Below are 144,179 nucleotides of genomic sequence, written 5' to 3' on the forward strand. Positions count from 1 at the left end.
GGTGGTGAGAAGCGCACGGCCCTGCCTCTCGCCAGCTGTAGCCCCACCCCTTCAATCCCATTTGTATGTTCGCTTATCAGGTGGAGATCTTTTGGCCTGCCTCTCGCCAGAAACCGCCCATTCCCCTGAAAACCTATCATTATTTAATGTTTACCATGTAAAAGGCGCAACCACACCTCTAGCTGGAGCTGGCCCCACCCCAGAACTCCTATAGCCTACCTTCTGCTGTAGGAAATACAAATATGCTGTAATTCCCGCTTGATATACTGATAATAAGAGGCTATGGGGTGTGCGGATCCATAATGTACAACATGTCAGAGCATGCCAGACATCAATGGACAACTTCACCCCCCCCATATAGAGATGAGCTCTGTCTCTTGTCCAGTCTATTTATTTGTTTTAAATAGTTCAGCAAGGGGTTTGCTTCCTATCATTATATCAAAATTTGGGGGTAATGATTATCTGCTAAAAAGTAGCCATCTTTATTTTGTGTGAATTCATATGCATGATATGATGCTGTTATTTCTCCTATGTTAGTCTAGTATCTGTGATTCTAACTGCTTTTATATGTTTTGTTATATTTTTGTACATTACCTACAAAGAGTGATAGAGATGTCTAACATGTGTGTGTGCACATGTGAGTGTCTGTCTGTATGTGTGTGTGTGCATGTGTATGTATGTATGTATGTATGTATGTGTGTGTAAGCATGTGTCTGTATGCGTGTATGTTATTTTTAATCCTGACACCCCCCCCCCATACCTGTACCATCAGAATGGCTTTTGTAGGGCTTGTTTGATGGCAGCAAGGACTGCTGCTCCTCTGAAAAGCAATCCATGCACAGATCGCTTTTCAGAGGTATTTGACAGGCGGTAAAGAGGCATTATGTTGCCTCTTTACCACCTGTTTTAAGCCTGTAAATGCAGCATCACTACACCGCAACTGTGAAATGCACACAGTTGCGGAGTAGTTGCAGTGCAGCCCCATTCACCCTCGATATACCTCCACTTGCAGCCACAGCATGTGAACACCCCCAGCTGCTGCCTCTGCAGCTAAAGGTGGAGAGGTTGGGGGTGGTAAAAAACAGCTCAACCATGTGGTTTTACCGCCCCTATGACATGTGAACAAGCCCTTGGTTCACATCTGTGTAGCTGCATGTAGGGCAGCCCATTCATTTCAATAGGCTTCCGTACCCACAAAAATGCAGGGAAAGAAGTCCCCAACCTTTTTTTTTAAAATTGCACTGCAGCAAAAGCACCCCACATTTTCCAATATGTGGAGAGCAGAGCATTTGTCTGTGTGTCAGGAATCAGCGCGATTTTGCGCGTGTTATGCGACACACCGTAATGTGAACCAAGCCTTGGACTGGGGTGCCTCAAGACTGAAAATACTTTTTAGGGTGCCCCGACTGGAAAAAGGTTGAGAAACACTGGGTTAATGTGACAAGCTCCCTGCACAGTTCGGCTGATGATCGGGGAGCTCATCTCAGCCGCCTCTGCCGCTCCTCCTATCAAAGTGTACAGGGGGCCCTCGAGGGGCCCCCTGCAGAAAGGGGCCCGGTCGCCATGGCGATCTCAGCGACCCCTATAATTCCGCCACTGGACAAGGGTTAAAAAGCTGTTTGTGCTTACAAAGTTGTACTGAAATCGTACTGAAATTGTGTCTATATTATTCAGGTACGATTTGCATGCTACTTGAGGGTTTACCATTGAGGGGCCAGATTTACAGCGGACTTACGACGGCGTATCTCCACGTACGCCGTCGTAAGTCCGAATGTGAGCCGTCGTATCTATGCACCTGATTCTTAGTTACGCATAGATTTGGCCAACATACGAGCGGCGTAAGTCTCCTACGCCGTCGTATCTTGAGTGCATATTTACGCTGGCCGCAAGGGGCGCTTCCGTAGATTTACGCGTCGAATATGTAAATTAGGTAGATACGCCGATTCACGAACGTACTTGCGGCCGCTACGCCGTTTACGTTAGGCTTACGTCCGGCGTGAAGTTACCCCTGCTATATGAGGCGCAGCCAATGCAAAGTATGGACGTCGGCAAGCGTATCTTTTTACGTCATTTACGTAAGTCGTACGTGAATGGGGCTGTGCGTAGGTTACGTTCACGTCACAGGCAATGGGCCTGGCGTATCTTATGGAGTAAATTCGACGTGATACTGAGCATGCGCGCGCATGCGCCGTTCGTTAGGCGCGTCATTTACGTGGGGTCACGATTGATTTACATACAACACGCCCACCTCTTCCACATTTGAATTACGCGAGCTTACGCCGGCCCATTTACGCTGCGCCGCCGCAACTTACGGAGCAAGTGCTTTGTGAATACTGCACTTGCCCGTATAAGTTGTGGAGGCGTAGCGTAAATAGGATACGCTACGCCCGCACAAAGATACGCCAGGATACGTGAATCTGGCCCGAGGTCTATGGACATCAACTCGCATGGAAGTTGGACCAAAGTAGTGCAAGGACTACTTTGAAGTCGGCACTACTTAAAGTCGTGCCAGTATGAATGGTGTTCATTGAAAATCATGGAGAATGACTTGTCATACGATTTTGCATTACAAAATCGTGAGTCGTATAAGTGTGAAAGGGGCCTAAGTGTGAAAGGGGACTAAGTGTTGTGTAGGAGGAGTGTCAAGAAGTGTCATGTACAAAGAGTGTACATAATTCTGCTCCAAATTTACTGTTCTAAAATTCTACTGGGATCCCATAAATTCACATCCCTTTACAAGTTCAAATCCCTCAATAAAAATACAAAAATACAAACCTATGGACTATTCATTGACTTAAGGTGATTGGGAAGTGAATATCGGGCTGGGCAGGGTGACAGGTGGACCACAACTTTCAGTAGCCCCTATGGGGGTACCGCTGCATACCTTTTTTATGAATACTTTTTAGTTGCCGTTTTTAGCCATAGCCTTTATGACAACAAAAGTTAGGTTTTAAATGTTACATATTCTCATTAATATATTTCACACAGTATGTGTACTATAATTACATAATCAAAGAAAGTACATTAAAATAACACTCAATTTCACTGTTCAGACAATTGTTTTACGGCTATGAAATGACATATTATTTGAAATGTATGACAGCAGTATTAATTAGAGCTTAAAATATCAGCTGCAGAATGTCACCTCCAGCTCCAGGGATCAACTCTATTTTAATATATGTTCCAGCAACTCGGCTTCATTTCTGGGAACGACCACAAAGGGTGAAGTGGGCACTGATGGAATAGGAGGAGAATGACTAAAGAGTAGAGTAGGCATGGATAGATGTGGAGCAGAGTGTGCATAGAGAAAGTAGAGGACAGCGGGCATAAACAAAAAAGAGAGAATGTCCAGAGAGGAGAGTGGGCATAGAGAAAGAAGAAAAGGACCAGAGAGAAGAGTGGGCATAGAGAAAGAAGAAAAGGACCAGAGAGGAGAGTGGGCATAGAGAAAGTGGAAGAGAATGTGCAGAGAGGAGAGTGGGCATAGAGAAGTAGAAGAGACTGTGCAGAGCAGAGTGGGCATAGAGAAAGTAGAAGAGAATGTCCAGAGAAGTGAGTGGGCATAGAGAAAGTAGAAGAGAATGTCCAGAGAAGTGAGTGGGCATAGAGAAAGTAAAAGAGAATGTCAAGAGGGGAGTGGGCATAAAGAAAGTAGAGGAGAATGTCCAGAGAGGTAAGTGGTCATGGAGAAGGTAGAAGAGAATGTCCAGAGAGGAGAGCGGGCATAGTGGAAGAGAATGTTCAGAGTGGGCATGGATATAATAATTAGTTCTCGGCACTCAGATGTTTAAAAAGTCAATGAAATTGACAAAAGTCCCCCAGCTTCTAGAAAAATATGGCCAAGGTCAGTTATAGGTTGGGGAGGTTGCCACTGTTTTGTGCAATTGGTTAAATTGGGTGCAGGGATGCCTTTGTTTTTGAGATTTTGCTGGGCATCACGTGCGTCCCTGTGCCTTTAAGGAGTGGTGACCCTCCAGGCATACCTGCCCTTAATCTATCCATTCTTCAATGTGCTCCTACTATGGAGGCTCTTGAAATTTAGAGTTGGGACCGCAGTATATACAGCAGTTCTTTGGCATGGGCACTGCGGCTTATGCATATATTTGCAGATGTGTGTGTGTGGAACCCTGATGTTTAGAGAGGGTTGCTATCAAATTTAGTTGCCAGGTGATGGTTGCCTTGACCAATTGTTAGGAGATCAATTGATTCCTGTCTAAATCTGGACTTTTTGCACCCTTTCTTTTCTGTCACTAGGTGGCACTATGCTAGTGACATTAGATAAGACAGGGGTTTTGCAAGCTCAGACATGCATGGACGGGATGTCTTCGTAAATGGGCAGGGATTTTCTTTGGTCCCTTGGCCTTCTGGGAGAGCCTATTTATTTGGGTGGGTCAGGTGATCAGGGTTCTGTGCCACCAGGACGGCTGTCTGGGTGGATGTGTGTTATGCTGTCCTGGGCTGCGAGGCCGGAAGCCTGAGGCCTATTCCTGGGACATTTGGCTGCTAGGCCACCTGAGGGCAGTGTAGGGTTGGGACTGCTGGCTTGTAGTCCAGCCAGAAGTAGTGGTAAGGGTAGGTTTTTGCCACTAAGGGACCATCCACCTTGTTACCGGAGACCATTGTGAGTAAGCTGAAGCCAGTACCAGAGCTGTTTTCTCGCCAGCCAAGGACGGTGAAGAAGGGGCAAAAAATCAGCGAGTGTCAATCCAGAGACCCAACGGGACAGCAGAGGTGACGCTTGCGGAGCATTAGTGGGTGCCAAGCCAGGGACCTAGCGGGTCAGTAGGGCTGACGCTTGGGGAGTATCTGAGTGCCAAGCCAGGGACCCAGCAGGAAAGCGGGGGTGACACTTGAGGAAGATACTGAGTGGTGATGGTGAAGAAGTGGGAAAACTTCAGCAAGTGCCAATCCAAGGACCCAGCAGGGAAGCGGTGGTGACGCTTGAAGAAGATACTGAGTGCTAAAAGTGGAAGAGCTCAGGAGATCCAGTGGCTATTGGATCCGAAGTCTAGTGAAAGACTGAGTTCGTAGAGTGAAGATCCAAAGTGAGTGACTGGAGTAGGAGGAGAACTGTTTGCGTTGCCAAAAGTTGAATACAACTACCTTTAGTAACTGCTACAAGATTCTTGCCATATAAGACAGCAGCCCTACCTGTATAGAAGTGGTGTCAGGCTGGAGGCCTTCACCTGTAGAACAGTGAAAATTCTGCTCCAAACACTTAATAACTAAATAATTATAAATACAACTTCAGCTGCTCCTCTGCAAATCAAGTGATACTTGTTGTGATTAGTGGTATATATTTTAGGGCGCTTGTAATATCAACGTGCTAAATTTTGCTCTATGGTGCACAATATAATATATAATTAAAGAAAATCACACAATAGGTATAAACATACGTAAAATAAAAATATAAATAGGAACAAACGTAATGAGTCCACATTCCCGTTCAATTACCACAGTGTACTCGATACCATTTGAGTATATAGTCCCAATATTAGTTTGATACTCCAAACACTCCAGTAATCAAACCACTGAAAAACTGTGATATATCTTGTGTGTATTGATATTTGAATCCTTCACCAGATACGAAACTCTGTGACCACCCAAAGTGCTTAGAAGGCTAAAGTGCTTACCAGATGTATCTGACTTCTTTGGTGAGAAAGAAAGTGAGATAAGACATATGTGGGATAGTGCCCACATACACATCAATCAGATAGGAGAACTTGCACACCTCTTTCCCGGAGTATCAGATGCGATATGTTAAAAAATAAATCTAGAATTCCATTGCGTAATACTGTTGATTTATTTAAAATATAAAGATATAAAAACGGCTAATTGGCCCCTTACATTAAAATGTGCCTGACCCAGCACCAGGGCTGCTTGATCGTCTGAATTAGACTCAGCTTCCACCTCCGTGGTCGCGTGCGTTCCACCCGACGACACCGACAATAAGATGTCCGGAACTTGCGTAAGAAACACGTGACCAGGTCCGCCACCGACGTACGTTTCATTGTGAACGTCTGAAGACGTTCACAACGAACCGTACGTCGGCGCAGTTTTTAGATCTTTATATTTTAAATAAATTAACAGTATTACGCAATGGAATTCTATATTTCTTTTTTTTAAAAAGTGGAAATGTCCAAACTGGGTCCAAAGTGTCAATATTTTGTGTGGCCACCATTATTTTCCAACACTGCCTTAAAGGGACACTAACTTACCTCCACTGTGCACTGCAGCTCGTTTTGTACACAGTGGCCCCGATCCTGGTCCTCTGGGGTCCCTCGACGGCTGTCTCGACTCCTCCCCGCAAGAACTAACCCCCTTTATGGGAGCTCTCTCCCATGGGGGTTAATTCTTGCGGGCGTGCTCCCGTGATACAACCGGCGGCTATAACCGCCGAATATATCACTCGGCCCTGCCCCCCGACACGCCGCGTCATTGGATGTGATTGACAGCAGCGACCGACCCCCCCCCCTCTTCTCTCTTCAAACACAGACTCTTAGAACTGCTTGCAAACTCCCCAGCTCCCCAGTGCCGGCAGCACGCATGCAGCGTCAGACCATGACACTCCCACCACCATGCTTGACTGTAGGAAAGACACTTGTATTTGTACTCATCACTCACACACGCGTGACACCATCTGAACCAAATAAGTTTATCTTGGTCTCATCAGACCACAGGTTCCTGTAATCCATGTCCTTAGTCTGCTTGTCTTCAGCAAACTGTTTGCAGGCTTTCTTGTGCTTCATCTTTACGTAGTAGGTACTTCTCCACACTGATCTAATCTATGATGGCAGAGCTGTCTCTTGCAGCAGCGTGGACTTTTTCACCACCCCCCCCCCCTTTCTCTCTTCACACAGACACTCAGAAATACTTGTTTGTAAACTCCCTATTGGAAGTTGTCTGTAAACTCCCTATTGGAAGTGCCTGAGCCAATCATCAGGCAGCAGCAAAGGACTGTGGGGAGGAGATAAAAAGCCAGAGGAACTAGGCCAGAGCCTCTTTGTGCCTGCACCACATCAGGAGAGCATCTCCTGCACTGTGTGTGTGTGGAATCGTGGCCTACCAAGGGGCACACAGCCTGCAACTCCAGCCCAGAGGAACAGACTGTCTATGCTTAGAAGGCTAAAGAAGGACACCCTGCAACAGCTCAAGGACTGAATGCCACTGCGACACCTGCATCTAAGATCGATCGCTGAGAGGAGGACCGCTGGCTGTGTACAGGATTTGGTGAGGGGGCTTTTACCAGGAACCTTTAATGCTTTTCATAGAATACCACATCCAAATATTGTCCACAGAGCTCCTACATTGCCGGTGAAGATAATAAAATGCAAAGCTTTGCTTCCAGGACCAGTTTCAGCAGACATGTTCGGTCGTGTGTACAGCCGACCGGACAGGTTTCCAGCAGACATTTGTCCAGCCGACCGTTTTGCAGAAGACAAATGTTTCTTAGCATGCTAAGACACATGTCCGCTGGAAGCCTGTCCGTCGGACATGTTCGGTCGTCTGTACAGACTCACCGTACATGTCCGATTGGCCTCCATCCCTCGCATGCGTCGAAGTGATTCGACGCATGCGTGGAAGCTTTGAACTTCCAGGGCCGCGCACGTCGCCGCGGATCGTGTACGCGCGAAATTCTGTCTGATGGTGTGTACAACCATCAGACAGAAATCTCCGGCCGGACATGTCTGCTGAAAACGGTCCGGTGGACCGTTTTCAGCGGACTGTCCGGTCGTCTGTACGAGGCTTTAAAGGGGACACACCACAGGTATTGATATCATTTCACTGGGTGTGTACTAGAGGTATCGTAGGCCGGCCTGGGGTTCCCCTTTAGCCATAGCATCCCACACACACTACAAGTTGTTGGGGAGTCTGTTTAATCTGTGCATATTGTTACTTATTGGTTGCATAGTGGTCCTGATTGTTTCAGCCAAGTCCTGGGTACTTATACAGGTCTTGGCTGACAAATGTTAACCTGAACTTTTCTTTTCTTTAAGTAAACTGTAAACTGAACTGTGTTGTGTATTGCTGTGGAGTTATTCCATTAATAACATTGCTAGGTGTGCCAGAGGGGCCAGTTTATTGGGTTTGGAAGGCAGAGTAACAGACTGAACAAACAAAAGCAGCTCCTTTGGAGGTTTGCTACAGTGGATTTTAGAGACCACCCGCTCCTCCACCTTCCATTTGAGGATGCCCCACAGATGCTCAATAGGATTTAGGTCTGGAGACATGCTAGGCTAGTCCATCACCTTTACCCTCAGCTTCTTTAGCAAGGCAGTGGTCATCTTGGAGGTGTGTTTGGGGTCATTATCATGTTGGAATACTGCCCTGCGGCCCAGTCTCTGAAGATAGGGGATCATGCTCTGCTTCAGTATGTCACAGTACATATTGGCATTCATGTTTCCCTCAATGAACTGTAGCTCCCCTTTGGAAAATAGATGAATGAGTGCTGCCAGCATTGCTTTAGAGGTTGAAGGGGTAAGGTCAGCCTGTCAGTGCTCAGACGATAAGCCGCACACTGCATCAAATTGGTCCGCATGGCTGTCAAGCGTGTGTGGCGGCAACCAGGTGAGGAGTACAAAGACCAGTGTGGTGGGAGTGTCACTCATGCGTCTTGCCTACAGTCAAGCATGGTGGTGGGAGTGTCACTCATGCAGCCCCTCCCCCCCCCCTCCGTTGTCACATTTGACACCTTTCAGGGGGGTGCAGATACCTGTCTAACAGGTATTTGCACCCACTTCAGGCCACAGTCTGCGGTCAGATTGCGGGCAGGACGTCAACCCCCCCCCCCGTTGTGTTATAGGAAAACTCGGCTCCCAGAGCACAGTGGGAGCCAGTCAGCAGGCGCAGCGCGACTCGCGCATGTGCCGTAGGGAACCGGGCAGTGAAGCTGGAGCGCTTCACTTCCTGGTTCCCTCACCGAGGATGGCGGGGGGGGGGGGCAGCAGAGTGAGGAGCGATCGCTCGTCCTCTGCTGCGGACGGCGCTGGACTCCAGGACAGGTAAGTGTGCCGATATTAAAAGTCAGCAGCTGCCGTATTTGTAGCTGCTGACTTTTAATATTTTTTTTTTTTCAGCGGACATCCGCTTTAAGGGGGTTATACCGGGATGATGCCTGCAGCTGCAGCAGAGGAGTCGGGAGGGGGTGGCTAGGGGGGCTGGAGCCCCGAATGTGACCCCAAAAAGCCCAGAGTCTCAAAAAGGCAACATACAATATTTAGCCCCGAATGCCGCCGAGCAGGGAGCGATCTGATCCGCCGAGTGTGGCCGAGTCACAGGTCCCGCCTTCTGGAGCCTGCAGAATATATGATGGAGGTCCCACTGGTCCAATGCCGGGACCGTAGGATGTGTGACGTCCATCATATGCGCCACCGGCTCCAGAAGGCGGGAATTACAATCCCGCCGCTACAGCCACATCACAACACTGAGATCCCCACTCGGCGCTGAAGCGGGACAGGAGAGATCAGGACAGCGGAGGAGCGATCGGGCAAGTCCGAAATCTGCCAGTGACTGCACCGATGAAGAGGAGGGGGATGAGGATGACCGGAGGAGCCCGCTGCACTGGGGTGACTGTGTTGATTACCTGACCTGACCTGAGTGTGCTGGTGCGGGGCACGGATTGTTGGCAGAGTGAAGAGCTCGGTGTGTCTGATCATGGGCACCGGAGTGTGGAACAGGAGGCAGAAGAGTCTTCTCCATACCGCCTTGTGCCTGCTCTCCGTGCAGGCGATGAGATCCAAGCAGTCTCCTCTCCTCCTCTGGCTGTCTGCTGTGACACATGCTGCACACCGCATACTACGGCTGAGGCTGAACTGAACTGCAGGACACCTGGACACACACAGCCTGTCTCCTGGTCAGGTAAGTGAGGTTAGTGTATGTATGTCAGGTAGGTGTATGTATGTCAGGTAGGTAGGTGAGGTCAGTGTATTTATGTCAGGTAGGTCAGTGTATGTATGTCAGGTAGGTAGGTGAGGTCAGTGAGTGTATGTATGTCAGGTAGGTAGGTGAGGTCAGTGTATGTATGTCAGGTAGGTGTATGTGTAAACACACAGCTCCTGGTTCTTTCAGGGGGAGAAATTACTGATCGTATGTTCATACAAATGTATGAACAGCGATCTGTCATTTCCCCTAGTGAGTCCACCCCCCCTTCAGTTAGAACACACACAGGGAACATAATTAACCCCTTGTTCGCCCCCTAGTGTTAACCCCTTCCCTGCCAGTGAAATTTTTACAGTAATCAATGCATTTTTATAGCACTGATCGCTATAAAAATGCCAATGGTCCCAAAAATGTGTCCGATGTGACCACCATAAGGTCGCAGTACCGATAAAAATTGCAGATCGCCGCCATTACTAGTAAAAAAAAAATATTATTAAAAATGCCATAAAACTACCCCCTATATTGTAGACGCTATAACTTTTGCGCCGCAAACCAATCAATAAACGCTTATTATGATTTTTTTTACGAAAAATATGTAGAAGAATACGTATCGGCCTAAACTGAGGAAAATTCTTTTTTTTTTTTATATATTTTTGGGGGATATTTATTATAACAAAAAGTTAAAAATATTCATTTTTTTTTTAAATTGTCGCTTTATTTTTGTTTATAGCGCAAACAAAAAAAACAGCAGAGGTGATCAAATACCACCAAAAGAAATCTCTATTTGTGGGAAAAAAAGGACGTCAATTTTGTTTGGGAGCCACGTCGCACGACCGCGCAAATGTCAGTTTAAACGACGCAGTGCCAAATCGCAAAAAGTGGCCCGGTCATTGACCAGCAAAATGGTCTGGGGCTGAAGTGGTTAACAAAGAACGAAACCATACGATATGCTTGGATCACACACAAGGGTTATTTTCAATGGAGACATTCACACCGGCGCGCAAACATGCACTGCGTTCAGTTCCGTACCACAACACGAAAAATCTCCTCCTGGGGAAATATGTATACAAGGAAGTACAGTATGTCAGATTGCAGGAAAAAACTGTATTTACTGATCGTATTTACGTTTCGCACTAGAAAAAAACATAAGAGCAGTAACGTTTATTACGCTCATATAAATGGAACCTTTAGAAATATTAGTAGCAAGTTCTATCCTGTGCATTTAGAATCACATCCAGCCCTTATTTTAAAACCCTCTTCAGCGCTGGCTAGAACTATCTCCTGTGGAACATTTATATTTTCCTTCATGAGCCCTAAAATACAACAAAAATTCCTACACGTCATGAAGTAAAAAGCACAGAGCAACAGCAAGCAGTTTTGGTCCTAGCAAAGATGGCGTCACACTTGCTACAGAGACATAGGAGCAAACATGTATTTTGCCTCTATAAACACAAGATAAAATAATAATAAGAAGCCTTTCACTGCTCCTCCCCCTGTGTGAGCAAAATGTGGAATTTCCCGCAGTCTGACACACATACAGGAACTTCCCATCAGTCACCAGGAAGGGTGAGAGAGTGTCTATTTACAGATACAGTTTTTTTTTTTAAGATATCTTTAGTAAGAATAGGTTATTTCTAGTACTGAAGGCAGACATGCTGTAGCCACAGAATAGCAAGTCCTATTTGCAGCCTGTTAAAGGGGGAACAGACTAGGAGAGCAGCTTAGGCTTTAAAGGGCAGCCTTGTGACCCTGAGTATCATATGTGTCACATGTCGGTGAATGCAGCCTGCAGACGTGTTCAGGTATTGCTAAGGTGAGACAGACACAAACATACTCATGGGGCGGGGATAAAAACAAGGCCTGAACTCTTACAGAATGAGGAAGAAGATGAAAGAAGGCTCGCAATATTGTTTCACTTTAGAAAACGCAAGCAGGTGCAGCACGTCTCTAAATGTCATCTAGGTAGAAGGGGAAGTATGCGGAGACAGGTGAGCTGAGCGACGCTGCAAGCAAAAACAGCCTGGGCCCAAGAGCTAGCAATCCGCTACTGACATTTCAGAGGACGGTACCTCTATATCCTTTCATATTAGGGACTAGCTATTCGACCTAAAATGCTGATGGCAGTGGGCAAATATGAGGCTGTGCAAGATGATGAGAGCGTGGACGAGTTTGCCGTGCCGCAGGAATCGGAGAAAGCGCTGCGAAGGCAGCAAGCGTGCATTGAAAGACTGTTTGGAGTCACGGTGAACGTAATCGGAGTGCTGATGCAGGATCCCCTACCCCTGCAATCTACGGGACACCAGCAGATATGGGTTCAACTTGGAGGAGAAAGAAGGAGCATCATCAAAGCTAAGGTAAGGCTGCTGTGGAAAGATCTAGCTTAACATGTCATATGCACATAGGTGTGCGCAGCCTATTGCATTAGGGTGTGCACTCCAAAGCTCAAACACATGGTACCGATCACTTACTGTGCTCATTCACAAAGGGAAGGGGCTGGTAAATTATATATTTACCGGCCCCTTCCCCTACTCTTTTTAAAACTTCCTGTGTGTACCACCAGCAGCAGCCTTTGGGAGAGAAGAGGAATGAGCCAGGGCAGTAGGGGCAATCTGCGCTGCACAAGGTGATTAGGGTGTGCCCAGGCACACCTGGCACACCCTGTGCGCACGCCTATGCATAATATTAAAGTAATTGTAATGGAAAATTGTATTTAAAACAAAATAACAAACATGTGATACTTGCAAAACAAAGAGAGAGCAGCGCCATCTGAGTGCAGCAATGTGATGACATTTATTCTAAAGATGACAATGAAAAACTCACAGGATAAAAGGGTAACGGCGCATGTGGAGTTGTATGTTGTGGTTCATCCACTCCTGGGGGGGGGGACGAGCTGCAATCAGGGGAAGAGACAGTCACTGGTTCTGGCTGCGTTGGTGGCGCACAGCGCTTCCAGGGACTCAGATGAGCTCAGATGCAGTCGCTGACGTCACATCCGGATGGAAGGTGGAGTGGGGAGGTATGCGCATTCAGGGTCAGACTGCCTGATGAAGGAGCATGCATGCCCCGAACGCACGCACCTCCCCGCTCCACCTTCCAGCTCATCTGAGTGCCTGAAAGCGCTGGGAGCCACCAGCGCAGCCGGGAACCAGTGACTGTCTCTTCCTCTGATTGCAGCTCGTCCTCCCTGGAATTGGATAAACCACAACATACAACTCCACATGTGCTGTTACCTTTTTATCCTGTGAGTTTTTAATTGTCATCTTTGGAATAAATGTCATCACATTGCTGCACTTAGATGGCGCTGCTCTCTTTGTTTTGCAATCCCACAGATTTCCTTCCAGCTTGTATCCGAGCCTGCAGCTGTCCAAAGTCAGCACCCCCTGGGATTGCCACTTGCTCCTGATTTGTATGAACCTCAATCTTACGGATTTTTTTTGACAGAGCTTAATTGCCCACTCTCTTTCCACTCCACTGACAGTGCGCACATGAGTGTGTGTTATTGCTAACATGTCATGCATACCTGCTCTGTGCAGTGGTTTTGCACAGAGCGGACTCTATCCTCCTCTTCATGGGTCCCCCGCTAGCCCTCTGGGCCTCTCCCCCTTGCCAACTGCCCCATAGCAATTCGCTTGCTGTGGGGGCACTGGTGCGTGCTCACTCCCAAACCGTCTCTCTGCATCTATAAAACACAACGAGCATGGCTCAGCCCTGCCCCCCGTTCCTGCCTCATTGGCTGTGTTTGACAGCAGCAGGAGCCTATGGCTGCATCTCAGCCAATCAGGAGGGAGAGACCCGGGAAAGCCTTGGGTCTTGTGCACATTGGTGGAAAGAGACCAGGCTCAGGTAAGTATTAGGGGGCTGAAGGGAGAGCTGCACACTGAAGGTTTTTTACCTTCATGCATAGAATGCATGAAGGTAAAAAATCTTCATCCTTTACAACCACTAATAATACAATACAATAATACTCCATTCCAGCTAAAACATTTTTTCCCAGTTCTGAATAGAATGGGAGAAGTTATAACCCCTGTTGGGATTTTATTGATGTCTGTGTCTCCACTGGTGAGATTTCCTCTCACTTCCTGGGTGGTCACCCTGACAGGAAGTAAGCACAATTGTTTGGAATGTGGACATAAACAGCTATTTTTATTTTTTCCTCGCAGGGGAAAAGTTGAAACAATTGTTTTATTGCGGTCTATGGCCGCATTGTAAAGGTCCCCCATACAGTGGCGTCACTAGTGTTGGTGTCACCTGGTGCGGTAAAATATGGTGTCACACCCCACCCCCCCCCAATAACATTTTTCAAATATTCTTTACCCTACTGTTTGCTCTCTGTTCTCCTTTCTTCCCCTTTTCTCTCTCTCCCTATCCATCTTTCTTGTTCTTTCTATCCCTTCTTCTTTCTCTCCTTTTTTCTTTGTCCCCTCCCCCCACCTCTCTTTCTCCAGAATTCACATCTCAGGAGCCTATAGGCCAGGGGCGTACCTAGAGCATTTGGCACTCAGGGCGAATCCAATATCTGGCACCCCCCCACGTTAAAATGTAAAAACACCCCACTGTGCCCCCTGCATACCTCTGTATCCTTCAATATCTTTTTGTTACTACTGTGTACCCCTCTCCACAACTGCACCTCTGGACCACTTTACATTGCACAGCACCCTGCATCACTGGACCCCTTTACATTACACAGCCCCCTGCATCACTGGACCCCTTTACATTACACAGCCCCCTGCATCACTGAACCCCTTTAAAATTACACAGTACCCTGCATCACTGGACCCCTTTAAAATTACACAGCACCCTGTATCACTGGACCCCTTTACATCTCACAGCCCCCTTCACCTCTGGACCCTTTTACATTACACAGCACCCTGCACCTCTGGGCCCCTTTACATTACACAGCACCCTGCATCACTGGACCGCTTTACATTACACAGCACCCTGCACCTCTGGACCTCTTTACATTACACAGCCCCCTGCATCACTGGACCCCTTTAAAATTACACAGTACCCTGCATCACTGGACCCCTTTAAAATTACACAGCACCCTGCATCACTGGACCCCTTTACATCTCACAGCCCCCTTCAACTCTGGGCCCTTTTACATTACACAGCACCCTGCACCTCTGGGCCCCTTTACATTACACAGCACCCTGCACCTCTTTACATTACACAGCCCCTGCACCACTGGACCCCTTTACATCACATAGCCCCCTGCACCTCTGGACCCATTTACATTACACAGCACCCTGCACCTCTGGACCCCTTTACATTACACAGCACCCTGCATCACTGGACCCCTTTGCATTACACAGCACCCTGCATCACTGGACCCCTTTACATCTCAAAGCCCCCTTCACCTCTGGACCCTTTTACATTACACAGCACCCTGCACCTCTGGACCTCTTTACATTACACAGCCACCTGCACCACTGGACCCCTTTACATCACATAGCCCTCTGGACCTCTTTACATTACACAGCACCCTGCACCCCTGGACCTCTTTACATTACACAGCCCTCTGCATCACTGGACCCCTTTAAAATTACACAGTACCCTGCATCACTGGACCCCTTTAAAATTACACAGCACCCTGCATCACTGGACCCCTTTACATCTCACAGCCCTCTGGACCCTTTTACATTACACAGCACCCTGCACCTCTGGACCCCTTTACATTACACAGCACTCTGCACCTCTGGACCTCTTTACATTACACAGCCCCCTGCATCACTGGACCCCTTTACATTACACAGCACCCTGCATCACTGGACCCCTTTACATCTCATAGCACCCTGCATCTCTGGACCCTTTTACATTACACAGCACCCTGCATCTCTGAACCCTTTTACATTACACAGCACCCTGCATCGCTGCACCCCTTTTACATTACACAGCCGCCTGCACCTCTGCACCCCTTTACATCGCATAGCCCCCTGCACCTCTGGACCCTTTTATACTACACAGCCCTCTGCACCCCTTTACATTACACAGCACCCTGCATCACTGGACCCCTTTACATCTCATAGTCCCCTGCACCTCTGGACCCTTTTACATTACACAGCACCCTGCATCACTGCACCCCTTTTACATTACACAGCCACCTGCAGCTCTGGACCCCTGCATGTTACACAGACCCCCCTCAGTGCAGACACCCCCCCTTAGTGCAACCCCCCCTCAGTGTAAATCCCCCCTTCAGTGCAACCCCCCCCAGTGCAAACCCCCTCGGTGCAACCCCCCAGTGCAAACCCCCTCCCCCTTAGTACAACCCCCCCCAGTGCAAACCCCCCTTAGTGAAAACCCCCTCAGTGCAAACACCCCCCTTAGTACAACCCCCCCTCTCAGTGCAAACATCCCCCCCCCCCCTTTCCCATTCAGTACCTCAGATCATCGCAGGCAGCGCCACGGCACATGGACAGAAGGTCCCCTCGGCCCCTCCCCCTTTGTACACACAAACAGAGAGGAGGGGGCTGTGCCTGTGTGCCGACTGCCGAGCACCGCTAACAGCCCGTGGCTGTGAGAGGAGGGGATGGATGATGCTGCGGTGTCACCCCGCAACCCCCCTCCTCTTGTACCGTGGTGCTCGGCGTTCCGATTCCACGGCACTCATCGCTGCAGTCGCGGGGGGGAGCCGCCCCCCCCCCCCACATGTCAGCTAAAAAAATTATTATTATTTTTTTTATCGGGATGGTGTCACCCCTCTAGTGGGTGTCACCCGGGTGCGGACCGCACCCCCCTAGCAACGCCTCTGCCCCCATACATGGCTGCATTGTAAAGGTTCCCCCATACATTCTGTGTGGTTACAGGGATAAGAAGTGAGGTAAAATTCCCACAAGGAAGGAGACAGTAATAAAAACCTCACAGAGATTCTATGGGCATATTTATTAAACATTCTTTAGGACATTTGTCAGCGAATGATTAATAGTTCAGCTTCTAGGACAGGGATCCTCAAACTACGGCCCTCCAGCTGTTGCGGAACTACACATCCCATCAGGCATTGTAAAACTCTGACATTCACAGACATGAACTAGGCATGATGGTAATTGTAGTTCCTGAACAACTGGAGGGCCATAGTTTGAACACCCATGTTCTAGGTTTTTTGTCAAAGCCTAATTGAACATACTGAAGTTAGAAGCTGATTGGCTACAATGCAAAGCTACTCCAGATTTTGCACTCGCTAGTTTTAGTAAATCAACCCCACAGTTTGCCTTAACACTCTCAGAATTCTCACTCTTTTGCTCTAACAAAGCAGGGCTTTCAAGTGTGGGGAAAAATGCTCCAGGCCAGAGCACTGTCACATGGATCATGTTAGGCCTCTTTTATATGGGAGACAAATCTAACTTGGCATGTTGATTATCACATGCAGCACCGCCTGTGAAACCTGGTCATTGAAGTCAATTGGACTACAGTGCAGCCACAAGCCAAATACTTGGCTTGCAGTTGTGGTGCAATATTTCAATGCAAAATCCCACTTCAGAGAAGAGAAATAAAACAGCCCCCCCCCCCCCCCAAAAAAAAAACACAGGCATTCAGGAGGCAGCAGTATTACCTACTGAATGTCTGAAAACTGCCTCTGAAAAGCCATGCACAATGAATCGCTATTCAGAGAGATGGCAGGGAATCAGGGATGATTGTGTGAAAGAGGCCTCAGTGGCATCATCCACTCTGACACCACCTAACACGAGCTTACTCAGGGTGGATTCCTACAACAGGCAGCTATAGGTATGCAAGTATACTTGGCGCTGGGGAGGATTTGGGTTATCAGGAGAAACTGTCACAATGCCCTAAGACAGATGACCATGTCTATAAGGTTTCTATTGCAGCGAACTTCTGCTGTGGCTGCTATAGCAACCTGTACACAAAGGGCTCAAAGCGCATGCGCATTAAGGGCTCAGCTGCACCTGCGTAATAGAGATACAGCGATTCCAGCGCTTTGTGTACATGTTGCTATAGCAGTGGCTGCGGACATTCGCTGCACCTGTTATAGCAACTTCACGCAAATGGCTTTAGAAATATTCGCTGTTATTTCCTGGGGCTGAAATCTCCATAGAACCAAAGAAAAGCAATCCTCCTTTCGGTGGACAAAAATTCTCTTCACTCTGGATGAATGCACATGAATCTCGCATGTCTCCTCCTGTCTCCGCCCTCATCCATCCCACTCCAGCCCTGCAGCCCTCCTCCGCTGTCCTGTGAATTCCCTCAGCCCTCCTCCACTCTCCCTACCCCTCCTTCCCTGGCAGCAAACATTCAAGAGTGAAAAAAAAGATGACTGATGGGATACCTGACGATTATATCCCGGGAGTCAGCATGAAGGAAGGATACCATGTCGCTAGCCTAGATGAATTACAAGCAATTACATTTTTGCTTTCCAATGATAGCAAGGGCAGACGTTTTATTAGAAGAAAAGATAAAAAAAAAGAAGGTATAAGGTCAGTTTGTAGGGTTTTCTCTAGGGCAGAATCCCAAACCTTTGGTTAAGAAATGATGTCCCCCCATAGTTCCATGTGACATCACTGAAGGTGCCTTCCCACAGTTCCCTGTGACATCACTAGCTGTAAGTCCATGTTTGGTACCAGTCCAAATATGGACAGCATACCCTGCAACTCTAAAGCCATTGTAGGGCCATGATACCCTTTCACTTTCCTGTATTTGTATCCTTTACTGGTAGAGACTCATTGTGAAGGACATTGGATGCTGCTGAGTGTAAAGGATGAGTTAAAGCAGATATTGCTTAAAAATGCAAGGTTTGATTTACTGACAGTTCCCACGATCCCCGAACAAAAAAAATGCTGTCACCACAAGTCGCGTCCAAAAAAACACAAGCTGTAAACTTAAAAGACACTATCCTTGCCTTTCAAGCATCTTACTGTATTGCCTCGTACACACTGCCATGACAGCTTTTGGCCGGGAAAACCAACTGTGCGTATGCTCCATCACAGTTTTGCCAACAGGAAAACCGCTGGGAAAAATTAGAACATGTTCTCTTTTCGACTAGCCAGGTGGGTTGAATACCTTCTAACTCCCTTCATCCTGCACACAACTGTTCCTACTGCCTGCATGTACGTCCCATAGTGAGGTACAAGCTGGCGGGAGGAGCAGGTATTCACCTGGTAATGTGCAATCTGTAAGCTGTAAACAATGGTTTCTTGCATGAAAAGGTAACAAAAAAATAAAAGCTTTTAATGAGTATTGGTTTGAAAATATTATACAATAATCCTTTTCTGTTCCTTTAGGATTATATTAAAGGACTATGCACCCCAGAGTTAACTGAGGACTTTAACTACCCACGTGAGATGCACTGCATCTTTGTTGGGGCCGGGGGTCTCTTCCTTGACTGCCTAATTAGAGCTACTTCAGCGTGCGTCAACCCTCTAAGTCATGGACTGATTACAATCTCTGGCTTGGCTGAGGGAGTAGTAATGGCCCGAAGTCAAATTCATGCATTTTTAGATGTTTGTAACACCAAGCCCGAAGACCAAGAGACCTCTATTAAAAGGAATTTTAAGGCTCTGGTAGAAGAATATAATGACATACATGCACTGGATCTTCTTATTCTTCCAACTTCCACCAAGGAACAGTTACTAGCTCTCGTAGAGGAGGACAAAGAGAGTAGACAGAAACAACCCACAAGCCACCAGAGGGAATGTGATGCAATGAGAAAGCTTCCTCCCCATCCTGCAGCAATGGAATATCCAAATCAGAGACTTGACAACCCTGTAATATCACAGCCAGTACATATAACAAAGAATAGGCCTGTTAAAGGAGTTTTGCGTGAGAGGGCTTCTGAACCTCGTGAACCAGTTCAGAACAATATATGGGATCTGAAAAAACAGCCAGTACCACTTGGTGTACAGGAAAGGCCAGTGATGGGGTTCGATGAATGTGAGTCTTCGGGTTCTTATCAGAATGAAGGAACTGAACTGAATCAAAGGATGGAACCGCTAGTAAAAGACGATGAGGAATTCCAGCAAATATCTGGTCTACTGGATACTATTATGAGGTGGGATGATGGAGAACCAGGCTCTCATCACAATTTTTCTTTAGAGTTTAACATGCTTTTAGACTTTTTCAAGACAATGGGTTATCAGGAATCTATTGTGCTTAAGGTGTTGTCAGAAAATGGGATCCAGGAGCCTTCTCAGATTCTGGACAAAGTTAAACGGGAACAATCTAGTCATAAACCTAGTGACAGTAACCAAGTACAAAGGCCTTCTACTCTAAAAGGTATGTCACGTGTTCTTTCTATTAATGATGAGGACTACCTTTTAGAAGTGATGAAATCGGCTGCCAAACATTGTGGCTATTCACCCAGTGAAATTGTCGACATCGGAGATGGTTCTGTGGCTGGGTTACTAAGGAAACTCAATGAAAAAAATGATTCCGAAGAATTTATTTTTCAAAGTGGGCCTCAAAGAAAAGGACACGAGGAGAATGATTTACAAATTCCAGAAAACCTTGTTCTAGCAAGGCCTGAGATACACATTGTTAACCCAACTATGGGAATGGGTGATCTGCCGAGGAACAAACCAATGGTTAATAATCACCCAGTTGAGGATATATTTCATGGTGGCCTTGAGTCAGAGACAATGAGCATAGAACAATCCAAAGGTACAACTGGTAAGGAAGAATCCAATGTACCTATTGTGACTGGAGCGCAGCGATTTAATGAAGCAATGCAGACTCCTTTCCAGCTTAACCTAAGAAATGAAAAAGGAAATGACCAACTGAGACATGTCATTATAGATGGAAGTAATGTGGCCATGATGTAAGTAATGATTTCAATTCCAGTTCAATTCTATAAAATAAACATATATAATTGGGCTGATGTGTACTCATGGCACCACATCCCTTATTTCTATAGAGAGCCAAATGGTACAGTGTTTTGTATATGGGGTTTTATCTGTGCCTGGGAATCAAAAAGCAGCACTTTTTTTTTTTTTTATGTGCATAAATATATGGTACCTTATTCGACGATAAATACTGTGGATACTATACATGAAAAAGTTCATATGAATTATTAGGATTTCATCAGTTGTGGCAAACCTCCATCTAGATGGGTTTCAATTGCCATAATACCTCAATACACTACATCATTTACAACCTGTGAAAATTTTCCATATGCATGTTGTGGTAAACCTCCATTTAGATTAATTTTAATTGCCATAATATCTCCAAACACTACATCATTTACAACCTGTGAAAAATTTTCATATGCCTGTTTTTTCATGTGTAGCATTATCCCCAGAGGAGCTGCTTTTGTAATTTTTGATTCTCTGTTCTGCCCATTGACTCCAAGAACAGCCTCAGCCCCTCTGACACACTTGTTTGCATGAAGGTCACTCCAAGCACTTATAAGAACACAAGATACATTTAACTTGGCTGTGAGTTAGTACCATGAAATAGACACAAGACCGTTTAGTGGTAAATTAAAGGGGTTGTAAAGGAATTTTTTGTTTTCCCTAAATAGCTTCCTTTACCTTAGTGCAGTCCTCCTTCACTTCCATTTTGCTTTTAAATGTCCTTATTTCTTCTGAGAAATCCTCACTTCCTGTTCTTCTGTCTGTAACTCCACACAGTAATGCAAGGCTTTCTCCCTGGTGTGGAGAAAGCCTCTTGAGGGGGCGAGCAAGCAAGTCAGGACACTCTCTACTTTGCAGATAGAGAAAGGAGCTGTGTGTTAGTTGGCGTCCTGACACTCCTGCTTGCCCCCTCAAAAGGCTTTCTCCACACCAGGAAGAAAGCCTTGCATTACGGTGTGTAGTTACAGACAGAAGAAATAAGGACATTTAAAAGCAAAATTGAAGAATGAGGTAAGTGAAGGAGGACTGCACTAAGGTAAAGGAAGCTATTTAGGGGGAAAAAAATTCCTTTACAACTTCTTTAACTCAATGTATTGATATAGGTTAGAATAAATGGCGGCTTGAGCATAAATGAACACACAGAAGGTGGGTTAAAAGACAGTATAATCACTATGGCAAAGTAACTTAGAATAGAGTTCTGCACCACTAGACTGGGATTAACTCATGCGTCAGCAATAAACAGTGCATATAAGCCTTAACTCCAATGTAAATAATAGTGTTATAACTAGTTAAGAGTGCACTCTAGGAAAATGGCTAGGATATAATTGCAATGTCCCCTGAGAGGTACCTCTTAGCATAGGTAGTGGTCTCTGTGTAGCAGCTGCAAATGGGCAGTCTTTAATCCCAACTCTTCAGCTGGCTATCATTGGGGTCCCAGTTGTAAAGTTTGTGCACGCAAGAATAGTCCCGGTCCAGCCTGCGTGCAGCAATAAGGCTACTAGATTGCTGTATGGTCAGTTCCTAAGGGGCTCAGTCTCTCTAGCAGCAGATAGTAAATCTGCACAGCAAAAGCTTACCAGTCCCAATGATACTTCAGCTTACCATCCGGTCACACACAGCAATAAGTGCGCTCTCTGCTCTGTATCTAGGTGACACTTGCTGTCAGCACTTGAGATCCTGCTCAGACCACCATTATGCAATAAAATAGGCCACTCAGGCGAATACACCATACAAATAAAACCAGCGCTTATAAAGTCCTTAGCAGAATCTTGATACCTGTAAACTTGTTTCTTCTTCTAGCATAACTTCTCACCAGATTGCATGACCCTAAAATGTGGGTTAAAATAGAGCTGTGTTATCAAATAGGTTATGTTGTCTTCCTTTTTATTTAGTATCCTTCACATCTCCAAGTTGCTAACCCAAAAGCGAAAGAAAAACTAGAGGAGTATGCTCAAAGTCACCACATAATATTGTGTTCACCTATATATGAAAGTACATAACATACATCATCTGGTGCTCTATTCTTCCTCACATGCACATGCCAATGTACTCTTACCAAACTATGTTATCTTCCTATCATTTATCAATTAAACATTGGTCTTCCTCCACTTTCAATAACTTCCCAGTGTTCCAATCCTTGTTATGTATGTATCCAAAGCAAAACAATTTCTGATAGTGTAATACATTTACAACAAAGAAATATCAAATTTAGTTGTGCCCACATAAAACCATGCCTAAAAAAATAACCTTGTGCTTTCCCGTTCACATTTGTAAACCCTCATGCAAATTTACTCTTACCCAAAAACACTGGGGTAGATTCAGGTAGCAATTACGCCTGCGTATCCATAGATACGCAGCGTAATCGCTAAGTAGCGCTTGCGTATCGACTTTCTGTATTCAGAAAGCTTGATACGCCGACTGCAGCCTAAGATATGACTGGCATAAGGCTCTTATGCCGTCGTATCGTAGGCTGCATTCTTACGCTGGCCGCTAGGTGGCGTTCCCGTAGTGGTCAGCGTAGAGTATGCAAATTGCATACTCACGCCGATTCACAACCGTACCCGCGCCCGGCGTTCAAATTTTACGTCGTTTGCGTTCGTCGGTTTCTGCGTAAGGCTGCTCATGCTATTAGCAGGCGCAGCCAATGCTAAGTATACCCTTCGTTCCCGCGTCGCGATTTTTGAAAATTACGTCGTTTGCGTAAGTGAATCGTGAATGGCGCTGAACGTCATTTACGTTCACGTTAAAGCAAATGACGTCCTTGCGACGTCATTTACCGCAATGCACGTCGGGAAAGTTTCCCGACGGAGCATGCGCACTACGTTCGGCGCGGGAACGCGCCTAATTTAAATGATCCACGCCCCCTACGGCATCATTTAAATTACGCGCGCTTACGCCGGCCACTTTTACGGAACGCCCCCGCAAATTACGGAGCTACTGCTTCTTGAATGAAGCGTAGCGCAAGTAATTTACGGAGGCGTAGCGTAAAAACGGAACGCTGCGCCTCCGTAAGAGTGCGCAGCCCTACCTGAATCCACCCCACTGTTCACAAATAAAAGGCTAGATATCACCAAAACAAACTCCCTCCAGGTCAGATGTTTCCTCTGTTGGATACAAAGTATTCATATAAAAAAGATCATAGTGCAGTAAAATTACATAAAAATAAATGTATTACAACACCAAATACTCCCATTCCATCTTTTGGGTTACCAACTTAGGGCAGTGAAGAAGGATACTAAATAAATAAAAAAAGAAGACACTATAACCATTTTGGAAAGACGGCCTTATTTTTACTCACATTTTTAAGGGTCATGCAGTCTGGTGAGAGTTTAATTATGCAAAGAAAACAAGTTCACAGGCATCAAGATTCTGCTAAGGACTTTATAAGCACTGGTTTTAGTTGTACACCATTATGCTGGAGTGGTGGTGCACACTGGCCAGAGATGTGCATCCTCCACAGCCTGAGAAAATGCAGCTCCTTCCCCTTCTCCTGGAAATCTCCCTCTGGGAAATGCAGTTCGAAAACTCTAGATTACAGTAGTGATACCGTAGTTACTGGCGAATAATAGAAAGCTTCCAATTGCTGCTTGCGATCGGGAACTTTCCGATCATGTGACAGCCAATCACAGCCGTCACATGATCATAAAACTCGTCCCACCTCCCGGCATCCTAAACCCCTCAAAGGGCCAGGAGGTACCAGCTCCAAGGGGTTAAAAAGCCATCTAGATATGGAAGCTTACCACAGTTGATGAAATCTAAATAGTTCATATGAACTTTCTAATGTTTTAATATATATTTGTACAATAAAGTACCTTGAAATCGTGTTGCTTTTTGATGCCCAGGCACCAATAAAAATCCTATATACAAATACCATTTGGTAGAATGGTTCAATTCTGTGCTATTCTTTGTTCACCACAGCACTTATCATCTTACAAATAGTTTTCTTGGTGTTTATATTATCCAAACAATTTAAACTTGTATGACATTTTTATGGTATCATATGATGAAGGTTATCTAAAGTTTCCAGAAAATAAACTGCACTAAGATATATCTTAGGCCGCGTACACACGATCGATCAAAACCGATGAAAACGGACTGAAGGACCTTTTCATTGGTCCAAACTGATCGTGTAGTAGGCCCCATCGGTCAGTTAACCTTCGGTCCAAAAAATTAGAACTTGCTTTAAAATTGAACCGATGGACTGGTAACCGATAGGTCAAAACCGATCGTTAGTATGGAAAACCATTGGTTAAAAACCTGCGCATGCTCAGAATCAAGTCGACGCATGATTGGAAGCATTGAACTTAGTTTTTTTTCAGCACGTCGTTGTGTTTTACCTCACCGCGTTCTGACACGATTGTTTTTTTAATCAGTCAGCTTCATTGGTTAACTGATGACAACGGTCCTTCGGACCGTTCTCAGCGGATGGACTGATCGTGTGTACGCGGCCTAACAAGTACTGTGTGATGAAAAAATTGCACCAACATGCATTGTTTCTGCTGCCCTTAGCAGAAGTGAACATTGATGGCTCTAGATAAACCAATGAGGAACTGATATTAATAAAGTCCAAAGTATCAAGTTTCAGTGCTTATAATGTGATTGTATGCCAGACGCATAGGTCCTAACACTATATTGCAGAATATTAAAGCACAGTTGTATAAATAAATGCACCCAGATCATCCATACTAAAGCATTGAAATATTCAACACACTTTCCAGCAATCCCTCACTCATCTCTGTATCTGTAAGCATTGTGGATATAGTTAATTTCAGAACAGTTCACAACACAGGCTCCATTCATACTTTTGCATAGCGGGACAAGCAATCCTGATCGCGATTTAGTTGATCAATTTGCACACGATTCTCATATAGGGCCAGCCTATTCACTTTAATGGGCTGCACCATGCACCGTTGTCGCCCGAAAAGAAGCTCCTGCTCCTTTTCGGGCGACAAGCTCCACGCACATTTGAAAGGCGCAATTGCTGCACAACATTCATGGCATATTCGCATTTGGGGTGCCATTAAGCAACAATGGCACCCAAATGCGTGCAACAATCACACGCGATTTGGAATTGCGGGCAGAATTGGCATGATACTTTTGCATAGCGGGACAAGCAATCCTGATCGCGATTTAGTTGATCAATTTGCACACGATTCTCATATAGGGCCAGCCTATTCACTTTAATGGGCTGCACCATGCACCGTTGTCGCCCGAAAAGAAGCTCCTGCTCCTTTTCGGGCGACAAGCTCCACGCACATTTGAAAGGCGCAATTGCTGCACAACATTCATGGCATATTCGCATTTGGGGTGCCATTAAGCAACAATGGCACCCAAATGCGTGCAACAATCACACGCGATTTGGAATTGCGGGCAGAATTGGCATGATTCTTCCCGCAATTCCAAATCGCAAAGTGTGAATAAAGCCTACTGTCTCATGCATACGGACATTTGCAGGCATTTGTGAATGCGAAACTTCTGCATTTGGGAAAATACATTGTGTGCAGGTAAATGCTGATGCACAGAAGCATTGGCATTTACATTAGTACAGAGTTATACAGTCATTTGCTTCTATGGCCGGCTATATGCCCCACTTGCACCTTCCCAGGTGTGGGAAAATGCACGTCACATATCCCAGGAGGCATAACCCTTCATTTAGAATGAACCAGGTAGAGCCTCTTGATGATGTCGCAATCAACATGGTGGTGTGGAAGTAAGAGGGGACAGAATACAAGAGGATCTCAATGGGACAATGCTGGATCCCTTGGGTGGGTGGGTGAGTATAGGGAATGTGCACAACAGACCACCGGGTAAGCAGGGAAAAAAGAAGATTCACTTTAAAGTGTATGTCAAGCCAAAAACTTTTTTAGTGCTACACTGTTAAATATTGTGCTTTCATAATGGTAACTATTGGTCATTTCATTGACTGCTGTCTGAAAATCTGAGCCGTATTATATTGTTGATGAATGCTTCCGGTCACTTTAGTAAAATCGGATTGTTAGGGCCAGCATCACTTTGCACCATTGATCAAAAATTACACCCAGAAATCTTCATATAATAAACATTTGAAACTACATTGTTTGAGCCATTATCAATCAAGCATAGTAACTCGGAGCCATTGTCCTTGGTAATGGGATTGTTTACATCTGAGTGCTGAATTTGCTTCACCAGCAGTTTGTATGCAGGGATAAAGCATTCTTGGAGGATACCTATCACTGCATTCTTTGTCAATCATACCTAAACTGCTGCATGCATGTTCCCACAAGTCAGGGGACACAACAGGCGGAGTTCAGTAAAGCCAAAGCTCCCAACTGTCCCTCTTTCCTCCTCATTTTTCTCTCATTTTGGTCTGATATATGTAATTGTAAATAAAATGCACTATTTATCTATCAAAAAGTGTTTTACAGTGCTAAACCTTTCATTCAATTTCTAAATTGCTGCATTTGTAAATTCCAAAAGCCAGTATAGAGGAATAGTAGTGGTGAAATAAAAGCACTTGTGGGTTTATCGATAACCCTACTTTTAAGGGGGGCATGGCGGGGTGTGTCCTATGCCTACATACTTTTGCTAAAAGGTGTCCCTTATTCCCATCTCATAAAGTTAGGAGGTATGGCAAAGCATAACATGTGGTCTCTTTAAAACAACTTACCTCTAACTCGGGAAAGCTTTGCGACTATTTGGTTATGGTTTCCACAGAATGAGGTTGCGACAGATTAAAAAAAACTATCGCCAGTTTCTTAGATTAAGAACATTTTGTGCTGACAAGTTGTCATGAAAGTGACAGCTTCCCGCACAGGGCTCGTGGGTTGCTAGGATCACAGCTGCCACTGGTGTTATAGCAACCAGTGACTCATTCCTGGCCCCCAGGGTTGCTAGGATAACGTCAGCCGCTGGTGTCCTAGCAACCAGTGACTTTTCTTCAGCAATGGTCATTTTTGGATAACAGGAGTCTCTCGACCAACTGAATAAGCCAGGGGTGAGTCATTAGTTGTTATGTTACATTGACAGTGGATGAAGCCTGATGGGGGAATTTTGAATGACCAGCTCCCCATCAGGATCCCCTTGTCTTGTTATTGATGACAGTGGGTGAATTCCATAGCTGCTATTCCGTTTAATAGTGGCTATGGAATCTGTCCACTGTCTTCTACTGTCAATCACAAGGGAGGCTGACTTAATGGGGAAGTAGTCTGAGTTACCTATCATCAGGCGCTGCTCACCTCCAAACAAAACCTCTGTGATTTTTATCAGACTCGGCGTCAGTGAGCTGTACTGAGGACAGGTGTTCGGTATTGTGACGGTATTAGAATGATATCCCCCGTCAGTCTTCCCTTCTTCCCATAAAGAAAATCACCCAATATTCCACAAGGGGGAATATTCCTGGAATCACCCCATAAGCCACACATGAGTCAGAGCTTACTGCTGGAACAAGACCGCTTTAATGGTACAACACAGAGCTTATATGTAATTTACAAACTGTTACAATGACAAATCTCCGCCCCCTCACACAGTGGGGGCTCTCATACAGATGATAAGCAGACATTTCGGAGCCGACCTTGAAAACACATTTTCTTTAGATAATGACATCAGTGACGTTAATTACTAGTTGCACAGAATACATTATCTAGACAGCTTGGACCCACAATGAAGCAATCAGAATGATTAACATGAGCCACTTCTAATCACAGTAAACAGTAACCACAGGGCTTCTTCACACACACAATAGATCAATTAACCCTTTGAAATAGGGAGCTGGCTGAGGAAGAGTCATTAACATATCAATAGTCTGTTAGAGGAATGAGTCCCACCTGAAACCACCTTCCCTCTAACACACACAGACAGCAGTAAACTAGCAGGGAGGATTAAACTGAAGCATATAGGCAAAAAGTCCTTCACAATGGCCCCCCTTTTTCTCCCTGCTCCGGCAACCCGGTTGGACCTTCCCTGGTCCAGTAGGGTTGACGGGTTCAGAGCTTTTAGTCCGAGGATAAACTACGTTTGGCATGACTGACCTCCCTTGGCAACTGCTTCCGACTCAGGTATGCCACCGGGTCGTCAGATCACACGCCGGTCAGTCCCCAAGTCTTTGTGTGATCTGCAGAGTCACCAGAAGTCAGTGTGAAGATGGCGAATGGGTCTGTGCGCCGCCGTCTAGGTGTCCCGCTATGGGAGGGGGCAGGTTATGGCTCTGAAGTGACAATCACAGGAGATTCATAAACAGAAAAAGTTATATTTGTTGAAATGCTGTAGCACTGGTGCTCAGAGTCCGGGGGGGGGATTGGATCAGTGCCCCATAGGGTCAGCCACCCCCTGCTCCCTCTGCAGCCGCCGGTTCTCCTCTTTGAGCTTCTCCAGCTCCATCTCCAGTTCATGGAGCCTGGGGGGGTCGGCCTGCTGTGACCTCAGGCGGTTGTTCTCCTCCTCCATGCGGCTTATGCACTCCTCCAGCTCCATGTACTCACGGATCAGCTCCTGTTTGCTCATGTCCTGCAGGCTCTCCACGTGGTCCTTCATCATCAGGAACTGGGTGGTGGTGTAAGGGGCCACCGGTGGGCCCTTTGGCGAACATCTCGGCCCGCATCAGAGACGCCCGCTGCGACTCCCTCTCCTCCAGTCGCTTCTTCTCCTCCCAGGTCAGCTTGTTATACGGCTTCCAGGACCTCTTCTTCTTGGAGGGTGGCCGGCGGTGCCTCTTTCTGCCCAGCTCCCTCCAGGGTCCCTCCGGCTCATGGCTGTCGCCCATGACCAGCTGACAATGGTGTTCCCTGTTGTCTGTAATAACAGATTGTACCATGAGGGCTTCGTAAGGGGTGCCCAATGGTTCTTCCGGACCCAGCTCCTGGGGATCCCAAGCCGAGTCTACACAATGGGCTGCTGCTGGTGGGTACCCAGGTTGAGACCAATTTGACCTGTTGTTGTCATATACGGGGCCATTCTGCTTGAAGTGACCCAGCTGTTTGCACCGGAAGCAGCGTTGTTCGTTGTCCTCCTGGCGTGGATAGCGAGGGCTAGATGTCATCGGTCTGTTAGGAGGTTGGTATCTAGCGGCTGGTGGGTGTGAGGGCACCGTTGGTCATGGAGGCTGTACCCGTGGTGTGACCTGGTTTGTCTTGCGAGTATCTGCATATTCATCCGCCAATTTTGCGGCCTCTGGTAGAGTCATGGGCCTGCGATCTCTCACCCAGTCTTTGACGTCCGTCTAGATGTGATTGTAAAATTGCTCCAGGAGCATTAGTTGCAAAGTGTCCTCTGCGGTGGTGGCCTGGCTGCTGTTAACCCAGTTAGAGGTCGACAGGGATAACTGGCATGCCCATTCCGCGTAAGAGTCTTCCGTGGTTTTGCGTGAGTCCCTGAACTTCTGTCGGTGGGACTCTGGGGTTACTGCATAACGAGCCAGGAGCACTTCTTTAACCCGGGCGTAGCTATGGATATCCTGATCTGGCACGGTCCGGAAAGCATCAGAAGCTTTGCCTGACAGTTTGCCTGACAATATTGCAACCCACTCTCCTCTAGCTATTCGGTGCAGGTTACATTGTCGCTCAAAATCTGCCAGGTAGTTATCAATCTCACAGTCCTTTTCATCAAAAGCTTTAAAAGCGCTAAACGGAATCTTCCTTGCGTCTGCTGTGCTGTACTCACTGTTCGGAGAAGGTGCGGCTGCTTGTTGGACTGCTGCCAGTTTTAACTGTAGCTCTGCGTTTACTAACAGGTCCATCACTTTCAGCACCACATCCGCCGTTGGGTTCGGACCGAACCATGCTAGCTTCTCTCTCATTAGCTTGTTGGCTGGTGATTCCTCTTCCTGAATCACTGGTGTCTCCATCTCTTGTACTGCTGGCGTTGCTGCAACCAAGTTCTCCTGGTCTCGCTCCATTAATTCCGCTATGATGACCCGCTTGGGTTTGTTGCTAGCAATCCTTCCACGAACTTCCAGTAGTTCTTCCAGTGTCTGCTTGGAATCCGGGTGTAAAGGAGAGTAGAAGGGAAAATCCCGCTGCTGCCAACCAATTGTGACGGTATTAGAATGATATTCCCGTCAGTCTTCCCTTCTTCCCATAAAGAAAATCACCCAATATTCCACAAGGGGGAATTTTCCTGGAATCACCCCATTATCCACACATGAGTCAGAGCTTACTGCTGGAACAAGACAGCTTTAATGGTACAACACAGAGCTTATATGTAATTTACAAACTGTTACAATGACAAATCTCCACCCCCTCACACATTGGGGGCTCTCATACAGATGATAAGCAGACATTTCGGAGCCGACCTTGAAAACACATTTTCTTTAGATAATGACATCAGTGACGTTAATCACTAGTTGTACAGAATACATTATCTAGACAGCTTGGACCCACAATGAAGCAATCAGAATGATTAGCATGAGCCACTTCTAATCACGGTAAACAGTAACCACAGGGCTTCTTCACACACACAATAGATCAATTAACCCTTTGAAATAGGGAGCTGGCTGAGGAAGGGTCATTAACATATCAATAGTCTGTTAGAGTCCCACCTGAAACCACCTTCCCTCTAACACACACAGACAGCAGTAAACTAGCAGGGAGGATTAAACTGAAGCATATAGGCAAAAAGTCCTTCACAGGTATCAACACTCTGGCCTCTGTGTCGCGCACATCCTGTCATAAATGAATGTATTTGTTCCGGACAGGTACATGAATCTGTCAACATTTGTGGTGTGGAGGTGTAAGGATTTCTGAAAAATGTATGAATCCAACCAACCATCAGAGAGCACTGCACATAACTGCATAGATTTCACAATGAATAAAATGTTCCAATACTTCATGGTTACCATGTAGTGCACCTTTGCATTTAACCACTTAAGACCCGGACTAAAATGCAGGTAAAGGACCAGGCCCCTTTTTGCGTTTCGGCACTGCGTCGCTTTAACTGACAATTGCGCGGTCGTGCAACGTGGCTCCCAAACAAAATTGGCATCCTTTTTTCCCATCAATAGAGCTTTCTTTTGGTGGTATTTGATCACCTCTGTGGTTTTTATTTTTTGTGCTATAAACAAAAATAGAGCAACAATTATAGCAAAAAATATAGCAAAAATCAATATTTTTTGCTATAATAAATATCCCCCAAAAATATATAAAAAAACGTTTTTTTCCCCTCAGTTTAGGCCGATACGTATTCTTCTTCTACCTATTTTTGGTAAAAAAGAAAGCACAATAAGCGTTTATCGATTGGTTTGCGCAAAATTTATAGCGTTTACAAAGTAGGGGATAGTTTTATTGCATTTTTTTTTACTACTAATGGCAGCGATCAGCAATTTTTTTTTCATGACTGCGACATTATGGCGGACACATCGGGCAATTTAGACACATTTTTCGGACCATTGTCATTTTCACAGCAAAAAAATCTGTAAAAATGCATTGTTTACTGTGAAAATGACAATTGCAGTTTGGGAGTTAACCACTAGGGGGCGCTGAAGGGGTCAAGTGTGACCTCATATGTGTTTCTAACTGTAGGGGGCGGGGCTAGACGTGTGACGTCATTGATCATCTTTCCCTATATCAGGGAACAGACGATCAATGACAGCGCCACTGTGAAGAACGGGGAAGGTGTGTTTACACACACCTCTCCCCGTTCTTCAGCTCCAGGGACCGATCGCGGGACTCCGGCGGCGATCGGGTTCGCGGGTGCCGCGGTCACGGAGCTTCGGACCGGGTCACAGGCCCGCGACCCGGCATTAAACAATCACGTACAGGTGCCCAGCCGTGCCATTCTGCCGAAGTATATCGGCGTTAGGCGGTCCTTAAGTGGTTAATTGCTCACATCTAAATAGGATCAGTGGTCGTCGGTAGCTTTTGTGTTTTGGATTGAGGAGGTGATATTAGAGAATTTTCTGGACAGATGCATACAGGTTACATCTATGTGTGTGCATGAATTAAAAATGTAAGCAAAGCCGTTTTACATATTACCTGCCTTCATTTTCCCTTTTCCCTAGAGCTAACCTAGTTCAGGCATTATCTAGGACCAGTAGCTACTTTCTATAAAAAAATGCTGTCCCCGACCTGTATATACAGGTTGTCGCACAGAACTCTGTCCTTCTGCTGTGGTCTCCCACTTTATGACGCAGCTTAGTTCTTTTGCTGCCTCTTACTATGTGGTTTGCTAAAAAATTATAATGAACATTCAGATAAAATATACAGTAAATATACGCCCTCAGAAGAAGTCAACCAATGACGAAACGCGTCAGGGCGTGGCGCTAATCCAATGACCTGACACCTTGTACAGCCCTCGAACCAGGAACAGGGAAAAAGTCTGCTTCTAGCAACTACACTGTCCGGCCAGGAGAGGCATACAGGCACAGTACTGGCATCAATTGTTTACTTTGCTTGTCACTTTTATATTTATGGTACGCAGAATGTATTAGGGGATGTGTTTTGGGGCTCAATAAAACTATATTTACATAAACAATATCACACTATTTTGCCGCGTACACACCATCACTTTATGTGATGAAAAAAAATGACGTTTTTAAAAACGTCACTTTAATTGACTGTGTGTGGGGGGAAAACGTCGTTTTATGTCTTGTGAAAAACGACCAAAAAAAATTGAAGCATGCTTCAATTTTATGTGTCGTTTTTCAAAAGTGCACTTTTTACTTCACAGAAATTGACCATGTGTAGCAGAAAACGTCGTTTTCTAAGACGTTTTTTCATCCACGCATGCCCAGAAGCTACTTATGAAGCAAGCTTCAATGGTAAAACGTGGTGGAACGTAACCTCACTTTGCAAGATCATTGTGAGAAAACGATGGTGTGTATGCAACTTCGTCTTTGAAAATTGAAGTTTCAAAAACGTCATTTTTTACTTCACAGAAAGTGTCGTTTTTTTTCATCACATAAAGTGATGGTGTGTACGCGGCATTTGAGTTCCCTCTGTTTCCATGTGATGGCGATTTGAATGAACATAAACACATTGGCTGGTGGAGAGTGCAACATCCAGGAGATATATAGAGATACATGATCAAGGCTTTACTTTTACTTAATTGTGGTGAGTGCATCCCCTTAAGGGGTTTATCCCCCCACGTGGTGAACGCCCCCTCTGGTGAAAGGAGCACTAATTGAAGATTTACTTTCTGTCTATCTATCAGCACTATCATCTGATTACCTATATTGTTATGGACATATAGAAGTGTTTCAGACGCTGGTCTGGAAATAGCGCTGCTGCAGTGTTTTATTGAACTTTGGACTTTTGAGGTTTTAGAAGTTTTATATTTACTGTATATTTTATCATTGCTTCCCCCGTTTTAAGCAGCAGCTTTTATCTTGCTTTATTTATTTAACTACCTGTGTCCAAGATTACCTCAGTTTGCATCCTAAGCGCTGAGCAGTGCTGTAATTTAGAAGGAAGGGCGGCATCAGCATTTTTTTGAATGAACATTCAGAGCCTCAGAGAAAAGACTAAGGAAATGCCTTCCTCCTGCCTCCTTTCCTCACTTGACTGAAGCCTAGGGTGGCTTAATAACCACTTGCCGACTGCCCTATAGCAGTTTTACTGCTACAGGGCAGCAGCGCTGCACAGGCTCACGTATTGATCCTGCATTTGCGGGGGGCGAGTGCATGCCACTGGCGGGTCTCTCCCGCTGTGATTCTACACAGCGAGAGTCGATCAGCGAGGTCCCACAGCCCCGATGTCTGCTGATCGGTACACAGGCAGAACAGCAGTCTGCCTATGTAAACAAGGCAGATTGCTATTTTGCCAGTAAAGAAAGCATGGATCCTGTGTTCCTGCAAAGGGACATGAATCCATGTCTTCCCCTAGTAAAAACACATTCCCCACCAGCTAGGCACACAATTAATCCTTTGATCGCCCCGGATGTTAACCCTCTCCCTACAGTGTCATTAGTACAGTGACAGTGTATATTTTTTAGCACTGATCACTGTATTAGTGTCACTGGTCCCTACAAAAATTTCGAATTTGTCTGCCACAATATCGCAGCCCTGCTCTATAAGTTGCTAATCGCTGCCATTACTAGTAATAAATAAATGTAAAAAATCCATAAATCTATCCCATATGTAGCACTACCCCGATCAAGCTGCTGAGTAATTTTTGGGTGGCATGTTACCTTTACCTTCTCGCTGTCCAGGGTGAAAAAGAGAGTCCGAAAGATTCCAATGTCCACACAATACACTTCTTTTTCTAGGATTTATTTGTAGAACTTGGTAGAAAATAAGTTGGAGGGGTGGATAGGTAGGTAAGTAGGTTCATGTGTATAGTCACAAATAGGAAACACTCCTGCTTCCAGGTTTGCGTCGACCACTCTAGCCAGAGTGGGTATTGCTCACCCGGATAGGTCCCTCTCACTGGCCTAGCAGCCGGGATGGTGCACGGAATAAAGTACAGTCTCTGCCACAGTCTTGGTCCAGAATCCTCTGCCACAGGATTCAGCACCCCGGATCTCTCCAGCCTAACTTTGATAGCACTTTAGATCCGACATGCAACCACCGTCAAACCTCTCAGTGTATGGTGCATCCTTCGATGAAGTTTCCAGGCCTTCTCCCAAGATACCAGCCTCTTGCATGGCCCTCTCCAGGATTGGTTCTCCCCTGGCTTCCTTCATCAAGCGGCTTCCTCCCTCAGGACGGACAGCACAGGATCACCTTTTCAAATGTAGGCCCCAGTCTGACTACTGGGCCTACCAGACGAAGCCACGACCCCAGACCAACGTGGTCCCGAAGTCAAGATTCAGGACACGCACCCCAGGCCAGGCGGGCCCCCAGGCGAACAATGGTGGTTACTCCCAGCACAGCCATGGCTGAAACAGAGGCTAAATTGCCATAATTACACTTGCCTGAGCCAAATAACAGCTCAGTCCCCCACTAAAAGTACAGCAGCGCCTGTTCAACAGGAGCAGGGCGCTACACATAGTTTGTAGACGCTATAACTTTTGCGCAAACCAATCAATATACGCTTATTGTGATTTTCTTACCAAAAATATGTAGTAGAATTTTTATTTTTACACTTTTTTTTTTATTGGATCTGTTTTATAGCAGAAAGTAAAAAAAAAAAATATATATATATATATATATATATATATATATATATATATCATCATTTTTTTTTTTCAATTGTCGGTCGTTTTTTGTTTGCTGTCATGTTGGTGCTTTGAGGCGTCCTGAAAGTGTTATTAAGAGTTACTATTTCCTCTAAAAAGAGGGAAGAATTGACTCAGATACTGTTCTATCTGTGTATGCTATATAAAGCAGCCGGCCCTCCTCCTGGTGCATAAAAGAAGATACTATAGAGTTCCCTTTCTGAATGCTCATTAAAACGCTGCCACTTTGCTGTTCTATCCCTGTTGTTCTGACACTTTAGGGTGCGTCTAATACCTGCTCCCCCTCCGCAGGCCATGTTGCAGTTACTTTTTTGTATGCCTTGTAGTCAGGGCTCGGAGTACTGTGATCTTTGTGAGAGGTTATATGTAAATACATTTGATTTCACAACGTACAAAATGATTTAATAAATGTAGTAACCTGTCCCTTGTACAAATGATGTTTCTGTTCTCTCAGGGGTTCTTTGGTGTCACATTAATAACTGGCACAGCGCATAGTCTTGACTACATTAATGACAGATAAGATAAAATAGTGGGAAGGAGGGATCTAGGGGTGCTCAGAAATGGGTCACGCTGCTTTGGTGAATGACATATTTGGGTAGCATGGAAAAATGAGAAATTTCCAGGACACTTCATAGTGGCACCCTAGGGCCCCGGTAACCTTGTAAAGGCAATGCACAATAATTTAAGTGTATATAGGGAAATGCTTGTGTTACTGTATAAGAGCCTGGAAATCTTCAAAACTAGTATCACCTAATTATTTGGAAAGCTAGGAATGTGACAAACAGCCGTTGCATGGTTGCCTAGCAACAAACCACAGCAATTCATAGATGTTATATAGTGCGGGAAAAAATGATATGCCAAAGAGCAACCTGATAAACACCAGACAGTTATGCAATTGGATATTTCACCCAAAAGTGAAACTTCCGATTCCCCCCCCCCCCTCTCTGGTGCCACAATTGTCACCTTTCGGGGAAGGAGGGCGGGGGGGGCAGGATACTATCTTTGACAGGTATCCTTTCCCACTTCCAGGAGTCCAGGTCGCGGCCCATGACATCACAGCGGAGCTCCCTCCTCCCCCTGTCGGCAGGCCAGTAGGAGAGAGGAGCGGGGCCTCGCGCATGTGCAGTAGGGTTCTCAGCGTGAAGTCAAAAGGCTACACTGCCGGGTTTCCTTACCCACAATGGCGGCGGCATGCACCCGACAGATGATGGAACCATCAGCTGCGTTGCTGACATCGCTGGACTCCAGGACAGGTAAGTGTCCTATGTATACATTTTTTTTTTTCCGGGTGGAACACTGCTTTAACTTGTGCTTCACAAGGACAACATTTCCTTAAAGTGGAAGTTTACCCTAAATATAAACTACAGCTTATCCAGACTAGCTCATTATGTACATACACATTTGGCTATTAAAATGTTTTTGTTGCATTCAAATACTGTGATTCTGTTGTTTGAAGAAGACACTTCCTGCTATCACTCCCGCGGGAGTGGGCGTGTCTCTTCTCTTCCCCAGCACCCCAGTGTTTGCTGGGAGTTGTTCGCACTGTCTCCTGGGAGCATCGTGTCTTTCCAGGAGACAATTCCTAACGCCGAACGACGAAATCTCGCGGGATTTGACTAATTCCGCCATTTTAATTAATGGCAAATATATGATTTTAATTAAATGTCACAAAATTTTAAAACGTTATTAAATCTCTTTTTAAATATAAATAATAAAAGGTTATTTACTACTATTTAAATATTATTTGCTGTGCCCTCATGGCAGAGAGAGAAAGTATTACATTACCTTTTCATCAGCTTCTCAGTGCCGTTCTGAGCTATAGCTGATATTTATGATGCTGTGCATGCCGTCACAACGGGGCGTGCACTTTTCAAGACGCCTCCCGTTGTGATGGCAACCATGAAGTGTTGACGGCGCACTACTCATGCGGGACTTCCCGGAAGTATTTGCTTGTGGACTTCACAATGCCCACAAGCAAAATGGAACATTCCAGCAGCAATTTTTATAAATCTTTATTTACGGCCGATTAACAGTGCGGATGAATAGAAACATAAGACACGCGAGTACAAGGTTGCCAACCCTAAAACCCTTAGGCCCCATACACACGGAAGGATTTATCCGCAGATACGGTCCAGCGGACCGTTTCCACGGATAAATCCTCTCGAGGATTTCCGCGGATTTCTATGCGATGGAGTATACTCACCATCGCATTGAAATCCGCGCCGAAATCCCCTGGCGATGACGTGTCGCGCTGTCGCCGCGATTATGACGCGGCGACGTGCGCGACGCTGTCATATAAGGAATTCCACGCATGCGTCGAATCATTACGACGCATGCGGGGGATCCCTTCGGACGGATGGATCCGGTGAGTCTATACAGACCAGCGGATCCATCCGTTGGGATGGATTCCAGCAGATAGATTTGTTTGGCATGTCAGCAAATATTCGATCTGCGGGGGGGCGTGGCCGACTTCCGGGATGTGAAGACGCTTCTCCTCAGAGCTCCGGCCGTGGAAATATCCTGACTCATCCTGTAGAGCTCCAGACTTGGAAAAAATCCTGCCAAACTGCCTAAAACGGTGAGGGAGAGACCCGGGACCCCGAGGATGGTGAAACACGGATCCAGCATGGACCCTAACCCGGCCGGGAGGCCCATGAAGTTCCCTCACGCGGCGGCTCAAAATGGCGCCCGCACGGATCGCAGGGCCCTGTCTGTACCCTCGGCCCGGGGGGGAGCGGAGGAAGATAGTGAGTGGCCGAGCCTACCGGATCCTCTGGCTTCACCTGCGGCGTCTCCTCACCCGGACGGGGAGGAGGGGGGCTCCGGCGTGCAGTCTGGACAACCGACGCTGATGGAAATAATGGACACCATTAAAAGCTGCCATGCCGCCCTGTCCTCCCAGGTGGACGCTATCAGAGTGGACTTCGCCATACTGAAAGATGATGTGCAGAAGGTCAGGCAGAGGGTTACACATGCGGAGCAGCGTATAGGATCGGTGGAGGATCTGGTTAACCCCCTCGTGGTGCAGGTGAGAGATATGGCGGCGGACCACAAGTCCCAGGAAGCCAAGTTGGGGGACATTGAAGATAGACTGAGAAGGAATAACCTCAGGTTCCTAGGCTTCCCGGAGGGGTCGGAGGGGAAAAATACAGAGGAATTCCTGCTAACCTGGCTTAAACAGACCTTTGGAGAAACAGACTTCTCCCACTTATTTGCCATTGAAAGGGCACATAGGATCCCTCTGAGGGCGCCCCCGCCGGGCAGGTTTCCTAGGCCCATGCTGGCTCGATTTCTATATTTTAGAGATAAGGAACTTATCCTGCGCAAGGCCCGCAATATGCCTGAGCTAATGTTTAATGGCAACCGTATTACTATTTTCCCGGATTTTTCAGCAGCAACGCAGAAGCAGCGAGCGGCATTTCAAAGCGTGAAGCAACGCCTGAGAGAACGCAACCTGCCGTACAGTATGCTTTACCCAGCCAAGCTTAGAGTGGCGCACAAGGGGCAGACGCAGTTCTTCCTGTCCCCTAGGGAAGCAAATCGCTGGCTGGAATCCTTGGGACACGGTTAAGGTAGATATGTACCGCGCTGCTTAGTTGACACCATATATGGAGAACCTGGGGGGGACCCCCCAGGGACTAATGACCGTAGTGATTTGCAAAGATACACTCTCAACACCCCTGTTACTGCTGGATGCTGAATGGCCGTCTCTGGTTCCCTGGGTCCCTCAAGATACAAGTACTGTTGAAAGTCTCCTGTATACCCAAAGATACCCACGGCCCGGATTAACGCTCTGTGAGAAACCACGTACTTGTCCCTAGACTTTCCGAACCGGCTGGTGAGGGAAGCTGACCCCCATTTAGGGACGACCTTTTGTGACATGTTGTTTGGGGGAAAAGCCTGTGGGATGTTCGGGGCTACAGGCAGGGAGGGGGGTATGGATCCAGGAATCCTAGGTTGTGGATCTGGAACAGTTTGGGGTTTTTTTTCTTTCCTTTTTTTAACCGACCACTTTTTGTTTTTCTTGTTTTTGATTTTTCTCTCCTTCATGCCTCCACTGTATAAGAATCCGGGTTCTACAAGGTTCTTGGAGGGATCTAAAATTACTATGTGGACTGTATATACATGCCTCGGTTATGTCTCTTACCATACTCTACTGAGCCTGAGGTTGGCACTGCAGGGAAATGTATGCTGGGATGTGGAGGGGGGAGGGGGGGTCCTTCACTCTAAGATACACGACACTCTGCGCCAAATTACCAGTAAAACCCATGACGCAGTCACTTAAGTTGTTGTCTTGGAATGTGAGGGGGCTCAACTCAAAAATCAAACGATCCCTGGTATTTAAATACATTATGAGACATAAACCGCAGATCATATTTTTGCAGGAATCCCATCTGGTGGGTTCCAAGACGCTGGCGTTACATAGAGCCTTCATTGGTAAAGCATTTCATGCAACATACTCCTCTTACGCCAGGGGGGTCTCGGTCCTCGTAGCTAAGTCCCTCCTGTGTGTAACTAAAACGGTTAAACTGGACCCTTTTGGGAGATATGTGATCCTAGTAGTGGCTATCAATAACCAACCCTACACGCTCGTAGCAGTATATATTCCACCCCCGTTTAAGGGGGAGGTATGGGAAGCTGTGATGAAGGAAGTGCTGCAGGTGGCGGAAGGGCCTATTATTTTAGCAGGGGACTTAAACGCAGTTATGTCCCCGGATAAGGATAGATTTGGGATGGCGGCAATGAGGAGTTCACCTCTAGAAGCTTGTGTGGCACAGTATGACCTAGAGGAGGCCTGGAGATGGAAGCACCCTGATGCCCGAACCTACTCTTGCTTCTCTGCCACGTTTAATACCCTATCCAGAATAGATATGTGCTTTGTATCTAAGGCACTTCTCCCAAGAGTGGTAGATGTACAGTACTTGCCAAGGGCTATTTCGGACCACTCCCCACTAATGCTCACCCTAGATATGGAGAGGCCCCGGGGGTACACAATATGGAGGCTGAGCCCTTTGTGGCTCAAGGAGGAGTGCTTTGAACGGTCCACTGCCACGTCCATTAATAATTTCTGGGTGGAAAATAGAGAGGAGGCCCCAGTAGGGGTTACATGGGATGCGTTCAAGGCCACACTTAGAGGAGTAATTAAGGGGGAGGTCAAACGGTTCCAATCCGACAGGGAGTGGAGAGTTAGAGAATCAGAACAGTTGGCTACAGAAGCCGAAGTGGCATACATAGATAATCCTACCCCGGATATGCAAATGAAGTGGAGAGAGAGTATACGACAGTTAGACTTGGTGCTTGTGGAAAAGACGCAGAAAAAATTGCTATACCAAGCACAACGCATCTTCGAATTCGGAGATAAAAACAGCAGGTTGCTGGCCTACCTGGCCCATTCGCAACAGGCACCAACATCTATCCCTCGTATATATAATGCCCGGATGCAGATGTGCACGTCACAGGAGGATATAGCTAAAGCATTTGTTGATTTCTATTCAGATTTATACGCCTCAAAGGTGGACTATGGTGGGGAGGAGGTACAGGCATTCCTGGCTCCGATACCCCTCCTGGAACTCTCTGGGGAGGCGGCGTCGGAGCTTGATCTCCCCATTACGGTGGAGGAGGTAGTGTCAGCCATACATTCCCTGAACTCGAATAAGACTCCGGGAATGGATGGATTTCCGGCTGAGTGGTATAGTACATACGCTGACACCCTGGCACCGCAATTGCTCAAAATGTATATGGACGCATATCGGGGGGGGGTACTCCCTGAATCCATGAGGGAGGCACTTATAGTATTGATCCCTAAGCCGCACAAGGACCATGATCTATGCGAATCCTATAGACCAATATCACTGATTAACGTGGATGCTAAGATCCTTGCTAAATTACTGGCTAAACGTCTAAATCCCAAAATTGCAACCATTATCCATCAAGACCAGACAGGTTTCATACCTGAGAGGTCGACCGCAATTAACCTGCGCCGTCTTTTCACTATCCTGCAGGCGGAGGGACCCACACCGGATAATAGGGTAGTGGTATCCTTGGATACGCATAAAGCGTTCGATTCCATTGAATGGTCTTACCTGATAGCAGTCCTTGGGCGGCTGGGGTTCGGCCCCAGGTTCACGAAGTGGGTCCAAATTCTGTATGCCGACCCACGAGCTAGGCTTAGAGTTAACAACGCCATCACGGACTCGTTCCCGATCGCCAGGGGCACGCGGCAGGGGTGCCCATTGTCACCCCTGTTGTTCGCTCTGGCGATAGAACCGTTGGCAGCACAGATAAGAGCAGATGTAAATGTTAGGGGATGTATGGTTAATGAGCTGGAGGAAAAGACTTCCCTTTACGCAGACGATATGCTCCTTTATCTGGCGGAGGCAGAGGGATCACTGACCAGCGCGCTAAAATTAATCTCAGACTTTGGGAACTTTTCAGGTTTCAAGGTGAACTGGAACAAATCTATTGTGTTCCCCTTCAACTCTGATGACACCCTGAGGTTACCCCCAGATGTCCCACTAAAAGTGGTGTCCAAATTCCGCTACCTGGGAGTGGAGGTCCAGCTGCCATGCAGTACTTATATGAGTAATAATCTGACCCCTATGAAGCTACGCCTGAAGGAAAGCCTAAAAACGTGGGCTACACTACCGTTGGGCCTCCTGGGGAAAATTAATATAGTTAAAATGATTTATTTGCCTAGGTTTCTGTATCTGTTCTGGCATGCCCCGATCTATATCCCTAAAAGATGGTTTACAGAAATAAATACAATGCTAACCTCCTTTCTATGGGGACTTAAACCCGCAAGGGTATCCCTGGACACACTTTATCTGCCAATAAGGGAGGGAGGATTGGCCATGCCAAATCTGCATTGTTATTATCTTGCAGCTCAGCTAACACACGTGCACTGGTGGGGGTTCCCGAACCTATATAATGCATCGGTGGCCACTCAGGCGGCCATGGTTCATTCGTTTGAGGGGCTGATTAATGTTCTATATAGAAACGGTCCATACCCAGCGAAGGGAGGGGATATACTGAAGATGTCATATAAAATATTTCACGCCTGTAACGCTAGGGTAGGGGGTACTAGTCTGGAAGCCTCCCCCAACGCCCCCTTGTGGCATAATCCCCGACTTAAAGAAATAGCCAAGGTACCGGACGGATCCTGCTGGGCGAAGTACGGGGTCAAATATGCTCATCAACTGTTCAGGAACGGGGTATTTAGGAGTTTTATAGATCTAAAAACAGAGTACGGGCTCCCTAACACTTTCTTTTTCCGATACTTGCAGCTGAGGCATGCCGTGACGGCACAATACGGGGGGGGAGTGGTGGCGCTCTCCCCTTCCAAAATGGAGAAATTGCTTACAGATGGAGATCACTCCCAGTTGATCTCTAGATACTATTTTATGCTATTGACATCCTCCTCTCCTAGAATGGAGAGAGTTAGGGCGCAATGGCAAGCGGACATACCTTCGATCACTGACGAGTCGTGGGCTGAAGCCCTTGAGTCGCTGGTGCCCTCGATGATCTCGGCCAGGGACAAAATTACACAATTTAACTATCTACACAGAGTGTATTACACCCCCAAGCGGCTACACAAGATGGGTAGAGGGGATTCACCTGAGTGCCCCCGCTGCCAGGCAGCGGAGGGAGATTTCTTCCATATGGTCTGGACGTGCCCCCGAGTGGTGGAGTTCTGGAAGGATGTATTGACATTCCTGGAGGCTACCCTGGAACTACCTAATATATACTCCCCAGCTAGGTGCCTGTTAGGGGACCTGGAGGAGGAGGAATTATCTGTATCAAAGAAAACACTGTTAAGAATACTGTTCTGCTACGCTAAAAAGGATCTGGCCATGAACTGGCGTAAACCATCCCCTCCGTCTCTGCAGAGTTGGAGGAAAATAGTGAATAACGCACTGCCAATGTACAAGCTGACATACGCGGCTAGAGGTTGCCCGAAAAAATTTGAGAAGGTGTGGGCGGGATGGATTGAGAAGGTCTCGGGAGATGTAGAAGTTTAAGAGTGTGATGTGATTGGTAGGCCAAAACATATGATGTGGGTACTAGCTAACTGACTGGAGGCCGGATTAAATAGAACAAGGGCCTAGGGGATACAGGGGGGGATAGCCCTTATCCCCTCCCCCTCATTACTAATACTAGAATAATAATAAAAGGAGGGGGGGGTTTTTTTTTTTTTTTTTTTTTTTTTTTTTTTTCTTTCTTTCTTTTCTTTTTCTTTTTTTGTGTTGTCGGTATCAGTTTTAGTTTACCCCTTGTTAAGGTTGACAGGGATAGGTTATGAAAAAAAGAAATGGGTACAAGGAATATCCTTGGCGAATACTGTGTACATGATGTACGGTAATGAAGCTGTGACTCCTTATGATCCATGAGATGTGAAAATGTGTACTGTATTAAGCTCCTGTGTTATGCTGTGAACATGTACAATAAAATTTACACTTTAAAAAAAAAAATATTCGATCTGCTGGAATCCATCCCAGGGGAGAAATATCCGTGGAAACAGATCCGCTGGAGTGTACACACCATAGGATCTATCCGCTGAAACCCATTTGCTGGGATTTTTCAGCGGATGGATTCTATCGTGTGTATGGGGCCTAAGATGCACAAATAAAATAAAAAACAATGTCCCGCAGAACCCCCGCTTTAAGGGTCTACAGGTGGTGACTTACTTCCACCTTAACTAGAGCATTGTACCTCCATCCCTCTGTCCAAGTTAATACATCCCATGGATATTTCCACCCATTGTTTGGATGTTACAAAAAAAAAGTGGGGAAGGGGAAAAGAAGAGGAGAAAATTGAAATGCCGCGTACACACGATCGGTTCCTCTGATGAAAACGGTCTGATGGACCGTTTTCATCAGACGAACCGATCGCGTGTGGGCCCCATCGGTTTTTTATCCATCGGTGAAAAAACTAGGAACTTGTTTTAAAATTATCTGATGGTTAAAAAACCGATCGTCTGTGGGCACGTCCATCGGTTAAAAATCCACGCATGCTCAGAATCAAGTCGACGCATGCTTGGAAGCATTGAACTTCATTTTTCTCAGCACGTTGTTGTGTTTTACGTCACCGCGTTCTGACACGATCGTTTTTTTAACTGATGTTGTGTAGGCAAGACTGATGAAAGTCAGCTTCATCGGATATCTGATGAAAAAATCCATTAGACCGTTTTCATCGGATGAACCGATTGTGTGTACAAGGCATTAGCCCCATCCCTCTTTCCGCTGCACTCTTCATAAAGACATCCAGGGCTTGCTGAGTAATATAGGATGTAAAAAATTAAGCTTTTGAACCCTTCAAATGTGGTTTAAAGAAATACAAATGTACCATTAATATATTTTTAATTCTATTAAGACCACAGGGGCTACCTTTTAGGTGACACGTCACACTCCATTCTGTACAATAGAACTGTTCTAATAGGAGCCGCTCAAGTCGCTCTGACTTAGAAAGAGGTTCCTGTACTACTTTGGGGCGGCTTGCATTGACTTCTATACATAAATCCCTTTGCAAGCCGTGCTGAAGTCGCCCTGTACGGGGGGGGCTTCAGAGTAAGGAAACTTTGGCCCCTGTGTGAACCGGCACTAAGTGGGGACCTTTTTGTCTGCATATGATGTCCAAAGCAACCCTACAAGTTGAAACAAAACAAAGTTCCTATTTAACCCCTTAAAAACCCTGATCTAGCCCTAATCAGCTTTATACAGTATCTAACAAAAGTGAGTACACCCCTCACATTTTTGTAAATATTTTATTATATCTTTTCATGTGACAACACTGAAGAAATTACACTTTGCTACAATGTAAAGTAGTGAGTGTACAGCTTGTATAACAGAGTAAATTTGCTGTTCCCCTCAAAATAACTCAACACACAGAAATTAATGTCTAAACAGCTGGCAACACAAAAGAGTACACCCCTAAGTGAAAATTTCCAAATTGGGCACAATTAGCCATTTTACCTCCCTGATGTCATGTGACTCATTAGTGTTACAATGTCTCGGGTGTGAATGGGGAGCAGGTATGTTAAATTTTAAGGTTATTGCTCTCACTCTCTCATACTGGTCACTGGAAGTTCAACATGGCAAAGAACTCTCTGAGGATCTGAAAAAAAATGTGTTGCTCTACATAAAGATGGCCTAGGCTATAAGATGATTGCCAAGACCCTGAAAATGAGCTGCAGCATGGTGGCCAAGACCATACAGCGGTTTAACAGGACAGGTTCCACTCAGAACAGGCCTCACCATGGGCGACCAAAGAAGTTGAGTGCACATGCTCAGCGTCATATCCAGAGGTTGTCTTTGGGAAATAGACACATGAGTGCTGCCAGCATTGCTGCAGAGATTAAAGGGGTGGAGGGTCAGTCTGTCAGTGCTCAGACCAGACGCGGCACACTGCATCAAATTGGTCTGCATTGCTGTCATCTCAGAAGGAAGCCTCTTCTAAAGATGATGCACAAGAAAGCCCGCAAACAGGTTGCTGAAGACAAACAGACTAAGGACACAGATTACTGGAACCATGTCCTGTGGTCTGATGAGACCAAGATAAACTTATTTGGTTCCGATGATGTCAAGCGTGTGTAGCAGCAACCCAGTGAGAATTCAGTCAGATTTTTTAAATGAAATCCGGGGACATATTTTTTTTTTTACTAGTAATTTAGGCAATCAGCGACTCTCTGCCCGCCGCCCGCCTCGCAGCCTGTCAAGTCTTACTCTTCGGGCCCCTGCTACTACTGAGTGGGGAGCGGAGGAAGATCACTCCGCCAGGGAAGGCAAGGAGATACAGGCAGGCGGCTGGCCGGGACTTAAGCCAAGGCAGAAGAACATGTGAGCGGATCTGAATCGGAATGCACCCGAAACTGAAGAAATATTCCCTCCGCTCTGACCAGCATATGATCATCAGAAAGGGGCACAGATAATTCTGCACTTGCCCCAGCCCCTGTTCAAATCCAATCCGGAGGCAGACTTGGTCCGGGGACAGTGTACTCAATCCGGGGACTGTCCCTGGAAACCGGGGATGTCTGGTCATCCTAGTATAAAGACAAGTGTGTCTTGCCTACAGTCAAGCATGGTAGTGGGTGTGTCATGATCTGGGGCTGCATGAGTGCTGCCGGCACTGGGGAGCTAAAGTTCATTGAGAGAACCATGAATGCCAACATGTACTGTGACATACTGAAGCAGAGCTTGATACCCTCCCTTCGGAGACTGGGCAGCAGGGCAGTATTCCAACATAATACTGACCCCAAACACACCTCCAAGATGACCACTGCCTTGCTAAAGAAGCTGAGGGTAAAGGCGATGGACTGGCCAAGCATGTCTCCAGACCTAAACCCTATTGAGCATCTATGGGGCATCCTCAAAGGGAAAGTGGAGGAGCGGAAGGTCTCTAACTTCCACCAGCTCCATGATTCATCATGGAGGAGTGGAAGAGGACTCCAGTGGCAACCTGTGATGCTCTGGTGAACTCCATGCCCAAGAGGGTTAGGGCAGTGCTGGGAAATAATGGTGGCCACAAAAAGGATTGACACTTTGGGCCCAATTTGGACATTTTCACTTAGGGGTGTACTCAGTTTTGTTGCCAGCGGTTTAGACATTAATGGCTGTGTGTCGAGTTATTTTGAGGGGACAGCAAATTTACACTGTTATACAAGCTGTACACTCACTACTTTACATTGTAGCAAAGTGTCATTTCTTCAGTGTTGTCACATGAAGATATAATAAAATATTTACAAAAATGTGAGGGGTGTACTCACTTTTGTGAGATACTGTTTATCTCCCTCCCGTGAAAGCTAAAGATTAGTATTTTATTTGGATACAACACCAGACACAATAGTTATGATTAAAGGGTCACTAAAGGAAAACATTTTTTTTGCTGAAATGACTGTTTATTGGGTATAGAGACATAAAAGTTAACTGATTCCTTTTAAAAATGATTAAAAATTGAATTTAATCTATCATATAATGTGCCTCTAGTTTCACGTTCGGTTTTTAAGGTACATACTGAATTTCCGGGTGAGAGGTGAGTCGGGAAGACTCACAGAACAAAAACAACAAATCCAGGGCAGTGTTTTGTTTTTAAAATGAATCTGATTGGTTCTGAGGAGTTTTAGACACACAGTAATGACAGCTTAGACCACCGTGAAAATCTCCCAGTACGATGGTTATAAGGAAACAGGCAACCAGGAAGTGTGGAGATCACAGCAGAATTACAGCTACTTCAAAGCAAAAACGAACAATGAGGACATGAAACCAGTACTGCAGTAAGGTAAAGGAAGCTATTTAGCTAAAAAAAAAAATTCCTTTAGTGACCCTTTAATGGTATGTATCCCGTAATCTGAAGGTCCTGCTTCTTCCTTTCAGCGCTTCCTTCACAAAACTCCTATTACTATTCTCTTCTGTCACTGGGTGGGCGTCATTCAACTTCTCCATTCACAGAGCGCGATGTACTGTGGAGGAAAAGTAGTACGAGTTTTGTGAATGGTGGAAAGGGCAGAAGGTGGGTGGACAAGCGGTGCAACTTTTCAGGCTAACAGCGGCTGCTGTGACCTCTCATGGCACCGGAAGATAGCCACTTGGCACAACATCTGGAAGCTAAGGAGGCACTAAAGGGAAGACTTTAACAAGGAGCAGCTTTCCCCCTTTCAGGTAATGGGAAAATGATTCACACCATCGCATATAACATATAATGTGTTTGTTGTATCCCCCACTCCCCAAAAAATAAATAAAAAATATAGCTTTATTATTTATAATAGGTATTTTTATATAGCGCCAACAATGTACGCAATGCCTTACATACTGTACATTCACATCAGTCCCTGCCCTTAGGGAACTTTTGATATAAGGGACCTTGCATATATACATACACAAACTGGGGCCAATTTTGGACAGGACAAATTAACCTGCCAGCACGTCTTTGGTGTGTGGCAGGAAACCCACAAGGCAAGGCAGAAGTCCTAACCACTAAGCCACTGTGCTGCCATTAATATCTATTTATTCATTTTGGTCTTGTTTTTAACTGAAACTGAAAAAAAAGTATTACTTTGTATTTTAGAAATAAGTTTGCAATGCTTTTATTATAATTTTAAATGGGACAAATATAGAATAAAATGTTTTTCTCTGCCGCATTTATTTTTATTTTTTTAAGTCACCACAGATCAAGATGTGGTAGGTAATCATAGCCCCCCCCCCCCCCATCCTCTTCACATCGAAGCCTCATTCACATGAGAGCCCCCCTTCTATCAGAATATTGCTCCCCCTCACATTAGAGTCCCCCCTTCACATCAAAGCCCCCCATACATTAGAGCCCCCCTATACTTTAGAGTCTCCCCCTCACACCTGCAGCCCCTTTACATTAGAAACCTCCATTCTAAACCTTCTACCTCCTTTTTTTTTTTGTTTCAGTTGTCCTGCTCAACTCACATTCTTCGGAGTACAGGATCAGATCACATGGTACAGTCCCAGTGTAGCCCTGGTCATAGGGTTGCCACCTTTTCTTCAAAGCCATACCTCTGCAAACAGTGGGTGTGGCTAACTTCATTGCCCCACCCTCTAGTGATGCCAAACCTGTCCCCAAAAAGCCACCCGCAGATCAGGGGCGGCAACAGATTTGTGTGTGATTATTTTGGTTACTTGGGAGCCACAGCCCTGTCTGAATATTGTGTTGGGGTTTTAGGCGGACTCATTTCCAGACACATGATTCAAAACCCGGACTGTATGGTTGAATCCTGGACAGGTGGCAACCCTACCCGGTCACATGACTGAAATGTCTTCTCCCTCACAGGCATCCACCCTTTGTAGTGCCTGCTCCTGTTCCCGACAGTTTATAAGCTGTCACTATTTTTTTTTAGGGGAAGGCCCTGCTGACCTCACAGGTTCCAGGCCCGGCATGGGAGGGGTTTCATGTACCTGCTATTGATAACTTTCACAACAGAAACAATCCATGCTAATATTGAATTAAAGTGGAAATAAACCTATTGGGCCAGATTCACAAAGAATTGCCCTGGCGCAGCGTATCAGAGATACGCTACGCCGCCGTATCTTACCTGGCGGAATTTCGAATCCAGGAAGATTTCGCGCCGTAAGTTACGGCGGCGTAGTGTATTTCTCGGCGAGTATTTCAAATTGGGCGGGTAGGGGGCGTGATTCATTTAAATAAAGCGTGTCCCCGCGCCGATTGAAATGCGCATGCTCCGTTTCGAAATTTCCCGCCGTGCTTTGCGCGAAATGACGTCGCACCGACGTAATTTTTTGAACGTAGATGTGAGTTACGTCCTTTCCTATTCACGGACGACTTACGCAAAAAAAAAAAATTCAAAATTTGACGCGGGAACCACGGCCATACTTTAACATGGCAAGTCTATCTATTAGGGGTGCAACGGATCGTCATTGATCCATGATCCGAACCGAAAAAGATTGATCCGAACCGCACACACGTGATCCGAGGATTGTTTTCTAAAAAAAATAAAAAAATAATTTGCGCATGTTCAGTTCACACACAGCGTGGTCATGGCGAACGGAGGAGCTTGAATGCCCCGCGTCATTTAAATCCCCTGTATGGGAGCATTTTGGCTTCCCTGTCAAATATAATGATGAAGGAAAGAGGTTAGTGGATAAAACCGTGACGGTGTGTAGGCACTGTGGCACAAGAATGCCATATGACAGTGGGAACACATCAAGTATTGTCACTAGGGGTGCAACTGATCCGTACAGATCAGCACCTTCGGGTCGGGACACACGGCGACCCACGGGCCTCCCGGTCCATAGGAAAGGCCGCGGCTTCGGCCTAGCTATCGAAGTGGCGGCCATCGAGGTCCACCCGGCGCGTGGGATGCAGGCTGCTCCTCGGAAGTTTGTGGGCACTTGAGCTCAATATGTCATTGACTCCTAACAGCCCAGCGATGAGCTCCATGCTGCACCTTGAGGAATCCACACGGGGAGCCGCTGCCGCCGCCGCACCAGGCGTCCTGCTGCTTGCCAGAGAAGAGAGAGGAGGCGATCGGGGGGATCTGTATGGACTGAGCACGTAGGGGGGATTTTCACTAGATACTCAGCCCGCCGATCAATGACACTAAAGGGATCTGATGATTGGGATAGTTCAGGTCACAGTAGGGAACTGGTGACACCACTTTCGTACATGGGGCTGCGACTTCCACTTGGCTGCACATATAAGTATTGCGAGATGCAGTTATTTCAACACAAAACAGAGCTTATACGCTTAAATACAGTATTTGTAAATCTGACGGACTGTTTAAATGTGAAAATCAGAGGTGTTCTGTCACATTAGCAATAAACAGTCCGTCGGATTTCCAAACACTGTATTTAAGCACATAAGCTCCGTTTTGTGTTGAGAAGAACTGTGAAATCTAAAACTCTGGTGGGTGTAACAAGATTTGTCTTTTTTTTTTTTTTTGCTGATCCGAAAATGATCCGATCCGTGACTCCTGATCCGAGGATCGATCCGATCCGTGAGTTTTTTGATCCGTTGCACCCCTACTATCTATGCGCCACCAAATAGCAGCTTTAACTATACACCGGGAAAAGCCGACTAGCGATGACGTAAGAGAATGCGACGGCCGTGCGTACCTTTGTGGATTGACGGAAAAAGCTAATTGGCATACCCGACGCGGAAAACGTCGCAAACTCCACCCAGCTGGCGCCGAAGTATTGCACCTACGATCCGAAGGCGTACGAAGCCGTACGCCTGTCGGATCGAAGCCAGAAGCCGTCGTATCTTGGTTTGAGATACGACGCGGCAAATTTGAAAGTACGCCGGTGTATCAGTAGATACGCCGGCGTACTCACTGTGAATCTGGCCCATTGTTTTCAGCCAAGAAAGCTGCCATCTTGGCCTCTGATTAATCATCAACTGCCACGGTGCTGCACATGTGATCAGTTATGACACCAGCCATTGGATGGTTTAACAGTTGGGTTAAGAGCACAACCAATGTGACAGTTACATTCCCGTCATGTGCCGAAAATGTTACTGTTTTTTTTTTATTGTTAAATCAATAGGTTTACTTCCACTTTATTAAAATAGAAATGTAAATTGCAGCGCCCAACTTGAAAATGTTGCAGACGTTTTTCCATTTGAATAAAATACAAAAGCGAGCTCTGATAGTGTAATAAAGTTTGATATTGTTTAATAAAACCATCCACCTTCACAGCTGGCTTAATCTCACAAAAAAATCTGTTGGCACTTCCTAACAGACAGCAGTGCGATAACTACTCCCCTCTTGGTGGCTGGGCAGCCCTGATCATCCCTACTGCTGAGCGGTGCCCCCTTCATGGGGCACCCGGAGCATGAGTCATATGTGGCTTACCCTAAATACACCACTGCTTTCCGTTTAAGGACAGCGACATTGTTACCTAACAAAATGTGAAACTTTTTATTCAAGGGAAAGTCTGCTCTATTTTTACTATATAAGAGGTGTTTTCAGTACTGTTCCTTCAGTATTCCCCGCATTTTCTCATGTCTTCTTTCATGCTGGTATCACATCCTTTCCATGACTCATAATACCCTTTCACAAAGCATGATGCAACTAATGAACATCTGCACCCATTAGGTTAAAGTTTACAAGTGTGTCTATGCCATTTATATATTTATCAGAATTATTTCTAGGTTTCAAATAAGTGCTTTAATGTCGTTATTTTGCAGCAGAAATTATTGCAAATCAGGTCATCTTGTGAAACCATGGGCCAGATTCACATATAATTACGTTGCTCCTGGGCAGCGTAACGTATGTGATTTACGTTACACTGCCGCAGGTTTACAGCGTAAGTGCCTGATTCTCAGAACACTTACCTGTAAACTTGCGGCGGTGTATCGTAAATGCGCTCGGCGCAAGCCCGCCCAATTCAAATGAGGCGGGCACCATTTAAATTAGGCGCGTTCCCGCGCCGAGCGTACTGCGCAAGCTCCGTCTTGTAAATTACCCGACGTGCATTGCGCTAAATGACGTCGCACCGACGTCATTTGCTTAGACGTTAACGTAAATGGCGTCCAGCACCATTCACGGACGTCTTACGCAAACGACGTTGATTTTTAAATTTTGTCGCGGGAACGACGGCCATACTTAACATGGCTTAGGACAACTAGGGCTCAGCCATAGTTTTACGCGGCGCAACTCGACAGAAACGGCGTAGAGTTAGATCGACGGGCCGTTCGGACGTTCGGGGATCGCCGTAAGTATTCATTTGCATATTCTACGCCGGCCGCAATGGCCTCGCCACCTAGCGGCCGGCCTAGAATTGCATCCTTAAGATCCGACAGTGTAATTCAATTACACCTGTCGGATCTTAGGGCTAGCTATGCGTAACTGATTCTATGAATCAGTCGCATAGTTAGGACAGCCCTAACACAGAGATACGACGGCGTATCAGGAGATACGCTGTCGTATCTCTTTGGTGAATCTGGCCCCATGAGTATTGAGGGCTAATGTCAGTGGGCTTTTGAACTGCTTGTTTACCTATACAAGTGGTGGTGGTATTTGATCACCACTGAGTTTTTTTATTATATAAATGAAAAAAAAACACTGAAAATTAAGAAAAAAAATATGTGTTACTTTCTGCTATAAAACATATACAAAAAAAGGCAATTTTTTTCATAAATTTAGGGAAAAATTTATTCTGATACATGTCTTTGGTAAAAAAAAAAAATCAAAATACATGTGTATTAATTAGTTTGCGTGAAAGTTATAACGTTTACAAATGATGGTGTATATATACTGGAATTTCTATTTATTTATTATTTTAATTATTTATATTATACTAGTAATGGCAGCGATCAGTGACTTATAGTGGGACTGTGAAAGTGGGGCAGAAAATCTGACACTGACTGACACTGGGAACTGACTAACTGACACTGACATCACCAGTAAGACTAATACAGTGATCAGTGCTAATACTACACACAGTCACTGTACTAATGACATTGACTGGGAAGGGGTTAACCTCTAGGGCCAATCAAAGGGTTAACTGTGTGCCTAAGCATGTGTAATGTATGTTGCGTCTACTAAGAGATGTGGTTGTTTTTTTCTCCCTGCTTTGCAGAGAGGAATAAAAAGAGCCAACTCCCTGCTTCGTGTACAGTGCCCTGTGTTGTTGGTAAACATAGGGCACTGTACTGTGATTTGCTAAGCTGAACAGCAGGTCCTGGCCATAAATTATTGGCTGGGACCTGCTGACCAACTTGTGCTGTACCAAATCACAGCACAGATGCGGAGGCGGGCTCGTGGGTGCCCCCTACCCGGAAATGCCGGATCATGTACATGATCTGGCACAGAGCGGCTGCCCTGCCGCAGTATTTATTTCAATGTGGAGGTCCGCAAATGCTTAATTCCTTTTATTTTCCTTATCTGAGAACTGACCGTAATTCATTAGGAAACGATCACTGCCATTGTGACAGGTTCTTAAAGTAGCGCTGGGGTTGACAAATTTGCTTGGAATCTAGGAGCCAGCTAAAAAAGTTAGGAGCCAGAAAACGCGCCCGTCCCGACGAGCTTGCGCCCGCATATGTAAACGGTGTTCAAACCACACATGTGATGTATCGCCGCGATTGGTAGAGCGAGAGCAATAATTCTAGCCCTAGACCTCCTCTGTAACTCAAAACATGCAACCTGTAGATTTTTTTAAACATCGCCTATGGAGATTTTAAAGGGTAAAAGTTTGTCGCCATTCCACCAGCGGACGTAATTTTGAAGCGTGACATGTTGGGTATCAATTTACTCGGCGTAACATTATCTTTCATAATATAAAAAAAAAATGGGAATAACTTTACTGTTGTCTTATTTTTTAATTAAAAAAAGTGTAATTTTTTCCAAAAAAAGTGCGCTTGCAAGACCGCTGCGCAAATACGGCGTGACAGAAAGTATTGCAACGATCGCCATTTTATTCTCTAGGGTGTTAGGATAAAAAATATATATAATGTTTGGGGGTTCTAATTAGAGGGAAGAAGATGGCAGTGAAAATAGTGAAAAATAGTGAAAAATTACATTAGAAATGTGTTATGATTTTTTTTTTTTTTATTCCCCTGATTACTTTATAGGGTTTTTGACTTGTAAGCTTGCTGTGAGAGGTAACGAGGGAAGGCATGGCAGCAACTGAATTTCCATAATGCTTGACAGACACAGGTTACTATCCTAACACCGTGCACTTGCAGCTAATGAACCACACTCCAAAAGGTGGTAGTAAATCTAAAAGCAAACATTTGTTATAGTGCATCTTACTCATTCTTAAATGTGATGGCTGCATTTGTTTTCTTTTTATAGGCTTTGTTTCTTCTATTTTAACTTGACGATCCTGCCAGTAAGTCAGTTTTTTTTTTCAACTGAACAAGCTGTCCCGGTGATGTAGCAGGGATGAGGCAAACCATTTACCACTGAAAAGGCTGCTTACAATGATCCCGAAAGGAATACAAATAAGCATTGTTGTAACTGCTTATCAGATGTTAACTGGAGTTTGGCTTCAATTTGTTAGTGCATTTAAATATGCTAGTCCATCCAACACTGCCCTCATCAAAGACTGACAATGTTGCTACCCAAAGGTGCCCCTGTGCTCTTCATCCAAAGTGGGGGCTCTTTAATACAGAAGGTGTGTTACTGGGCAGATCACTAGGTTAAAACAGAGGGGAAAAGCCTAAGGAAAACGAATGCAGCCACCACATCTAATTATTGGCAAGCTGCAACATATTACCTTGTTGGTTGTGGGTTTAATAGCGATTTAATAACTGTAAAGCCAATTTTAGTTGTTAAGGGAACATTGCATCTGGCAGTTTTACAAGCCAGCAAGATGCACAGTGGTCTACATGTACTGTACTGGATATGTTTATTGCATATTAATGGGATAAAATGTCTGATACTTCCCAAAGTTACCAGTGTCTCCTAATGTTTTCCTGTAGACATGGTCTTCATCGGTTTTACTCTTGCCGTGGCATTGCGTTGGCCGTACAGTACTTTTGGGACAGAGGACATCGCAATATCACCGTCTTTGTCCCTCAGAAGAAGATGAAGAAGGACCGTAAAACGAAAGGTATACTTACTTTGTTTCACAACTGTTCACGAGTAACACCATTTTCAAACCTTAGGAATGTTAGTTTACTAAACGGTGCATACGTATTAGAAGCCTGTCTCTTAATACACTCTGTACCAGGTAAGTACATTTTTTCTAATGTGTATAAGGCCCCTTTCAAACTGGGGAGTTTTTCAGGCGGTTTAGCCATAAAAATGCTTTCACACTGAGACGGTGCGCTAGCAGGACCGCTCCAAAAGTCCTGCTAGCTGCATCTTTGGAGCGGTGAAGGAGTGGTGTGTTTACCGCTCCTCCACCGCTCCTTCCCATTGAAATCATGGGACACCGCCGGCAATGCGCCTCTATTGCTTCTTTTTTCGTCCACTAGCGGGGGTTAAAACCGCACCGCTAGCGGCCAAACACCGCCGCAATTCCGACGGTATAGTGCCGTCAGCGCACCTTTTGCCCCAGTGTGAAAGGGGCCTAAGTCACCAGCCGATGCCACTGGCTAAGGCCCCATACACACGATAGAATTTATCCGCGAATACGGTCCAGCGGACCGTTTCCGCGGATAAATCCTCTCGAGGATTTCGGCGGATTTTCATGCGATGGAGTGTACACACCATCGCATTGAAATCCGCGCCGAAATCCTCTGGCGATGACGTGTCGCGCCGTCGCAGCGATTATGACGCGGCGACGTGCGCGACGCTGTCATATAAGGAATTCCACGCATGCGTCGAATCATTACGACGCATGCGGGGGATCCCTTCGGACGGATGGATTCGGTGAGTCTGTACAGACCAGCGGATCAATCCGTTGGGATGGACTCCAGCAGATGGATATGTTGTGCATGTCAGCAAATATCCGATCTGCTGGAATCCATCCCAGGGGAGATATATCCGCGGAAAAAGATCCGCTGGCGTGTACACACCATAGGATCTATCCGCTGAAACCCATTTGCTGGGATTTTTCAGCGGATGGATTCTATGGTGTGTACGGGTCCAAAGGCTTGTTGGAGGGGGGAGACCCGCTGGCAGGAGTACTAATATAACCAAGTTCTAGAAATAATTGTTACCATCTACTAATATATATATTATTTTTTTTTTACAGGTTTTTACCTACGCTCTGGGTGCACACTTATACTACATTTACTGCAGTTGAATCGTTCCCTGTAATTTTAAACACATGCACCACTGCTTTATGTGTATACTCCAATGCTGTTTACAAAAAATAATCCTTATTCTTCTACCAATTTTCTTGCCATTTATCAAATTTTATTGTACTTGACCCTTGGATTTAGGAAAAAAAAAATGCTGGTGCATGATTCAAAGGTCAGTTCTTCAGTTGTTTGAGTACAACTGACGCGTCTCCCTGGATCAGTCATGTCATTAAACAGCAGGCTGAATCAGGGCCGTCTTAACGCACGGGCACCCCTGGGCAGTGCCTAGGTGCCCCAAGTGCATGGGGGCCCCTGCAGTTTCTGGCACTTCTCTGGCACTTTGCAGGAGATAAGGATGAACCACTGAGGCCAAGCATTTTACCGCTGCTACATGTATGGGCAGGACATGTATTGCTCCGATCACATGGGATGAATAGAAGAGGAGGGCTGGTGGGGATTGGCGCAGTACACACCACACCCACCAGTGGTAAGATCATGGTCGGATCTGGAGTGAATCCCTTAAAGCCCCCCCACCACCCCTGACGCTGTGTCAGCTCTCTCCTATCCCTGCATGGTACACAGCCTGAGCACAGGCACTAAGATCTTCTCCTCACAGTAGCCAGCTACACACTGTGCAGATTGTAGCTGTGTGTAAGGGAATTAGATGTCCTCTCTCCTGCCAGTGGTAACTCCTGTCCTCTCTTCTGCCAGTGGTAACTCCTGTCCTCTCTTCTGCCAGCGGTAACTCATGTCCTCTCTCCTGACAGCAGTAACTCCTGTCCTTTCTTCTGACAGCGGTAACTCATGTCCTCTCTTCTGACAGTGGTAACTCCTGTCCTCTCTTCTGACAGTGGTAACTCCTGTCCTCTCTTCTGACAGTGGTAACTCCTGTCCTCTCTTCTGACAGTGGTAACTCCCGTCCTCTCTTCTGCCAGTGGTAACTCCCGTCCTCTCTTCTGACAGTGGTAACTCCTGTCCTCTCTTCTGACAGTGGTAACTCCTGTCCTCTCTTCTGACAGTGGTAACTCCCGTCCTCTCTTCTGCCAGTGGTAACTCCTGTCCTCTCTTCTGACAGTGGTAACTCCTGTCCTCTCTTCTGACAGTGGTAACTCCTGTCCTCTCTTCTGCCAGTGGTAACTCATGTCCTCTCTCCTGACAGCAGTAACTCCTGTCCTCTCTTCTGACAGCGGTAACTCATGTCCTCTCTTCTACCAGTGGTAACTCCTGTCCTCTCTTCTGACAGTGGTAACTCCTGTCCTCTCTTCTGACAGTGGTAACTCCCGTCCTCTCTTCTGACAGTGGTAACTCCCGTCCTCTCTTCTGACAGTGGTAACTCCCGTCCTCTCTTCTGCCAGTGGTAACTCCCGTCCTCTCTTCTGCCAGTGGTAACTCCTGTCCTCTCTTCTGCCAGTGGTAACTCCTGTCCTCTCTTCTGCCAGTGGTAACTCATGTCCTCTCTCCTGACAGCAGTAACTCCTGTCCTCTCTTCTACCAGTGGTAACTCCTGTCCTCTCTTCTGCCAGTGGTAACTCCCGTCCTCTCTTCTGACAGTGGTAACTCCCGTCCTCTCTTCTGCCAGTGGTAACTCCTGTCCTCTCTTCTGCCAGTGGTAACTCCTGTCCTCTCTCCTGACAGCAGTAACTCCTGTCCTCTCTTCTACCAGTGGTAACTCCTGTCCTCTCTTCTGACAGTGGTAACTCCTGTCCTCTCTTCTGACAGTGGTAACTCATGTCCTCTCTTCTGACAGTGGTAACTCCTGTCCTCTCTTCTGACAGTGGTAACTCCTGTCCTCTCTCCTGCCAATGATGCAGAATCCCTATTTACTGCCCTACTGACCTCCTTTCCTCTGCCCCTCTGACATTGTCAGATGTGTACATCTTTGGCAACTGCCTCGGCAGCTAAAGGGTGTAGGGATCAGGGGTGGTAAAACTGCTACTCAACCGCAAATTACTTGTGACCGAGCCCTAAGGGTACCGCTGCCAAATGCAACTAAGGGCTCATTCACACATGCAGCAGGCACTCCTGCTCCTCTGAAAAGTGATCTGGGTGTGTTTGACAGATGGTGAGGAGGCAATATGTTGCCTTCTCACCACCTAATTTCAACCAATGATTGCCGTGCAATGCACACAATTGCACCACAGTAGTACAGCAATTTGAGGTTTAAATCAGGGGCCAGGAGGCAACACTGTGCCCAATGATCTTTGGCTTCTCTTATGTTACTCAGGTAGATCTCCACTTCTTTAAGGTTGCCTACCCCTGCTATACTGTATCCTTCAGACCTCCCCTGTACTGCGTCTTCTCCCCCCCCCCCCCCTATTGTGCCATCCTTCTAACTCTGTATTGTGTACAGGCATACACGTATACAGGCAGCTCCCTGGTTAGGGGCCCCAGGGGCCACATCTACTTATAGCGGTTATAAACCCCAGATGAAATATGAACAAAGCACAACCTTCTACACTGTGTACATTCCTCTATCCACTGAGTGTGATTTCTCTCTGCTGCCTCCTTCCTCTGTTTTTTGCATGAATTACTTTTGGCAGCTTTTCCTGACACCAAGTGATAATAAAAATGACGGAGAGAGCTCCAGCACACAACTTGTGACTGATATCCACAGCTCTGCATGTTCTCTGTGCACTGTTTTAAAGGGGGTGAGTCCCTTCCCTACAATCAGGGTTCAGAACTCCCCTCACTGTGATCTGCAGTGTGAAACTTCAGATCCCTGCCCCCTGCTGCTGGAACGGAGGAAAAATCATTTGATCTGTGTGTTTTTAGAACAATCTACAGAAGAAACGTCTGCAGATAAACTGGTACAACTTATGTAGGAAGATTTGTTTCATCTCTTTGCATGACCTGATGCTAGTCACTTCACCGGGTATATGTCAGGGTTTTAACAACTTTAAGTCTAAAAAGATTCTAGCACTATAGTATTAAACCAATACAGAACAGGATGGAAGGTTTTTGGAGTAGGTGCTACTTTGGTGCGGTTCCCGCATGATTTTGGCCCCATAAACTTCAATGGAAACACATGAAAAACACATGTGAAATGCGCATACATGCACTTTTGGTGCATTTTTGGCAGCATTTTGTGTCCATGACAGAAGGAGGGATCCCATAGTGAAAAAACTTAATTTATTAAAATAATTCAATGTAAAACATATAAGATGCATTCACATTGTTTGGTGCCTGGCACCCGGTGTGATCAGCATGTGTTTTAAGGAAGGGTTCCCCGTTGGACACCGCTCAATTTCGGTGCAGCTCGGTCCCCTGTATTCGTTTTTTGGGTGGATCTGGTGTCGCGATGACGCCATCAAGCCTCGACGCTTTTCAGCTAATAGGAAAGGCACCAGGATCACCAGGAAGGTTAGTGTCTACAAAACTTTGGATCTCTTTATTTATTTATTTTACTAATAATGGCTGCGATCAGCTTATAGCGAGACTGCGATATTGTGGCGAACATTCTGACACTAACTGACACTTTTTGGAACCAGTGACACTTATACAGTGATTAATGCTAAAATATGCATTGTCACTGTACTAATGACACTGGCTGGGAAGGGGTTTACCAGGGGCGATCAAAGGGTTAACTGGGTGCCTACCAGTGTTTTACTATACCGTGTGAGGTGCTTTTTCTAGGGGAAGAGATTGAATTTATTCCCTGCACTGACACAAACTCCATCCCTCCCCCCCTGTCAGAAGGGCGATCTGCGTTGTTTATATAGGCAGTTTGCAGTTCTGTCTCGCTGCCATATGATCAGTGGGTGCTGGCGAATATCGAGTACCCTGCATCTACTGGTTGGCTTTCGCTGTGTATAATGACAGCAGAAGCGAGCCTCCAGCACGCATGTGTGCCCCCTACCCAGGCGTGTAAAACTGCCGTAGGGCGAACCTAAAGTGGTTAATACATGTAGACTATAAAATTGCAGTTTTAATTTTTTTTGTTGTTGGGCAGATTAAAAAACACAAATTGCCACAAAAATGCTTTTCTGCAGCTTTTCCATTGAAGTATATTAAACCAAAAAAACAAAATAGCACCGTTTTGTGTTAAAAAAAAAAAAAAAAGTCCTTGCCCTTTCCAAATACACAGCAGCTGAAAAAATCATGGATGTAAAACCATGGAAATGAACTGTAGTGTGTTTCTGCAAAAAGCATAGAGGTGTGAACACAGGCCTGAGATGTTTAGTAACATAATGGGGTTAAAACATTAAAATTAGTACAAAAAGAGCAAATAATCGCTACTGTAAGGGGTTCATTTTTTTTACTGTGGGACAGTGAAAGTAATATTCACAGTAGAGATTTGCTCTTTTTGAACTATAAAAGGGCTAATTTTAGTTTTTTCAACCCCATTATGTTACTGGCCGATTAATCGATTTACGAAAATGGTAATCGATTAATTTCATAATCGATTAGTTGTTTCGACCCTAGTGATTACAAAAAAGAAGCTCGATTAGCCTCCTTTTAGAAAGTCCTCGGGGCTCAGAGCACTGCACCCAGAACATTCCCTCTATCATTGTTCCCTGTTGTGGATAGTGATTGGCGGGTCTGTGCCTTCACTTAAAGTTTCCCTGACTCATCCGGGCCGGTCCGAAGGTGGATGGAAAGCGACTTGCTGTGAGAGCTGTGAGTACGAGGGGGGGACATCTGATGTGAAGGAGGACTCTGATGGGGACATCTAATGTAAAGGGGGACTTTTGATGGAGACATCTAATGTAAAGGAGGATGCTGATGGGAATATCTGATGTGAAGGAGCACTCTGATGGGGACATCTGATGTAAAGGGGGACTCTGATGGGGACATCTGATGTAAAGGGGGACTCTGATGGGGACATCTGATGTAAAGGAGGACTCTGATGGGGACCGTGCTCCTGAGATGACAGCATCACTGGGAAAGCCAGGGAGCAGAAGGTGGCGGCTGCAGCAGTGGGAACATATTACATGTTCCACCCTAAAAATGGGTGGAACATATGACTTGTTCCCAAAGGTGAACTTATGCTTTAAGATCATCCCTTAATTGTAACAAGCAACAAGTGTAGTGCTGAATGTTGGTAATTTTTCTCTTTATTGTAATAAAGGATCTGTGGCTCTGTACATATGATAAAATGATGCTTGCTTTCACAGAGCTGGTCCTCATACTTGTTGCTTAAATGATCCTGTGGATTTATCCTTTAAATCCCAAGCTCAACACTCTCTGGTTTTCCTGTCTGCCCTATTTGCTTTTTCACAGTTCATATGGATAAACCTGCCATTTTGGTCTGAAAGAACAACACCCCCGCTATCCCAGATGCCCAAGTTCATTGCTTAGGGGTAGTTACTTTATTCTGCTCTCCTATTAAATTCACATTCACTACTAACCACTTTGTGTGGACAGTAACCTTAAAATCTTGATGTTCAGTAACCATTGATAAATCTTGGGAGATACTATTTGATCTAACTACAACATTGGGACCCCCACTCCTTAGGGCCATGCATGTATGTGCCTGTGTTTCCGCGGTCCACATTACCTCAGCTCCCAGGACAGACACTCTCAGCAGCCCCCACAGTCTTTTTATACATACTGTGCATCCGCTCCTGAGGAAGTAGAGTGAATCAACGAAACGCGTAGAGATTCATGGATACAGCTATGTTTTACACCTACATTCAATTACGCTTTCCATTTTCAGATATCATTAGGATAATATTTGTTATACTTTAACCGTACGATATGGAGGACAAATTATCTCCCATCACCATATGTTGCAGTGTTATGATAGCATTGTGGTTGTTTATACATGAAATACAATATGTCATGGTACTAATTATGTGTGTATGTATAGTATGTATGTGTGTGTGTGTATATATATATATATATATATATATATATAATATTTTATTTATAAATATTTCTATTTCCATGTGTGTATCAATGCAATGTGCTCTTTACCTGTTTTTGTACAATAAATATGTCATCGTGTTTTTTTTTATCATTTAGCTAGTCACATGTCTCATTCAAAGTCCCAACTCTCTCCTTTCATTATAGATATAGGGATAGAGGTCATTCGCTTCATTTAAAGTCCCACAACCTTCCTTTATGCAACATGTGTGGTGTGATCGCTGTTTACGTATGTGTGCTGGACCAACACAGGCGTTCGCCTTTCACACCAGCAAGATGGCATAGGGTGCTTTACATTTATTTTTATTTTTTTATTATTTATTTATTAGTTTTATTTAAAATAATTATTTATACACTGTCATACTGTTTAGTTTTTGCAGAAACTGGAAGTGAAACTGGAAGTTTCCAATAGCATAGACATAATCGGAGAAACTCAGGTCCCCAATCACCTCTATTGTTCGCTACAGTTGTGCAGAGAAGGAAGTGGTAAGGTATACACAAATAGTTACATTTCTTTCTTTTTTTTTTAAATAGAGCAACATTTCCTGGCAGAGCTACGTGATCTAGGTCTTCTATCTTTCACCCCCTCGAGGACTGTGGACGGCAAAGGAATAACATCTTACGATGACAGGTAACAGCATTGTCACAAGAACATGACAATCTCGTTAATAAATTCTGTTTGGCACTATTTTACTCTTGATGATTAGCTCTTGATTCTCATATAACTAAAGTAATGCCTTCCAGGGGCGACCTGTCCATTAAGGGAGCACGGGTCCGCCCCCCCCGTCCATTACCGCCTCCCTCTATCCATGCATCCGGCCCCTTTCAGGATACCGGCATATGGATTCCAATGCAGAGGGGCTGTTTTTTTTGAAGCACTGATTAGAAGCCGGTGGAAGCCGCCGTGATGTAGAGAGGACACACGAGCCGCTGCCCGCCTCCCGTAGGAGCCCACAATCCGCCCACAGGAGCCCGCAATCTGGACGGTGCCCGTCACCCAAAAAAAAACCCACCAGCCAACACTGATGCCTTCTATTCAATAACTGAATGAATTCGGAAGGTTTGAAAGACAATTAAGTACCCTGTGGGGGTTATTATGATTGATTAGGGCAAAAATCCTGTCCTTTTTGGTGCCCTGGGAATTTCCAAGCAACAGCTCATTGTTCTTGACTTCCGGTAAGAAGATGGATTTGTTATTCACAACAGCCAGTTTTGGTGACTAGATCATTTCCTACAAGCAGTATTTAATGTAGATGGATGATGTAATGCAGACCAAAAGTCTAAAGTGCAAAGAAAATATGACACTGTGAAGATAATATGCATAATCGGATTCCTGACACTTCCTGGTCACAACTAGGGTTGTCCCGATTCCACTTTTTTAGGACCGAGTACAAGTGCCGATACTTTTTTTCATGTACTCACCGATACCGATTACCGATACTTTTTTTAAAATGTGTCCCCAAATGCAGCCATGTGTCCCCACAAATGCAGCCATGTGTCCCCACAAATGCAGCCATGTGTCCCCACAAATGCAGCCATGTCCCCACAGAGAAAGCCAAGCCGCCCCCCGCCACCGTCGTCGCCTGGTTGATCAGCGCGGGGAACATTACATCTTTCATTTGACTAGCTGTGTGTTCCCTGCCGCGCCTCGTCATATATAGCCCCTTCCCCTTGTCCGGGCACTTTGATAGACAGATCACCCATCCAATCCTGGGGGAGGGGCTATATATGATGAGGCACAGCGGGGAACATGGCTTTCTCTTTGAATACTGCTCTGCTCCGCTCTCCGCCCCCTCTCCACCCCCTCTCTGCCCGCTCTCCACCCGCTCTATAGAAAAAAAAAGTACTTGCGCAAATGCTCAGTATCGGTCCCGATACCGATACTAGTATCGGTATCGGGACAACCCTAGTCACAACAAGCCCAGACAGTCTATCTAATGTGTTAGGAGAAATTTCTACAATGACATTAGTCTCCCAAAGTGCTGTGGACACCAATTTTTATTTTATTTTTTATCCTAAAGTTTCACTAAGGTCCCTTTCACACTTGTGTGATTTTGTCCTGCGACTGCAAAGTCGCATGACAAGTCGTACCCCATGATTTCCAATGAGTACCGTTTATATCTGTGACTTTACTACTTTGGTCTGACTTTGATGCGACTTGAGGTCTATAGACCTCAAGATTACACAGGCATTGCTTCAAGTCGCGGCAAAGTCACGACTTTTAGGTTGCACAAGTGTGAAAAGGACCTAAACGCACATCTATCTCTCACTATCAATTAATGCTATATTACATGCTGTTTATACACAGTCCCCAGGGTTGCCAACTTTCAGTAAATTTACGAACAGTTTGTAAAATCTGTACTTTTTACATCTGTCTTTGAATTTCCATTACAGTCATGTAGGCTGCATGTCTATAATTGACGTTCATGGACAGACGCAACTATTATGGATTTTACAAACTGTCTGTAAATTTACTGGAAGTTGGCAACCCTGTTAGTCCCCATGAGATTGGTTTTCTGTATTCTGCAAAAAAAAAAAAACTGGAGGATGCTGCTGCTCTCTATCTCCACCTTCTGTTCATGTCCCCAATTCAGCTAGGGATTTTGCAGCTGTGGTGGCAACTCCTGCTCAGTTTTCAGTGAGTTTCTATGCTGAGCATTTCCTCTGTATCACATCTGAGAAGTCCATGTGACTATAGAGACACATATATGAGTGTATACACAGTGTTAAATGACAGGCCATTCTCTGCCTCCCCCTCAATGCCCACTAATCAGATAAACACAGTGGGGGCGGGATATTACATCTAGATTGATGGAGGCTTCACCTACCTCTTATTCTAATGCCGGGTACACACAACCATTTTTAATGGTTTAGAAAAAACGAAGTTTTTTTCAACTCGATTCTTGTTAAAGTGGAGGTTCACCCTATAAAAAAAGTTCTAACATTATATCCAGCCCAGTCCTGCAAATAAAATAACACTGACCTTTTTTTTTTTTTTTCCTGTAGATATCGTTTAGCCATAGCCTTCACCGCGGCTTCCGGGTAGGGAATCCCGCGGGAGTGGGCGTTCCTATTGACATGCCAATCAATTGGCATGCTAAACGACGGCGCACACAGCGCGTCACGACTTCCCGAAAGAAGCTCGGCTCTATTCGGCGCCGATGCGCAGGCGCCGAATAGAGCCGAGCCGACCCGAGCTTCCTTCGGGAAGTCGTGACGCGCTGTGTGCGCTGTCGTTTAGCATGCCAATTGATTGGCATGTCAATAGGAACGCCCACTCCCGCGGGATTCCCTACCCGGAAGCCGCAGTGAAGGCTATGGCTAAACGATATCTACAGGGGAAAAAAAAAAAAGGTCAGTGTTATTTTATTTGCAGGACTGGGCTGGATATAATGTTAGAAATTTTTTATAGGGTGAACCTCCACTTTAAGCCTGCCTTGCCTACACACGATCGTGAAAAAAAAAAAATGCTCGAGCAAAGCGTGGTGATGTACAACACGTACGACAGCACTATAAAGGGTAAGTACCATTCGGATGGCGCTACCCTTGGGGCTGCTTTTGCCGATTTCATGTTAGTAAAAGTTTGGTGCGAGACGATTTGTGCTTTTCAGTCTGTTACAGCGTGATGAATGTGCTATCTCCATTACGAATGCTAGTTTTACCAGAATGAGCGCTCCCATCTCATAACTTGCTTCTGAGCATGCACGTTTTTTTCAGCATGTTCTAAATTTGTAATGGCCATTTTTAATGTTGTGAAAAATGCTCTGGAGCCCACATACGATCGTTTTTAATGACATTAAAACATTTTTAAATTTTTCACATCATGAAAAATGGTCGTGTGTACGTGGCAGTAGACACATGCTGCAATGGCATGACAGCCTGTGACTGACAGAATCACACACCATGTTATTTCCACATACCGTATTTATTGGCATATAACACGCGCCGACGTATAACACGCACCCTAATTTTAAGAAGGAAGTTTCAGGGAAAAAAATAAAAATTCAGCTCGCAGGTTGAGTGAGGTAGAGCTGTAAGTATAGCGTAATTATTTGTGCCCCAGCCCTTTTAACTGCATACTTCAAACTCCCCATCTTGGAACTTTTCCTACAACTGTCAACCTCAATCTCCTTCTGAAACATGTTGAGGAGTACTGAAACATAGACGCCGCAGAGCATAGTAGCAGGAAACGGGATAGTAACTTATAGACTACATTTATCTCCATATTGTTTTTGATTAGCTGTTACTGGACTATTGAAATTAAGTCAAACTTATTTTCCAGTAACATTTTGTTTGTCTAACTCTACACAGGTTTATGCTGCAGCTGGCCGAGAAGACAGAGGGTGTCATAGTCACGAATGATCATTTACGGGACTTATCTGCAGAAACGCAAGCTTGGCAAAATATAATAAAGGACAGGTGCATAAATATTCAATTAAAAGTACTAATCTCTCCAATATGGTAAACCTTTTATAACTGTTATGCTTCTTTTCTTGTCTTTGGGGATTGTTAGAGTGCTACAATTCACCTTTGTTGGGGACATATTTATGATACCAGATGATCCCTTGGGAAGAAACGGGCCACCACTGGACCAGTTCCTGACCAAGAACTCGCTACCCAAGTAAGTCTCATTAAACAAAATTATTGATATTTCTCTTTTTTATATATTTTCCTTCTGGTTCTAAAGGCATAAGGTTTTTTACCTTCAAGCATTCTATACATGAAGGTAAAAAAAACTTCCATGTGCAGCAGCCCCCCTAATACTTACCTGAGCCCCATCGCAATCCATCAATGTGCAGGAGAGCCTCGCCTCTCTGGGGTCTCTCCCTCCTCATTGGCCATTGGTTCCAAAGCAAGCTGCTTTCTCTAGGGGCGCTTGGCAGGAGGGAGGGACAAGCAGCGCTGGCTGGGGACCCGAGAAAAGGAAGATCAGGGCTACTCTGTGCAAAACCACTGTACACAACAGGTAAGTATGACATGCTGTTTAATAAAAATGCCTTTAATATCACTTTAACACTAACATGTTTTAATTTTAGATTCAAGACAAAAGGTCACTCATTTGCTGGTAGAAAATCTCCTCACACATCCCAAAGTCCACCAAGGCCATCGGCTCAGACAGAGGTCCTCAACCTCAGAGACAGAAAGCCAGGTGGACATAAGGGCAAAGAAGAGCCAGAACTAAGATCCCACAGGGAGACTGAGAGACTAAGGAATGAGCTTCTAAGTATCTTTCCCCAACAAGATACCAAAGTGGACTTTGTCCTGCACAGGGAGCCATGTCTTAAAGATCTCAACAATCTCTCCGACCTCATGATTAACCTCAAGTTTTGATCTGTATGAAGCTGCAAAAGGGAGAAACACATGTATTATCAGAGACTGCATAAACCACAGGCTGGTGTCTATGCATATTGTTTAAAAAATGTTGAACACAAACTTTTAGATTATTTAAAATTTAAAAGCAATTATTTGCAGATTTTTTTTTTTATATTTTTTTAAAGATGTATGTATATGTTGCATTATTTGAATATGTTTTTTTAAATGCTTTGTGTTGATAAAATGAAATTCCTTTTATTGCTGCTTGGCTTTTCCACTGCTTTAATTGTAAATGTAGCATTTAGGAAATGACAAGCTGGAACAGATTTTATTTTTTTTAAATCTCCAGCTACTACTATAAAACTTCTAGTCTGTATGATATCACCCCACAACATTCTGTAAGGGAAATACATACGAACAGTCCAGCAAGAAGACAGCTGTATTTAAAGTAGGGTTCTGCTTACATTCTTGGACAGCTATATATGTTGAACACTGATAATTTATGTTTTAAAGGTTCTAGTTCACCACCATAAACTGTAATGTGTGTAAATGTATGTTTTTTTTTCCTACAGGTTTATTGAATTCAAAATAAAAATATATTTTTAAGTTGTCAGTTTTTATATCTGATCCTGGCAGTCTGTCACATACCTGAAGAAGACACACTTTCACAGACTTTGAATTATTGACTATTGCACATGCTTACTCTGAGAAAAATCTGAACGAGCATATGTAAGATGTTGTCTTGCTTGGTCTAGGGCAGGGGTCTCCAAACTTTCTAAACAAAGGGCCAGTTTACTGTCCTTCAGACTTTCGGGGGGTTGGACTCTGGCCATCGGGAGAACAAATTTCCTAGCATCAGTGGAAGTAAATAATCCCCCATCATTGGTGTCATTGGGAGTAATTGTGCTCCATCATCGGTGTCATTGGGAGTAATTGTGTCCCATCATTGGGAGGAATCGTCCCAATCTTTGGTGTCATTGGGAGGAATTTTGCCCCATCATTGAGTTCATTGGGTGGAATTGTGCCCAATCATTGAGTTCATTGGGTGGAATTGTGCCCAATCATTTGTGTCATTGGGCTTCATTGTTGGTGTCATTGAGAGGAGCTGTGCCCCATCATTGATGTCGTTGGTAGGAATTGCGGCCCATCAATGGTATCTTTGGGAGGAACTGTACCCTTCATTGGTGTCCGTAAATAATACAGTGCCCCAAGGGCCAGATAAAAACAAGCAAAGGGCCGCATCTGTCCCCCGGCCCACAGTTTGGAGACCACTGGTCTAGGGGAATAGGATTCTATACACTACCTGTGACAGACCACCTGGCATCAAGCCTGGGTGCTTCCACCAAAATATAGCTTCCTCAACTCTGGAAACAGGAGCAAGGTATTATAGCTGATCATTGCACCCAAGAACTAGACAATACTAGCTTAGGTGCAAACTGGAACTGACCCTTTATTGTAAACTCACACACAATATATACCACACAAAATCAGGTAAGAGCTTGATCACATTATCCTAAACACTGCAAACTGTAAACAGTAATATCAGTACATCTAATGAACAGCTAACATAAACACATAAACATCCCACAATTGTTCGGTAACAAAGTAAAGTGGACACAATGCTAGTTACATCGCCAAGAGGATTTGCAGACAGACAGAAACAATCAGTGACTCAATTTACAATGGGAATTCACACCTAGGAGGCACACAATGGGTAAATTATACCATGAGAGAAAGACACCCTAGTAAACAGATTATACATAACAGCAGGAGACCACAGAATCCAGTTGTTTAAAGCTGATTATAATCTTCTGTTTAGTCTCTAAATCTAGAAAGGGGGTTGAAGTAATCAATGTTGGTTTGTATCCAGGTCCTAGGTTCCCACAGTCTGTGTGTTTTCAGGGAGACGTGGACCCAAATCTGAAGCAAAACGACTCCAATACCCAAAGGATGGAGCCCCTTTAAAAGCCAGGGCCCATAGTCAAGAGGCTACCCTGCAGTCCCCTTCAAAAGCCCCAGTTGGGTCTGTCCTTTTACCCTTCTGAAAATCAGGGATTCTCAAGAAGAGAAAAAAACTGGATGACTGCTATTTTGCTTTATATCAACAAATGTTTACAGAAAGTAAAGGCCAAAGAAACCACAAAAATGAGAATGAAAATAAAAGAAGGGGAAATTGGATCTAGCTAAACTTAAAACCACTCCCATTTCCTTCCCAACTCCTATACTATCTGCCTGTAGAAGCTATTCTCAAGGCACTCTGCTCCAGTCACATGATTAAAAATATAAGAAAAACTAATCAGCGCAATAATATAAGTACAAAACAGTTCAGCTGCTGAACACTAGGAATCAATTCAAAAAGTTCCTGGAACAAAATATATAAAAGATAGTGCAGCGCTAATAAAGTCCATCAAATAGTCATCCCAGTGATGTTCAAATGGTGACTAGATGCAATCACATGCAGGTGATGAACGTGGATGAAAGGAACACCTGTTATTGGTGGAGGTGTTGCTTTCATCCACGTTCAGTCACATGATTAGCTTCCAGTGGCTGGCTTCAGGGCAAAAGAGAGAGTGCCGACAATGGCTGGGCGGTGACATCACCCACAGGTTTACTATGGGGCATCTGATGTCCGCTGTCCCTCTTCTCCCCTGCAGCCGATCACGTGACTGGACCAGAGCACCCTGAAAAAAAGGTAACTACAAACATCTTCCTTCTACATGGTAGATAGAATAGGAAATTCCGACCGTGTGTATGCCCTATCGGAAATTCCGATGAATTCCATCAGAGTTCAACATGTTCTATTTTACTCTGATGGAATTCCTTTAGAATTCCGATGTACTTTTGGCCGGGCAAAAGCCCTAACGTGTGTACATGGCATAAGAGTTAGGAGGGCGTGGGAGCCATTTTAAGTTTAGTAAGATCTAGCCTCAACTTCCACTTTAGGCCTGGAACAATCAGCAGACTTTCTAAGTAAACAGAGGCTTAAAAAGCTTTTGTGCATACCAGATTAAACAGTATTCGAGGCCATTCTAGACTAATAAACTAAGTGCAGACAGGTTGGGTTAGATTCAGAAACAAATGCCTATCTTTAGGCGGGCATAGCGTATCTCATATACGCTACGCCGCCATAACTTTGAGAGGCAAGTCCCGTATTCAGAAAGAACTTGCGCCCAAAGGTACGGCGGCGTAGCGTATATGGGCCAGCGTAAGCCCGCCTAATTCAAAATAGGCTGGTAGGGGGCGTGTTGTATGCTAAATAATCGTGACCCCATGTAATTGACGTTACTAACGAATGGCGCATGCGCCGTCCGTGAAAGTATCCCAGTGCGCATGCTCCAAATTACGCCGCAAATAGTTATTGCTTTAGACGTGAACGTAATTTACGCACAGCCCTATTCGCGTACGACTTACGCAAACAACGCAAAATTAGACGCTGGCCCGACGTCCATACTTAACATTGGCTACGCCTCATATAGCAGGGGTAACTTTACGCCGGAAAAAGCCTTTCGTAAACGACGTAAATCAATGCACCGGGCGGACGTACGTTTCTGAATCGGCGTATCTATCTCATTTTCATTCTCTATGCGGAAATCTACGGAAGCGCCCCTAGCGGTCAGCGTAAATATGCACCCTAAGATACGACGGCGTAGGAGACTTACGCCGCTCGTATCTAGGCAACATTGAGGCGTATCTGATTCTATGAATCAGGCACCGAGATGCGATGGCCCGCATTCGGAGTTACGACGGTGTATCTGGAGATACGCCGACGTAACTCCTTTATGAATCTAGCCCGTTATGTTTAACCTATAATGGAGGTAACAAGTGGGGAATATTTAAGTGATATTTTACTTCAGTTTGCACAGGAACAGATGAAACTTTACCATACATGTACTGTAGACAGATGCCACCAAGTTAAGGATAGGAATCATGGTGAGTTCTGAAGTTTCTTGAATGCTGCAAGTATTGCCAAATCTGACTGCCCTTCATTCTGCTCATGATGGTTGATCCTCTATCAGTACTGAAAATATGGGGTGCCTACCTGTTGTTTGAGAGATTACAGTACCTACCACTGCTTTTACAGTGTTATATACGTCTCAGACAACACTCAAGTGCATATACAGGTTAAAAGAAGTATTTTGAATATTTGGGTTTTTAAATTTACAATTTTGCAACGTGTATGAATTTTTGTAATATTTTGTTGCATCCTATTGCTTCTAAACCTTGTGTACATACAGTCCATGCAGACCAGTGATGGTTGCATTGCATTTCTAAGGGTGGGGTTCCTCATGGTGTCAACAGTAGATCATGCCTGTGTAGTGAAATTTCAATTATTTAGCGCTGCACTATAGCCAACAATATATAGTTAAGGTCCAAGAAGAAGTCCATCAAATAGACCATGGGCCTCCAAACTACGGCCCGTGGCCACATCCAGCCCGCTGGGACCTTTTTTCTGGCACGCAGCTTGAGTGCTCAGACTCACTGCAGGGTCGGTTTCTTCCCAAGCTATGTTGGTGAGCAGGACATGCGCTGTTTGCTAGAACTCCCAGCTAGGACCTGCTGCACCTCTTAGCTCCCTCCCCGATGTCAGTTTGCACACCACATACCTGTGTAATAGCCGGGCGGGAGACAGGAGATACAGCAGAGCTGCACTGAAGCCAGGCATCGATATTACTGGGACTCAAATGTGAGTGCTGTAGGGGGGGGGGGGGCTCTCTGATAAGAACCTAAATATGGAGAGGTAGCTCTGATGAAGGACGCAAATGTGGAAGAGAGCGCTCTAAGGGGGACACAATTGTGCAGGGGTCTCTGATGGGGACATTATTGTGTGTGGGGGGTCTCTGATAAAGACATTAATGTGCAGGGGTCTTTGATGGGGACATTAATGTGTGTGGGGTTCTCTGATGGGGACATTATTGTGTGTGGGGGGTCTCTGATAAGGACGTTAATGTGCAGGGGTCTCTGATGGGGACATTATTGTGCAGGGGTCTCTGCTGGGGACATTAATGTGTGTGGGGGTCTCTGATGGGGACATTAATGTGAAGGGGTCTCTGATGGGAACATTAATGTGTGTGGGGGTCACTGATAGGGACATTAATGTGTGTGGGGGTCTGTGATGGGGACAATATTGTGTGTGGGGGGTCTCTGATGGGGACTTTATTGTGTGTGGGGGCCTCTGATAGGGACATTAATGTGTGTGGGGGTCTTTGATTTGGACATTAATGTGTGTGGGGCTCTTTGATAGGGACATTAATGTGTGTGGGGGTCTCTGATAGGGACGTTAATGTATGTGGGGGTCTCTGATGGGAACATTATTGTGCAGGGGTCTCTGATGGGGACATTAATGTGCAGGGATCTCTGATGGGGACACAAATATGGAAGGGGGATCTAAGGGGAACACAAATGTGCAGCAGAGAGGCTGATGGGGACACAAATGTGCAACGGTGAGGCTGATGGGGACACAAATGTGTTGGGAGACTCTGATGGGGACCAAATGTATGGGCAGTGTGTGTCACGGTAACACAGATGTAAGGCCTTGTGCACACTTGAAGTTTATTCCCGTGCATGAGGTTACGGCATTTAGGTTTGATCAGAGAATACAGGTGCGCCATCCAGCTCTCCTGCTGGCAGCCTGTCAAATTATATTCTATTCTGCTGCTGCAGATTAATTTATAAATAACTGGGGGGGGGGGTTGGCCCGCGAATATATGAAAAAAGTAAAATGTGGCCCTCAAAGTAAAAAGTCTAGAGACCCCTGAAATAGACCATGTCTGTTTGATGTGTGTTCAAATTTATTATGAATTAACGCAGGGGTACAAGCAGAAGACAGGAACAGAATGTTGTCACCCTATAACAGGTAGTGCCTAAACAAGGACCTTCATGGCAGGGTCATCAGGTATTACATTATTAGATGCTATAGATTATTAACTCGATAAAGGTTTACACAGACTGTAAAAGGCAACCACCACAAAACATATCAGAGCATTCCTTTGATTCTTGGAACATGAATATACGCAATTTGCCAAGCAAAAAGGGACATAAATGAAGAGACGCACTTGAACATGCAAACTGTAATGAAGATGCATAAGAGTCCTTAAAGATGCAAATTGAGACGTGCATAACTGGGAACACTTGACCATGCAATTTCCATTTTTGTACACAAATACAGTCCAATTATTAAAAATCCGCTAGAATGCAAATGGTAATCTACTGATCAGTGCTATGACCAGTGGTGATTGAAACTTTAATAGGGGCTCTCCACTCTGTGATAAGTAATATTTCAGTTACAACTGCTGTCTAAGGGAGGCCATACATTAATCTTTTTTTTTTCCCATTCAACAAAAAAAAATTAACCAATTCCCCCATCCACATATTTTATGTGGATGGGGAAAGCCTCCTGTTAAGCTATTGTATTTTGCTGGCAGGAATTCTTCCCTGTCAGCAGAATACAATGATCAATGTTGCCAGCTATAGCCGGTGGCACTGATCATTTTGGAAAAAAACCTAGACGGATCAACTTGTGTACAACCAGATAGTTCATACATGGTTTGAAATTTGGCCAGTCTCTCCTGAACTCTTCTGAATTTTGATCCATGTATAGTCGGCTTAAGGCTGTAATCTCTTGGAGAAAATAGAATAAAGCACAGACAAGAGTTAAAAAAAAGAGTAACCATTAAACGTAAACAAAAGCAATGGTGAATTAGTGAATGATAATAAGACATTTCGTTAAACGCTCTAAATCAGGGGTCCTCAAAACTTTTTAAACAGGGGGTCGGTTCACTGTCCCTCAGACCGTTAGAGGGCCGGACTATAAAAAAAACTATGAACAATTTCCTATGCACACTGCACATATGTTATTTTGAGCCCACCCTCACCGTCATTTCAAGCCATCATTGCAAGCCCACCCTCACTGTCATTTCAGACCATCATTGCAAGCCCTCCCTCCCCACCATTTCAAATTCAAGCCATCATTTCAAGCCCCCCCCCCTCACCATTGCAAGCCCCTCACGATCATTGTAACCCTCCCCATTCATCATTATAAGCCCCTCATTGCAAGCCCCCCCCCACCTCACCATCATCAGCCCCTCATTGCAACCCCCCCTCACCTTTGCAAGCCCCCCTCACCATCATCAGCCCCTCATTGCAACCCCCCCTCACCATTGCAAGCCCCTCATTTCAAACCCCCCCACCTTCATCATTACATCATCAGCCCCTCATTGCAAGCCCCCCCCCCACCACCATCATCATCATTACATTGTCATTTCATCATCATCAGCCCCCCCCACCATCATCATTTAATCATCATCAGCCCCCCCACCATCATCATCATTACATCATCATTTCATCATCATCATCATTACAGCATCATTCCATCATCATCAGCCCCCCTCACCATCGCAAGCCCCCCCCCCCTCACCATCGTAAGCCCCTCACAGCCTTTCTCCTTACTGTGCCAAACTGCTGTCATGGTCCCGCTGTGTCACGAAGCTCAGTGTTGAGTGAGTGAGTGAGTGAGTGAGAAACTTATATAGCGCTACACATGTGAACTGAATCGCCTCTGGGCGCTTGTTTGAGCACTTCTCCTTTGAACTCAAAAGAGATGGGTTTTGATCTTTCTCCTAAAGGTCAAGTGATTCTCCTCCAACCGAATGCTGGTTGGTAACGCGTTCCATAGTCTGGGACCCTGGAGCGCAAATCTTCGTTCTCCCTTGGACTTGTATCTGGTTTTTGGTATTTGGAGTAGATTTTGATTGGTGGATCGCAGAACGCGATTGGAGTTGTAAGCTTTTAGTTTCTCGCATTAATATTGGGGGGCCTTTCCTTGAACACATTTGTGCGTCAGACAGAGTGCTTTGAAGGTAATTCTGTCTTTCACTGGCAACAGTTGGTAACAGTTCTGGCGCACTGTGATAAATGTCCCGCCCTCCTCCTCCTAGACCAGCTTGTGTGATAGACAGAACACTGACTCTATCACACAACCTAGTCTAGGAGGAGGTGGGCGGGACATTTATCACAGCGCGCCCGAACTGTTAACACTGTGATTTCCGTGACACAGCGGGAACGCTGTGTTACAACCTGCTGTGTAACCGGCGTTGCCTGTCAGGGTTGGGTGGGCCGGTTAAAAGTCCTCCCGGGCCGCATGTGGCTCACGGGCCGTAGTTTGAGGACCCCTGCTCTAAATAATGGCCTTGCCAGGAAATCCCTTCCCAAAGCATCCCTATATGAGGGGATGGGAGACGATTTTGGGACAGGAATCGACTCTAGATATAGCTAATAATCGCTGGAGGTGTAATTCAGAGGTTGGTTTTCTATACCACCTTCTGTGGGCCCGTCTGGACATTTCACCCTACTGAATACATTGCTTTCTAAACTGACAGACTGCAAACTGGACTTACAATAAGTCTAGTACACACTGTTATGCCCTGTACACACGATCGGTTCGTCTGATGAAAAGGGACCGATGGATTTTTTCATCAGATATCCGATGAAGCTGACTTTCATCAATCTTGCCTACACACCATCAGTTAAGAATCCGATCGTCTCCAACGCGGTGACGTAAAACACAACGACGTGCTGAGAATAATGAAGTTCAATGCTTCCGAGCATGCGTCGACTTGATTCTGAGCATGCATGGATTTTTGACCAATGGATTTCCCCACAGACGATCGTTTTTTTCTATCGGTTTTTTAACCATAAGAAAAATTTAAAACAGGTTCTATTTTTTTCACCGATGGTAAAAAAAACGATGGTGCCCACACCCGATCGGTTCGTCCGATGAAAACGGTCCATCGGTCCATTTTCATCAGCCGAACCAATCGTGTGTACATCGCTTTAGTTTTTCTTTTTTTTCATTAAACCCAGCGAGCTGAACAGAAAAAAATAATTAAGAGCTTGGGAGGAACCGCTGTACTATGCGCTGTTAGTACAGTGATCTCTCCCACCCAGTGCTGGGACAAGGACATTTGGTACCCAGGACGAAGAGGGCAAACTACCCCCCCCCCCCCCCCGTTTTTAAGAAAGAATCAATGTTGTTTCAAAACAAGAATATACTTAAAGCAATAGAACAAAGCACACGAGCGGCAATTGATGGACAGACTAGCGGCAATTGATGGGCACACTGGCGGCAATTGATGGGCACACTGGCAGCAATTGATGGGGCAAACTGGCAACAATTGATGGTTACAGACTGTGCCCATCAAACGCAGCCACTGTGCCATCACACGTAGCCACTGTGCCCATCACACGCAGCCACTATGCCCATCAAACGTAGCCACTGTGCCATCAAACGCAGCCGCTGTGCCATCAAACACAGCCAGTCAGTGGCTGTGTTTGATGGCACAGTGGCTGCGTTTGATGGGTACAGCTGAGTGGCTGTGTTTGATGGGCACAGTGGCTGTGTGTGATGGGCACAGTGGCTGCGTGTGATGGGCACAGTGGCTGCGTTTGATGGGCACACTGGTGGCAATTGATGGGGCAAACTGGCAGCACACTGGCGGCAATTGATGGGCACACTGGCGGCAATTGATGGGCACACTAGCGGCAATTTATGGGCACACTGGCAGCACACTGGCGGCAATTGATGGGCACACTAGCGGCAATTGATAGGCACACTGGCAGCAATTGATGGGGCAAACTGGCAGCACACTGGTGGCAATTGATGGGGCAAACTGGCAGCACACTGGCGGCAATTGATGGGGCAAACTGGCAACAATTGATGGTTACAGTGTCTGCGTTTAATGGCACAGTGGCTGCGTTTGATGGGCACAGTGGCTGCGTGTGATGGGCACAGTGGCTGTGTTTGATGGGCACAGTCGCTGCGTTTGATGGGCACAGTGGCTGCGTGTGATGGGCACAGTGGCTGCGTTTGATGGGCACAGTGGCGACGTGTGTTGGCAGAGTGGCTGCATGTGATGGCACAGTGGCTGCGTTTGATGGACACAGTGGCTGCGTTTGATGGGCACAGTGGCTGCGTGTGATGGGCACAGTGGCTGCGTGTGATGGGCACAGTGGCTGCGTGTGATGGGCACAGTGGCTGCGTGTGATGGGCACAGTGGCGACGTGTGTTGGCATAGTGACTGCATGTGATGGCACAGTGGCTGCGTGTGATGGGCACAGTGGCTGCGTTTGATAGGCACAGTGGCTGCGTGTGATGGGCACAGTGGCTGCGTGTGATGGGCACAGTGGCTGTGTGTGATGGGCACAGTGGCTGCGTTTGATGGGCACAGTGGCGGCGTGTGTTGGCACAGTGGCTGCATGTGATGGCACAGTGGCTGCGTTTGATGGGCACAGTGGCTGCGTGTGATGGACACAGTGGCTGCGTTTGATGGGCACAGTAGCTGCGTGTGATGGGCACAGTGGCTGCGTTTGATGGGCACAGTGGCTGCGTTTGATGGGCACAGTGGTGACGTGTGATGGCACAGTGGCTGCGTTTGGTGGCATAGTGAGGCTGCAATTTATGTTTTTTTTGCTAGTCAGAGAAGGCAAGCATGGCTCAAAAACATACTCAAAAACATTTTTTTCTGCCATTTCTTATTAACAAAGTGCTGGTCACCTCAGTCAAAAATGCCACCCAAGGCAAACACCTTGTTTGCCTCATGGTAGATACACCCCTGCGCCCCCAGCTATTGTGTTCTGACAAGGGGATGGCCCCCTACCAGAAAAAGGGCTGGTCAGCACTCTCAGCCATTGGCTACCAGTGCTTATTGAATGCCGATCAGCAGACCTTTTTTAGGTCCAGCTGTTCTGTTGGACTGGTTGCCGTACACACAGGCTGAATGTTGGCTGGTGTCTATTGAACCAGCCAATGCCGCCCAATATTTGGCCGTGAGTACGGCCATTTAGATGCACCTGCTTGGATAGAGTGGAAAGGAACTTCAAAAAACTCCTCTCCCGTGTTCATAGAAACACGCTGTCTAATTACTGCTAAACGAAAACAGCAAACTTAATACACTCTACAAAATGTGTTTGATTAAATTAAAATAGTATTAAGTAAAGAAAAAAAATAACTTGCATGCATTCAATTATTTTTTCTAAATTTCTCTTTCGGATCTTCCTTTTTTAAATTGTTCCTTGGCCGCATATATATTGCCAACAGGACCTATAGAGGCTTGTGTGAGTCTTCACAACATGCATGGTCTCACTCTGTATTACAACTCTATGTGCAGCCCTTCAGACCAACACACACACAGCTAGACACAGCCAGAATGAGCCTTTGTCAGTCACCCCTGTGGAGGAGGAGAAGAGTGGCTTGTGCTCTGTATCCCTCTCGCACTGACTGTATGAATGAATGAATGAAAAACTTATATAGCGCGGCACATGCGAACTGAATCGCCTCTGGGCGCTTGTTGTTCCTGTCTCTTGACATCAAAAGAGCAGAGTTTTAATCTGTCTTCTGAAAGCCAGGTGGTTTTCCTCCAACCGAATGCTGGTTGGTAAAGCGTTCCATAGTCTTGGACCTTGGAAAGCAAACCTTCTTTCTCCTTTGGACTTGTATCTTGCTTTGGGTACCTTGACCAGATTTTGGTCAGTGGATCGCAGAACGCGATTAGAATTGTGAGGTTCTATCTTGTCGCAAAGATATTGTGGAGACTTCCCATGGATGCACTTATGGGCCAGACAGAGTGCTTTAAAAGCAATTCTGTCCTTTACTGGCAACCAGTGAAGGGTTCTCAACGAAGGTGAGATTGATTCCCATGTTTTTTTCCCAGTCACAAGTCTGGCGGTCGTATTCTGAACGACTTGCAGACGAGAGATTTGGTATTTTGGGAGTCCGAGGTAAAGGGCATTTGCATAATCCAGTCTGGAGTTCACAATTGTTCCTACCACGACTGCTACGTCTTCTTTGGGGATAAATGGAATAAGTCTGCGTAGTAGGCGCAACAGATGGTGAGAACCGCTGACTACTGACCCTATTTGTGCATCCATTGTCATGTAGGTGTCGAAGATGACCCCGAGACTTTTGACTTTGGAGCTAGGGGTGATGATTTGGCCCAGAATAGGCGGGGGTGTCCAGGTTGTAGCCAGTTGACTCTTGCGACTGGCATGAAACAGGAGAAGTTCTGTTTTGGAACTGTTGAGTTTAAGATAACTCTTAGTCATCCAGTTTTCTATCAAAGAGGGACATTTCTCTAAACTGAGATGATGATCCTTTTTGTTGCAGATGCGAAAATACAGTTGCGTGTCGTCTGCATATGAGTGATAGAGTAGTTTTTGGCTACTGATAATTTCAAAAAGAGGGCGAAGATAGATGTTGAAAAGCACCGGTGACAGGGGGGATCCTTGGGGGACTCCACATGACACTGTGCGCTTCTCAGACGTGAAAGATCCCAGTTTAACTGTTTGTGATCGGTTTTCCAGGAAGGAGGAAAACCATGGTAAGTCACCTTCTGCGACTCTGGCTACCTCAGCCAGTCGCATCAGTAACAGTTTGTGGTCTACCGTGTCAAAGGCTGCGCTTAGGTTCAGCAGAACCAGGAGACAGGATTCTCCTTCGTTTGCGGCCTCAAGGGCGTCGTCCCATATTTTGAGTAATGCTGTTTCTGTCCCGTGTCCGGGACGGAAACCTGATTGTAATGGATCAAGTAGATTATGGGTATCTAGATGATGTTGCAGCTGTTGTACCACTGCTTTCTCCATTACCTTAGAGAGAACATTTAGGCCTGTTATGGGGCGGCGGTGAGTTGGGTCCTTGGGGTCGAGGGTGGGTTTTTTCAAGATGGGCTGGATTGTGCCCTCTTTCAGCAGGGAGGGCACTATGCCTTCCTTAAATGACTGGTTTATAAGCTGCGTGATAGGTGGTGCCAGGATGTCAACACATTCCTTCAGCAGTTTAGTGGGGATAATATCATTGGGCGCTGTGCTGTTACGCAAAGTACCGATGATATTTTTTGTGGCATCGATGGAGATGGGTTCCAGAGTGAACTTTGTTGATTGTAGAAAGTTTCTCTGGGTGTTATGTGGTTGATTGAGGGGGGGGCTGAGGGGGGTATTGTTTTGCAGAATGCTTTCCCGGATTCTCTCAATTTTGTTGATGAAGAAATCCGATAATTCATTGCAAAACTCTTGGGTGTCTGAATTGGGGGCTTCAAGACATCCTGGATTCATGGTCTGGGTGACCATCTTGAAGAGTTCGCGGGGGCGGTTTAGGGCGCTGTTAATAGCCATAGAAAAATGATGTTTCTTGGCTTTGAAGATTTCTTTATGATATTTTCTAGTTATTGCCTTGTAGATGATGAGGTTTTCCTCTGAAGCTCTTCTTTTCCAGGCGGCTTCCGCCCTTCTGCGCTCTTGCTTCAGTAGTGACAGCTGGTTGTTGAACCAGCCGGACTTTTTTTTCTGGGTGCGGGCTTTGCGTTTCGGTGCTACTAAGTCGGCTGACTGTAGTAGGGCTGCATTTATGGCATCCAGTGTATCTGAGGCTGTTTGATGTGGATGGATTGTTTTGATTTTATTTCCCAAGGTAGATTTGAAGAGTTCCGAATGGAGCTTCTTCTGAGATCTAGTCCAGTGTATTGTCACCGGCTTGGGTGCTTTTATCAATGGGGGAATTTTGGAAATTATGAATTTAATTGCATGGTGATCTGTCCATGGCAATGGTTCATTTTCCAAAATGCTTATTTTCAGATTTTGTCTGAAAATTAGGTCGAGCGTGTGTCCTGAAACATGTGTTGGCCCGCATATAAGTTGCTGTAGCCCTAATCCTTCCAGGTGGTCAATACAGGCGTCAGCAACGGGATCCTGTGAGGAGTTGGCCCAGAGATTGAAGTCCCCGAGCAGCAAAAGGTGTTTGCTGTTAAGGGTATAAGTGGAGATAAACTCCGTCAATGATGGTAGGAGCTGCGATTTTGGCCCGGGTGGCCTATAGCAGAGAAGAATGTGGACAGTCTCCTGGGGGTTTGTTTGCAGTTGAAGAGTAAGGGTTTCCATGAATGGAAGAGGATTTTGAAGGACTGGCTTAGGACTGGCTTAGTGATTGCAAGGTGGATCTTGTGGATCACCGCCAGGCCTCCTCCTCTTTGCCCTATTCTGTTTTCCGTTATAATCCGATAGTTTTCTGGCACCAGTTCTCAGAGAATGGTGTTGCAGTCGTCTGAGAGCCAACTTTCTGTAATGAAGAGGCAGTCTAGATCGTGTTGTAGTATGAGATCATGGATTTCTAATCGATGTTTTACTGCCGATCTTGTGTTGATCAAAGCACATGATATGTGCTTAAACTGGGGTGAATGGCTAAAATTTTTGATGGTCTATTTTTAAGGCCTTTTTGGTGACGGCCTCTGGCGAATCGTCTCAGACCCCAAATAGTTTCTACAGAGTATGGCCGATTAGCCATAGTCGCCAGTCACAGGGAGGGGGGGGGGGGTGAAGGTGTTGGAATGGCGATGGAGGGAAGATTCACTGAATCCTCTCTCTCGGCTTGGTCCAGAGGAAGGCAAAAAAAACCTGGCCGTGCTGAGCCAATGTGCTGCGACAGGGAAAAAAATTCCTTCCTGATCCCTGAGAGGCGATCGGACAAAACCCTGGATCAAGTACTGTTGGTTTTTGAGGGGGGGGAGGAGGGGGTGAGAGGTGTCACTGTTGCTGGGGTGTACCAAAATGGCCGCTGACAGAGACCCAGGCCTCAGGTTTGGGGGCTGTCAGCTGGGTATTAAATTGGGATGTTAATCCGGGGGAGGATGGGGTCCTCCAGGGGTAGGGGGGGTGTTTCTGGGCAGTTTCGGGTGATTTTCGGGTGATTTGTGGTCTGTTTCTGGGCATATGCGGCGCGCCGCTAGGCCGCGGTCTTTCCTAATATTTCCGAATATGGGCTAGGCTGGCGCGGATGCGGTGAAGCGCCGAAAAATTGCTAAATCGAGCCCGGGAGGTGGCGACGGGGTGGCGGGGGGGTGCCTCAGTTGTAGGTGGCAGTGTGGGGGATGATGCGGGGTAAAGAAGAGGGGGAAAGCCGCAGTATTAGGCCGATGAGATGGCTGTCCTGAAAAGGACGGCCATCAGCGGTTCCAGGGGGGTGGATGGCCCTGGACGGTCTTACCTGCGGAGAAGAGGGGGTCCAAGGGGAGGAAGGAGCTGGTCCTGATTTAGATTTGTAATGATTCACTGGTATAATCTGTGGAAATAAGCAAAGACAAACGAACGCACACACACACACACACACACAGCTTCTTGTGGTCTGGAGCTGCAGTGCACAGCAGGAAGATGAGAGAAGAGCAGAACAGACAGATGCACACACAGAGAATGTAGTAAAAGAATGAAAAAGCAGAGGGAGGCGGCCCTCTCCTCTTAGATTTATTGACTTCATGATGTCACAAAATACACACCCATCAATCCCTCCCCATCACCCTTGTGAGTCTTTTATTGGTCAATTCATATAGAAGGGTGGTTTCTCCTCACAAGTTCATTTCATGTTCTTCCAAAAGTCACACAGGCTCCTTCTGGGGTCTGTAAAAGTCAGGATGTGGGGGATGGGCAAAGTCAGTTTCCTATAGAGAATCCACAATTGCTTATCCAAAGTGAAATTTCCAGGAATGCAGGGGGGAGGGAAATGGATTAGCTTCCTTTGAAAAGTCCTCTGCTTATTAATTTGGAAAACAGTTCTGCTTTTCACAAAACATCAAATCCCTTTAAAACAATCTCTGATAGAACTTATCAAGGAAAATAAGCGATATACTAAAGAAATATTAACCGAAATACACTTTAATATTTCTAATCATAACATAAAATTTTCATTTTAGTTTCACGTCTATCACAGCCCCCCCTTGAAATGAATATTTTATCAGTTTATTCTCTTTGTTATTTCTTAACAGACAAGGACGGTAATGGAGGACATGGTCAATATAACAAAACATTATCATAACCAATATAAACAGAATTGCTATACCTGAGCACAAATGTGTTATCACCCAAAATATTGTCCGCAGGTGACATTCTAAATGCCCCCCCTTATTCACCTAATATCCTGTATAAGGCCATAATTGTATACAAAGTCATTTGTGTAGTGGCCTCTAGGTGTTCAGTAATATACTGGAATGCATCATTGTTTATAGTTAACAAACCTCTATTGACCATTGCAACCATAATTTATCCAATCTACATTTACATTACTAAGTTAAATTTCAAAAAGAAGCATCCGTTCCCACCAAATTACTATATTTCCCTTCATTAGCATTTTAATTTTATATTGGGCTCTGTCCTAAATATTTTATTTCCTAAAGGAACTTTATTTATTACATTACACTAGTTTTCAGGACTGATCATGCAGCATGAATATTCTTGTCGCATGTCTGTTTAAACAAACATAGCAGCCTTTGGTTCAGTCTTAAAGATTCACTGTATCTCATAGGAATCCTTCTACAAAACACAACTTCCCTCTCTGACTGAACACCTTCGTCACTCCAAAACCTGGAAGATGACCCTTTAATCCATAAATATGGCTGTATCATACCGCATAATCTATCCATGTATTTTATTTTTAAACTATTTTAACTGACTTTTATTAAGCTATGCAGATTAACACCATATTTCATTCTCTTTAAAATGACACCCTCAAAGTAAGGTATTCTTCAAACCAAATGGTGCAAAAACCCACAGTTTAGTAACATATGAGAGAAAGAAAGAATGAGAGAGAAAGAAAGAAAGAAAGAAAGAAAGATATTTTATTAATAAGGGCTTTCTTTCAGATCTTCTAATGATTGTGTATAAATTACCTTTTATTATTAAAGAAAGATTTACCCTCATAATACGCTTCCATAGTTTACTTAACATAAACTCTGATATCTATTTATTTTTCCCTTCAAACTAGGCAAAGTTGAGGATGTTTACACTGGGTGTCTGATTTCAACGCTAGCACTGATACAGTGTGTCAGACCATGTAATCTGATCTCCAGCATCTTCTTAGGGAAAATCACTTAAACAAGCTCTTAAGAGGAAACATCTGTTCCCCCCCCCATGCTTGGAGCAGATTGTACAAGTTTTAGACCATATACAATCCAATCGAATTGCATAGTTTTTCTCATTTTTAACTCTTTTTCAAAAATTTTAAAACATATTTGGTTTGTACATCTGCCAAAAATCATGTACATCACATTATACAACGACATTTCCCAACTATAATAACGAAAAAAGATCGCTTAGAGGACAAATCTCATGAAATCCACTGACCAGTCCCTGCGCAAGAACCGACCATTGTTTTCTACTGATAAAGTCACTCATAATTACTCACAATCTATATTTTATCAGAAATGTCATTTTATAATAACTTTTAACACTTGTTTATTTTTTAATTTTATTTTTACAATTTTTATAATAATATTTTTTATAAAGTTTTTTAGATTGAACATAACTTTCATATTTTAATATTTTTCTCTGGGGAACCTTATAATAAACCAAACCCAAGTTTAGAATCTGTTGTAAACATTGCTCAAACCTCAACTTATTAATTCTTACAACCAGATCTGTAGGATTTCAGGTAAACATAAAATACCATGTTGTTTACCATTTACTGAATTGTATACAATTCTTCACACAATCTCAATCAACAATTTTCCCATTAAACCTTTGTTCTAATCCCATGCATGTTTTGACATGTCATAATACATTTTCAGTTGTTGGGGTAAACATATTCATAAACATTTACAGGCAGAATTAAACTTAATTATCTCATTAGAGAACTTCTTTACACTCTGACATTAATTAACTAATTACCCCATATAACCGGGACCCCCCTTTGAGATATTCCAACCCACAAACCCCAGTGGTCACAATCCCATGTATTTGAAAAAAGATATATAATTTCATTCAGATTTGTGGGCACAGTCCATCATATCACTCATCTCCAGAGAATATTTTCGAAGGAACCTTTTAATCATCACCCAGGGGATATTGGTAATTATCGGTACCTACATCAGAAATGTGAGAAAAAACTCGTACACGAATATTAGTTACCTATTTTCAAAAGCGGTCACATAATCATAGCTCATAACAATCTAATCTAGAGACTGTCTCAAACAAGATTTCAGAAAGGGATAATGTATTGAATGCTCCCCCCTTGGGGCCACTTACCCACTTAACCCTGAGGATGGCATGGCACAGCATGTGGAATAAAACCATTTAAATGTACTATGTAAAATGTTCTACTGTTCCAATGTGATACCCAGAATCTCCTCATCCCTCATTTGTGACTTGTGAACACAGCTTCTGTAGTCATGAACGCCAGGATTTACACACTCTCTCTACCGCTTTTGGGCACCCCATGAGGTCAAGGCATTGAGGTCGGGGCACACATGACAGCATATGAGCGGATTCTACCTTCAGGTAGGTCTGCCACTCCCATCTACATCATTCTCCTCCCTTACGTGTCTGTCCAGCGAAGTGGCATTGTAGTTACCCCCCCCTGGACAGACTAAGGAGAGAATGAAGAAGAAGGCCCGTGGGCCGGAGGGCACAGAATCCAGTAAGGGCAGCGGGCAGCGGGCAGGAGGCGACACCATATGCGTTCAGAACGAGGCAAAGCCTTCAGCAGGGAAGAGCATCCGGGCAGGCCCATGCTTCCTCCAGCGGGGCATACAGTTGGGCAGAACGTGAGGGGAAAGAAGGGGCACGGCCTCAAGCAGTCGGGCGGGGCCCATGCTTCCAGCAGGCATCGTGGGCAGAACATGAGGGAAACGAAAAGACAATAACAGGCCCTGGGTATCACATTATAAATTTCAAAACTGGCAAAAAGCCCTCTATGTATCAAGTCAAAATACAGTGCATGGCATCGTCAGTGTAAGTGTAAGTGGGCAACCCAGATGGGACAGGTCCCCACAGAACACGCATTCAATCTATCCGATTAAAAGGATAAAAAAAAAACGGGACGAAATAATTCACCTAAATTAATTCTCTGTAGAAGATTTTAACTGTAAAATAAAGACTTAACAATTGCTTATTATGTGCATCAAATGTCTGTTCCATATTTTTTAAACCTCAGGCGAAATATCCCATTATTTACTGATTACCGTTTATTAATTGCGACAAAGCAACTGAAATCGTAGACTCTAACGGACATAGACAGTGCAATATCCCAAGGCAACCTTTTGTTAAAAAAACTCTGTGTTACAAAAAAACTGTCTCCTAGGTTGTCGTCCCTGGGGGGGGGAGAGAGGGGCTATCCTCCAACTTGCAAATGTGGCAGAGCTCAGGGCGGGCAGGATGCAGGGGTCTGGACCTCCCACATTCCTCACATACCCAGTTCTATCCCCCCACCAGGGAGGGGGCAGGAGTATATATTATATCAGGGAGGCATCCCAGAAATATAAAAAAAAAAAACAGCAAAAATAATAATAAGAAGAATTCATTCACCACTTGCCAACAAGGAATTGGGAAAAGGGATCAATGAATTTCAATGGGAAGAAGAAAAAAAGGGTTGAAGAAAGGAGAAAGAAATAAGAAAGAAAGAGTTCGATTCCAGCACAGAGTTGAGAACCCAAACGAAAAGTGCATGCAAAGAAAGACACCATAAGTTATATGTTACAGACACAATGTACCATTAGACGCAATCAAATCACTTCTAGCACAGTCAGTACAATTGGCATGCTACATAGAGGGAGAGGAAGTTAGAGGGCTGTGTAGTAGGCAGCAAAGAAAGGGTTGGACGGGGGGATCTAAGAAGAAAATGGTGGAGAGGGGAGGAGCTATGAAAAAAGAGCGGCAAAGATTTGGAGAAGACGGGAGGATCTAAGAAGAAAATGGCGGAGGGGGGAGGAGCTATGAAAAAGAGCGGCAAAGATTTGGAGAAGACGGGAGGATCTAAGAAGAAAATGGTGGAGAGGGGAGGAGCTATGAAAAAAAAGCGGCAAGGATTTGGAGAAGAAAGGGAGGAGCTAAGAAGAAGATGGCGGAGGGGGGGGGATCAGGAATTAAGGAAAAAAAAATAAAAACAAAGCAAGGAGAGAAGGAAATAGAAAAATTCAACCTTCAGCCAGATATTAAAAACAGAAGTCAGCGACAACAGCAGTCGATATATATATGACAAGAAATCCAGATATATCTATACTTATCAGAAACAAGTAATTGCTTAACCATGCGGTCCTTTCAGACTGGCAAGGAAAGGGTTCGTTCTATTCCTGTACCAACACAGTGCTTTCCAGCAAAAACCCCATAAGCATATATATATATATAAAATTAACTAAGAAATGGAAAGGCACAAAAATGAAAAAGGTTTTCTGTTTAGACAGCAAAGGGATAAGTATAATAGTTTATAAAAACCCTAGAGTTAGTTGCTGTCCAGCCTTGACAAAAGGCAGAAAGTTTCAGGCACACATTAGCAGAAAGCCAGAGACGAAAGAGTTAAGTATGCTGGTTAGAAAACCCTTAATTAGTATGTAGCTGTTGACAAAAGGCAGAAGTGTAAGGGAAAAAGCAATTTAAGACACAAAAATATACACAGATAGCCAGCTAGCAGAAGCCACACAAAAACAACCTTCTCCAGCTCAGCCCCCACCTTTCCTAGCACAGGGAAGTTCTGTAAACAAAACCCCCGCGTTATTCAAAGCAAGGACAAAATGTGGAAAAACTGACTCAATATCTCACTACAGACATACTCAAATAAACCCCAGTATCCCAATGTACCCCAATTTATCTAAAAGGGGTTTTGAAATATTTATCACAAGCCTAAATATAACAAAAGCCCATATCGCAGCTAACTTCCTTAGAATCCCAGATTCAGCCAAGCCAGCATGCACTCCCCGTGCACACCACCTTTATCACATCGGCTTAATCCGAGACGATGCACGACCAGTACCTAACTTAGTAGGCCGATTTCACACACCCCTTACAGAACCACACAAACAGCTCACACCCTTACAGAACCATACACAGCATACAAACAGGCAAGAACCAAAAAAAAAAAAAAAAAAAAAAAAATTAATAGCAGTGAATCAGCACAAGCCGGGGTTCGCTTCTGGACCAAAATTATACCGTCTGTTTCAAAGGCTCGGAATTTGTAGACAAACTAGATGGGAATAGAGGCCGTCTAGCCTGTAACACGGTGTAAGGGAGCCAAAAAAAACTCGCACTTACCGTGTTTAGGGGTTCATGACGCCCCTTTCAATGGTAGACGGTCCCTCAATTCTCAGCCAGTTTCTTGTGCGTCCACAAAGTCTGTCCTTGAAGTCCAAAAACCACGTTGGCGCGTCAATTGATTTAGATTTGTAATGATTCACTGGTATAATCTGTGGAAATAAGCAAAGACAAACGAACGCACACACACACACACACACAGCTTCTTGTGGTCTGGAGCTGCAGTGCACAGCAGGAAGATGAGAGAAGAGCAGAACAGACAGATGCACACACAGAGAATGTAGTAAAAGAATGAAAAAGCAGAGGGAGGCGGCCCTCTCCTCTTAGATTTATTGACTTCATGATGTCACAAAATACACACCCATCAATCCCTCCCCATCACCCTTGTGAGTCTTTTATTGGTCAATTCATATAGAAGGGTGGTTTCTCCTCACAAGTTCATTTCATGTTCTTCCAAAAGTCACACAGGCTCCTTCTGGGGTCTGTAAAAGTCAGGATGTGGGGGATGGGCAAAGTCAGTTTCCTATAGAGAATCCACAATTGCTTATCCAAAGTGAAATTTCCAGGAATGCAGGGGGGAGGGAAATGGATTAGCTTCCTTTGAAAAGTCCTCTGCTTCTTAATTTGGAAAACAGTTCTGCTTTTCACAAAACATCAAATCCCTTTAAAACAATCTCTGATAGAACTTATCAAGGAAAATAAGCGATATACTAAAGAAATATTAACCGAAATACACTTTAATATTTCTAATCATAACATAAAATTTTCATTTTAGTTTCACGTCTATCACAGTCCTAGGAGCTGCAGGTTGTCTCGTGCAGCAAGGGTTTGTAGGAGCCTGCCTGCCTGCCTGGTTGTCTAGCTGACTGTCTGTCTGGTCCCTAGGTGAGAGCAGACTCGAGCGGAAGGTCCGGAGCGCCCTACTCCACCACTGACTGACCACTCAGATCGTAGAAAAAGTATATGTAGCAATTTGAATGTCTGCAACATTGAGTAGTACAGAGCAGGAATACACCTGTTGCGGAGACTCACACATGACTCCATAGATCCCAGCGGCACAGAGAGAATAGGAATATACCGGTAGCAGCATGGTCAGGGGGACAATTGAAAAAGGACGTTCCAAGTAACACATTTAAAAAAATCTAATGCTTGTGAGTTACGTTTTTTTTCTTTACTTTAAATGACATGCCTTTTGGAGTGGTAGGAGTACGCTGTATCCATTAAGTAAGAAGTTTTGAGAAAATCAGTTGTTTTGGGCCATATCCACAAAAGAGATACTCCGGCGTAAGCCGTCGTATCTCTGGTTCTAACTTTGGAACTGATCCTCAGAAGCAGTTTTCCTAAGTTAGGCAGAAGATCCGACATCTGTAAGAGACTTACACTGCCGGATCTTAGGATGCAGTACCGCATCCGCCACTGGGGGCATTTCGAGTCGAAATGCCTCTGCTAGTATGCAAATTAACACTTAGGGCGATCCTCAAAGCTTTTGTGCCTAGTTTTTTCGCCGTAAGTGTTAGTTTGCCTGGTGTAAAACTAGGGCTGCTTTTACAAAGTGTAAAGTTAGTCACACCTTGTAAAGGCCCATTCAAGCGACGGCATTTGGTATGCATTCCCGAGGGAGAACTCCACGGCAATTTGTAAATTCCAAACCGGCATGGGTTCCCCCCCAGGAGCATACCAGGCCCGTAGGTCTGGTATGGGTTGTAAGGAGACCCCCCCTCCGCCGAAAAATTGACGTAGGGGGTCCCCCTACAATCCATACCAGACCCGTATCCAAAGCACGCTACCCGGCCGGTCAGGAATGGGAGTGGGGACGAGCGAGCGTCCCCCCCCTCCTGAGCCGTGCCAGGCCGCATGCCCTCAACATGGGGGGGTTGGGTGCTCTGGGGCAGGGGGGCGCACTGCGGGCCCCCCCACCCCAGAGCACCCTGTCCCCATGTTGATGAGGACAGGACCTCTTCCCGACAACCCTTGCCATTGGTTGTCGGGGTATGCGGGCGGAGGCTTCTCGGAATCTGGGAGTCCCCTTTAATAAGGGGGCCCCCAGATACCGGCCCCCCACCCTAAGTGAATGGATATGGGGTACATCGTACCCCTACCCATTCACCTGTAGGCAAAAAGTAAAATGTAGTAAACACACAACACAAGGCTTTTTAAAATAATTTATTATTCTGCTCCGGATGCCCCCCCTGTCTTCGTTATTAGCTCAATTAGCAGGGGGGGCTTCTTCTTCCACTCTCCGGGGGTCTTCCGCTCTCCGGGGGTCTTCCGCTCTCCGGGGGTCTTCTCCGCTCTCCGGGGGGGGCTTCTCCGGACTCCGGGGGGCTTCTTCCATCTTCTCCCCTCTTCCGCTGTTGACTCGGCGAACCCCGGTTCTTCTGCAGCTCTCCGGTGCCTTCTTCTTCAGCGCTGGCTGCCTGCTATGTTTGTGTGTTAGCTCGATTTCAAACAGGCAGCCAGCGCGGTCTTCTGTGGCGTCATCTTCTCTTCTGTTCTTCTCCCTTCTTCCGATGTTGCCTCGTCGCCTGTTGTCGCTGTAATGATGGAAGCGCGCCTTGCATCACATTTATATAGGCATCACCGTCCCATCATGCTCCGGCAGGTACCCACGTGGTGGGTGCACGTGGGTAGGCACCCACCACGTGGGTACCTACCGGAGCATGATGGGACGGTGATGCCTATATAAATGTGATGCAAGGCGCGCTTCCATCATTACAGCGACAACAGGCGACGAGGCAACATCGGAAGAAGGGAGAAGAACAGAAGAGAAGATGACGCCACAGAAGACCGCGCTGGCTGCCTGTTTGAAATCGAGCTAACACACAAACATAGCAGGCAGCCAGCGCTGAAGAAGAAGGCACCGGAGAGCTGCAGAAGAACCGGGGTTCGCCGAGTCAACAGCGGAAGAGGGGAGAAGATGGAAGAAGCCCCCCGGAGTCCGGAGAAGCCCCCCCCGGAGAGCGGAGAAGACCCCCGGAGAGCGGAAGACCCCCGGAGAGTGGAAGAAGAAGCCCCCCCTGCTAATTGAGCTAATAACGAAGACAGGGGGGGCATCCGGAGCAGAATAATAAATTATTTTAAAAAGCCTTGTGTTGTGTGTTTACTACATTTTACTTTTTGCCTACAGGTGAATAGGTAGGGGTACGATGTACCCCATATCCATTCACTTAGGGTGGGGGGCCGGTATCTGGGGGCCCCCTTATTAAAGGGGACTCCCAGATTCCGAGAAGCCTCCGCCCGCATACCCCGACAACCAATGGCAAGGGTTGTCGGGAAGAGGTCCTGTCCTCATCAACATGGGGACAGGGTGCTCTGGGGTGGGGGGGCCCGCAGTGCGCCCCCCTGCCCCAGAGCACCCAACCCCCCCATGTTGAGGGCATGCGGCCTGGCACGGCTCAGGAGGGGGGGGACGCTCGCTCGTCCCCACTCCCATTCCTGACCGGCCGGGTAGCGTGCTTTGGATACGGGTCTGGTATGGATTGTAGGGGGACCCCCTACGTCGATTTTTCGGCGTAGGGGGGTCTCCTTACAACCCATAACAGACCTAAGGGCCTGGTATGCTCCTGGGGGGGGGGAACCCATGCCGGTTTTTTCGTTGAAAATTGGCATGGAGTTCTCCCTCTCAGGAATGCATGCTGAGCGACGCTGTCATTTTTTGTTTTAATTATTTGTTTTCCCGGCGCGTCTTTTTTTCACCCGTCGCAACTTTAGTGTCCCGTCGCAATCCACAAAGCCGCCCGGCGTCAATTACGTTCGCGCGATGCACGTCGGGAAAATGACGTCACACGCATGCGCAGTACGGCCGGCGCGGGAGCGCGCCTCATTTAAATTGTAAACGCCCCCCGGAGAGGAGGAACGCCTTACGACGGCGGCACTTAACTTACACTGCTTGAAATTTTTACGTAAGTGCTTTGTGGATCAGGCACTTAGGTAAAAACTTTAAGTCAGTGTAACTTAACTGCTGAAAGTTAAGTTACGCCGCCTGGCTGAGGATTTGGCCCATTGTTTTTATCTGATTTAGGAAAAATACCACTGAAAGAGTAAGGCAAGTGCAGTATTCACAAAGCACTTGCTCCGTAAGTTGCGGCAGCGTAGCGTAAATGGGCCGGCGTAAGCCCGCGTAATTCAAATTTGGAAGAGGTGGGCGTGTTGCATCCAAATGAGCCGTGACCCCACGTAATGTCGTAATGTTGAATTTTAGCCCTAAGATACGCCAGGCCCAATGCCTGTGACGTGAACGTAACCTACGCACAGCCCCAATCACGTACGACTTACGTAAACGACGTAAAAAGATACGCTTGCCGAAGTCCATACTTTGCATTGGCTGCGCCTCATATAGCAGGGGTAACTTTACGCCGGACGTAAGCCTAACGTAAACAGCGTAGCGGGCGCAAGTACGTTCGTGAATCGGCGTATCTACCTAATTTACATATTCAACGCGTAAATCTACGGAAGCGCCCCTTGCGGCCAGCGTAAATATGCACCCAAGATACAACGGCGTAGGAGACTTACGCCGCTCGTATCTTGGCCAAATCTATGCATAACTGATTCTAAGAATCAGGCGCATAGATACGACGGCTCGCATTTGGACTTACGACGGCGTACGTGAAGATACGCCGTCGTAAGTCCTTTGAGAATCTGGCCCGTATACGCTATATTATTATTATTTTATTCATTTGTGATTTTTTTTTTTTAGGGTGGTTACTGATTAAAATTTTCGTGTTCGATTAATCGTTTTGTTTTTTTTAATCGATTAATCGACTAATTTTGATTAATTATAACACACATACAGATTCAACTACTTTTAGCTGATCTCCTTGCAGGCTGATTCCCAGTGCAGCTACCAACCACTGGAAAAATGGATAGCAGGATACAAAAAACACACAAAGGCAGCGCTCGATGGGAATAGCATTAAAACTTTTATAGTCTTTAAGTAGGTAACAAAATAAATATTGCACTGGAGATAAAATTGATGTAGCTACATAAACTGTAAAAATGGTGCGAGTAATACCAAACGGTAGAAAAAGCAGTCATAAAAACATGTAGCGAAGTATGATACCGGTATAAGAATGTGTACAACGATACCACTGCTGAATCCAGATGAGGAGAGGTTAACATCAGTCCGTCGGCATGAAGATGTCCCATGAAGGGAACTATCACAACTCCCAGTGGCTGGTTGTAGAATCCCAGGTTGATAGAGGGAAGTGATAGAGGGAAGTGTAACACAGCCCTTGCGTGTGGCAGATAGTAAGGTCCCGCCGGCATGTAGATATGAAGGTACAGCAAAGGAGCCCCTCAGATGGTCACGGCAAGCCCCGCCGGTGTCCGTGACGTCACCGGATCTCCGACGGAACTCCCTGAAGACCCGGAAGCCGGCGGAGAGGTGAGTACCGATCAAAAAAATTTTGATCGATCAAAAAAATTAACTATTAATCAAGGAATTATTAGTTAATTTCCACAGCCCTATTTTTTTTTTAAAAGTGGAGTTACCTTTTAATTGAAGTTCAAATTATGGAGAAAAAAACTTAAAAAGTCCATAATGTGTTAAATAAATTCAATGCAGACTGGAGTTTCTGGATGTCACTGCTACATCCCCAGGTCTTTGGATGGAGACTTTGGGCCATATTCTCAGAAGAGTTACAACGGAGTATCTCAGGAAACTCCGTCGTATCTCTGTTTTTTGACCCGCGTATCTATGCGAGTGATTCCTAGAATCATTTTCGCATAGATACGCTGTAGATCCGACAGGTGTAAGTCACTTACAATGTCGGATCTTAAATGTAATTCGCCGCCGGCCACTAGGTGGCGTTTACGTTCAGGTCTCATTTGTTTATGCAAATGAGCCTGATACACCGATTCCCGAACGAAATCGCGTCAGGTAACCGTCGCTTACGTCGTTTGCGTAAGCGTAAGTTTACCCCTGCTATATGAGGGGTAACCTTACGCCAGTCCCACGTATGCCATGTTAAGTATGGCGTTGGGTCCGCGTCGTCTTTTCCCGTCGGGTACGTCGTTTTCGTAAGTCGTTCTTGAATACGACTTTACGTCAATGACGCACACGTCGGCGTCATTGACGTTTTCCATCGAGAACTGAAGCATGCGCACTGGCCTATTTTAAGCCTGGCGCATGTGCAGTTCAATCGGCACGGGGGCGCGCTTAATTTAAATACAAGCCGCCCCCTTTGAACTACGCAGGGATACGCCGGGCCTTTTACACTACCCTGCCGCAAACTACGGAGCAAGTGCTTGAGGAATACGGCACTTGCTCCAGTAAGTTGCGGCGGCGTAGTGTAAATAGCTTACGCGATGCCGCCGCAAATTCTTGGAGAATCTGTCCCTTTGACAGCAGATGGCTTGCTCTTCCTACTTTACCTTCTCTTCCCTTTTATTCCCCATCTTTTTTTCTGACAACCTAATGCCGCGTACACACGACCGTTTTTCTCGATGTTAAAAATTAAAAAAAAATTAATTGGCATTAAAAACGATCGTGTGTGGGCTCCAGAGCACTTTTTAAAAACGGGCATTAAAAATTTAGAACATGTTCAAAATTTTCGCGTTGTTTTTAACGTCGTAAAAAAATGGACGTGTGTGGGCTTTAACGACGTGAAAATAACGCGCATGGTCAGAAAGAAGTTATGAGACGGGAGCGCTCGTTCTGATAAAACTAGCGTTCGTAATGGAGATAGCACATTCATCACGCTGTAACAGACTGAAATGCACGAAGACTGAAAAGCGCGAATCAGCAAAAGCAGCCCCAAGGGTGGCGCCATCCGAATGGAACTTCCCCTTTATAGTGCTGACGTATGTGTTGTACGTCACTGCGCTTTGCTAGAGCATTTTTTTTCATGATCGTGTGTAGGCAAGGCCGGCTTAATAATAATCGGGTTGAAAAAAAACGTCGTTTTTTCTAGACCATTAAAAACGGTTGTGTGTACGCGGCATTATTCTTTATCTCTACACAGGGTTCTCTAGCACTACTTGACTGAATGCAAAGAATACACTGCAGTACTGGCCATGCCTTTACTCTTTAGTCATTTATTACAGGTACTCCTACAGAGCCATCAATTTATGCAAAACTTTACAGTGCCTTGAAAAAGTATTCATAGTTACATTTTGTCATGTTACAACCAAAAATTGTAATGTATTTTATTGGGATTTTATGTGATAGACCAACACAAAGTGGCCCAAAATTGTGAAATGGAAGGAAAATTATAAATGGGTTTCAACATTTTTTACAAATAAATATGTGAAAAGTGTGACATGCATTTGTATTCATTTAATACTTTGTAGAACTACTTTTTACTGCAATTACAGCTGCAAGTCTTTTTGGGGATGTCTCTATCAGTTTTGCACATCTAGAGAGTGAAATTCTTGCTCTTTGCAAAATAGCTCGAGCTCTGTCAGATTGTATGGAGAGCATCTGTAAACAACAATTTTCAAGTCTTGCCACAGATTCTCAATTGGATTTAGGTCTGGACTTTGACTGGACCATTCTAACACATGAATATGCTTTGATCCAAACCATTCCAATGTAGCTCTGGCTGTATGTTTAGGGTTGCTGTCTTGCTGGAAGGTGAACCTCTGCCGAGTCGCAAGTCTTTTGCAGATTCTGAGGCCTTGTACACACGACCGAACATGTCCGCTGAAACTGGTCCATCTGACCAGTTTCCACGGACATGTCCGACCGTGTGTAGGGCCTACCGGACAGTTTTCCGGCCTAGCGGACAGGTTTCCAGCGGACAAAAGTTTCTTAGCATGCTAAGAAACTTGTCCGCTGGAAGCCTGTCCGTCGGACATGTCCGATGGTTAGTACGACTCATCGGACATGTCCGCTGGCCCGAAATCCCACGCATGCGTCAAAGTGATTTGACGCATGCGTGGAAGCATTGAACTTCCTGGTTCGCGCACGTCGCCGCCTCATCGTCACCGCCACGTCACCGCGTATTCTGTCCGCGGGGAATTTGGTCTGATGGTGTGTACACACATCAGACCAAAAGATCCCAGCAGACATGTCCGATCGTGTGTACGAGGCCTAACAGGTTTTCTTCTAAGATTGCCCTGTATTTGGCTCCATCCATCTTCCCATTAACTCTGACCAACTTTCTTGTCCCTGCTGAAGAAAATCATCCCCACAACATGATGCTGCCACCACCATCTTTCATGGTAAAGATGGTGTGTTCAGGGTGATGTGCAGTGTTAGGCCTCGTACACACGACAGAGTTTCTCGGCAGAATTCAGCGAGAAACTCGGTCAGAGCTGGATTCTGCCGAGAAACTCTGTCGTCTGTACACTTTTGGCCCGATGGAGCCGCCGAGGAACTCGTCGAGAAAATAGAGAACATGTTCTCTATTTTCTCGTTGTTCTATGGGAGAAGGCGGCCCGCCGAGCTCCTCGGCAGCTTCATCCCTGAACTCGAAGAGGAACTCGACGTGTTTGGCACGTCGAGTTCCTCTGTCGTGTGTACGAGGCCTCAGTTTTCCGCCACACATAGCGTTTTGCTTTTAGGCTAAAAAAAATAATTTTGGTCTCATCTGACCAGAGCACCTTCTTCCACATGTCTGCTGTGTCCCCCACATGGCTTATCACAAATTGCAAATGGGACTTCTTATGGCTTTCGTTTAACAATGACTTGCCACTCTTCCATAAAGGCCAGATTTGTGGAGTGCACAACTAATAGTTGTCCTGTGGACAGATTCTCCCACCTGAGCTGTGGATCTCTCCATCCCCTCCAGAGTTACCATGGGCCTATTGGCTGCTTCTCTGATTAATGCTCTTCCTGCCTGGCCTGTCAGTTTAGGTAGACGGCCATGTCTTGGTAGGTTTGCAGTTGTGCCATACCCTTTCCATTTTCATTGCATTTTCAGATAATGAATTGAACAGTGCTCTGTGAGATGTTCAAAGCTTGGGATATTTTTTTTTTATAACCTATCCCTGCTTTAAACTTCTCCACAACTTTATCCCTGACTTGTTTGGTGTGTTCCTTGGTCTTCATGATGCTGTTTGTTCACTAAGGTTCTCTGACAAGCCTCTGAAGGCTTCACAGAACAGCTGTATTTATAGTGAGATTAAATTACACACAGGTGGACTCTATTTACTAATTAGGTGACTTCTGAATGCAATTGGTACCACTAGATTTTAGTTAGGGGTATCAGAGTAAAGAGGGCTAAATACAATAGCACAAAACACTTTTCAGATATTTGTAAAAAAAATAAAAATGTAAACCATTAATCAAGGCACTGTAGCAATGCCCATCAAAGTACTGTACATATACAGTATATTGTACATTTACATCAGTCCCTACCCTCAAAGAGCTTACAATGTAATGTCCCCAGCTCACATCTATACATAACTACACATACAAGAGCCAATTTAGACAGGAGCCAATTGATCTACCAACATGTCTTTGGAGTGTGGTAGGAAACTGGAGCACCCAGAGGAAACTCATGCAAGCACAGGGAGAACATGCAAACCCCCATCGTAGAAGTAATCAGTCAGCATTCTTCACTTGAATTTGGGTACTTACTACTGTTCTGTTGCTCCTCATATCTACTAGTTTATATGCATAGTCTTATAAAACGTAACCCCTTCCAACCCACTGTACGCATATATGCGGCCTCGCGGAAATGGGTCTTTGTCCGTGGGGTTGCATATATGTGTATCTCTATTTTTGCTGGGAGTGCGCCCCATAAATAAAGAAAAAAATAGCTAGATCAAGGTTTGCCAGAGTTAGTGTTAGGGTGAAGGTAAGGGTCGAAGGTCGGGGTCAAGGTCAGCATATTTTGGGTAGAATAATTTATTTTTTTAATTAGTATCAGTGTTAGTGTCAGTGTGTTTTAGGCTGGTTCACACTGCTCTGACATGGAAGTCGGATGACTTCCGTTTCGACTTTGCCCTACTACTTCATGTCCGACTTCCATGCGACTTCAATGAAGAGGATCCAACTTTGATCTGACCATACTAGGCCCTTTGAGTCTGATGAATCTTGAGGGGGGAAGCCCATGCCAAAATCATAAGAAAAACTACGCCCCCAGATTCCGGCCCCTGCTATGTGAATGAGTAGGGGTACATTGTTATTTGCTCAAAAAAGTGTCAAAAATAAATAAAAACAGTACACAGGTTTTTGTGAAAGTTCTTTCATAGAGCAAATAGCCTGATATGGAATTGGGGTAAGAACGCTACACCATTTTTTATTTTGGTGTTGGATTCCCCATCAAGATCCTCAGAGCACAAGTCGCATGCCAAAATCGGATCAGTTAAGATTATGATTCGACTTTGATCCGACTTCAATGATATTAAATGGGATGAAGTAGGGCCATTTAGTGTATACAGCGATTAGTGCTACTGTATAAAAATGCACTGATTACTGTGTAAATGTCACTGGCAGGGAAGGGGTTAACACTAGTGGGCGATCAACTGTGTTCCCTCACTTTGTGTTCTAACTGAGGGGGGAGGGGATTCAATATAGGAGATGACAGATCGTGGTTCCCAGCTTGTAGGAACTCACAATCTGCATCTCCTCTCAGAACTTAACAGGGGTGTGTGTGTTAAATAGGTAGAAGAATACGTATCGGCCTAAACTGAGTAAAAAAAAATGTTTATAGATATTTTTGGGGGATATTTATTATAGCAAAAAAGTAAAAAATATTGCATTTTTTTCAAAATTGTCGCTCTATTTTTGTTTATAGCGCAAAAAATTAAAACCGCAGAGGTGATCAAATACCACAAAAAAAAGCTCTATTTGTGGGAGCCATGTCGCACGACCGCGCAATTGTCAGTTAAAGCGACGCAGTGCCGAATCGCAAAAAGGGGCAAGGTCCTTTAGCTGCATTTTGGTCCGGGTCTAAATCATCTTGATTTAAATCAAATCCACCCTATTTTTGATTTAGGTTGGGGTCCAATAGACTTTAATAGGGTTCACGGGTCGGGTCTGAACTTTGCATATTCGGGAGTTTTGGTGCAACCCGAACCAGGGGGTGTTCAGCCCAACTCTAGTGAACATCTTGCAATAAAGGAAAGACAAATACAGTAAAAACATCAAATGTCAATAACTGTATGTTATGGAACATTTATTTTATTTGTACTAAAGCCATGTCGTTTTCTACACAAAAATATGAATAAAAATATTTAAGAGTACAATGGTCATTATAAGACAACATTTGTAATATTTTTGACCATGTGAAGTTGTCTTAGAAAAAAAAAATGTTTCCTTGAAAAGCCAACAAAGACATCAAGGTCAATAATTAGCTTTACCACCCCCAAATGTGTAGCAAGTAAAAAGCTTGACTGTCCTCTATCTCTCAAATGGTAAATGTTAGAATAATGAATCTCATGTGTAAAGCTTTATTATAGGCTATTATTATTGTTGTTAAAGAAGGTAAATTATGTACAGGTTTGATTTCCCAGGACCTAAATTAAAATCATATAAATAGGCATAGGTAGAAGGTAATCAGAATATGCTTTCACATTATAAATACTAGCAAAGGTAGAAACAACAGCTATTAAGATTAAGTGTCAGTGTATGTAAAAGTGAGATTTTAGATACAATGTATAAGGTATGAGGAGAGAATGGGTTGATGGGAGGGAACAGTAATATAGGTAAAATAGCTGCAAAGCCCTGGAATCAAAAATGGAGCATACAAGAGGTTGTTCTATTGTGGGTGTTTTTTCCACCCTTTTTCTTCATTATCCTTTATTTCTAGTTGTTTAGACCCACAATAGAACAACCTCTTGTATCTTCTTTATTTATTTTTTTGATTGCAGTGCTTTGCACCTGCTAGCGCCTCCTGTGTTGGTCGCTGGGTGGACTTCCCGTTTAGGGTGCCTCTGTTTGTTGCCACTCCTGGGACTCCATTGGTAAGCCATGCCTAACACTCCAAAATTACATAAATTACTGTACTTATCGTGTATTGTTTCATAAATAATTCTTGACTATGAAATTATAAAATTGTACTTCTTTTTAGATGTTTATGGTTGACTCCTCCTAAAGAAGCGACATTTGTCACAAAACATGTAGAGGATTACATCTGGACCTACATCTCCTTTACTCTCCATATACCAATGGGGTTTACACGTTCTTTTTCTGTGAACTTCTGTATTTGTATGTAATAACCTCTTGTACTGCCATACTGAATGTTTTTTTTTATCATTGTATTGTTTTGTCAATAAATTTATATTTTTATATCTACCTTGTTTCAATCCATGGGTACCGAGATAGTCCACAATACAACTGATGTCGTGGGGCAGACCATTGGAGTAGCCCTGGACATCCCTCCCTCTTTTCCATACACTACACTATGCCGGATCCTTTGTTCTTTTCCCTTAAGTTTGATAAACTGATAATGTGTCTCCTTTCTGGTGGTTGAATACCGAAGCTGGTTCATGTATCCTTTAGATTTTCACTTTGTGGTCACTGATTTATATGGACTTTTTTAAATAGATTTGCACATTTATTTCACTTACACTTATAGATTTAGTCAGGGCTGGGTGCAGAATGGGTGCAGGAACTCCGACCTCCGACCTTCACTCTTCATTTCTGCTCCCTACCCGCCCCTGAGCACTTGGTTCCACCTCCTATCGGCTCCTTGGTTCCACCTCCTATCAGCTCCTTGGTTCCACCTCCTATCGGCTCCTTGGTTTCACCTCCTATCGGCTCCTTGGTTCCACCTCCTACGTGCTAGAGGCCGCAGATGAAGGAGAATCTTGTCTCCTGATCCTGCTGGACCTAAGCGCGGCTTTCGACACTGTAGACCACGGACTACTACTAGCTAGGCTAGCCGAAGTGGCCAAAGTCGCGGAAGATGATTTACCCTGGTTCTCCTCCTTTTTGGAAAACCGATCACAAACAGTGAAACTGGGATCTTTCAGCTCTGAAAAAGTACGGTATCATGCGGAGTCCCTCAGGGGTCGCTCTTATCGCCCGTATTGTTCAATATCTATCTCCGCCTTTGAAATCATCAGGAACCAGAAGCTACTTTACCACCCCTATGCAGACGACACACAACTGTATTTCCGCATCTGCAACAACAAGGATCATTCTCTTGGACTAGAGAAATGCCTCACTCTAATAGATAGCTGGATGACATCCAGTTATCTTAAACTCAATGGTTCAAAAACAGAACTTCTCCTGTTTCACGCAAACCGGAAAAGTCACCCCGCGTCAACCTGGACCCCCCCACCCATTCTGGGAAAAACTATCATCCCTAGTACCAAAGTCAAAAGTCTCGGAGTCAGCTTCGACTCCTACATGACAATGGATGCACAAATAGGGTCTGTAGTCAGCGGATCGCACCATCTGCTGCGCCTACTACGCCGACTCACCCCTTTTATCCCGAAAGAGGACATTGCAGTCGTGGTGGGAACAATCATCAATTCCAGACTAGACTACGCAAATGCCCTCTATCTAGGACTCCCCAAATACCAAATCACTCGTGTGCAAGTCGTTCAAAACACGGCCGTTTGATTAGTGACTGGGAAAAAAACATGGGAATCAATCTCACCTTCGCTGAGATCCCTTCATTGGCTGCCAGTAAAAGACAGAATCACGGTCAAGGCACTCTGCCTAACGCATAAGTGTATTCACGGAAACGTCCCCCAATATCAATGCGAAAAAATAAAAGCCCATAACCCAAATCGCATTCTGCGATCCACAAATCAAAACCTACTCCAAATACCCAAAGCCAGATACAAGTCCAAAGGAGATCGAAGATTTGCAGTCCAAGGACCTCGGCTGTGGAATGCACTACCAACCACCATCCGACTGGAGTCGGACCACTTGGCCTTCAGGAGAAGAATTAAAACCCATCTCTTCTGAGGTCAAATAGGGTTCCTTTCCCATGGAATGGAAACAGCGCCCAGAGGCGATTCAGTTCGCATTTGCTGCATTTTACAAGTTTTTTTCATTCACTCACTTACAGGATCCTTGGTTTCACCTCCTATCGGCTCCTTGGTTCCACCACCTATCGGCTCCTTGGTTTCACCTCCTATCGGCTCATTGGTTCCACCTCCTACTGGCCTCCCTGTACCGCCCATTTTAGAGAATACAGAACCAAGTATTATTTTTGCATGAAATTTGTTAATGATAACAAAGACAGTAAAATAGATCCCCTGCAGTGAGCAACAATAGACCCTACCCCAGCAACAGTAGACTCCTCCAGCAATGATAGACCTCACCCCAGCAAAAATAGAGCCCCCACACAACAAAATACCACCCCAGCAACAATGAACCCCCGGGAGCGACAACAGATGTCCCAGCAGACTGCATCAATAGACCCTCCAGGAGGCAACAACCATAGACCTCTTGTTCAACAGTAGATCCCTCCCAGCAAGAATTGCTCCCCCCTAGAAACATAAGACCCCGCCACTAGCAACAACAGATCTACCCAGCAACAGAAGACCCCCACCAGTGACAATAGATCCCCCAGCAGCAAGCATCAATAGACCCTCCAGCACACTCCAGCACTCCTTGCCATTACACACATTCATTGCTGGAGGTGCCGAAACTGCGTTCCTGCAGAAAAAAAGCCGTGGATTTAGTTAATGTCTATTAATTACCAGTTCAGCCCTTATCAGCCTTTCATTCCCTTTGCAAAAAAATTTGTTGGGTCCCCCAACTCATTTGGACAGAGGAGCCCAAACCTTAATCGGCACTGATTGGAAGGGATGCAATCAGGGGCGGATCCAGAGTCTAGTCTTGGGAGGAGCACTGCCATAAAATATATTTTTTTGCAGGCAATTTATCGGGGAAATGGCTGGTGTTGGCGCTTCAATCATCATGGCACCATGTTTGATATGGTGTCAGGATGATTGAAGCGCATTATTTAAATTATTACATTGGAATATAAAATAAAATAGTTCAACTAACCCTAATGCAGAATCAGTGAGAGCCCTGCGTGTGTCACTTGCCACCAGATGCTGATTGCCACTTGCCATGTCACCTGTCACAAGTTGCGGATTGTGACTTGTCACGTCACCTGCCACATGTTGCGGATTGTTACCTGCCACCAAATGCAGATTATCACTTGCCATGTCACCTGCCACAAGTTGTGGATTGTCACTTGCCACGTCCCTTGCCACGTCACCTGACACAAGTTAAAGATTGTAACTTGCCACACGTTGCAGATTGTCACTTGCCAGGTCACCTGCCACATGTTGCGGATTGTCACTTGCCACGTAACCTGCCACACGTTGCAGATTGTCACTTTCCACGTCACCTGCCACACGTTGCGGATTGTCACTTGCCACGTTACCTTGCCACCAGATGCAGATTGTCACTTGCCACAGTGTTGCCAACAGTCAGTATCTTTACTGGCAGCCAGTAAAAAACAGGCAATTATTTCCTGCCAGTAAAAGTAAAAGGTTGCCAGTAAAAAATATGGCTGTGGCGCTTGGCTTGGTCCGGAGCCGGCTGAGACCATCCGAGAGCCTGCTACAGTGTGATTGGGGTTGCTCTGGCAGAGGCGGTGCCTAATTGGAGGTGGTGCCTGACTGTCAGTGCTGTTTAGACTGGAGTGGACTGAAGGGACCACTTGGCTTGGAGAGTGGCTGTCACTGTGATTTGGGAGAGGATATGTTGTGTCAGTGAGGTCATATCATCATCTGTGCTGCTGTACACTGCTGTCAGTGTCACTGTGAGAGTAAATTTTATGTGTGTGCCACCCATTCTCATTTCTTGCCCTCCTGTCCCGGAGCTATTTACGACATTGAAAAATAAAATAAGAAATATGTTTTTTGCCTTTATTACGTGGCTTAAATCATATTGCTAATTGCATATTGTATTTGTTTGTAGCCTAAATACTCTAATTTGCACTTAGGCTCCATGCACACTGAAGCTCCACTCTATGTTATCCTATGTGTCCATGCACACATGGATGTATTTGGATGTTTATCAGCAGTGGAGTTTACAGGCTGTTTTCTGAACGCCCGCATTCAGGAGTCGTTTTTCTGACCACAAAAAAACGCTAAACACTAATAAATGCTATTGCAAAAAATGTTTAACGTTGAAAGACTCACTGCAAAGCTACTGCCACTTTTAGATCATAATTTTAACGTCCAGTGTGCATGGAGCCTAAAAACCTTTGGAAATGCCAGTAAAAACTTGGCTGTGCCAGTAAATATTGGGTGTTGTGTCAGTAAATTTCAATCTGGTAGGTTGGCAACACTGCCTTGCCACCAGATGCAGATTGTCACTTGCTGTGCCACAAGCCTGCTACAGCTAAACGGTACAGATTCTCACTTGCTGTGTCCCAGCGTGAAGGCAGGCAGCAGAGAGATGATGTAATCTCTCTGCTGCCCGCGGCTGCACAGTGAGGGCAGGAGAGCGGTAATGCAGAGCGGGCGGTGAGAGATTATGCCATCTGTCTGCTCCACCACCCACCGGCTCACCTGCTGACTGGCCTGCACACTAACTGATCCGCCGGCTCCCCCATCGGCCCCGCTGATTGACCCACCCGCCTGCCTGTCCCAAATTTCTGGGGGGGGGAATTGCCTCGTTGCCAACCCAGATCTGCCCCTGGATGAAATACAAGCTGGGTTTTACATGATTTGGAGGATAAGCATGCCCTTTGTAGAGATGCTGTGAGGAGGAGAAGAGTAGGACTTTACTCAGTGAATGACAAGACACTAAAGCGACTATACATGGATTGAAAATCCCTTCTGTTCCTGGCTAAATTTTCATCCATGTATGGGCTAGAAGTTGATCTATTGACTTTTGTACAACCAGACTATCTGTTTTTTCCCCAATGTTCAGGGTGGCTGGCTATAGCAGGGAAGGCTCCCCGCTGACATAATACAATAGCTCAGTGGGAGTGATTCCCCCATCCACATCAAATGTGTGGAAGAGGGAATCAGTTTTTTTTTTTTTCATTTAACCTGCTGGTAGAATGAAAAAAAATGAATCATGTATGGCCTTCCTAAGCTCTGTGGCTTTGCATGCATTGTCTATAAAACCCAGGATATATAACGAAGAACTCTTATAGAATTGGTGCAGCTAAAAAGTATTTCTGCTACTGATACATTTCTATTTATAATTTGTCAGCATGCTAGCAGGTTGTTAGCTACAAAGACTGCAAAGCATACCCTTTATTTTTGTAATCTTTTTTTAAACAAGCTCTATCTATGTTTGATTTCAGAGAAAGTAAAAAATTTCAAATTGGATCCTTTTCTTCTTCACTGCAGGACTACCCCATCATTCAGCTGATCATGCTGCCCATTTATGCATTACAAGGCCTTTCTAAAACTGAGTTTCTTTTATCGGACAAAAGAAATATGACTCTGGTGACAGAATTTATCTTGTTGGGTTTTATGTTTTCCTCCCACCGAGCAGAAATTTACTTTTTTTATATAATTCTATTTATCTACTTCTGCACATTGGCAGGGAATCTTCTGATCCTCGCTTTGGTCTTCTCTGATCAGCGTCTACGCAGCCCCATGTATTTCTTTTTAAGTAACCTGTCCTTTCTGGATATTTGTTTTATCAATATCACTGTCCCTAAAATGCTGCAAAGTTTGCTGCCTGGTGGAAAAACCATCTCATTGGTGGCTTGCCTTGCCCAGTCCTTTTTATTCTTCTTAGTGGGAGTAAGCAATTTCCTTCTCTTGGCTGTTATGTCTTTCGACCGCTATGTAGCTATATGCCACCCCTTGCGTTACTCTATTATCATGCACCAACAGCTATGTGTAAGGCTTATGTTTGGCATATGGATGGGAGCTTTTTTCTCCATAGTAACCTCGGCCACTGGAATGATGCGATTATCATATTGCTCCAGTGTGTTGAATCATTTCTTCTGTGATGTCATGCCTCTGCTCATGAATGCTTGTGTTAATACTGATGCTATCCAGCTGCAGGAAGTCATCACATCTTCTATTATGTTGCTATCCTCTTTACTCATTGTGTTTGTATCCTATGGAAAGATACTGAAAGCAATTTTAAAGATTCACTCAACTCAGGGAAGACAAAAGGCTTTCTCCACATGTTCCTCCCATGCCCTGGTGGTGTTGCTGGCTTATGGAAGTTGCATTTTCACATATGTAAGGCCAGCTCAAGGCCAGTCCTCTGATTATAATAAAAAGGTGGCAATACTAACCACTGTGGTTGTTCCACTTCTTAATCCTTACATATACACATTGAGGAACCAAAGAGTAAGAGAGATATTGAGAGAGAACCTAACAAAATCTGCCATTCTAAAGAAACTGTAAAATATAGAAATGTTGGCGTGGTGTAGCTCCCCTCTGAATCCATAGTAGACCCAATGACCTGGGGGGGACCCCACGCTGTTTTTTTAGCCGGTCATTTATTTATTTTTTTACATTCTGCTGTCAGCGGATGGCTCATCGGTTGTTAAGGATGTGGCTTCCAACCCTCTTCTTAGCAACCAGCTATATACAGTGTAAAAAAAATTGCAGAAAAATCATGGTAAAAATGCTGTACTTGTGTTTTGGATGCAGGTCCATTGAAGTCTATTACATGCAAAATGGTGCATTTTGCGGCAAAAAAAGTCCAAAAACGCAGAGGCAAAAAAATGCATTAATGTGGACGTGCTCCATAGGAAGCCATGTTAAAAATAATTCCCTGCCTTTATGCAAAATGCATCAAAAAACGCATTAGTGTGAATCGAGCCTTAAGCACTCTAGTAATGCTCAGGGGCCTCGATTATTCGAAACATTAGTCGTTTATGACTCTAGCAGCTGGGGTTAACTCAGCCGAACGATAGCCCTATTAAAATTCTTATTTCGTGAAAACCTTTGCTTTATTTATCTCATGTACAAAATCCTCAAGAGCAGGATTTGGATGCCTTCCTCTAATCACTGCTTGATTAAAAAAATCTCACAGCCACACAGGCACATTAACACATTGCTAAGAAATACCACAGCTGCTAAGCAGGTCAATCCCTTTACTAGTTTACTAAGCATGCTGTGTGAATTGTGATTATCGGTTCAGTGGATTGGATATTAGTGCCAATTACAGGCATGAAAGTGTAATAGAGCAGGAGCACTGCCCTGGGCCTGCAGATAATTTAAAAGAGATGTATCTAAAATACCTGAACTTTAATTCTTTTGTTGGTTAAAGCATGTTCTGTCCACCAGGGGCAATGAACAAGCAACAAGTAAATGTACTAAATTGGAGTAACACCCAGTAAACTGAGAAATAAAAAGTTAACCATGTAGTTTGGTAATGCTGACCTTACCTTCTTAAAATGCTAGTTACCTGGCCCAGTAACCACACCCTTGAATTTAAGCATAGTAAGGGTCAGGCCATGGGGTACCTGACCCCCTTTGCACACAGCACTATAGAAATAGGTTACCATTATTACTACTGTTCGAAGTGATCCATCGGTAAGGGAACCCGGCAGTGTAGCCTTTTCAGCTTCAGGACCGGGCCCCTACTGCGCATGCGCGAAGCACGCTGTGCTCTCTTACTACAGCCCATTCTTCTGGAAATGGGGACAGGGTATCCACTCTTCCCCGAATTGTGCCAAATGTGGCATCGGGGGGGGGGGGGGGGATCAGATAAGCGGAAGTTCCACTTTTGGATGGAACTCTGCTTTATGCTCTCTATTTCTCGTTTGTCACAGCTGTAGAGGAAGTACAAATTAGCCATCACTAATATGTAGCCAATACATCAGCAAACTGGTGCTTTGCAGCTTCCTGTACCTGACACTTTGGGCTCTACCAGCGCTCTAGGTGGCTAGAAGGTTTGTCAAACAGCCAAACTATATTGGTGTTTGGTCAAGTCATAACTCAAGCACAAGAGGGAGGTGAAACATTAGCAACAGTATTGCTACTGCTGCTAAATGTCACCGCTTCCCCCCAGGCTGGTTGTAAAAAGCTGGAGTCCTAACAGCTATGACTGATCCCTGCCCGTCCCCTTCAGCTGTCAGAGATCTCTAGTTGACAGCAAAATATAAACAAAGGAGCAGGGATTTCTTTGGGTCTGGTATGGAATTTGGGGGGAGCATTCTGGGGTCTGCCTTGGCATCCATACCAGATCCTCATCAAGGATATGGGTCTGGTATGTATTTTTTAAGTGGAACCCCATTTTTTTGTGTGAAGGTCCCACGTTAACACCTATACCAGACCCTCATCTAGGATAAGGGTATAGATCAAGCAAACCCATGGCTGTTTGCTGTAGCAGGTTGTAAACAATACAGATGTACCACTTTATAGGCAGATTAAGGGCATCCCTAGCCATGTTCTTTGGAGAAAAAAAAATCTTAATGTTTAACGCATCATTTAGGCATGCTTTCCGCCAAATAAAACTTTTTTTGCTTTGATACAAATTCCCCAGGGCAATGCCCAGCCCTCCATGTTATTTATTTGACATACCCTTGTCTATTAGCCTAGAAAATGCCTATCACAGTTTAACATTTGTCTCCCATTAACTTCAATGGGGTTCTGATTTGGCACCTGAACTTATGTGAAGTAATATTCGCTGAACCTGCCTCAAACTGAACTAGAGTACATTTTGCTCATTGCTGCTGGCAACCCTGCTATAGTCATCATTGTAGCTTTGTTTGTTAGCAGAGGTCTTAGGTAAGTATAACAAAACCTTAGAAAACCTGGTTGTCTAAAATGGGAACAAGACCTGCAAGTGGAGTTGGCACAAACTAGCAGAAAATACATCCAGAACATGTATTAATACTTTCTTTATAGAGGCAAATTACAAAGTGCTACTTCGATGGTACATGGTCCCAATAAGAGTAGCCTCCTACATCCCGGGAGCCTCCCCATGCTGCTTTAGAGGCAGTTCCCAAGATGGTTCTTCCATATTTGGTGAGAATGCCCAAAAGTCCTCAGGTCTACAATTTTCTCTACTCGTGAATGGGCACAGACCTTAAAAAGAATACACAAGAGGCCTTACTTGGCTGCCCAGTTAAGCTCTGTGGTGCGTGAGGAAACTGAACTCTTTTGCCTTTTTGGTGGCCCGCATCATGATAGCCAAGTCGTAGAAATCCCCTGTGATACCGTTTGACCTGATTAAGGCCAAGCTTTCCTGGATAAATGATCAATGAGAAAATCTCAGCTATACTCAATGAAAAAAATTCCACAGTATGAAAAGATTTGGGAGCCTTGGATTAAATGCCTGGTAGGGCATCTGTAGAGCCTGAAGGTGTTTCTGGAGTTCAAGTTTGGAATATTATCACACAAAACACCTTACTTACTCTTTACTTTTTTTCTCACTCGGCTACCCCCCCAGACTGGTTATCTGGAGCCTGGGAATTCTTCCATTTAAGGGAGGGGGTTAGGTGTAAAGGTCTACTCGCAGGCCTCCTCCTGATTTGTATGGGATCATTGGTTGATCTCTAGATGAATAATCATTCTCTCAATTAAAGCATTTGTATTTTGCAATAAAACCTATTGGAGACAAAAATCGTCTTTTTCATTAAAGAAAACTTGGGACATTTAAAACCAACGAATAAAATGTATAGACAGCTATAACCTTTAGTGGAAGCCAATAGAATCAGTAGATAAAGCAGTAGCAGTAAATATGGGCAACTAAATTGAATTGAAAATCTGGACTTTAACTGTAACACAGCGGACAATGGCACCAACTGCTGATACTTTCATTTTGTCACCGTTGTAAATTCTGCAAGGCATGGTGCATTGCCACATGCTTTACAATCTAACACCTTTTAAAGAAAGATAAAAGGTAACAGTCACATCCAGGAGAAAAATCCTGCTGGCAATTTTATGATTGTTTTTTTTTTTTTGTCTTTGGCATCTTCTGCCATTCTTTCTGATAAATAATTCTTGTATGACAATGGACAGTGTTATATTATCTTTACCATCACTAATCACCATTTTTCATAAACACTATACAGCAGGGGTGGGTAATAATTTTCCTGAGGGGCCACATGAGAAACTGGGACTTCTGTGGAGAGCCAAACTTAATTAGGATCAGTATTATTTTGGACTTGGAAAGGTCTATAATTACATAAACATATAGTAAACAAAAACACCTGGCATTAGGAATAATAGGTACAACTGATGAAAGTTTTACAGCCCCCAACCCATACTGTAAAATAACAGCCGGTCAGGCTGTTCACATGCCACGGCGTCGATGTTTTGCAGCCACAGCATTCTTAACTTGGGCTGCAGAGTTTGACAAGCACTGGCGCTTGTCAAACTTGCCCATTGAGTTTGACCACTTCCCGACCGCCGCATGTATATGTACGTCCACAGAATGGCACGTACAGGCAAATGGGCGTACATGTACGTCCTTGCCTTCTAGCGGGTGGGGGGTCCGATCGGGACCCCCCCCCTACATGCGGCGGTCGGGTTCCCTCGGGGAGCGATCCGGGACGACGGCGCGGCTGTTTATAGCCGCTCCGTCGCGATCGCTCCCTGGAGCTGAAGAACGGGGAGAGCCGTATGTAAACACGGCTTCCCCGTGATTCACTGTGGCGGCGTATCGATCGAGTGATCCCTTATATAAGGGAGACTCGATCGATGACATCAGTCCTACAGCCACACCCCCCTACAGTTGTAAACACACACTAGGTGAACCCTAACTCCTACAGCGCCCCCTGTGGTTAACTCCCAAACTGCAACTGTCATTTTCACAATAAACAATGCAATTTAAATGCATTTTTTGCTGTAAAAATGACAATGGTCCCAAAAATGTGTCAAAATTGTCCGAAGTGTCCGCCATAATGTCGCAGTCACGAAAAAAATCGCTGATCGCCGCCATTAGTAGTAAAAAAAAAAAAAATATTTATAAAAATGCAATAAAACTATCCCCTATTTTGTAAACGCTATAAATTTTGCGCAAACCAATCGCTTATTGCGATTTCTTTTACTAAAAATACGTCGAAGAATACGTATCGGCCTAAACTGAGGGAAAAAAATATTTTTATATATATTTTTGGGGGATATTTATTATAACAAAAAGTAAAAAATATTGCATTTTTTTCAAAATTGTCGCTCTATTTTTGTTTATAGCGCAAAAAATAAAAACCGCAGAGGTGATCAAATACCACCAAAAGAAAGCTCTATTTGTGGGGAAAAAAGGACGCCAATTTTGTTTGGGAGCCACGTTGCATGACCGGGCAATTGTCTGTTAAAGCGACGCAGTGCCGAATCGCAAAACCTGGCCTGGGCATTTAGCTGCCTAAAGGTCCGGGGCTTAAGTGGTTAATGGGGCTGTGCTGCCACTATATGCAATACATGGGATTACAATGCAGTAGTGTGGCATTATAGGGTTAAATCAGGTGGTAAAGGAGGCTACTGCCAAATTCCCTCTGGCTGAACTATGACTGGAAGGAGAGGGCCCGAGATGGGTACAGTGGGAATTTGTGCAGTTTCTGACCTGAAGTGAAAAACAGGTGCTTGACTTCTGAGGAACCAAGACCCCTTTCACACATGGACCGTTTGTCAATTTTTCAACCATCCGTTGACAGATGAAAAACAGACATCAATGCATCTGTTTTTTTTAAAGGGATCAAAGCTCTATTTTTTTTTTGGACGAAAAATGGATGTAAAACAGACAAACGGTCAGTTTTTTCATTGTAGTGGATGTAAAAAAAAAAACACTAATGAGAAATGAACAGCTGATGGAAAAAACTGATGAGTACTTCATCCGTTTTGACGCAACTGACCTTATGAAGTGAACGGTCTGTGTGTGCGTGAAAAAGGCCTGTCACAGGAAGAACTAGGCCAGGTAGCGCAGTGGCAAGAGAGCATCAAGACGTCTCCTAGGCAATTCTCTCCCACCAGAACCGAGCCTCACTACTGTTCAGCTCCTCAGGTTTTCTACTTTCAGTTCTTGAAACTCCCTACATGGACATCAGTCAGCATGCAAGCAGACAGGCACACCGACAGTGGAGGCAGCCAAAGAGCCCAATTGGGCCACAATTTACCCAGTTCTGCTATACAGTATTTGCAATGCAATGTGCAATAGATTTTACAAACACCTATTCATAGGGTTGTGTTAACCTGGAGAGGACTTTTTATTTCGCTCTATGACAATACAGTTGAGAATACGGCAGAACTTGTCCCGAATAAATAAATAATAGTGCAGATAAAGTATTACCAACAGTAGACAATTGTGTTGTTGTAAATCCACTAGAAAGGCTACAATTGCTTTTCTTTTTGTGAAACTACACATGGCAAGCAATACCTGGAAAAAAGACAGTGAAGTCAAGTTCTTCTAATAGATTTCGCTTTGTAACAAATTTGCCCACTGTTCATTTAGGCCAGGGGTGCCCAACCAGTGGCCCGCGACCTCCTTCTCTGGGATGGAGTAGAATAGAATGTTATTAAAAGGTCAGTTTATTACTAAAATCACAGTGTATATATGGGCATATCTGTTCTGCAGTGGTTACTGGGCTGCTTTCAAACTAATCCACAGATGTAGAGCAGTGCACGTGCGGGTTACCTGCACTGAGCCATAGATTTCTGTTATTACCTGTGAGATTGGTGAGCTTTCTGAAAGTGCACCAAACCTGCAGAATAGAAGTCTATTGCAAAGTGCAGAAAAGCCAAAAGGTACACTGCGTTGCACCAGCGGTGCGGGTAAACCGCAGAGCATCAGTGTGAAAGCAGCCATGGACCCCTTTCACACGGTTAGTCCGACCCAATTAGATCCTCCATTCACCTCTAAGGAGTGGCAGATGTAAACCGACTTGTGTCCTACCTCCAATCCGATCTGTCTGTGTCTGCTCTGCATATGCAGAGAGGACACTGTCTGGGAAATATTAAGCTTCTCCTTGAGCAAATAATTTCCTTGAGCTTAAAAGCACAAATATAGCTCTCTTGTATAATGCTGGGGAATCTTAGTAACAGACACAGATGCTGGTATCACGTTAAACTTTAGCAGAGTCCTCTCTACCATCAGCAGTTGCTTTTATTTATACTGTCAACATGAGTAACAAAAGGTGACAGCCAGACATTTGTATTCTTTCAAAAGAACCAATCACAGACATGTATATATTCAAATAGAAAGCCAACAGTGATGTATGTAAACGGTCATCTACTGAGCCATGCTTTTAAACTGTGAGACAAAGGAACACTACAAAGATGGCTCTGTACATGACCGTGTGCAAACCAACTCACTGCTACCAATGACGCGAACCGTACTCCATCATGGCTCAGTGGGCCATAATTTTCGTATGGTTATGATATAGTTCCCATGTACGCAGACCTGTTTGCGCAGAGTCATTAAATGCAGTCGCCATGAAGTGGCCAGTCTCTTGGTGAGGCATAAATGAACATCCCTAAAAAAGCAGACATATCTGTTTTTATCCAAGGGAAGGTTTTCGCGCCAGTGGTCTTCCACCAAGGTCTGTATGTGTGAATACGCTCACATGAGCGCATTACAGCAAAACCGACACTGGGGGACATCTGACAACATGCATAAATAAACATTTCCACAACACGGACCTGCCATCCACCCGCTCCGCTGAATGTGACCCGCGACTGGTTACCAAGTCGCTTAAGTGTCCCTCGTGCTTCAAAAGTTTGGGCACCCCTGAATTAAGCCATTGAAAACAGTCTCCAGTGTGTTTAATGGATAATAAACAGATATCAAGGTCACGCCATTCCACTAGACTGCCTTTTTTTTTATTATTTGTGCAGGAAGTAGTTTGCTGAAGCTACAATAAGGCCCCTTTCAGACTGGGGCGGGAGCTGCAGTGGCGGTATATATATACCGCCGGGATTGCCGCGGGAATCAGCCGCTAGCGGTGCGGTATTAACCCCCGCTAGCGGCCGATAAAGGGTTAATACCGCCCGCAATGCGCCTCTATAGAGGCGCATTGCGGGCGGTATTGCCGTGGTTTCCCATTGTTTTCAATGGGAAGGAGCGGTATACATGCCGCTCCTCTCACCGCTCCAAAGATGCTGCTGACAGGAGATTTTTTTTGTCTCCCGCCAGCGCATCGCCTCAGTGTGAAAGCCCTCAGGCTTTCACATTGAGTCTGCAGTGAAGGAGTTTTTTAGGCGGGATAGCATCGCTATTTTTAGCGATGTACCGCCTGAAAAACTCCTCAATGTGAAAGGGGTCTTACTTGGGAAAAATTTAGAAATTGTATTACCTATTCCATTTCACTATACGGACAGCAATGTTTTTTCATTTGCAATGTAGTTATCACAATGGTAGAGTGCATTAGTGCCTGAATGAATTCCATTCATTCGTGCCTCCTCAAAGTAAAATATTTATTCTATGAGGGAGTGTCTATATGCCCATCATTGACAATCTGATTGTGATTTCATAATTATGGGTTGGAAAGAGGAGTTATGAAATTTACATATTTTATTTAAGTAATAAACATGCACAAACACAAACATTGTCAGACAAAGAAAGCCAGAATGCACTCAGTGTGTAAAGAGCTGGAATGAACATGGAAGCCAACTCACCCTTTTTTAACCCGATTAAATAGTTGAAATAATATTTTTAAAGGAAATAAAATAAATGCTTTAGCTACAGCTGAAAGCCAACTCTAGGAAAAAAAATTGTTTTGGATAAAGTGGCACAGGATAAGAATCTCATTTTAATGTTAAAAAGGTATCTTCCAGTTCCTGACGCTTGCTCGAATTTTTTCTCTTGCGACATCTTTTTAAATATGCAGCTTTTAATGAAATAATACCTGGTAAACTTGTCACATGTCCCGTTATAAAGTAATATTTTCTCCACCCCTGTCTTATAATAGCTCTAATACATCATCCCCCATGTCACAAGTACTTCTGGTGGAGACTACGCACATCTATGCCAATGCTCTTAATATGTAGCCCCACTGCAGCGCATTCATGAAGACAGAAAGTGAATGCTAGGAGGCTGGAGGGGATGAGCAGCACTCCTTAATAAATTTTTGATGACAATAATGCACATTATGACTGTTGCAAAAAAAAAAAAAGATGAAAACAAAGTAGAGTTTTTGTTTCTAAATTAGAAGTATAGCCAAAGCTTTTTTGGCAATACTTCTCCTAAAGTATCTGCATGCCTGTGACACATTTTTTTTTAACTAATGTCACTCATCAGGTCCAGGCTGGGAAAAGATCCCAACTTTACAGTTGGGATTTACCCAGATGCATGGACCGGCATCTGGCTCAGGGTCTCAGCTTCGCCTTTGGGAGATTGAGCCAGCGACTCCCTCCCCTCCCCAGTCCGGTACTCCAGGGAGTGCTGTAGGGGCAGAGCAGAGAGCCGGTGAAGGGGGAACTGGGTGATCACATGACGTTTAATTGCTCAATTCTCACTGCAGAGGCGGCGGAGGACAGATGCAGCATCGACCTAGATGAGTTATTTTATTTTTTTATAAAGCCTTACTTCTGTTTAATAAAAAAAAAAAATGGCAATGACTTCTGATACACAGTACTTTAGCAAACAATGTATTGAGGTTAGGGTTTACAGCCATTTAACCCTTTTCTTTGTTCAGGGTGGCAGGCCCTTGAAAATTGCCAGTTACCCAGGGCCGTCTTAATAGCTTCATGGGCCCCTGGGCAAAGTAATGCTCTGGGGCTCCTACAATGACGACAGTGCAGGTAAACAGACATCAAGTAGGTAGGTGGTATGCAGCAGACTGCCTCCCCTGTGTATCCATCACTCTCAGTGCCATCATGGGGCCCCCAATTTCGGGGCAGCGTGGGCTCAAGGACCAGCTGCTTTGGGGAAAGTGCAGGGGCCCCCATGCAGCTGGGGCCCCTGGGCAGTGCCCAGGTGTGCCCTCTCATTAAGACAGCCCTGTAGTTACCAATCAGCAGCAGCAGTTTTGGGAACACAAGATCCGCTTTTTTGCGCAGGGAATTAGAGGGCAATCACCAGCTGACAGTCTCCAAAATAACCAAGAAAGGACATAGAAGTAGAGAAGTAAAGATGTGACCTCAAGCCATGTAAAGCAACTAACCACCCTATATATACACAGTACAGCTCCTTTTAATACATTGATGACAAGTCACAGTTCAATATTGCACAGTATGACTGTTTAATCAACAAATCTAAATATTCTTTCAGCTCAAGAGTTCAGCAAGTGCAGAGTCAAGATCTGGATATAGGAAGGTAAATCCACTTTGTAGAGTCCTCTCTGGGACAACTCTCTGGCCTTCAAGTAACATTGGAGCTCTGTCGTTTCCCAGTAGCAGCTGTACAGCAAAGGCTGGTGTGAAGAATAATGCAGGACGTCTCAATGCCTTACCCAGGGCTCTAGTGAAATCAGCATTAGTATCGTTGACTGAGGAAGGAGACACTGCATTCAGAACTCCACCAACACCTTCTTCTTGCTCGACTGTGTGACATAACAATCTGCATAGGTCATCAATGTGAATCCAAGGGAATGGCTGCCTTCCAGAACCCACAGTACCACCAAGACACAACCGGAAAGGCCACAGCATGGTGGGAAGGGCACCCCCATTGCGACCGAGCACAACACCTTGTAGGAACAAAAAAACATGAATAAGCAGTACTCAATCAACTGACAACAGTCTCAGTCTGATGGCAGGTTATCAGTATAACCAGGAGCCAAATGAGAGCGAACATTTCTCATCAAAACTTCTGTTTAGAATCTCTGAGAGTCCAGGCCATAAAGATAAATGAAATAAAGAATAGCAGGCAGATAAATTGTGTGTGTTTTAATAAAATAAATTATCACTTATTACCATAAAACCAAACAACCCTGCTACTTAAGCTTCAAAAAATGTATTTAATTAGGATTTATTGTATTGAGAGATTTTAAAAACTCAATTAAAAAAAGAAGATTTAAAATGTTTTCTCATAATAAATGTCTAGTAATGTGATAAAAATGATAATATGCAGGGGGACAGTGTCATCTGCTGGTAATAAGGTATACTGCACACCAAGTTTTGACTAGTGTACTTTTGTCTTGTATGTCTGCACATCTCCAAGGTTTAACTTTTTTTTAGATCAAACTTGTTTTATGAAAACACAATGTAAATGTGAATATCTATTACATATGAAGTTATTTCATATTAGTTTGTGAAATGTTCACTCAAAAAAATGGGACTACAATTATAGTAAAGACTTCTAAAACAACTTTTTTTCTTGCCTTCCTAAATACAATATACAATGCCTTAAAAAAAAGTATCCACACCCCTTGAAATTTTCCACATCTTGCCATGCAACAACCAAAAATTTTATTTCATTGGCATTTTATGTGATAGACCAACACAAAGTGCCACCTAAATTGTGACGTAGAAGAAAAATTATACAATGGTTTTCAAATTTGTTTAAAAAAATACAGTAAATCTCTGGAAAGTGTAGCGTGCATTTGTATACAGCCCTCCTGAGTCAACACTTTGCAGCGAAAGATGGTTCTACAATTACGGCTGCAAGTCTTTTTGGGGATGTCTTTCAGCTTTGCACATCTAGAGAGTGACATTTTTGGCCATTCTTCTTTGCAAAATCGCTCAAGCTCTGTCAGATTGTATAAAGAATGTCTGTGAACAGCAATTTTCAAGTCTTGCCACAGATTCTCAATTGGATTTAGGTCTGGATTTTGACTGGGCCATTCTAACACATGAATATGCTTTCATCTAAAACATTCCATTGTAGCTCTGGTTGTATGTTTAGGGTTGTTGTCCTGCTGGAAAATGAACATTTGCCCCAGTCTCAAGTCTTTTGCAGACTAACAGGTTTTCTTCTAAGATTGCCCTGTATTTGGCTCCATGCAACTTTCCATCAACTCTGACCAGCTTCCCTGTCCCTGCTGAAGAAAAAAGTGTGGTGTGTTCAGGGTGATGTGCAGGGTTAGTTTTCCGCCACACATAGCATTTTGCTTTTAGGCCAAAGTTACATTTTGGTCTTATCTGTCCAGAGAACATTCTTCCACGTTTTCTGTGTCCCCCATGTCTTCTTGCAAAAGGGACTTCTTATTGCTTTCTTTCAACATTGGCTCTCTTCTTGCCACTCTTCCATAAAGTGGAGTGCACGACTAATAGTTGTCCTTTGGACAGATTCTCCCACCTGAGCTGTGGATCTCTGCAGCTCCTCCAGAGTTACCATGGGCTTCTTGACTGCTTCTTCGATTAATGATCTCCTTGCCCGGCCTGTCAGATTAGGTGGACGGCCATGTGTTGGTAGGTTTTCAGCTATGCCATACTCTTTCCCATTTTCGGATGATGGATTGAACAGTTCTCCGTGAGATGTTCAAAGCTTGGGATATTTTTTTTATAACCCAACCCTGCTTTAAACTACTCCACAACTTTATCCCTGACTTGTTTGGTGTGTTCCTTGGTCTTCATGCTGCCCTTTGTTCACCAAGGTTCTCCAACAAACCTCTGAGGGCTGCATTTATACTGAGATTAAATTACACAGGACCCTATTTACTAATTTGGTGACTTCTGAAGGCATTTGGTTCCACTAGATTTTAGTTTGGGGTATCAGAATAAAGGGGGCTGAATTTATCATTTTCTTTACACTTCAAAATTATGTGCCACTTTTTGTTGGCCTATCACATCAAATCTCAATTAAATACATTTAAATTTTTTGTTGTAACATGACAAAATATGGAAAATTTCAAGGAGGCATGAATACTTTTGCAAGGCACTGTAAGAGTGCAGACATGTAACCAGATTAGGTGATAACTGCAGCTTCTAGCAACCAAGTTACATAGGTTGAAAAAAGACACAAGTCCACCTAGTTCAACTAAAAATAAAAATAATAAATAATACTACAATCCCATATGCAGAATCCTATAACACACAGTTGATCTAGACTAGAAAAAAAGCAATAAACCCAAGCAAAGCAAGATCCAATTTTCTCCAGCAGGGGTAAAGCTCCATCCTGATCCCCTGAACGGCAAATCGGATTTTCCCTGGATCAACTTTACCTATAAATGTTAGTATCCAGTTATATTGGGCCTGATCCACAACGAGCGGGCTTAACTTAAATATTCGGATTTAAGTTACACCGCCGCAAAATCTCTACCTAAGTGCCCGATCCACAAAGCACTTACCTAGAAATTTTGAGCGGTGTAACTTAAATCCGTCCGGCGCAAGGCGTTCCTAATTTAATGGGGCGAGTCCCATTTAAATTAGGAGCGCTCCCGCGCCGGACGTACTGCGCATGCTCCCGACGTTATTTTCCCGACGTGCTTTGCGCGGTTTTACGTTGCGCCGGGTTTTGAGAATCACGACGGGCGTAAAAAAAAAAAAAAACGAGTTGCGGCGGGAAAAAAATAAATAAAAAAAAATAAAAAATGACAGCGACGCGGGATAGAAGGGTCTACTTTTACAAGGTGTAAACAGTTTAGACCTTGTAAAAGCAGCCCTATTTTTGCGACGGCACACTAATACTTACGGAGAAAAAACGAAGCGTAAAAGCTTCGTGGATCTCCGTAAGTGTCAATTTGCATACCCGACGCTGGATTTCGACGAGAAATGCCCCCAGCGGCAGGGCTGTGGAGTCGGAGTCGAGGAGTCGGAGTCGGGGGAAATTTTGGGTACCTGGAGTCGGAGTCGGCAAACAATGCACCGACTCCGACTCCTACTAAATTTAGATTGGAATTAAAAAAAAAAAAAAAGCAAGTTTAAATGTCCCAATTCACAAAAAGTTATAATTAATGACTTCTCTACTGTAAGAATAAAGACCAATGCATGCTGTGCCTCACGTAACCGCAAAACGAACACGTTAAGTGACCGTGAAGAAGCATGCTTTTCATGTGCTTCACTATATGGCACGCAACACACAATTAGGAGCTGCAATACTTATACTTTCCATAGTGTTGTGTTCTGCTTTTACAGGGAACGCATGTTAGAGAACCAGTAAGTGTCCAAATAAAAAAATTCCAACAGGAGTTTTATAAAGCACTAAAAGAAGTTGAAAAGTATGATCGCTCATCAAAACTTACTGTTGAAGAAGCCATCCTTGTTTATCCAGAGATCGTTAGTGATGTGGCCAGAATAGTTACTGCAATGCCACCCACCCAAGTCAGTGTCGAAAGATTATTTTCAGCCCCAAAAATAATAAAGTCTGGCTTAAGAGCCTCTATGAAAGAGGATCTGGCCGAGGCAATTCTCTTCCTTAGAACTCTACATTGAATTGATTTGCATTTGCTAAGCCTATAACTACATTTCAAGATTAATATAAACCATTTCTAGGTTTTACAGATTTTGTTTTTGGTTTATTATAGATAAGCTTTGTTTTTGTTCTAAAACAACCAAATAATGTGGTTTGTATTTTTGAACTGGTAAAGATCCTGTTCCTGATGTTTATGCCTGCTGCTACTATCCAGTCACTTGATTGTTTTCATTGTGTTTGTCTTTTGCTTAAACTGTGCAATACAGTAGACTGTTGGCTTCCCAGCCAGTAGTCCTGTGGTAGGTTGCGTTTCTTTCACTCAAGGAATGTATAAAATACATTCGCATATTAATACAGAGGAGTCGGAGTGGGAAGTACATAAAACTGAGGAGTCGGAACATTTATCTACCGACTCCACAGCCCTGCCCAGCGGCGGCTGCGATACTGCATCCTAAGATCCGACAGTGTAAGTCCCTTACACATGTCGGATCTTCTGCCTATCTATGTGAAACTGATTCTGTGGATCAGTTCCATAGATAGAAACAGGGATACGACGGCGTATCAGTAGATACGCCGGCGTATCCTATTTGTGGATCAGGCCCATTATGTACATTTAGAAAATAATTCAGGCCTTTTTAAAGCAATATACTGAGCTAGACAGAACCACATGCTACCACCAAATAATGTGGCCAATGTTTAAATTAGCTGTCACTGAACATGCCGAGTACCGTATTACACTGCTCTGTAATGCAAACATGTAACCAGAGGGGTGATGACTGCAGCTTCCAGCAACCATATAAGATGGCTTTGTTTACATTGGCTGTCACTGAACATGCCGAGCACCATATTGCACTGCTCTGTAGAGCAGACATGTAATCAGATGGGTTCTGACTGCAGCTTCTAGCAACCAAGCAAAGTGGCATTTCTCTTATTAAAAAAAAGTAAAAGGGCATTGTTTACATCAGCTGTCACTGAACATGCTGGGCAATGTACTGAACTGTTCTGTAATGCCTCAATACATACATATGTACAGAGCTAATGGAGCTCAGCCAGAGCCAATGTAAACAAAGCCACCATTTGAATAACAGGAGACCTGCCATACCCCAATAAACATTTACCCCAATAAACATTTACCAGTAAAAGTAACAAAAATCTGATTTGAATGTCAACAGACTGAACCGATGTGGAAGACTAAAATAATCTACATTATCCAAGAACACTAATAATTGTAGGTTTTTATTTAACCTGTAGTTTTTCAGGGTGTTTATCTTGTATTGTTATCTCCAAATTGTATTTTTGTTTAGTTTTTAGTTTTGGGTAGAGTGAAGAAAACGTTAAATCCACAGATTTTGAATGCAGTGTCCCTACTGGGCAGATTTACCTTCCCTACTAGGGGTTTTAACCATTCCCCACTCAAAACAAACTTTATGTATACTTTTTTAGTATTCCTTTCTGATAACCAAAGGTTATTTAGGATAAGCTTTTTTTTAGCTCATCACATTTAGGTACAAGATGGAGTTTAACAAAATTACAAACATTTCCAAATAGGAGTACAGTTTCCTTACAATAATGTTTTCTAAGATTAACTTTACTGACTTTCAACTTTGGTGTATTTTAGAAACTTCTGTTTACATACCTGATCGCACTTTTGTCAGCTGTGTCACAGATTTGCCATCAACTAGTGGAGGCTCAGCTACATCCTCCCAATCCTTTACCAGACGGGAGAGAAAGTCTACATCTCCTCCAGGGCTATTCTCTGTATACTGTTGTGTCTGACTTGGAGGATAATACCCTGAAAAACAAAAGTACAGAAGATCAGACTTGCCAAGGTTTCTATAAAACCTGATCAATGATAGGTTTCTACACCACTGAAAAAAAAAAGCAGTGCAATGCTGCCATTGTGCCCAATTTAATGCTTTCTTAGGGTCCACAAGTAAATGGCTACAGTGCCTTGAAAAAGTATTCATACCCCTTGAAATTTTCCACAATTTGTCATGTTACAACCAAAAACGTAAATATATTTTATTTGGATTTTATGTGATAAACCAACATAAAGTGGCAAATATTGGTGAAGTGGAAGGAAAATAGTTTAACATTTTTTACAAATATATATCTGAAAAGTGTGGTGTGCATTTCTATTCAGCCCCCCTCAATACTTTGTAGAACCACCTTTCACTGCAATCACAGCTGTAAGTCTTTTTGGGGATGTCTCTACCAGCTTTGCACATCTAGAGAGTGAACATTTTTGCTCATTCTTCTTTGCAAAATTGCTCAAGCTCTGTCAGATTGGATGGAGAGCGTCTGTGATCAGCAATTTTCAAGTCTTGCCACAGATTCTCAATTGGATTTAGGTCTGGACTTTGACTGGACCATTCTAACACATGAATATGCTTTGATCCATCTAAACCATTCCATTGTAGCTCTGGCTGTTTTTTTAGGTTCATTGTCCTGCTGGACATTGACCTCCGCCCCAGTCTCAAGACTTTTGCAGACTCCGACAGGTTTCCTTCTAAGATTGCCCGGTATTTGACTCCATCCATCTTCCCATCAACTCTGACCAGCTTCCCTGTCTCTACTGAAGAAAAGTATTCCCACAACATGATGCTGCCACCACCATGTTTCATGGTGGGGATGGTGTGTTCAGGGTGATGTGCAGTGTTAGTTTTTATTAGGTGACTTTTGAAGGTAATTGATTCCACTAGATTTTAGTAAGGGGTAAGGGGGTTGAATACAAATGCACACCACACTTTTCAGATATTTGTAAAAGAAAAAAATTGAAGACCATTTATCATAATCCTTCAACTTCACAATTATGTGCCACTTTACATTCATGTTTTTGGATGTAACATGACAAAATCTGGAAAATTTCAAGGGGTATGAATACTTTTTCAAAGCACTGTAAAAGGACAGTCATAAAACCTGAACTCACATAATAACCATTCCTAGATGACAAAACCTGATTCTCATCTTGTGTTTGAAAAGGTGTATACACATGTGTTCTGTATGTTTCAGATGCACTGACTTATGAAAAATCATAAGGTGATTGCATTTGACTGTATTGCGTTCATGGCCATGCGGTAAATGTATTGGTAGCCGTAAATTAAAACATATACTTATTTACCCACTCCAGTGACTAGCACCCAAGAGCGAGGGGGGCTTTCAGACTTGGAAATAGCTTCAGTGAGGGTACGTGTAGTTTCAATTCTACTGGCAATAACTTCTTGTTTGAACTGCTCTGTCCACCTAGTAGAAAGAAAAAAAAAACAGTTTGTTTATCAACACATAATTTACATGTATTTGAAGTATTGGGAAAATACACACAACGAAAATTAAAAAAATCGCAGAGGTAGACACAAAGAACATTGTGTTTGCTACTTTTTAAGCTTAAAGTTTTATGCCTTGTACAAAAACAGTCGGAATTTCCGATGGAAAAAGTCAGACGGAATTTTTTCATCGGATATTCCGACTGTGTGTATGCCCCATCGGACTTTCGTCGGAAATTTTGACGGAGTTAGAAAGAGAACATGTTCTCTTTTTTTTCAGACGGAAAAAAATTATTTTGGAAATTCCGTTCGTCTGTATGGAACTCCGATGGAGAAAAAAACATGCATGCTCGGAAACAATTCCACGCATGCACGGAAGCATTGAACTTCATTTTTCTAGGCTCGTCGTAGTGTTGTACGTCACAGCGTTTTTGACAGTCGGAATTTGGTGTGTCCGTGTGTATGCAAGACAGCTTGACCAGAGTTTATTCCGACGGAAACACAGATCGTGTGTACAGGGCATTAGACATTCCTGCAATACTGATAAAAATCCTACATGAATGTTATAATACACTCACTGATTTAAAGAAGTGAAGTGGGTGTCTCATAAAATATTTCAACTCAACATTGATAAACATGTATGTGTTTCAGCTGGTATGTTAAAGAGAAATTCCAGGTATAGATATTTTATACAGATTTTGATTGGTCTAGCTTGGACCAGTGTAATTATGTATATTGCATACATGGTTGATGCCCCTGGGAATCACTGAAGTAGCGGCGTCTACTTCAGCGATTTCCAGTTTTCCAAGGCATACAAACACAGTTACATAGTAGGCGAGGTTGAAAAAAAGAAACAAGTCCATTAAGTCCAACACATGTGTGTGATTATGTCAGTATTACCTTGTATATTCCTGTATGTTGTGGTCGTTCAGGTGCTTATCTAATAGTTTCTTGAAACTTGAAGCTAGACCAATGCAGAGCTTTTTTTCTCAGAAAAAAGGTGCAGGAACTCAAATACGACCCGTTCAGATTTCACAAACAGTAGAAGGGTCTAAAAGGGGCATTAAATACCAGGATTGCATTACATACAGAGTGCAGAGTTCAGGGGGTTACACACAGAGTGCAGAGCTGTCACTTGTAAACACAGAAACCAGCCTTCTGTGTTTACAAGTAATTGTGGTGAGCAGGCACCAAAAGGTCTGAGCCAGAGGTGGTGGAACGGAGTTCCCCCTGAAAAAAAGCCCTGGACCAATGTATCCATCCATACCTGGAATTTCTCTTTAAAAAAGGAGAAGTTCACCTCTGTTAACATATGCGTTAAAAGCAGTGCTTTAAGTGGGCCGGAACGCGGCGGTACTCAGTACCGCCACTTCCAAAATTTGCCCTGGAGAGTACCAGCACCTCTCCGTGCGCCCAGTACGTGGGTTTCCAGTACCGGAGCGCAGCGGAGAGCTGGCCGTCTCTCCTCCATAATGTCATTGGCTGGGGAGCTAGTGGAGGGGGGCGGGTCGTGTGCAGAGTACGGCTCAGGCAGGCGCAGGCAGGGAGTTGACCTCACGTTAGGTGACGTCAACTCCTTTCCGCGCGCGCCTGTGAGGAGCGATCAGTGCGGCGACCTGATTGGGTGACTGGTCCTCCTAGGAGTCAGGAGTCGGACGGTGCAGCAAAGTGAACATCGGACTTTGCTTTGGAATCCAACTTCTGAAGAGTACTGGTGAGTGACAGGGGGGTACTGGTACAGAGAGGAATTAATGTGTGTGTGTGATGAGGGGGGGGGTCTGATGTGCAGGGGGGTACTGGTACAGAGAGGAACGAATGTGCGGTGGTGGGGGGGTACTGGTACATAGAGGAACTAATATATATGTGTGTGATGGGGGGGTCTGATGTGCAGGGGGCCTCGGGATAGAGGTGATGGCAGCTATGGTTTGCAATATATTGGTGCATTTTCTGCTAAAATTACATAAACCAGCTGATGTCAGAAACTAAAAAAAGAGAAGATAAAATGGGCACAAAGCATGACAAGGGACAGACAGTCTGAGCAGTCCATGTGCAAGCTTGCAACAATAATCATACAATGAACATCTTTCTACTTTTCAAGACAAAACCGAGAAAATAAACATAAAAGGAAAATAACAGGGCAAGTCTGCATGGCTGTCTGAAACGAGCCATGATAAATTGCAGAGTTCCTAATCTCCATAGGAGGAGACGCTGTGAGAGGTCATTCCCCATCACCTCTCCATCCTTCTGGTGTAATACACAGGTACCATGCCTCAATCCTGTGAGATGTCAACGGTTAGGATTGTAATATACATGGCATGGACTCACCTGTGTATTACACCAGAAGGATGAAGAGGTGATGGGGAATGACATCTCACAGCGTCTCCTCCTATAGAGATTAGGAGCCATGCAGACTTGCCCTGTTATTTTCCTTTTATGTTTATTTTCTCGGTTTTGTCTTGAAAAGTAGGAAGATGTTCATTGTATGATTATTGTTGCAAGCTTGCACATGGACTGCTCAGACTGATGAATAACATCCATTATTCTATCTATTTTCTGTGGTGTCTGTCCCTTGTCATGCTTTGTGCCCATTTTATCTTCTCTTTTTTTAGTTTCTGACATCATCAGCTGGTTTATGTAATTTTAGCAGCAAAATTAAATGTTAGATTTCGTCTAAGAGAGGGTTTGTAAAATATATATATTTTCATGTTCAGTATTGGGGGGGGGGGGGGGGGGAGCACCGGCGCCTAAGAGTACCGGCACCTCTTTTGGCCCACTTAAAGCACTGGTTAAAAGGAAAACTGAACCGAGAGAATATGGACGATACCATATGTAGAATTTCAGAAGGGATGGACAGCCGCACTCCAAGGAAACGTCAAAAGTTGTCTTTATTGGTAAAAATGGACATGCATCACAAAACACAGCCAAAGGAAGGGACAGGCGACACGTTTCACACTATTTCAGTGCTTAGTCATGGCTTAGTCAAGGCAACACCTTGGTTTCCTGAGAGGTTCCTAAATTGCTTACAAGACCCACCTGGAGCGGTGATTCCCTTCCTATGGAAGATACCATTACGGACATCACCCAAAAATGGGAGAAAGTATAACTGCAATACTTTGAGGCACTAACCTTGCCCAAATATGCAGATCAGAAGTTCTGACATGACTTTTTTTAATAGTTTAATAAAAAACTTATGATCAAACCCAAAGTGGCAGCATAAGATGGAACAGACAGTGTGATCTTTAAAGGAGCTGATCAGAAAGCAGCACAGTATGGCAACACAAGAACCGCTGGGACAAAACTCACCGGCAATGTCTACGGCCACAAGTAAAGCCGCTCACTGATAGGAAGAAGAATGACGTCAGGATGTGGGCGAGACAATCTGATCAGCTCCTTTGATGATCACATTTGCTATCCCATCTTATGCTGCCACCATGAGTTTTTACTATGTATGTGTGTTTTGTTCAATAAAGTGTTAACTCGGTGATCCTTTTAATCCGCGTGCTTCCTTACATATAGCGGATTTCTTCTTGTTGGAGGCTGCCATTTTGCTGAAGCCCAGAGCCCCTGAACAACAGTAAATCTTTAGGCTGTCAGTAGATCTGCCTCTACAAATTCGGTACAGTGCCTAAAAATAGAGAGCAACTGAGCATGTGCAGAGCAGGATGAGAAAGGGTATTACTGGATTTTAAACAGTATAGACACTTAATGTTTTACATGGCTATACCTGCAAAATGGGCCAGCCTGACGTGATCTAGTAGAACTTAAATTTTCTGAATCTAGTTCCATATTAACACACATTAGGAGCACTGAGTTAAGCTCTGTACACACAATTTGTATTATTGTTGTTAAAAGTCACTGCTATCCAAACTTATAATTTAGACTTGGAGTGGTTGTTGTCAAGCTGCATCACAAATTTTTTTTAACTTTTGAATGACATTTGTCAAGCCATGAAATATACTGAGACTTTTTGTATGAAAATCTGCTAGTGTGCAACCAGCTTTAGATATTACAAACAGAATTCTCGGTTCTACGATGGCTTCTCCATAAGGTACAATACATACATTACTGTGAGGTCCAGATTGAAGGCAATGACAGTTTTATTAATTGAAGATGATGGAAACAACCAAGTGTCAGTGAAATAGCTAAAATGTCAGTTTTTGCTAAAGATGGGTTAAGGTTCAAACTGTTTGGATGTTGGTATAAAAAAAAAAACGAAAAAACAAAACACACACACACACACACACACACACACACACACACACACACAGGATTATCATTACGTTGGCATGATATAACCATTTTACAACAGTAAGAAAATGGCATGCATATTGATCGCACATCTTTCACCTTCTTAGGGGATTCAGAACATTCTCTCCGGCAAGGTTGACAACTGCATCACATGGTGGTAGTCCCTTTTTGGTGACATCTCCCTGTCAAACAACATTACACACAAGTAAGAATCAGAAAGCAGGCAACAATCTCATCTATTACTTTGCAGTATGCCCTTGTACCTTACCACGCTCTTCCAAACCAGTTAAAACGCTTGGGTCAACAAACGCTGTGTCATTTGTTACAGGGGGCCAAATGACACAGCAAAGTGCATGTGCCGTGTCATTTCACCCTCTGTAACACCTGTAATACCTGGTTGATCCTGCCAGTTTCTGTACTACCCTATGTAAACTGACTATGGTGTATCATGGCTGCTAAGCCCTGACACCATTGTCAGTTTACGTGCCTCCGTCATCCACAGCCCGCTATCTGCTCTCCTCTCTGCTCCTGTGTCCTCCTCCCCGCCTGTCAGCTCTGTGTGTGAGCCGTGTCCTTACCTCCCTTTCTATCAAAGTTCCGAGCAGCTCGCACATTACTACTCCCAATCACTACTGTTTTTCTTATCCCTGATCAGCGGTCACGTGACCGCCCGGCTCTGTCTTCCTCCGATGTTTGTATTAGAGAGGGAGGTCACGTGACCACCCAGCAGACGTCAGAGGGAGATCTTGGCTCCTCCCTCTGGAATACATACAGCGGAGAAAGGCAGCACTGAGCAGTCACATGAGCGCTGATCGGCAATAAAAAAACAATATTTATAAGAAGAATATTAGAAAATGCCATAGTATATATACAATATGCAATCCTAGCAGAGTGGCTGTGTGCACTGCCTTAACAACCCCTTTAAGCAGAGCAGTTTGGTCAAGAAACAGCCTTCTGCCTGCTGAAGGAATACGACTATAACCAGGCTCTTCAATGCTCTCCAGGGATACAATGCTCTCCTAATATCAGGATTTTGCATTGTGCAAAGTAATAGAGCCCTTTTAGCTCAAGAGTACTGACCTTCTCTCTCCAATGGCTCCTCTGTGCAGGAGATGTACACAGAGAGCTAAAACAGTTGAAGAACATTTAAAAATACATGCATTTACCTACCCGTTAGAATCATGCGTTACATTCTCTAGTATCTAGGCTCCCTTTAATTACCATTGACAGAGGTCTCTCTTGATTCAAGTCCATGATGACATGTGACCAGTGTCTTAATGGTTAGCAGGGCTACAGTCTACAGCAGGGGTGTCAAACGCAATTTCATTATGGGCCGCATCAGCATTATGATTGCCCTCAAAAGGGCCGGTTGTATCTGTAAGATTAGATGTCCAGCGCATCCCCTCCCCTTTACATTAGATGTCAAGAGCCACCCACTCTCCCTTACATCACAGTGCCCCCCCCCTTACCTTATGCTGCTGCTGGGAAGAAGCTGGATGCATTGCATGAAAGTAAAGGTCTGGAGGAGGACCAGAGCTCTCCTGCAGCTGCAGAAAAGGTGCAAATGCCACATGAAATGGCCTGGAGGGCCGAATTCGGCCCGTGGGCCTTGTGTTTGACATCCGTGGTCTACAGCATTAGTGTTTCGAGGCGTTAACTTGCTTCTGGCCACACATCACAGCAATGGTATCTATTCACCAAATTATTTGATGGTTTTCACAGTCTTAATATTTACTTTTTATATATTTTCATTATCCTGACTAGGAAAGCACACATTTGTAACAGCTCATTAAGGCCTTGTGCACACTGAGGCTTTTTTTTTTTTAACGCTATTCTCCTTGCAGGAGCAAAACAGCTTCAAAAGCATGCCCAAGCCATTTTTTTTGCGTCTAGGTGTGTCAAGCGCTTGGGCGTTCATTTATTTTTACTGGCCAGAATATTATTTTATTCTGGCCATTAAAATGAAAAAAAAAAAAAAAAACCTCATACGTAGTGCTTAGGTGTATTCAGATGCATTTACATGCCTTTTTTCTGCCTCTAAACCCCCCTGCAAATGCCTATGTGTGCATAGACAATAAAAGACGATGGTATGAAAATTCTGCTTATAATAAAAAAGTATTATTTTGTATTTCTTTAGTATGTACATACATCATCACTTTACCCAGTTAACACAATTCGAAAAAGCCAATACATTACCCACAAAATGATTTTCAATAAAAACATTGTAGATTTCTGTCATAAAAACTCTCACCCATGTAATCCTCTGTTCTCCAGGTTTTCGGGATATAATGGTAACTTTATGACCTCTCTTCCTTAATAACTGCGACAGAGACTGTCCAACAAACCCACTGCCACCTCCTATATAGACAAAGGGAATTCATCAGAAAAACGTCAGGAAACAAAACACCAATTTAATCATTGACAACAGCCTTAGGCCTTGTACACACGACCAAACATGTCCGCTGAAACTGGTCCGTGGACCAGTTTCCGCGGACATGTCCGACCGTGTGTAGGGCCTAGCGGACAGGTTTCCAGCGGACAAAAGTTTCTTAGCATGCTAAGAAACTTGTCCGCTGGAAACATGTACGTCGTACATGTCCGATGGTTAGTACGACTCATCGACATGTCCGCTGGTTATGACGTATAACCAGCGGCCCGAAATCCCCCGCATGCATCAAATTGATTCGACGCATGCGTGGAAGCATTGAACTTCCGTGTTAGAGAACGTCGGTGTCTTCTACGTCACCGCGTTCTCTGTCCGCGGGGATTTTGGTCTGATGGTGTGTACACACATCAGACCAAAAGCTCCCAGCAGACATGTCCGATGAAAACGGTCCGCGGACCGTTTTCATCGGACATGTTCGGTCGTGTGTACGGGGCCTAAGGGAATATGAAATAGTAGCTAATTAGGTCAATCTGAACTTCAGGATAAGCAAATACTGTCTAAAGCAGCATTTGAATTTTTCTTGAATCTTGGTGGGCTTTGTGTATTTTTTCCAGATCTGTGCCATAATCCAGTGTGAAGCTTTGCCAATAAAGACCGGTCACTGCTGTTCTCTCTCCTTGTACAGGCGGACTGGTCTCGTCTCCACCCCACCACCTCTAGCAGCCTGAAGCGATTATGCCCCTCCCACAGCTCTGCTCTCCGCCCAAGCATTGTGCAGTACAGTGATGGTGTTACTTTTATATGGCAATATCTAATGTTTGCAAGGGATCTGGTGCACACTGAATGGATTTATATCTTTACATTTATGGCTAATGAGGAATTAATGTCATTGAAAGTTTTCGTTCCTATAGTTTAGCTTTAAAGTGGAGGTTCGCCCTAAAAACGAATTTTTAACACTAGAGCCAGCATAGTAAGGACATTTACTTTCGGCAGGTTTTTTTTTCCCTCCTCCGTACTTACCTTTATATTCTGATTTGATCCAGGGCTTCCGCGCTCTGATGACTCCGGGACTGAGCGTTCCTATCCCTGCCTCAGGGTTCTGATGACTGCGGGACTGGGCGTTCCTACCCTTCCGTTAGATGATTGACGGCTTGTGAAACAGGTGACCTGTCGCACAACGAGCGTCACCAGATTTCCGGAAATAGCCGAGCTGTGAGTCGGCAATATACGGCGCCTGCGCCCGCCGTGTAGAGCTGACTGCGCAGGCGCCGTATAGTGCCGACTCGCAGCTCGGCTATTTCCCGACATCTGGTGACGCGTGTTGTGCGACAGGTCACCTGTTTCACAAGCCGTCAATCATCGAACGGAAGGATAGGAACGCCCAGTCCCGCAGTCATCGGAACCCGGAAGCCCTGGACAAAAACAGAATATAAAAAGTATGTACGGAGAAAAAAAAAAACCGCCGAAAGTAAATGCCCTTACTATGCTGGCTCTGCTAGATGTAATATTAAAAAAAAAAAATTTGGGTGAGCCCCCGCTTTAAAACTGTGTGTTGGCTTCATGTGGCCTTCAAATCAGGTGGCTCATTCCCATCTACTTTAACATCAGATAGAAAAAGTTTAGCAAAAAAAAACCCTAAAGGGTAAATTAAATCTAAATGCCTAAGCCCAATTTTGAGATGTTAGTAAAACTGTACATATCATCGGAACTACTTTGTGCATCCAGGTGGATTACACCTTGTTATTTTCAGGAGAAATTGGGCTTTCATTTGGTGCTAAATGGTAATAGATATCTAATAGATATCTAAAAAAAAAAACCTGTCGCAAAAAAACATTTTAAGTTTAGCTGTATATTTCTTGTTACTACCATAACCTACCACCAAAATAAATTCTCCTGCTCCTGTGACAATTGCAGTGATACCACATGTGTATGTCAGTTATTTGTAGCTGTAGTACAGCCCAGAAACAATAGTGCGCATTTTGCTTCTTTTTTTTTGTCCTACTTAAAACACACTGACACAGATAATAATTAAAAAAAAAAAAAAATCCTGTCCAAAAAATACTGACCCAAACACTAACCCTGGCACTGACCTAGATTACATCTTGATCTAGGTTTTTTTTTTTTACCCCCAAAATGTTTTCTCTCTCTGCAAGAACAGAGAAAGATACAATGTATCGCTCTCATCCATTCAAAGACAGAAAACAAGGGGCGAGTTTCACAGTAGCCAATCACAGCGATCAGATGACCCAGAATCGGACAGTCCTGGTCCAAATCGTCAGAACAGGGCCCAGAGCTCTAGGTGAGACCCCGGTCTCTGTTCTGGGAGCACGCCTTGGCCCCATGAAAAAAAGCCCAGTCTAGTGGGGCTGCATATTTGTGTTACGTTGGCGCCAAGGGACTAAAGTGGTTGTAAAGTTTAATTTTTTTTTTTTTATCTTCATGCATAAAAAGCCTTCTGTGTACAGTATTCCACTCAGCCCTCCCAATACTTACCTGAGCCCCATCTCCATTCAGTAATGCGCGCTACAGCAGTCCCCCCCCCCGGGTCTTTCCCTCCTCACTGGCTGAGACACAGCACACCATTGGCTCCTGTTGCTGTTAATTACAGCCAGTGAGGAAGGCACTCTGTGTGTTTTATACAGAGGCAGCTTGGGAGCGAGCACGCACGAGTGCCCCCATAGCAAGTGGCTTCAGGGGGGGGGTAGAAGTGCCAGCTGTGTCCCTGCAGCCGCATGTCCCAATACAAAGGAATAGGATGCTGGCATAGGGATGCATGCAACACCTGTACATCCTCATACTGGGAATACACAGACCTGCATGGGGCCCACTGTAATGCACCCCATGAGGATGAGCCCTTACTGGTCAGATCACCAGGTGAAAACAAAAATAGAAAACTAATGCAGCCATCATATATAAGAATTGGCAATCTGCAATGTAACACATGTTAGTTTTGGGGTTTAATACTCCTTTAAGAAGAAAACACTGAGTCACTGTCCTAAGAACCTGCTATGCTGGGTTTAGCTTTCCTATCAACCACCCTGAAATCTTGGAGCAAAGTAAACATACAGCTTAAACAGGTATTAAATCTGAGCACATTCCATAATATAGAGACCATAGTGTGACTATGAAAAGTTCTATGCAAGTATAATGTTAGCAAAACAGTATTAACAATAACTGCAGCCTGTCACTGGTCAGTCACTGATCACATGACCCTCACCGATAAGAACCCTCATGGCGTTCATAAGACTACACGGACACTCCGCTCACACTCTCATCTCCAACACCCAATTCACTTTACTATGGCCGCAAGAGCACCTCTACTTCTTTGTCTCCGAACATAAGCCATGTTTGCGTGCATTACCTGAATGCAATACAGGGTAAACCTGGTCTCTAAAAACATGGCCGCCATCGTACAAAACAACAGACAACTAAGCCCCTATGTAATTAGAACTATTTTTGCCCTAGCAATGCAGTAGTGGAAATAACCATAGAGCATGCGTAGGAATATTAAGAAGAGCGTTATATAACGACGAACTGCTGTGTGAGGGCGACCTCGTGTGTTCCCTTAGGTGCATTGCATTCCTTCTCAGATTACTATTTCTGACCTCATTTGAAATGGAATTTTACTTTGACAATGTACTGTTTGTATGAGCTTTGTGTTGGCAGTTTCTGATCCTCAGTTACAGCTATATAGTATATTTATGATTTCTACTTTTTTTATTCAAAGATTACAGACACACATATTTTGACAGACAGCTGACCAACATTACCCAGAGATCAAAACTTTATTAACACATAGTGGTAGCAACATCAGGTTGCCCCAATGACATTCCTCCCAACTTTTTGAGATGGGAATGAGGGACACCTATCAGCAAAAGTATGCAGGCATAAGACACACCCCTTGCCACGCCCCTTGAATGAGAATTGTACAAAAAAGCAAGATTGGTTAAACCCACAAGTGATTTTTTTTTTTTTTACCATTACTACTCCTTTATATTGGCTTTTGGAATTTACAAATGCAGCAATTTAGAAATCAGAAGAAAGGTTTATCACTGGGAAATACTTTTTGATAGATAAATAGTGCAACTATATGGATCAGACCAAAATGAAGGACAAATGAGGAGGGATGAGGGACAGAGGGACATTGCTCCAAATCAGGGACAGTTCCTCGCAAACAGAGACTGTTGGGAGCTATACCCAATGACAATATTCTTAGATTTACAATACTAATAAAGCATTATTAACATTTTACTATTGAGAATTAAAGCCCAACTCCGTATAGACAAAAAAAAGAAAAAAAACCTCTTGTTGTGGTGCCCCTAAAATGCTCATTAAGTCCATGGGGTTGCATATGAGGCTGTAATAAATACCCGACTCCCTGCTCCAGCAATCCCCTACAGCCTCCTCTCTAAACTGTTCTTGGACACATTTGCACGCTTGCCCCACCATGTACAGAGGTAATAGCCCTGCATTAAACATTATGATGCTTAGGGTCCTTAACCACTTCCCGCCCGGTCAATAGGAGACTGACGTCCGGGAAGTGGTTGTAAAATCCTGACTGGACGTCTATTGACGTCCTGCATGATTTCATGTCGGTGGGCGCGGCGATCGGTGATGCGGGGTGTCAGTCTGACACCCTGCATCTCCGATCTCGGTAAAGAGCCTCCGGCGGAGGCTCTTTACCACGTGATCAGCCGTGCCCAATCACGACTGATCTCCATGTAAACAGGAAGAGCCGTTGACAGCGCAGCCCGGCTCTTCCTCACTTGCGTCTGACAGACGCGAGTAGAGGAGAGCCGATCGGCGGCTCTCCTGACAGGGCGGGTTCGCACTAATTGCTTATCAGCGCAGCCCCCCTCGGATCCCCACACTGGACCACCAGGGAGTGCCTCCCAGTGCTCAATAGAGCACAAATAGATATATATAAAAAAAATGTTTTTAATGCAATCGATGCCAATCAGTGCCCACAAATGGGCACTGACTGGCAACATGGGCACTGACTGTGCCCAGCAATGCCATCAGTACCACCCCTCAGTGTCACCCAGTGTCCATCAGTGCCACCCAGTGTCCATCAGTGCCACCTCTTAGTGCCCATCTATGCCCAGTGCCCACTTATCAGTGCCCATCTGTGCCACCCATAAGTGCCCATCAGTGCCGCCCATGAGTGCCAATCAATGCCGCCAAAGAGTGCCCAGTGCGCCTATGAGTGCCCATCAGTGCCGCCTATGAGTTCCCATCAGTGCCGCCTATGAGTGCCCATCAGTGCCGCCTATGAGTGCCCATCAATGCCGCCTATGAGTGCCCATCAGTGCAGCATACCAGCGCCGACTATCGGTGCCTATCAGTGCCACCTCATTGGTGCCCACCAGTGCCACCTCATCGGTGCCCACCAGTGCCGCCATATCAGTGCCCATAATTGAAGAAGAAAACTTACTTATTTACAAAAAAAAATCCAAACAAAAAATAAAAACGTAATTTTTTTCGAAAATGTCTGTCTTTTTTTAGTTGTTGCGCAAAAAATAAAAATCGCAGAGGTGATCAAATACCACCAAAAGAAATCTCTATTTGTGGGAACAAAATGATAAAAATTTCATTTGGTTACAGTGTAGCACGCGCAATTGTCATTCAAATTGCGACAGTGCTGAAAGCTGAAAATTGGCTTGGGCGGGAAGGTGCGTAAGTGCATGGTATGGAAGTGGTTAAACACACAAGATCTACAGGGAGAACAGCACCAGGCCTGGTCAGAGCTGGGAGTTAGGTAATACAACTTTTTCCTGTACCCCACGTAGCAAACATTTAATACTTGCAGTGAGAGTGGCCCTATCTACCACAAGGGGTTTATTGTGGCACAAAGTGAGGATTTGAAAGTGCAGCAATCCAGAGCTGTGCCCTATGCAGTATGTCTTATTTGACATACCATGTTCTCTGTGTTCCAGGTTGAATGATGCCCAGCATCTCTGGAAAGATTGAGTACATACTGTAAGTTCAGAATGGCATGGCTCTGTCCCGTTTACCCCAGCACCCTTTATTTGTAGGACGCTAATGTCATCACTTCAAACCCTCTGTATTGATTAGGACTGTCAAGCCCAGAGGAGAGGTGAAGAGGTCCCTGCAGTATCATGTAACTGGCCTAAAGAGGTCAGAAAATATAAGATAACATAGTTGCCAAGTGTCCTGGGCACTGTCTTGTATTTTGCATATTGACAAAGTGCCTAGTAGTCACAGTATAGTTCGAACCAGCGGAGGCAGATCACTGGAGTTCAGGCAAGTACATACATATTGTTGCTTCCATTGACACCAATTTCAGGTGTAACTTGCTTCAATTACCACTAACAATATGGAGCTTGTTTTATCCCACTGACACCAATGATGAGGGTATTTTATCCCACTGACACCAACAATGAGGGTTATTTTACCCTACTGACACCAATGATGGGACTTGTTTTGTCTCACTGACAACAATGATTGGGATTCTTTTACTCTTAAAGCGGGGGTTCCGCGGGATATATATATATTTTTTTGCATCAATCGTCAGGGCTTACCTGTACTAATGCACTGCCCGGGTTTCCCACTCCTTTAGCCCGCGTAATCGGTGTAATCGTGAAAAGGATATTTTATATTCTGATGCGATGGACGTTTCCATCTTACCTGTGGGCACTGTGAAGCCGACAGGGTCTTCTTCCGGGATACGGTGAATGCTGGCCTCCCAGCATTCACCGCTCGATCCCGCGCATGTGTAGTGTTGACAGCGAGCGTCGCCGTCAACACTACATGGTTGCCATAACAACGGTGGCGTAACAAGCTCACGCCCTGTTGTCGCGCGATTAGAGCAGAGCGCGTCTCCTGGGGAGTGTCAGGAGATGGATTGACAGGACGGGGGAGAATGGACTTACACGCCCATTATTGACAGCCCAGGAACGGCTGCTGAAGAGGGGGTAAGGAGCGATAAAAAAAAAAAAAATGGTTTGTTTACTGTCAATGCCTAGCAGTTGCATTGACAGAAAGTGTCAAATTAGGGTGAACCACCGCTTTAAGCCTCATACACATGATGGGACTTCCATCTGACTTTTCCGTGGATTTTGGTCTGAAGGGGCGTTGGCCGTGAACTTGCTCTGCATACACAAGGCAGAACTTTTTCAGCCAACATTCACCAAATCACGTGTTTTCTCAGCTCTTTACTGCCACCCTTTGGGCAACTTCTGCTATTGTTGTCTGATCTTTAGCATTGGTTCTGAGTATACGTGTTTGTACTTTGGACTTTAGTTCGATGGACTTTTGTACACACAATCAGATTATCCTCCATCGGACATCTGTCGCCGAAAAGTTTGAGAGCATGCACAGCAAACATTTGTCCATTGAAAAACCGAAAACAATTGTCCATTGAAGCATACACATAAAACACGTCTGCCGGACCGTTGTTGTCAAAAAGTCAGATCGTGTGTATGGGCCTTAACCACTTACCCCCCGGACCATATTGCTGCCCAAAGACCAGAGTACTTTTTGCGATTCGGGACTGCGTCGTTTTAACAGACAATTGCGCGGTCGTGCGACGTGGCTCCCAAACAAAATTGGCGTCCTTTTTTTCCCATAAATAGAGCTTTCTTTTGGTGGTATTTGATCACCTCTGCGGTTTTTAGTTTTTGCGCTATAAACAAAAATAGAGCGACAATTTTGAAAAAAATGAATATATTTTACATTTTGCTATAATAAATATCCCCCAAAAATATATAAAAAAACATTTTTTTTCCTCAGTTTAGGCCGATACGTTTTCTTCTACATATTTTTCGTAAAAAAAAATCGCAATAAGCGTTTATTGATTGGTTTGCGCAAAAGTTATAGCGTTTACAAAATAGGGGGTATTTTTATGTCATTTTTATTATATTTTTTTTACTAGTAATGGCGGCGATCAGCGATTTTTTTTTCGGTACTGCGACATTATGGCGGACACTTTTGACACATTTTTGGGACCATTGGCATTTTTATAGCGATCAGTGCTATAAAAATGCATTGGATTACTATAAAAATGCCACTGGCAGTGAAGGGGTTAACACTAGGGGGCGGGGAAGGGGTTAAGTATGCCTGGGTGTGTTCTTACTGTGGGGGGGGGGGGTGGCCTCACTAGGGGAAACACTGATCCTCTGTTCATACATTGTATGAACCGAAGATCAGCATTTCCCCTGCTGACAGGACCGGGAGCTGTGTGTTTACACACACAGCTCCCGGTCCCCGCTCTGTACCGAGCGATCGCGTGTGCCCGGCGGCGATCGCGCCCGCCGGGCACACGCACGGGAGTCGGGGGCGAGCGGGGGGCGCCCCTAGTGGCGGCTGGGAGAGAGGACGTCATACTACGTGCTCTCGCCCAGCCGAGCCACCTTGTGGACGTATAACGGCGGTGCGCGGTCGGCAAGTGGTTAACTGACATCATTGATGGAAGTTGCTTTACTTTTTCCCCCCTAAATCCAGAGACCCTGTTTTGTCTAAAATATTGCAAAGTAAAGGGAAGAAGAGACCACACTACAAGCCAAATGCTGAGAAGCCATGCCCTCTTTATTACCACACCCACTTTTGGGTGCACCCCTATGTGTCTGGCAGGTGGTGTGCTTTGCACACTGCATTTTTATCCTGGGATTCTTCATAGTGTTCCCTAAACTTATTTCCAAATGTTGCTAACTACTGTGGTGTTGGGGTGATTATAGTAATGTGGCAGGTGCTTTTTCCAATGAGTTCGAACTGTACTGTAGGGTGTGACAGCCCACTTTTATTCAACAAAACGTAATGTTCTTCATAAATATCCGTTGTCCACGTAGGGGTTCTTCCACATCCACATGAATAATCAACAGAAAATACTGAGCTACTTGGCTCCCTTGTAACTAGCACCACTACTCTTGACTGTGGTGTCCAGCTCTCCTCGTTCATTGGATCCCTTAGCCTTTAGTCGCAGTGCCCTGCTGCATGGTTCACTCCTGGCATCTGATTAGGGATTCTCCTGAGGCCCCAATAGGAGCCCAGCTGACTCCTGGAGTCCAGATCTCCTGACTGCTGGCTGGAACACCTCTGACCCTTGGGTGAGACCTGCTGTCTCCAAACTGGGATCCATGAGTTATCCTCAGGCTTGAGTATATAACGACCCTGCATACCTGAAGGCACCTCATAAAATCCAGACATAAGATTGAAGGTTCCGTCCCACCCAGCACACTTTGGAACCTTCAAGCTCAAGGCCCCGATACGAGACTACAGAATCCATTTTAGCCAATGGGTAGGATCTTCTTGGGTCCCTTGGCCTGCTGGGAGAGCCTATTTATTTGGGAGAGGTCAGGTGATCTGGGTTCTTTGCCACCTGAACAGCTGTCTGGGTGGACGTGTGTTGTATTTTCCCAGGCTGCTAGGCCAAAGCCTGAGGCCTATCCCGGAAACATCTGGCTGCTAGGCTGTCTGAGGGCCTATCCAGAAGCAAGAGAGCAGCGCAGGGTTGGGATTGCAGCCCAACCAGATGTGCCAGTTCTGCCAGCCGGAGAACCTGTCATTGACGAAGGTAGAGGGGAAGCTGTCGCCCCTAAGGGACCAACCACCTTACTACCAGGGACCACAGTGAGTAGCTGAAGCAAGTTCCCGGAGCAGTGTTCTCACCAACCAGGGACGGTGAAGAATTGCAAAACTTCAGCAGGTGTCAAGCCAGGGACCTAGCCAGCGAAGGTGAAGCTTGCAGCGCAGCCTTGTGTTCCAAGCTAGGGACCCGGCAGGGAAGAGGGGGTGATGCTTAAAGGAAGATACTCAGTGAGAAGTTTGGAAGAGCTCAGGAAATCCAGTGGCAGTGGATCAGCAAGTCTAGTGAGAGCAACTGGGAGCTCAGTGGAGTAAAGATCCAGAAGTAGTGATTGTAGAGGAAGTACAGAAGTTCATTACAACTTGTGTTAGAAACTGTTATAAGACTGTTGCCACAGGAGACAGTAATCCTACATATGCAGACGTGGTGTCCTGCTCGGTACCTTTCCTTGCATGGCTACCTACATCTAGAAGTCTCAGAGTCTGCTAATTACCATTACAACTAATAATGGGTGTCCTGGCCCTAAACCCTCTCTCCCACATTTCTGCTCAAGAGAAAATAAATATCTTTGTATTCAAGAAGTCTGGTGCCCATGAATCTACCTTGCATCACACCCACCATGCCTGGTAACCTACTCTACACAGAAGGATGTCAGCTGTCCCTAACTATGAAGGTTCTCATTAGATCAAAGGGGACCTGGGACCTTGCTATATATCCCAAATAAAGTGTTTAGGACTGATGGTAAAGTGTTAAGGACTGTGTGAAGCTGCTAAAGTGCTGACATTTGCATGTAACACAACGACATGTGATGGTGTATGATACCTTTGACTCATGAAGAAACTTCCCAGGGACTGTATGTCAGCGGGCATAAAACCTGTGTTGAAAGTGGGGCGTCTCCAGATAGTAGGAGCATGTGACAAGCGGCTCAACTCCCAACACTTGGCTGGGGTCACTGGAGCGAAATTGGCTGAAATGACAAGCCGAGCAGAGATGACATCATGCAACCGTGCCAGAAACCAAAGTGAGCCAGAGAGAAATGAGGACAGCCAAGGGAGATCAGCGGATGCTGGAGAGAGCCAAGGGGAACCGAGGGACGGTCAGTAGATGCCGTGGCAGTGCAATGAAAACACCAGCATGTTTCCGGACGTACAGAACTGACAGCGAAAGGGTTAAGTATAACAATTGAACAGTTCAAAAAATATGTCTTCAATACACAATCCTGTATACAATCTTCTAAGTGTCCCTTCATTCTTCTTCTGGTGTCCCTGCCCATAAGTTCTTGCGTCCAAAGAAGCCTTTGTCAACCAGTGTGCCCAGGCACCCTGGGGTGCCTTCAGGTGTCTTCAGGGGTGCCTTGACAAATTGCCTAGAAATTGCCCAAAAAATGTATACAAGCCAGTGGGCGAATTAAGTCTGCCTATTAGTTACATAAAGCCACAAGTATTCATTGTGCACCATTACAATCTTCCAGCCGCCAGTATCCTAACAACCAATGACATCATTGGTTGATAAGGAGTATGTTGGGCACTTGCACAGCATCCTAGTTTGCCCCACCCCTCTTCTTCAGCACTTGGGTCACATGAGCTGAGTGAGGTAGAGAAATTGAGGGAGAAGAGAAACATTGGAATACTATTCAGTACCAGTGTGCGCAAAGGTGTTTTTGCTTTGGAAGAATAATCTCCTCTAGTGTTGGTCGTTCTATGTGTGTGGTTGTTGCTGACTTATGTAAAACTATTTCGTTTTTAAAATTTAGAATGGGGTGCTTTGAGATTGTGCTGAATTTTATTGGGTGCCTTGACTGAAGAAAGGTTGAGAAACACTGGTCCGAAGCATAAGTCCATACCCCTGGAACCCCAACTGGGCTCCCACAAGGGGTGGCTAGGTACAAAATAGTGGATCACATCCTTAGCAGTGTGTTCGTCCTTAGATGAGGAGGCCTGGAACCGAGCCTCCAGCTGTCTTGTTAACTGCAGTGTCCCTGAAGGGTGGTTCCCTCCCTTTTTTATGTGTTTTCCAGAATAGGGCAGTACTTCCCCCGAAAAGCCTGGAAAAACCTGGCCAGCTGGTACTTCCAGGAAGTACCATCTCAGCGGGGCAAAAACAACTAAACAGAGCTACATATATAGTACATCATGTAAGAAACAGTAAAATATTTCCAACAAACATAAAACATTTAACATCTACCTGCTTACATGTGGTAGGCATACCTTGTGTTCCTGCCATATCTTATAAAGATGCCAGTAAGAGAGGCTGGCAAATTTGAAACAAATTAAAAAAAGTCAGCAGCTGCTAACACTGTAGCTGCTGACTTTTAATAAGGACACTTACCTGTCCCTGTCGCCAGCGATGTCAGCCCCCGCCGAGGCCGATCCTCGATCCTGGCAGCTCCAGGCGCCGCCATCCACAGTAAGGGAAACAGGCAGTGAAGCCGTGCGGCTTCACTGCCCGTTCCCTACTGCACATACGCGAGCAGCGCAGCGCTTTGTGAATGGGCCGGCTGCTTTCTGGGATACACACAGTTCCCAGAATGCAGCGCACCCCATTCACAAGAAGACACCCAGTGTAGGAGGAGGAAGAGAATCCACCGCGGAGGATAAAGAGGCAGATTCGGGACTTCCGCATAGCAACAGCTATTTCGGGTAAGTAAAAATTAAATTTGTTTTTCATTTTTAATTTTTATTTTTGGAGGAAAATTTTTTTTCAGGGTGGAACTCCACTTTAAAGAATACGTAAACACATTTCATTTTCCTAATATGTGCCTGCTGTACCATGTACTAGTATAATGTGATCACTTATAATATATATATATATATATTATAAGTGATCACATTATACTAGTACATGGTACAGCAGGCACATATTAGGAATATGAAATGTTGTGTTTACGTATTCTTTAAAGTGGAGTTCCACCCTGAAAAAAAATTATATATATATATATAATAACTACAGTATACACAAAGTTTTGTCTTTTATTCCTATTTTAAACTGAGGTTGGGTTGTTTTGCAAGGTGAGGGTTTACATATACTTTAAACTTTGAATCAGTTTTACAAAGAATTGTATTGAAGTACAAAAGAGGAAGTGATGGATTCAGCTGAACTGGATTCTCTGTTATGGCCTAATAGGTGCTTGAATATATGACGCAATTAATTCTTGTATAAAGGCCTTCACAGGAACATGTGATCAAGTAGCTTCATTGATAATTTTCATAGTAGCATCACATGAGATATACTAGCGAAGTGTGGTAATTTCTTAAATTTATTGGGTGCTAGAAATGCAGAGATGTGGAGATAGTTATGAAAGTCAGCAGTTTACTAATAAGGTAAAATATCTTACAAAATGCTAATTTAAATTATATGCTGATAACACAGCGAGGCTCCTAGCCAATGGTCAGAATTTGCACACCACAGGATTTGGGGTTTCAGGGTAATTAGTAGGAAATGTATAGTGACCTGAAGGTTTGTGCTATTCCATAACAGCAGGCAAGAAAAAATTTGAAAAACCGGGCCCCAAGAGCTTTAAAGCAGAACTCCGGCCAAAATTATTTTTCTATGACCTTGTTGCTGATCTCCTACCTTCACCAACTTTGCCTTCCATGTTCTTCTGAGCTCTGTAGTTCATTTG

General features: G+C 44.7%; 3 protein-coding genes across 3 annotated transcripts; 2 read left to right on the plus strand and 1 right to left on the minus strand.

Annotated features, from left to right (window-relative positions):
• The first annotated feature begins 11,367 nt into the window (after nucleotides 1-11,367).
• On the plus strand, nucleotides 11,368-68,711 carry LOC120940492 (protein KHNYN-like). Its single transcript, XM_040353406.1, has 7 exons — nucleotides 11,368-12,233; nucleotides 19,110-20,641; nucleotides 55,659-55,789; nucleotides 63,327-63,423; nucleotides 67,104-67,211; nucleotides 67,306-67,413; nucleotides 67,829-68,711. Exons 1-7 carry the CDS (start codon nucleotides 11,991-11,993, stop codon nucleotides 68,121-68,123), a joined length of 2,514 nt encoding a protein of 837 aa, XP_040209340.1. The 5' UTR covers nucleotides 11,368-11,990; the 3' UTR covers nucleotides 68,124-68,711.
• Nucleotides 68,712-106,415: 37,704 nt separating this feature from the next.
• Nucleotides 106,416-107,403, plus strand: LOC120909553 (olfactory receptor 6M1-like). Its single transcript, XM_040321352.1, has one exon. The coding sequence runs from the start codon at nucleotides 106,416-106,418 to the stop codon at nucleotides 107,343-107,345; it is 930 nt and encodes a 309-aa protein (XP_040177286.1). The 3' UTR covers nucleotides 107,346-107,403.
• A 9,597-nt stretch (nucleotides 107,404-117,000) lies between these two features.
• SDR39U1 (short chain dehydrogenase/reductase family 39U member 1) lies at nucleotides 117,001-134,351 on the minus strand. The gene is made up of 6 exons (XM_040353427.1): nucleotides 134,231-134,351; nucleotides 130,879-130,985; nucleotides 128,727-128,809; nucleotides 124,238-124,359; nucleotides 122,753-122,908; nucleotides 117,001-117,511 (listed from the first exon to the last, which is right to left on the minus strand). Exons 1-6 carry the CDS (start codon nucleotides 134,253-134,255, stop codon nucleotides 117,093-117,095), a joined length of 912 nt encoding a protein of 303 aa, XP_040209361.1. The 5' UTR covers nucleotides 134,256-134,351; the 3' UTR covers nucleotides 117,001-117,092.
• Nucleotides 134,352-144,179: the final 9,828 nt, after the last annotated feature.

Source organism: Rana temporaria, chromosome 1, assembly GCF_905171775.1.
Source record: "Rana temporaria chromosome 1, aRanTem1.1, whole genome shotgun sequence".
Lineage (NCBI taxonomy): Eukaryota > Metazoa > Chordata > Amphibia > Anura > Ranidae > Rana > Rana temporaria.

Excerpts from the sequence above, each read along its gene's own strand:
- LOC120909553 (XM_040321352.1), top strand. The coding sequence starts at position 106,416 with ATGACTCTGGTGACAGAATTTATCTTGTTGGGTTTTATGTTTTCCTCC.
- SDR39U1 (XM_040353427.1), bottom strand. The coding sequence starts at position 134,255 with ATGAACGCCATGAGGGTTCTTATCG. Across the intron at positions 128,810-130,878 it reads GAGAACAGAGGATTACATGG|GGAGATGTCACCAAAAAGGG; the intron begins GTGAGAGTTTTT and ends GTTGTTTGACAG. Across the intron at positions 124,360-128,726 it reads GTTCTGAATCCCCTAAGAAG|GTGGACAGAGCAGTTCAAAC; the intron begins GTGAAAGATGTG and ends TCTTTCTACTAG.
- LOC120940492 (XM_040353406.1), top strand. The coding sequence starts at position 11,991 with ATGCTGATGGCAGTGGGCAAATATGAGGCTGTGCAAGATGATGAGAGC. Across the intron at positions 20,642-55,658 it reads GGAAGTAATGTGGCCATGAT|ACATGGTCTTCATCGGTTTT; the intron begins GTAAGTAATGAT and ends GTTTTCCTGTAG. Across the intron at positions 67,414-67,828 it reads ACCAAGAACTCGCTACCCAA|ATTCAAGACAAAAGGTCACT; the intron begins GTAAGTCTCATT and ends TTTTAATTTTAG.